At 39.9% G+C, this 144,179-nt stretch overlaps 1 long non-coding RNA gene across 1 annotated transcript; it reads left to right on the top strand.

The window, feature by feature from the left end:
• The first annotated feature begins 44,908 nt into the window (after positions 1–44,908).
• Positions 44,909–142,785, top strand: LOC134298096 (uncharacterized). The gene is made up of 3 exons (XR_010005070.1): positions 44,909–45,099; positions 110,379–110,489; positions 142,003–142,785. It is a non-coding gene; the product is annotated as an uncharacterized LOC134298096 (long non-coding RNA).
• The last annotated feature ends 1,394 nt before the right edge of the window (positions 142,786–144,179 follow it).

Genomic DNA, 144,179 nt, shown 5'->3' with positions numbered 1-144,179 from the left:
TGCCTCTTTATTCCCCACGCTCCCAACCTTTCTTAAATTGAAGAATCGAGGAAGCTGACCTTTCCTTTCTTTTTTATTGGATGAATCCTTGTAGATTTTCCCCAATTTCCAGTGTTAGGACCATGAGATAATTAACCTGATTGTCACATATAGTACTTGGCTTCTGTACCAACATGAAGAAATTATGCTTGCTATACATACATACATACATACATGACCTTATCTCACAGGCAGGAGGGAAAGAGGGAAGCGGGGGGAAAGCAGGGGAAAGCGTCCATAATAGTTTGGATGCCACCTAACTTGGCCAGATTCTTCTTTGGGGATGGCCATCCATCCCATAATGTTTCCCCACACTCCTCTGCTTCCACAATCTGTCTTCAATCAGAAAAGGGACGTTTCATCCTGTCTTCGCATGCTGGCAGGACAACACCAGAAGTGGCTGTGTGTTGTGGGAAAAAAATCTTCAGGACTTCATTACACCAGCATGAGAAAATGGAAGAAATTTAGTGTGGGATAAGGTCCATAGATACAGTACAATGCTAATAGCCACAGTTTCATTTATTCACATTCAACAAATGGTGTCCTCTCCAGATATTTCCTCGGTCTCCCAGTGTGACTCTTCTTCTACCACCAGAAATCCTTTATTTCAGTAGGATTCTTGTTATCTGTGGTGTCATGCACTCAAATGAAGTCCAGGATTAACATTATATTGAAGAAAAGGCTCTATTTGTGTGGTGTCACTAATGAAACAAAGCAGAAAAAAGCAATTTCTTTCTAATCAATAAACCCATATGAAGCACATATTCACTTTGAAACTGTTAAGTGGATGGGCTACAGGAGAATCCCACTTCTGTAGTGGCGAATGACAGCAACAGTAATGCAGATGAACAGTTGGGAGCTAGAATATTGTTGCCGGAAGTGGAAGGGGGTGAGAAATGAGGAAAAAGGAGAACACATTGGCTGGAGCTCCTTTACAGAAAACACTTCAAAAGAAGATAAAACATAATTCAAATCTGGGGAAAATAGAGAACAGTGGCTCATCAATGCAGCATTTAGGATCGACCTGAGTTGTTTAGATTTCAGAGGTGTAGGACAATTCCACACAGATAATTTCACATTTCATATGGAGAAACTATCTGTATTGACCATTTAATGCTGACAACTGAATAACATTTGTCAACAGAGGGCAATAGCTAGAGGGCTCAGGCCAAGGGACTCCCTTTGCTATTCCTCAGCACTGGTTGCCCAAGGCAGTTGCTTTACTCCACATAGTGGTGGGGCAGGCTAGGACTGAAATATCAGCCATGCAGAGAACTCAGATCTCAGCACACATACACAGAGAGAAAGAGAGACACAGAGACAGAGAAGCAAGATTTCAGATGCGGAGTCCAAACCCTCCACCCCTCCACCTGATGCTCCAGCTCTCTTAGCTGGTGTTGCTATTACTGCCTCTGATCATATCCCTTCAAAACAAACCCAGTGACAGTAAGGTGATGGAAACAACAAAGGCTGGCGGCAGCAGCTCAGAGTCAAGAAGCTGTATGGATCGGACACACAAAGTCCGTGGCAGCACAAAAGCTTCAGATTGGGGAGGTGGTGGCAGCAGTGGGCACATGTTGGGGAAGCTTTCTAGGGGCTAACCAGGACAGTGGGGTGAGGACTACATTTTTTCCCAAACAATCAAGGCTCAAATAAAAGTGGTGCACCATAAAATAAAAAATAGGTCTTTCTCCAAAATTGGAGCTCCAAAACTGGGCTTCATCTTACAATCAATGATGTCTTGCAATCAATGTAATACAGTATCAATCTTTGAATATGAAATCTTGCAAATGTTAGTTTTGATAGTTATATAAGAATCACTACCCAAAAGCTGGGCTGAGTCTTTCTGGTTTAAGGCTAATGTGAAACATTGCTTTTTTTGGTGTCTGTAATCATCCCTATTTTCTGCCCATAAGCTTCTGCTATTCAAGATGGGCTGCATTTGTAAGCTGAACTGATTTGCAGAACGGTTAAGGTGTTATACCAAAAGAAGGTCTCAGTAAGCAGAATTGTTAGACTCGAAGGCATTGAAAAAAAAGGGAGCACACTTCTTAATATGGAAGAAAATGTGACACCAAATGAGACAAAAAAATGCGGCATCTATAATTGGCTGGCTGGTTGGCATGGTGACGGTGTGCCAAGATGGTGGGATACCCCAGTCAAATAGCAGAGAAGGCATTTCAGGCGGAGACACACTGAGTCTTAAAATGAGGGCAGTGGGGAACTGGGGTTAGCAAATGGAACTCTTTTGCTCACATAGCTCTTTAATATTCTCCAGGGATATTTTAATAGAAGGTCATTGCCTAACAAGTCAGGCAGAACCCGCCCCCCTCCCCCATTTTTGTTCTTTTGCCAGCAGTTCAGCAATCTCTAGATAAAGTTAATATAATTCAGGGGCTGCCGGAGGGAGGCAGCCTGTCGCAAGGCATTACCATTGACTTTGCCAACATGATAATATTGTCCTTCATCAGCAAGAGGATTAGGAGCAGGAAGGACTGCCTGGTGCAGTGGATTAAGGCACTTACCTTCCAAGGTCAAAATCAACTGAGCTTCCATAGGCTGCAGCATCTATTCTTGATGTGTATAGCAAGAAAAAAAGACTGTAACAAGTCACAACACTGAAAGGAGAAGGGTTAGGGTGAGGGGGAAGCCGAGCGATGTGGGGCACAGGGCAACAGGTTCTCCATGCATCCTGCCAGGCCCTGCTGGATTCGCCGAGATGCATGGCAAATCTCAGTCTTAATGTGATGAGGTCCTTAATTCTGTGCAACCCAGCAAGGTTTGTTAGGCTGAGAGGCAGTAGTTTTCTCATGTCCATGTGGAAGGATTCACAGCTAAGCAGTGATTTTAACTTGGATTTCTCACAAGCAACCCAGCTGCTTAACTAGTACATGCTCACCATTGGCTTTACATCTATTGCTGTGGTTGAAGACTGGTATACAGTGTTCCCTCACTACTTTGCAGTTCACTTTTTGTGGATTCGCTGTTTTGCGGTTTTTCAATAAACTCTAAAAGAATATTATAAATCATAAAAAATTACAATTTACAGCCTAAGGGAGGGAGAAGCCAAAAGGAGCCCAAGCAGCAATGGGAGGAGAAGGAGGCGATTTAGCAACACATGGTTGGTTGATAAAGACTTAAAATAGTGTATAACTACTAAAATAATGTATAAATATTAAAATAAGTGACCCTACTTCGCGGATTTTCACTTATTGCGGGTGGTCCTGGAACCTAACCCCAGCGATAAGTAAGGGAACACTGTACACTGACTTTTTTCTATAGCTACCATAAGTCAAGATACACACAAGAAGACTACCTATGAATTCCATCAATTTGAGAAAACTGGAAAATAGAGTAGCACAGAATTAATGAAATGGGGGTGGGGGGAGGCAGCCATCATGTTATAGACACTTTTGTTCCAGGGACCACTTTTCAGAAGGTCTAACTTAGGACCTCATCACATTGAGTTCCTCTAGCTAGAGGACAACAGAGGGATCCATGGGGCAGCTGGGCAAATCCGGTGGGCAGCAGGAGAAACCGTCATCCTTCATTACCTCTTTTTCCATCGTCTCTGCTTCCCCCTCCCCCTGTGCTTTCCCCAGCTTCCAGGATGTAGCCAGGATGGAGCTCCGCCAGAAGTAGCTCTGCTTCATGTGATGGGTTACAGTAGGCTCCATCCTGGAAGTGTCCCAGGATGGAACCCAAGTCTCATGTGATGAGGTGCTTCATCTTACTATACTGCTTCTTCCTGCATCCAAAATATGCATATTGAAGGAGTTTAAAAACATACCTGGACAAGCACAGCAGAAGTCACTGCAGAGAAGGGTACTCTTTCAATGGCTTCCAGGGTCAAAGACCAAGGGCCTTTGACACAAGGGTCAGAACGTGACATAGAATGAGGGATGATGTGATAGGCTATTTTATGCATTGTTGCTTCCCATGTGCCTCTTTGGATTATCACAGCATGAAACTAAGCAGAAAGGACCAAACTCCATAGTTTATTGTTGAACCTGGTTTCATGAGAGTGTCAGATTGACCAGCACTTCTGCAAAATTTTGTTTACCTGGCCTTTCTTCCTAATAAATTGGATTGTTTATTTATTTACATACAGCCCTATCTCCCAGATGGGACTCAGGGCGGTTTCTAATCATAAAAAACATACATACATTGCATAACAGCATAATAACACATTATTAAGCAAGATAAAACAATACATTTATATAGCAATAAATAACACTTACACAACCTGATTAAGGGGACGGGAACCATAAACCCAATATATTAAAATGTATAATTGTAGGCTAGATAAATCTTGTGCAGTATATTCAGGCCCAGAGATCGGCAATATTCCAATGTAATTCCAGAGCCAGGGGGCCACTGCCGAGAAGGCTCGTTCCCTCATCCCCACCAACCACACTTGAAACGGTGGTGGGAACAAGAGGAGAGCCTCCCCGGATGATCTCAAGGTCCACACTGGTTCATTCCTTTTATTTTATTTTATTCGTTTAATTTCAGTTTTATTTTTGTGATTTGTGATTTGGATTTGGCTTGGCGAATGAGTGGTAGGGTTTCAGTCCAGACTGATGGTTGGGCTGAGGGTTGGTGGGGGAAGTGTGGAATAACAAGGTGAGTTTGGTAACCAGGAAGGCTAAAAGGCAGAGTTGGTCCCAAATGGACTGGGTTCCCTTCAGGTATGTGGGGCTTCTAAACGTTAGCTAGGGCTCTAATTGTCATGCAGATAGGCAGAGTAGTCAACAGACCTCAGACAACTTGGTTGGTTCCCTTCGATGGCTAGGTTATATTGAGCCCAATACCCCTGGGGATTTCTCTCCTAACTGTAAGTTCTTAAAACATGTTTGGGAGTACACTGGGTTTACCTTACAATAAGTAGATATTGTCGATGTTTCCTCAAAATGGTAGGTGAATTGTTCCCTTAGTAGTCATTAAAGTTTATAAAATTCAAATGAGCAGGAAAGCAAAACTTGCCCATCTCTGTAACTAATGGATAAACTTTTTTCATGACAGTGACATAGATGATTACAACAAATCATCATCATCATCATCATCATCATCCATCATCATGATCTGCCTGCTGGAATTACTGGGATGCTTTGTCTTCCCATGGGAAGGACAAAACACTGTTAGGCTTGTGAGTTTTACTACTATTTCTGATTGAGAGTCACAAAGTGAATTAAGGGATACTCAATTGTCACTAAATTAAATGGGATTGGGTGTCTGAATCTCTCAAGCAGTTTGAAAATGCCAGTCAATACGTTCTCTTCTCTTCGTATAAAATGAAGACTGGCATATTTGACTGCAACAATAACTGAGCCACCTCCTGATCAAGGCAGAGAGGGAGATCTGAGTAAGATTTATGGGCTAACATTTACCTAGCTCTACTTTTACAACTTCATTGTTGCACTCCTAACCAAAACACTGATACTTTAGACCTATTTAGGCATCATAGTCTGAACTTGTGAAGGAAAGCACAGAAATGTACACATTCAGCCTATTAGGTGTTCAAGAGAGGAGGAGTAAGGTGACACTGTTACTATACTGCAAAACACAAAGAGAGTTATGATGGTGGGATTCCTTGGCACCAGCTGAACCGAGGGGGGTAGGGACATTTGTGTACTGTATCTCTTTCCAATTCACTCTCCCACCCTAATAACATTGGTAATCTACCCATAGTCCCCTATAAATTAAAGATAACATTGATGACTGCCAAATTATCCAAGAGAAAGATGTACTCTAATGTGTTTTTTTCCTATTCAGTCCAGGAAAAGCATGGCAACTTCAATTTGCATCCACAGGATATCACTGGATGAAGTGAGAATGGTTAATTTTTCTCATCCACCTAAATTGTTCAGCCTCAATTTTGAAGGATGTGCAGTTATATCTGATGTTAGGAGCTTGAAACAGGATTGCCATTTTATGTGTTTTATAATCACCTAGCTGACTCTATGCATGAACATGGTTTTGTGCACTGAGATCCTTAAGTCTTCACTGATCTTAAAATCCACGTTGAGGTCATCTTTATAGAGGTGGGTCATGATAAGAAGAATCAGTATGACGTAGTGGTGGAAGTACTAAATTACAACTTTGGAGACCTGGGTTTGATTCCTGCCCCCTATCATGAAAACCCACTAGGTTTCACACTCTCAATCCTGGGGCTTTCTGAGGCCTTTATATCACTATAAATTGTAAATGACTTGAAGGTACACAACAGCAGCAACAACAACAACAACCAACAACAACATAATCATGATCATACCTGGCCTTGCACATGTTGTGGAATACACTTTAGTTTTGAATGTTTCCCTCTTTTGAAGTCAAAGATAATATGTGGTTGTGGAAACACCAACCAATTGGTAAATTGATCATCCTGTAAAAAACCGGTTTAAGGCTAATTAATCTTAGGTGTTTGGCAGATTTTCCCCCTGAAGGCCAGTTTTTCTGAAAGGTTGCCTGGAATAGTTAACCAGAAAAAGTTGGCAGCTTTCAGGTAAGTAGGGTGACAAATTTGTGTTTGGTTTTAGTTTTTAAAATTCAGAGTTCAAAGGGGCTATGAAAGGTGCTCATCTTCACCTGGCAAATGGATTCAGAACTTCAGATAGCTCATTCAAGTTTGGACTAAACCCAGAGTGGATTTGTCATCTCTCAGATATTGAAGCTAATACTGGTGATGGCTAGTAGAACTTATATACTCATATCTGAAGGAGGGGGAAGAGGAGACGGAGCTGCAGCCATTACTCTTTAAATTACCGAGCACTATGCCTCAGCCTCCATTTGTGATTGGCATAAAATAGGAAAAAAGAGTTCTGCGCCTGGTTCAGTTCAGCTTTGCAGGCAGGCCAGGATAGCATTATAGGCAGGTAGGCGCCATGCCCGAGGGGGGGGGGGGCTGGGGAGGGGACTAGCTTACTAAGTTTTAGCTTCCTTAGCTGAGGCTGACTCAAGTCCATGCAGGATATAGAAGAGAGAAGCTTTGCACGCTGTAGGCTAGACACTGGCAGGCAGTGCTTGCTTGCTTTGCTTATTCTTTTTGGAGTGGTGGGCACCTTTTGCCTTCTGACTTTTATCTTTTTGCTGCATTTTAGAAAATCTTTGAGGGCTACTGGGCTGCTGAGTGCACTATTTGTGTGAGTTGGCAGTAAACAACCACCACACAAGTCAGGCACAAGCCTTTTTTGCAACATTCTCTAATGCTACTGCTGTGCTATTTGTGTGCAATTGAGCCAAAAAACACACAACAAGTTGTTTGAGTCAGGAACAGGCTCTTTTTGCCACATTTTCAAGGGCTACTGCTGTGCTATCGGTGTGCATTGAGCCAAAAAGCACACAACAACATGTTTCAGTCAGGCACAAGTCAAAGCACTGAGTCCAAATCCTTTTGGAGGGGAAACAAACTATAAAGATTGCCTGTGTTTTGGAAAACTTTGTTCTCACTTAAAAGTGTTTTAAAAAAGAAATGTCAGTTCTGTCCGTTATTGCATCTGATATTTGTGTTGGGGGCCTGTGGTTTGCAAAAACCGTTCTTTTCGGCAGACCAAGTAGCCCACTAAAAGTACACCAGTTTACTGACAAGAAATCTCTTCTCAGTATCTGCCAACTTGTTGTTACCATTAACAGGACAGCCTGTAGTTGTTGGACAAAAGCATTCTCTGTGTTTGGGAAACTCCCTACACCCGTTTAAAGTAAAGAAATAATAAAAGTTCCAAGTTATTTCATCTGACTGCTACAACTGTCTGTGCTGGTCTCATTGGAACCAGAGCCCCCAAGCTGTAGTTTGACAAAACATTTCTGAGTTTGGTAAACCTATTAGTTCTATCGGAGCCCCCGGTGATGCAGTGAGTTAAACCACTGGGCTGCTGAACTTTCTGACCGAAAGGTCGGCAGTTTGAATCCGGGGAACAGGATGAGCTCCCATTTTTAACCCCAGCTTCTGCCAACCTAGCAGTTTGAAAACATGCAAATATGAGTAGATCAATAGGTACCGTTCTGGTGGGAAGGTAGCAGTGTTCCATGCAATCTTAGAGGCGTCTATGGACTTCAGAGGTATTTGTGGACAATGCTGGCTCTTTGGCTTAGAAATGGAGATTAGCACCCCCCCCCCCCCCCAGAGTCAGACACAACTAGACAATGTCAAAAGGAAACCTTTACCTTTACCTTTATTAGTTCTATCAAAATATTATTAAATTTTGAATCTGCAAAGAGTGTGAAACTGCAACAGAAGTAGTTCTAAAAGTGAATTCTAGTTCTATAAGTCATTGAACATGAAGCATTCCAGTGGCAGTGGGTTGGATCATCCGTTCTATGGGTTTGCCCATGGTTTCAGAGGGGGTAAGAAAGAGAGGGAATCACCCTTCAAACTTCAATGTACAACTTTGGGTGGTGGTGGTGATGCTAGTACCAGTACTGCAGTGATTTAACCCTCTCAATTCTAGCTGCCAGTTCTAGAACTAGCAATAGATATTGTTTCCCTCCTCAAATCTCCCTCTGCGTCCCCAGCTGACAGTGAGCAGGATAAGGGGCCTCCAGAGGAGGTTGCTCCTCCCTCCCCCCCCCCCTGCTCCAGCCCCACCCTTGTGATGGAAAGGCCAAGGATCATTTGCAGGTGCATCCTGAGTTTGTCACACAGCAGCATCCAGCCCCCTCAGCCATTTCAAGGGCTCTCTGAGTCCCAGCACCACAGGGAACACCTGACACTGTCACCATTGGGGCAGAGTGGCCTACTAACCACTCTGCCCTGCTCCTGCTGGCCTTGGGGTCCCAGGCTGGGATCTCCTTCTCCCCATCTCATCACCTTTCCTTCTTTAGGAAAGTGACTGCCTCTTTTGTGGGCAGAGTGGTCAGCATTGACCCTAGCATGTAATTACATTTAGCTTCCCAGAATTTAGCTTCTTCCAGCAGCCTTCCTCCTTTATTTGTAGAAACTTTAGGAATTGCCTAAAAATCAGTGGATGGCCCAAATGTTCTGAAACTAGATGGGCTTGCAGTGGTAAATGTATTCTCATATCCTCCAAGTGCTCCCACACCACCCCAGTTTTGTGGATTAAATTTTTTTTAAATGAACCAAAATTTAAACTTTTCCCCAAAATGGTAGATGTGCAAGTCTTTCTGAAATGTGGGGGAAATGATGCCATGTTACCTTGTGTCAATGTACAGAAAATTCAAAGAGATAATTCTTGGTTTTTTTCCCAAAAATTATGTTAATTAAAACTTCAAAAATTTGCCACATGTCAGTGGATGAGTGAGGCATCCGGAAGGGGTTTTTTGGGAGGGGGGTTTCAATGGTGAATGTGTTTTATAATTGTACCAAATTTCATTGTGATAGCTCTAAAAATGAGGGAGAAAGAAGCCCCTGAAGCGCCCCCTACTGGCACAATTACTTAATGAAATAGTAACAAAAAATTCATTACTTTGTTATAGTAACAAAATGGACCCCTTAAAATACTTTAGAAACAATTTGCCAGCGCCCCCTAATTTTGTTATGAATATTTAAACATTTTTTTATTGATCACACAGTCCTAATAATCATACCGAAATGTTCTTATCTAAGCTGTAGGTGCATATTTTGTTCTTTGAAATTCTGGGAATTTAAAGGTAGTGAAATGCTAGGGTCAATGAATGCATAAGTAAATGCTGTATGTCAGAATGGAAGTAGTAGAATTCACACTTTGGTGATGATTTTGACAAAGGAAGCTTCATTCTTTGAAACCACTGCATCTGTTCAATATTTCTCTTTGGATCTCTGTCAAGAATGAAAAGAATTCACTCCCAAGGGTCCATCCATACTGAACTGGCTGCCATTGTTTAAGAGAACTGGAGAGAAGAAATGCTAGCAAGTCTTCCATTCATGTTATTATCCATAAATTTCTGGGTGTGACCTGGGTGTGTCGATAGGCTGCTCAGAAAAGTTCTATCATGTACTCTCTGGACTAGCTACCTAACTTGTGAAACTGATCAAGACTGAATTGAATATTTCAACTATGAAGCTAGCTATTATGTTCTTGAGGACGTATTTTCCCTTATTTTAAAGGAAGTAGCAGCAGGGGCTTTTCTATAGAAACCAAGTTTAAATCTTAGGGTTTGGATAATTACTGCTCAACAGGTGCTCAGTAATGCTAACCTTTGACACTGCCTCTGAATTCACTCTCTCCATACCATCTGCCCCATCTGTTGTTTGTAGTACCTTGTTGGCATGGTATGGATTTATCACTTTAGGAGTTTGCAAGTGAGGAAGAAAAATGGCTATGACATGTTTTTAACAAACTGTGCCACCCCTATCATTAGGCATGGTAAAGCAGCTACCTCTGTCAACAGAAATAAAAGTTAGCACTGATAAATTGTAGTACTATGCAGTTATGTTTTATAGTGCCTGCCATGCACCCCTTAAAGTAGCTTACTTCCTCAGATTTACATGGACTCTTTATCAGATAGTATAAGTGGCATCACAGCTGATGGGAACATCAATCTGTGGACATTTTAAAAGCATTCTAATATTCTTTACTTAAAAATAGAAACAATGTTCTTGTTTGAATTAATTCTCTGAATTGTAATCTTCACTCTGCCTTGCAGGACACATCTGCCTTAATTCTGCAAAAAAATGAAGCAGTGAACATAAGTGTGGCTATTTCCTCTTCCAAGGTTTTCTTTCCTTTTATTATATAGTTACAGGATATTACACAGATGGTGCTGGAAGTGGTCTTGATAAAATGTTATGAGATCAATGTGTGTTTAATTGTTTGGGTCTTAAAGATAACTGATGGAAGAAAACCACAATTTCCCGTCAGAAGTACATTTTACAGAAATGATTTTATTTGTAACTAGCTTGGGGACCCGGCGGTGCCCGGGTTATTTGAGAATGGAATTGTTTGCCTTTGTTCCAAGTTTAGTCTCGATCCAGTGTCAGTTGGCTTTAGTTGGTACGGGTGAACTACAACTCCCATATGCAAGTCCATGGTCAATCCCCCTCCAAACAGCTCCAGGATGTAAAGCAGGTCATGGGGACTCGATGTGTCAAGTTTGGTCTTGATCAGACATTGGTGGGGGTCGCAGTGGTCTGGGGAAGTGAGTGAAGATACTGTCCATGCTGCACCAAACCGGATCAGGACGTAAAGGGGGCCACATTGCACCTGTGTATCAAGTTTGGTACAGTTTTGTCATTCATGGGAATCACAGTGGCCTGTGGGAGGTGAATTAGATGAAGGTACTGCAACTCCCATCGTCCTTGGTCCATCCTCCCCCAAACTGCTGCAACATATAAAGTGTGTCATTTGGGATATATATACCAGATTTGGTTCAGTTCTGTCATATGTAGCAGTTGCTGTGGTCTCAAGAAGAGAGTGAAGGTACTACATGTCCCATCTGTGTGCCAAGTTTGGTCCAGTTCCGTCACTGGTGGGCATCGCAGTGGCCTGTGGGAATCGTAGTGATTGAAAGTACTATATATCCCATCACCCATGGTCCATCATCCCGCAAACGCCACCAGGACATAAAGCGCATCATGGGGTAGGCTGTCTGGTATTGTGGGAGTTGGAGTCCAAAACAGCTGGAGAGCCCAAGTTGGCCCGTGCCTGGTTTAAAGGCTTCCATAGAATCCTAGAGTTAGAAGGGGGCCCCAAAGGCCATTTAGTTGAACCCTCTTCTGCCATAGAGGAAGACACCATCCAAGCCCTCCTGACAGATGGCCATCCAGTCACAATTGGGAGATAGAGAGAGTCCTAGATTTGAAAGGGGTCTCTGAAGGTCATCCAGTCCAGCCCCTTCTGCTGTAAAGGAAGACACCATCCAAGCCCTCCTGACAGATGGCCATCCAGTCATACATACGATTGGGAGATAGAGTCCTAGATTTGAAGTGGGGAGGCAAATTTAACTAATTTATGACGTTGGAATGAAGAAGTGCCGTCACAGTGGATCAACCTATTTACGTACTGCCGCCTGACCTTGTTGAAGGAGAGTGCTGTATCCAAAAGACACAGGCAAAAGCTGCTCTGTTTGGAACAGGGAAAATGGCCGCCTCTTTTGCGGCCTAGCACAATGGAGCCAGGCTGCAAGGCCTGAAACGTGTTAGCAAAACGATCAAAGGCGGCTTGGATTGGGGCTTTGGGGGCTAGAAGTGTTCATAAGCATATCGTTAAAAAGATAATAACAATGTTCTCTGCTGTCTTTTGAGGAAAGTAGGGCCTTACAAAGAAGTTGAAAGCTGAGGCAAGATGGCGTCCCCTTTTGGGCCTAGCGGCATGGGGCCAGCCTGGAAGGCCTTAAACATGTCAGCAGAGGGGCCAAAGGGGGCCATCTGTTGTCAGTGGGTTCATGGATCGTAGGGGTGATGTGTGTCAAGTTTGGTCCAGGTCTGGCCTTCCTGGTGGTGGCAGTGGTGTTTTTTATTACCAAAGTGTAGGCCGAAAGCTGTTAACTGTCCCAAAGCTAGCATCGTTCTGAGGAGATAAGTAGGCCGAACGAAGCCAGTTGGTAGTAGTTTTTCCCTCAGCAATCCCAGTGGCCTGTGAAAGTGGCGGCCAATCAGAGCTGGCCAATATTCCGGCCGGCCAATCAGAAAGCTGATCCATATTCCGCCAGGCCAATCAAAACGCGAGCACATATTCCGCCAGGCCAATCAAAACGCTGATACATACTCCGATACAAACATTCACTTTTATTATATATATAGATTGTAAATCAAGTTCACATTTTTCCTCACAGTCTTTCATGTATTTGTGGTCACATGCCTGAACTAATATTCAAGGAGAGAGTGACCCATATGCATTTGATCTTTGAAGAAGGGTTGCACTATCACCACTTTGCTTCTCAGGGAGTTCACTGGAAGTTTGATATTTATTATTTTGCAACATAGATCTCCAATACTTTATGTGGGCTAAATTTAGACAGTGGACATATGATTCACAATATTTCCTCTTCTTTCCACCTTACGATTTAACTTCCAGTATTCTCCTTGTATATTTGTCCTCTTATAGCCAAACTAGATGATCATGTTTGATGATCATGGCTGTAATATTACTCATTTAACTGTCAGTGCCTGACTCCCTCCAGTCTCCACTTACCAGACAACAACCACTGTGAGCAACAAAGGTCTGTTCCCCGTCAATCAAAAATCAACTGACTGATGGAAAGGTAAGTGTGTTCTGAGTAGCTCCAACAGAGCTCCAACACACTTTTTTGCTCTTTCCTCTATCTGATGGGTGAAAGGGCAACATGGCATCACACATTGCTGCCCTTTCAACCATCTGATGGGGATGGCACCAACACACCTTGTCCCATCCCCACCATGTGATGAGGGAAGGAGGAAGGGTGTGTGGAGTGCCACAAGGCACCCTGAGCACCTGACATTTCACTGACAACTGCTGGTAAACGGCATGGCCCCAGGGCCTGTGTGAAGAGGCCCTCATGGACTCCTGTTGCTCACATCAGCTATATGGCAAATAGGATTTGTGTGATTTTTATAGTCCCTATGTATTCTCTAAATTAAGTACTGTGGATCTGAATCAGTCACAACATGGCTCGAGGTCAGAGGTCCTTAAACATTTTAAGCAGAGGGCTGGTTCACAGTTCCTCTGACCATTGAGGGGCCAGATTATAGTTTGAAAAAAAACATGATTGAATTCCTATGCACACTGCATTTATAGTGCAAAAAACCATGAAAGAACAATACAATATTTAAAATGAAGAACAATTTTAACCAACATGAACTTACCAGTATTTCAGTGGGAAGTGTGGGCCTGCTTTTGGCTGATGAGATAGATAGTCGAGTTAATTAGGATTTTTGTTATGTGCCTTCAAATAGTTTCAGACTCAGGGTGACCCTAAATCTAGAGTATAGGGCTGGGTAAACAGCCTTGAAGGCCACACCCAGGCCCACAGGCCTCAAATGAAAAAACTCACTGTTGTATGACATCATCATAAACTCACTGCAAAGCAATCTTCAAGTCAAACTCACATCTTAAATATCACAATTTTTATGGAACTAAATTCTTTATTTGTTTTAAGAATGATTGCTCAAATTATGAATGAGAAAAGTTGGGGAAAGAATCTCCATGTTTTTGCAGCATCCCACCCCCAGCTGTTGTTGCTTTTAGGCAACAAGGACGAAGTATGACTGCAAGTGGAATGAGCCAGGTTGAGACAGAGAGGAAGAGAAAGGCAGATATATAGGTACATATATCTTTCATACATAATATGAGCTTATGCCCGAAACCCCTAGACCCCAAATTACGAAATAAGGTGTAAAACAAAGCCCCATTTGGATATATCGTCAACTTCACTACCTTTCTTGTTTGCCTCATAGTAACCTTTTCATGAATTTCCTTGGGAATGTCTCATTTAGACTTCAGGATATAATCTTGTAATTACCATAATCCCCCAGAAGACTCAGAAATTACACAATGGGCTTGTGCAAGAGCCTGGGGGTCTTCCTCCTGTTCCTACCTGATATGATCAAATTTATTCCAAGGATCTCTTTCTTGCTCTTTTCCCATTACAGACCTCTTCCCAGGGCTTCCATTTAAATTGTCAATTTCCTAACAATGTCCTTTTGTTTATCTGAACTGACACCATTGTATTCATTGGAGCTGGAATATCAAGACCCATTTCAGCATATTATCGCTTGCCCTACTGCAGTCCTCCTTGATCAGGTATCTCTAAGGCAATGGTTTCCAACTTTTTATTGACCAGGGACCACTTGACCATTTGGGGTGCTGATTCAGAAAATTGCATTGGACAGACCACATCAGCTCTAGTTTCTGATGCAGAACATATGACATCCAGTAGTCTCCACATGCTTGCCAACAGAAAACCATATTTAACAATCTCAAGTGAACATGGTCTATCCAATGGAGTTTTCTAAATCAGTACCCCAAATAACCTGGGGAACAGGCCTAAAACGAAGACACAAAGGCACCCCTTCTTTCAGGTGTCACATGGAATGGCTCTGCTCAGGGGAAGGGAGGAGGAGCCAAAGCAGCAGTCAGGGGGCTTGTTGTTACACCGTTTGTGAGCAGTCTGCTCTCCCCTCCTGACATTCCCATTACTTCGGCACTATAAGATGGTTTCATGAAATCTGTCACTCTTGTTGCAATGGTGTACTAATGATGAGACCGCATACCATATTTTAGTTCTTGGGGACCACTGGTAATCAATGGACCACAGATTGGGAACCACTGCTCTAAGAGGCAGAACAATAAATGGACACAAGCTTCAAAATAATCCAATTGCCTGTTCATTAAAGTTTTCAACCATGGCAAAGATCAACCAGCAATGACATTGAAGGGAGTCCCAGACAAACCACAGTGTGAATCCTAGACAGACACTTTCTAAACCAATCAGAAGCTAGTGCAGGAGCCTTGAATAGCTGTAAAAAGGTAATGAGTATGCTCTATATTCATAATTTCAGTATGTCAGTTCTTTGGAGTGCTGTCTCCACTGACATTCTCTCTGGCCATTGAGAAATAATTCTCTTATTGCCTTCAACCCATCTATGTCTCATCTGGCCTTCTGTAATACTAGGCATGCTGGGCTTCAAACCCGCAGTTCTTGCGGAAGCTGAAATCACATAACATATATGTTAGTCATTTAGAAATATCTCCAATGTTGTAGATCCTGTGGAAAAACCCCCAGGCTTCCTTGTCATGTTAAATGTACTTTTTCCAATTGAGTGTACAAAATAAATTTTACAGTGCGGGTTATTTGATAGAGAAAGACAGCCTGTGGGCACATGGTAAAATTGTCTCTTTATATAGCTGAACACTCTAGGTTGCACTTTAGCTCGCACATATTTATATGAGTAAGACTATATATCAAAATACATCTTTGAAAAAGAAAATCAGTATTGCAAAAAAGGTTGTGAAGATTAATTTATGTTATGAGGTATCGTTATCAAAATAATAAATCATTGTTGATGCAAGCACTTTTCCATATTTTCATATTAATGCACAGAGTTCAACTAGCCTATACATAATAATCCTCCAACACAAAGCCTAAAATGCCCTTTTGTCCAGCCACTATACTTCATTCATTCTTCCTTGACCATTTTTAGGCCCACAAGAGCTTCCCATGCTTTACTATGAAAGCAATGTTTCATTCCTGAGAATTCTGCTAGCTTTTTTTTGTGTGTGTGTGTCAGGAGCGACTTGAGCAACTGGTGTGAGAGAATTGGCCGTCCGCCAGGACATTGCCCAGGGGACGCCCGGATGTTTTTGATATTTTTACCTTCCTTGTGGGAGGCTACTCTCATGTCTCGCATGGAGCTGGAGCCGATAGAGGGAGCTCATCCATGCTCTCCCCGGGTTGGATTCGAACCTGGCAGCCTTCAGATCAGCAACCCAACCTTCAAGTCACAAGGCTTTAACCCACTACACCACATGGTGATCTGATAAGGTCTTCTGTGCTCACACATTGTATTATTCATGTTTTAGTTCTTGGAGTTTTGTCTGTTTTCTTACTACAAGGGCTTCCTTGGCAGTTGGTTGCCTAAACGCATTTGGGGAATTGTACAAAATCATTATGTTTATGCAGGATTCATTTGTTGTTTTTGAAAAAAATTAATTTATGTCTTCCAGTTAATAGTAGCTAGGAGAGGCATTGTACAGCTAGTGAATTCCCTATCACCACCCAAATTTTATTTCTCCTTCAAAAGATACAGAAATCACTGCCCCATTCTGACTGCCTGAAAATGTAGCAGTATAATGAAAGTGTGAGAAAACGGCTGACATCCAATTAGTCATTCATTTTGGAGATTTGGATGGCCTCCATTTCATTTTGTAAAGATTCGAAGAGGTCTTGTTCCAATGAGTAATCCAAATCTCTGAAGCTTCATCATTGTTTTGTTAAGATTTGTTCCATTAGCGGCAATGGGGAAAATTTAGAGGCTTGTTTCTCTGTCATTTTTATGGCAATCAGGATGAAACTTGGCATGCTTGTGGGGTACAATTATGACTTTAAGCCTGCCATGTTTCAGGACATTTTAGTCAACCACTTATTTAAAGGAATTTTTAAAGTTTTTACAAATATATATATATATTAAAACCCAAAAGAGGTATCCTTTTGAATTTCTCCACAATGAGACAACATAAGAAGGACATAAATCCTGCAGAGTTTTAGAAAGATCTGTTCATCCACGGATTTTTAGGAAATTTCTTAAGTTTTTACAAATAACATGTTTTTTAAAAATCCAAAAGAAGGTATCATTTTGAATTTCTCTACAGTGACAAAACATGGGTAGGGCATCATTCCTGCAAAGTTTTAGAAAGATTTGGTTACCCATTGATTTTTTAGGAATTTCTTTCATTTAAGGCAATTTAAGCACCTCGAGAAAGTCACACTCTCTCAACTTTAGAGACTTTTGGTCTTTCAAAAACATTGTGGCTTTCAGGATGAAAGTTGCTACACTTGTAGGAGTTTTAATTTTAATTTTAAGATTTCTTTTTCAATTACAGCCTTTTGAGTTGGGTTGGAATAGATGCCTGTTTAGGGGAAACTTTAGAGTCTCATTTTTCTGGGATTTTTATGGCTATCAGGGTGAAATTTGGGACACTTGCAGGACAATTTTATGCCTGCAAGTCTCCCATGTTTCAGAATATTTCATCATACACTGATGTTTTGGAATTCTTTAAAGTTTTTACAAATAACATTTCAAAAAGAGGGATCCCCTTGAATTTCTGGATGAGACAACGTATTTAGGCCATCATTCCTCCCAAATTTCAGAATTTTCACTCATGCACTGAGTTTTTGGAATTTTTTTTTAAAATCTCTCATCGGGAAAGGAGGAGACATCTTGCAGGGAAAAAAGACAGATACAGCTGCCGTTCAGCAGCTGGCAGCAGGGATTTCTGGGACTTGAAGTCCAAAAACAACTTCACAACAGGGGAGGCAAATGGAGAGAAAAACCTGCCCAGTGATTGGCTGGGGAAGAACATGTGATGGAGAAAGTATGGCAGCACTCAGCCCCATCACCACATGGAGAGATTGCTTGCTTCAACTTGGGAAAAAATAGGCTATACTAACAAAACTAACAAACATTTCTGGAGTTTCATGGGGGGCTTGTTTTGTTTTGTTTGGGGGGCTTCCGGTGTTTTATTTTGGCAGTTCATATCTATTAATAACCAGTTTTTTCCAAAACCTAGAATGATGTCCAAATATTTTCACAACTCTATTTAGCACATGTGATTAACTTACACTGGGCTTTTAATGCAGACAGCTCCATTCTTCTGGCACAAGTAGAATTCTTTGAAATGTAGTTTAGGGTGGGGCTTTTTGAATACTTTGTTGCAAAGGTCCTTGCTTTCCCAAACTACATTTCCTAGAATTCTGCTCACACCAGAACAAGGCTGTAGTTATTTATTTATTTACTCTGTTCATATCCTGCTCTTCTCACCCCAAATGGGACTCAGAGTGGCTTATAGTTTGGCACAATTTGATGCCACAAATACAACAATATAAGAACAATGCATTATATACATAATAAAACAAATAAAACATATAAATAATACCATACACATATTAAAACATGATACCTAGTCTTGCAGTTTATGTTGCTACATTCTGCCAAATCTGTATTGCACTACCCAAATGCCTGATTGCACAGCCAAGTTTCCTCTTTTTTCTAAAAACCAGGAGGGAGGGGACCAGTCTGATCCAGTTTGGGGTTGGATAATTTCAACAGAGGAAAGTCATAGACTGGATATGAAGGGACAGAAACAAACAGAATTATCAAAAAGCTACTGTAAGTTTAAGTTTTAAGGAACACACAGAAACAGAACAGCCCTCCAAACAGACCTTTATCTCTCTCCTGCAAACACCAGAAAGACACAGATATACTGAGAGAGGGGGGGGGCAGCTTTACAGAAAGCCACGTCATTGGCTTTCTTCTTCTGATTGACTGACAAGGGGAAAAAAACATAGCTGCCCTTGTCAATCACATCAGCCCCCACCTCCTCCCATCCCAAATAATTAAGGACAGAGTATATTACATTACTCTAAAACAACAAATCTTCACTAATCTCTCTGAAAGTTTCAGAAGCTTTTGTTTCAATTCTTAATGCTTAGGAGGGGTCTCTTTCCCATTAGTAATTTGGAGATTCATATTTATGATTCATACACATCTCCGAATTACGAAACGGAACTTTGAAGCTTTGCACAACCCTACAATATAATTTATGATTATATTTATGTTTAAGTGAGCAAAACATCTTCATGCAAATATATTACACAAGTTTACGTGAACTAGTGGACTAGCTTCTGAAGTAACATACTGGAAGTGGAAGGCATAGACTGTATTTGATAAAGAAAGAAAGTAGATGTAAAATACTCATAGACCATTAGTGCTGCAACTCCAGCATGAGTTAGGAAATTAAAGTGGGACTCACAGTGATGATTAGCACAGTCCTAACCAAAAATAAGGCAGATTTTCTTTAAGCAAGATCCTGATTTAAAGATTTGTCTAAACAGTACCTATATGATCTAAAAGAATGGTCAAACAAGAATAGTTATGATAACTTAGATTCATGTGGATAATGACAAGCTATCTTTGAAAATATGCTCCAATCATGCTTGGTTATGTGATTCACATAGGATTACCAAGGCTTGCCCACTAAGTAAGAAAACTATGATATATATTCACATATAAATCTAGAAATTTCAGTCACAAAAGAAGCCCCCCAAATTGATGTAAGTTATCCATGGGTCAATGCGCGTACTGTTCCATCAAGAAAAGAACCAGCAAGAAGTGGCAAAAGGCAAGGGCTTAGTTCATCCTAGGATAACCTAATAAAAGTATTTACTCCTTATAATTTATTTGCTGTAGTGCCACTTTTGGCCTTTATGAATGACCAGAAAGCGAAATGGTACTAATAGGGATAAATGCTTTCCCTTCTCTATACAATTATTCTTAACATATCCACTGGGCATTCGGGTCCATAATTTTGGCCCCAAGACCTTATACATGAGTATATAGGACAGCTTGTCCAAATCACAAAGAGCAAATAATAATAATAATAATAATAATAATAATAATAATAATCATCATCATCATCATCATCATCATCATCATCATCTTTATTTGTATCCCGCTCCCTCTCCCAAAAGTGATTCAGGGCAGCTTACAACAAAAATACAATATACATAGTAATAATAACAACCAATTGAATTGGCTGCCACACAACACCACTACAAGATGAGAAATTTACTTTTGTGTATTAATATGCAACATATGAACAATTAATATTCTTTTTAATAGAATCAATATGCCAACATACTGTAAATCTTACTTTGTGAAGTCAGTTATTTCCACTGCATTGTGGAACAGATGTGAATGAGACTTGCAGTGTAACTCCCTTCTCACTTAAACCAATACATCTTTGGGGCTGCCTCATGCTGTGGTTTCAAAGGCAGCCTCAATGATCTTTGCAATTTGACTTCATCTTGACAGGATCCAGATACTGTCCTCCCTGAGGGCATCACTCAAAAGCTTCTGCTTTTGGAACAAGTTTATTTAATGCCTTTTCTTCAGAGTTCTGTTATGAGTCATTCTCAACAGAGGAGACTCAATGTGAATGTATTTCAACAGAATACCAAGTTGCACCCGAAACTGTGTTACACTGTATTCCCTGAGGAACTACAGGGGAATAAGTAAATTCCTCTGTAACTCTTCCATACTTTATAAAGCATGCTAGTTTCTTTTATGGTTTGTTTATATATCACCATGAGCAATGTTTCTAAATTTTGACAAAATTTTGACAAAATGTAATCATTGAGAAAGATGTATGAATTATAACAATGAGAAATTTCAATTATGATTATAAGAGATTGGCATGATCTTATAAGCAATAATAGATATTTAAATCTATAATGCTGTTTTTTTTTCCTTTCTGCAATATGAAAGTGGTACAAAACTAACAGAATCTACTAGCCTTGCTGGCACACAGTGGACAGGGTGGGGAGTTCGGTGGAGTTTTTCCTATTTCCTCTAACTGAATCTTTTGTTTGTATGTATGTGTGTTTTATTAAATGTTACAGTCTAGAAAAAGAAAATATATTCATATATTGGCCTATCATGGGCATGGATACAACAGGGGCAAGGTTGCCCTGATATTTCTTTCATTTGATTCCAGCAAAAATATCATCAAGAACATGCAAAATTGTTGTTATTAATATTATTGTTAACTGTCATTAAGTCAGCCTTAAGTTATAATGACTCTATGAATCAGAGATTTCCAAGTCCCACTATCATCAACAGCCCTGCTCAGGTCTTGCAGATTTGGGGTCTTGCAGTCTTCCTTTTTTCTACTGCCATTTATCTTACCGGGCATTATTGTCATTTCTAGTGAGCCATGTCTTTTCATGATCTATCCAATATATCCAGTCATTTTAATCATCTTGGCTTCTAGGGAAAGTTCAGGTTTGGTTTGCTCTGGGGCTCATTATTTGTTATTTTCACAGTCTATGGTATCATCAAAGCAGTTAACCAGCAATATATTCCAAAGGCATTGATTTTCTTCCTATCATCTTTTATAGAACTTCATATTTCTATTTAAGTGCAAGCCTACACATGTGTACACATGCACTTTCCAGGCTTTCTTTTGTTGCACAACAAAGCACACCTGAAATTCATTCACTCACAATCAAAACAGGGAAATCTTGTGATGCAAAGCTGAGGACTACACACGCTGGGCACTTCCCCATGGCTTATATAGCATGATGCAGACAATACCGAATTTACCAGGAGGGGCCATCTTCCTGCCAAAAAAAAAATATGATGGATTTTGCTTATGTGGTGCAATTTTAAAATTGAAGGTGTTCTCTTTTGGATCAATTCCTGACATAATGATAGTGTTGACAGCCATGGGAGTGTGCCACAAATCAGGAGATGTAGGTCTACTGGGCCTCCATACTTCAGAGCTGAAGTCAGGGACCCCATAACATAACTAGCACAGGACCACATTTGTCCTAAATCCGGTACTGGATGGAGATGACCTATATGTACAACAGTATATGTTTATGTCCAGCTCACATAATTTCTCCTTTTTAAGGTAAATGCCATCTGTAAGTGGTCGTATGCACGTCTTTGTTTGTCTTCATGCTGTTCATGTCCCATATTATTATATGAGCTCAGCAGACAAAGAAAAAATTTCTGGTTTGCTGACTTCTGAGACAGCCTGCAGTCTCCTAAAATTACTGCCTTTAGTGCCACTGATGAGAAAAACACTGTCTGTTATTGTTCTTTTTTGTTCTTGTTGTTTCTTTCTCTTTTTTTTCCAGGAGATAGGTACTCCATTAGAGAGAAGATGAGGTACCCAGGCAGGCAGTCAGGCATGGCTATGATTTGCGGCTCTGGCTGAAGCCCCTGTAGAGTGTAGTTCAGGCTTTATAAAATAAAAACTAATAAGAATCATAACAATATTGTTTTCTGTCTGCAGCCTGCAGCAAGCCCAGCACAACATGGGAATTGACGAATAAAGGCCATCAACCTCTCCAGGCTCTGCCAGCCCATTGCCTCCCACTACCTGCATTCCCCTCCTCCTGCTCCAAATTGTTTTGAAAACATTGCATCTCCCATGCCTATTTCATTTCTGCAATGAAGTCATCAAACATGATGACAGGGACTTTCCAAGAGTGAAATCAATCAGCGGCTTTCCCTTTTTGTTTTTTCCGCTCAGAGAGGAATAGGTGAATAAATTCCACAGGAGACAAAAAAGTTATGGAGACATAATGGACATACACAGGCTGTCTACGGCAATGTGCAGGGAAATAAAAGCCCAAAGGAAAAATCCTAAAGGGAATAACCTGGGTCAGAGTAGAAGTTAGAGAGGATGTGTATTTCTGATTATTTTACAGATTTTCTGCCCACGGTGGGAATTTCTCAGAGACACATACTTCAGCCCTCAGAAATGGAAATTAAGCCATGATTACTCTCCAATGATCAAGCTAAACAAAGCATGCAAAATAGGGGAATGCCACATAACATGACCAATAGAAAACAGGCATCCTTTATCACTTGAGAGAAAGAAAAGGAAGGAAGGGAGGGATGGAGGCACAGTAAATTAGGTGCCAATTATGCCTCTTAGAATATAGTCAGCTCTCCACATTTGTGGGTTTAACTTTTAAAAATTTGCATATTTATATTTTCTCTAGGAATCTCTATATCCTCCAGTATGATTCCAGGATCAACAAGAGTGACAATAGAGCCATACTGGAAAACCTAGGGATTCCTAGAGAGAACAATTCTCTAGGCATCTTTTCTCTGGTAGAATATAGAGTTGCACTGAAGGGCCTAAAGATTCCTAGAGCAGTGTTATTTTATGTAAAAGAAATAGCACGTGTTAATTTGTGTTCTTCCACTTTCATGGGTGTCTTACACTAACCCCAGCAAATATGGAGGGCCAGCTATATAATGCTAATATTAAACCAAGTCATTTTTATCCACAGTTAAATGAAAATATAGCATTGCATTTCCAAAACTATCAAAATTATATTTTCTCCGTCTAGTGGGATATCTTTACTTTGCACACACACTGGGAAGGAGAGGGAAATGTATAAAATATTTCATATGAAATTGAAATCTGTAACATATGTAAATTAGTATTGGCAGCTTTGTCTGTCCCGCAATACAAGAGGGTTCATATTACAACTTCATGGCCAAATAAGCAACCAGGAAGCAAATTAGATCAGTGACATTTCAGACAGTCTCATGAATTACACATATGCATTTGTTGGCAGACATGGCCAATGCTGTTCTTCTAGTGTGTGCTCTCATTGCCCAGGTTTTGCTAGATTCTTATGCTGCTAAAGTTCTTGGGATGACAATTTTGCAATCTTTTTTTGCTATCCTAAATTTCTGACACATTTTAGTAAGATTGGAGATACCAAACCCTAATAGTGGAATACCATGTACTATATCTGTACTTCACATATAGATTACATATTTTAGTTTTATATGTTTTTCAAAAACCTGTATCACTTATCTGTATCAAACCCAAACTAACCTTTGAATTAAAGAAATGAGTATGCTTACTACAATAAGCTATTGAATTCCGACTACAAAATAAAGAGGCCAGACAGAAGATATAGAACAAAAGGGCCATTTATTTTCCCATTTATTTATTTTTAGGAGAACTTCTACAAACCTGTAAGAAAAAACTAATGGGGGTTTGTAAGCCACCTAGTGGGACTAATGTTACTCCCCTAACCAACTCCCTGGACCATCCTTGGGCAAGTGCCAAAACCCAGAGGGTCATTCAAATTGTTTGGCCACACATTCTAGCTGTCCTGGGGGGCCATCCTGGGGGGGATTCTTTCCCAAACCACAGAACTGTAAAAGAATAAGAAACCCCTAATCTAGCCCCAAGGGAAGCCCCCTTCATAGCCCCTTCAGACACAGAACCTTAGAGAGACTGCTATAGAAGCCCACCATTCACCCATAAAGGGGATGCTATGGTGCCCACTAGATCTATTTGACCTTTTAACATGTTACCAAAAGCAACAGGTGTCTCACTAGTCCCTTTTCCTTACTAGGCTGGCTATTGTGGACTTAATGTCCCTCTTCAAGTAATCCAAGAACAAAACATTTCCCTCAACAGAGAGATGAACACCATCAGCCCTGTATAGTTCCGGCCTTCAAAAAACAATTTCTGATTGACGGTTAACATAATCCCCAATGTGAATCATTGTGTTTCTCATCTCTCTAATAACTTTACATGTGGCCACTTCTATCCTCTTGGGATTGCTATCAAAAGGTAGAAATTATGCTTAACGCAACAGGCTATTGCACAAAAATTACCTGCATTTTATTTATTTTTTAAAATAACACCCAAATATTGAACAAGTATTAGATGAGTTTGTTTTCTGGATTATAGCTTGGTAGAATCTAGGAACTATGTCCTAAATATGTTGTTTTAAAGTTCTGTTAAAATGTGAAAGTGCAGGATCAGGTAATAGACATAGTCAAATTGCCTGTTTAAAATGTAGTTGTTCAAAGCTTAGCAAATACCTGAGCATGTCTATATCTTTGCTTTGGAGTCTTTCACATGTGTCTATTAATAAAAAGAAAATCCAAGGCATTACATAATTCACTTTGTAAGGAGGTGCTGAGCCTTTTATTGATGTGTTGTGGAACACTAGCTTGTGACAAGAGCTGCAGGTAATAAGCTTGTCCTTCCATTCTTTGTCTCAGAATCAATATGCCTGCTTCAAGAAGAGAGCCAATACTCTTTGACTTCAGGAAAATAAAAGGTTAGGATTAATAAAGAACCTTTAGTTTTATAACATATTTGGTTGATTTGCAAAGTATGCAAACAAAAGCTGATATCTCTGGAAGCTGTACTAAGAATCTGAACTTTATGCAACCCTATTGTAATACCACAGATAATAATATTTGTCATTTCTGGTGGAAAAACCCCGCTCTCATACTATTTTTCATGTAATAGATTTATTTTTATTTGATTTTATAAAGACTTGCTTTTAATAAGCTATTCTAGTAAATCAGTATTATAGCAAGAAGGTTTGGGGAGTGTGTGTGTGTGGGGGGGGGGGGGGGTGATGGGAGCAAATATGGGAATACAGAGTATATTCACACATTTTCTTGTCCTCAATGAGAAAGGGTGTTATAATATGTTGGAATATCTTGCAAAAAAAAAATTGTCAACTGCCACAATATGTTTCACCTCTATGCAAGATTGAAAATACAGCACAGTATTTCCTCTGCATTACCAATAGCAACAAATAGGAGTTTTATTACAAATCACATTGTGTCATTCTCTATTTTTATATAGAAGCAATAGAAGCATATATTATATTAAGAATATTCTGTACAGTGAAATTTTACATTGAACATTTTGTTTTAAAAAGTTATTCTGCAGTGAAATTTGAAAGGAAAGGTTTGTGAGAAGAAATGTGCAAAATAAAGTCCCATCATTTCATCAAGAGGGGATTCTTGTATATGATAATGAAATAATGCCAAATTTGCATCCCTAAATACTCTCTTAATCTCACAATCTATGGCTTTAGATAGTCCTAGGATTTCCCTGCTTGTGTCGCCTGGAATAATACATATCTCTTTGATTGTTAAATGACACAATAGCAGAGCAAAAGGAGAATATTCTGGAAGGGAAATCAAGGGATGCAGGGCCGTGTATTTTATATATACAGCACCCTTGTAGTAGCACAGTATACATTTGGATTATTTCATCATTATGTGTCAAAAGCACAAAACTTGCCAGAGTATAGAATTCAGCACCTGAGAAATCTCATCCTCATGTATGAAACCATTTCACTTTCTAAGTGCATAGAAATGTAAAGATATGTTTGAAAATATTTGGGCAGCACTTGATGAAATGTTAAAGGTAGCATTAGAAAGGTAGCAAGCAAAACCATTCATGGGGACTTCATTGTCTTGTCTAGTTTTTCTCTGCTTAGAAATTCTTCAATAGGGGAAAATTATAAATTATCAGAGAGCTGGAAAAGGGTCGTAAATGGTTCTGGAATGAGCAGGTGTCTCAAGCCAAGCTCTTGTTATGCACATAGATATGTGGATCCTGCTGTTCTGTTGTGCTCCATCTATCAATCAATATAAAAGATTTTTCTATACAAGCACACTGACCTCTGGAGTCTAGAAAAGACTGGTGTTTGAAATGCAGAAACCTGGGAGATAAAGGAGAGCACTTGAAAAGATAAGTAAACTATTTCCACCTTCTTCCAATGAAAAGAAAATATTAATATAGATGGAATGTGAAAGGGTGTTCAAGACAGCATCATATGGTGTCCATAGAAAGAAAGGGTGGCGACAGGCATTGCCCCATCACCCTTTTCCCCATCATATAAGGAAAAAGGGGAGGAAAGTGCGGGTAGTTCCATTGGAGCTACTTTTTTCGTGTCAGGAGCAACTTGAGTCACTTCTGGTGTGAGAGAATTGGCCGTCTGCAAGGACATTGCCCAGGGGACACCCAGATGTTTTTGATGTTTTACCATCCTTGTGGGAGGCTTCTCTCATGTCCCCGCATGGAGCTGGAGCTGATAGAGGGAGCTCATCCGCGCTCTCCCCGGGTGGGATTCGAACCTAGCAGCCTTCAGGTCAGCAACCCAACCTTCAAGTCACAAGGCTTTAACCCACTACGCAACCGGGGGCTCCTATTGGAGCTACTAAAAACACTTTCCTCCCCATGGTGAAGGAGGAACACCTTCTGATGCTTCCCTTCCACTTTGGGAGGAATGCGTGTGGGGCCTGCTGAGCGCCATCTGATGACACTTGGCAGTCCCCATCCAGTCCTCGGCCAAAAGCAGCAAAATAAGGCTATTTAGACCCTTGTGAAGCAGTCCTTAGAGCAAGGGTGGGGAATGAGTGACTCTCAAGATATTGTTAGACTTCTGCCCCTATCAGACCTATCAGATTATGCTCAGCATTGTCAACTATGAGAGATGGTGGGAACTGAAAAATGACATATCAGTCATCTGGTTTGCTTTTAATTACTCTGATTTTATCTGCTTGGATTTTAATGTATTGTCCCTTATTTTATTTTGTGTATTGTTGAAATGTTTTATGTTTTTTGTCAAATATGTTGTGTCGTTGTTTCGGGCTTGTCCCTGTTGTGAGCCTCCCCGAGTCCCTTCAGGGAGATGGGGCGGGATATAAAAATAAAGATCATCATCATCATCATCATATCTTTGTTTTAGAGCAAAGGAGATGATGGGTTTTGGAGATGATCCCACATTTCCCTTTCAGTTCCCTCTCAACATGCGCAGAGCAGCATGTTGATCAGCTTCTCTGAGACAGAAAGGGGCAGCTATGTTTCTTTCACAAGGCAGAACAGACAAAATTATAGTTCTACATATACTCATAGGGAAGAGGTTCGACTATTGCTTATTTCTACACTGTTTTTGATGTAGAAAGTGTTTAACAACCCCTTTGTCACTCATTCACAAGAACAAAATGATATGTAATTTTATTCAAACACTAGGAGTTCTGATAAATATATCTTGAGAGATAAATAGCCCAAGGCTACAAGTCTAAAATTCTAGAGTGCATCCAAAAAGCTAAAACGATTGTGGTCTCTCCCTCTACTTTACCTCAGGCAATTTCAGGCCAGAAAAGTATGCCTTACAGCAGTGTCAACCATAACTGTTCTCAGTGCCAGTTTGAGGCTTGGGACAGACTTTAGAAAATACTTCTGGGTCTATCAAAACAGTTTTGAGTAGACTTGCCAGCTGGTTAAGCAAATGGTATCTTGTGTCCTCTTCCTCTATCACAGACAGCTTGATTTGGACAAGGGTTCAGTGATATATCTCTATACTTCAAATGTGAATATATATTTTGATTTTATACCTCGTAATATTTTCTGGCTGATACAATAAATTTCTAATACAGCAAGAGTGAAAAATTCTTTTCTGATTACGGGATTAATTACAATCTGGAAATGGCTTTCCTGCCTACAAAAGCACAGCTCAGTTCAACACATCAGATTTCCTTCTTGTAGAGCATAGCTTATTTCTATGCAAGGTATTTAACATTTCGAATTCTTAAAATTTTTTGTTGTTTTTGTTGTTCACCGATGGTACATCCATACACTTTGTCTCCAGACTGCAAGCCAAAGGTTTCTCTTTTCAAATTTCTAAATTTCTAAACCAATGTGCATATTCCTAAATTTTGAGTAAAATAAAACCTGAGTTTTTCCTTCTTGCCACATCATAGTACCAAAAGTGTGGAAATGTATACATTCGCTTTGGCAAGAAGAGCATTATTGATTTTGGGGTGGGAAATATTCACTTCCTAAAGAAAAAGATACATCAGTCTTGAGATCCACTTTTAGACATATCAAGATTAACAACAATGATATAACACTGAAAGTATGTGTGTGTATTTTTTTAAGTGATAGAATGTGATATCAGGCTGTGTTTTGAGTCTTAATTGTAAAAGTATAAGGGAAATGTACATTTGGGAAATTAAACCAGACAAGAGCTGAAATCATGCAACCGAGTCCATATTGTAAGAAAAATTCTGCATTGGCAGAGTGGAGACATGTCTCCCATTCATCTCCAACCCAGGGTGGCTGGATCTACCCTGGTATTTTCGGTGGCTGCTCCCAGACTGTGGAACTCCTTTCCAAGAGAGACCAGGATGGCCCCATCCCTGCTGGCCTTCCACAGCAGGGATGGAGTCTGGGGAAGGATAAGGGGCAGGCTTTGGGGAAGTTGTGGGTGGGATGTGGGCACTGTGAGTTTTAAAGACTATTTTAAGTGTATTTATTATATTTTAATCTGTTTTACCACATTGTGTTATTTAATTGTTTTTTAACTTTTGTATTGCACTTTTTAAACTTGCCTAACGTGTGAGATTCTTAGCCGCCTTGAGTCCCCACAGGGAGAAGGATGAGATATAAATACAATTAATAAATAAAGCTAATAAATAAATAAATAAATAAATACACGACCATATAATCCAGTTCAAAGTACATAATGTGGATTTTAGATGGCAGTGTAGATGGGGCTTTGCTGACCATAGAAGTGCATGGTGCTATTTCTATTTTTCTGTAACTGGATGCATAGTAGCTGACTTTCTCTGGGACCTCCTGTGAATCCTACCGAAGTTTCAGAGGGTGATGCTATTGTGCATCTAACTGTAGGAAAACAGCTAAATGCTACTTTGCCACCCTCCTTCTCTCCACCAGCCAATGGCTGTGTTGCAGGAAGACTACAAAAACTAAAGTAAGGAGAGTGGTGGGAGTTCCTTAATTGCATAGTCAGTAAAGGACTCCAGCCTCTACAATGACCAAAACAGTGTGTTTAAAATGTTTAAAGACAGCTTGACAAGGGGATACATTTATAGCAAATTTGAGAATTTTTTGCCTTACTGCTAAGATGGAAAAAAAATCTAACCAGCAATATTTATTTGTTACATGGTGAACATTCCACTAATAATTCTTTCTTTAAAAAACCAACTGTTGATGGAAATTCAGCCTACTGAGAATGTAATTGGTTGATAGTTTCTTCTGGCTGTAGAATATAGACAAGTCATCAGTACATTTTGGTTGAGTCATTCTGAAAGCAGTCAGCAGGGAGCAGCTGATCAAGAAAGAAGTCAGTGGGGAGCAACCACTGAAGAGAGTAGTTTTAAGAAAGGCTAGGAAGAGCCTGAGGACTTCAGACCAACAACAGACACTGGAGGCTGAAAAAAGACCAAGAGACAAAGCTGAAATCACTTGGAGAGACAGCTGCAGAAGGCTTGTATGTGTGGAGAGGAAAACTCCAGAGGCAGCCTTTGAGCAAGAACCGTACACAATGTCAGCAGAAGTCAATGAACCTGAGGCGACAGTACATGTTGGACTAAAGGGAAGAGTGGAGAAGCTGTCTGAAGAGATGTGCATTGTATGCAGAGGCATACAGTATCCCTCCTAGAGAGAGAACAGTCAGCCAAATACTCTTAGGTGATAGTTATTTAGTTAAGTGAAGGTTGAGGTTGCAAGATAATTTAATAAAGGCCAGTTAGGGACAAGCACCTAATATAATCAGATTATTGATACCTGTTTGTGACTGCAGGAGATTGTTTCAAATCATATTTAATTGCACCAATATGTTTGAAAGTTGTTTAAAGATAATTTATAGAGAAATAAATTATTGTGTTTAAGCTAATAGAAATTCTGCTATATTCTGTCACATGCTTCAAATTCTATTATAGAATAGAAGGAGTGGCATGTTAAATCAAGTATTATAAAATGCCATTTAGGTTAAGTTACTTATCCTTAATACTCACTTATTTTCTTGGCTAGTTTCCCTCAGTGTGCTGGATTCAGGGGGTTTGTGGAGTACCTTATACATAAGCCACATTATTTGCATTAAGCCCTATCCAACAAATCCAGACACTGAACATAGAACATGTATGTGCTTTATCAGTAAGCATGTCATCCACCATAGGACACTGCATGCACACTGATTGATATCCCTTATCTGGCCAGACTATTAATGTTCTTCAGGAATAATTGGAGAAATGAAGCACTTACATTATGATGATCAATCTTAGGGCACCTGTTGGGTTTCATTGACAACAGGCTGGAATTTTGTTGGTGACTTATGCTGGCTCTGGGGGAGACAAGCATGAGGAGGTGTGACACCTCTGTTGCACATACTAGTTCTGTGCAAAGCTTTGGAGCTCGGTTTCATAATTCAGAGATTTGTATGATTCATAAATACGAATCTCTGGATTACTGATTGGAAAGGGACTCCATTGAAGCATTAAGAATAGGAACAGAAGCCTCCAAAAGTGTTTGTTGTTAGGGAAGTTTTTTAATGTAACATACTCTGTTCATAATTGTCTGGGGTAGGAGGGGGCAAGGGGGTGATGTAATTGACAGAGGCAACTGCATAAGGGTTTTTCCCTTGTCAGCCAATAAGAAGAAGGGCCAAGAAGAAAGCCAATCACAAGGCTTCCTGCAAAGCTGTTGGTCTCCTCCCCTCAGTGTCTGTGTTTCTAAATCTTCGTGGAGTAATAGGAGAGAGCTAAATGTTTTTCATTCTGTGGTTTGTTAAAACTTTAAACTAGTAGCTACTAGTTTATTTACTTACTTACTTTGTTTTATATCCCACCCTCTCTTCCTTGTGTTTTTTTCTGTCCTTTCATGTCCAGTCTATAACCTTTCTCTGTTGATATTATCCAACCATAAACTTATTTTTTTCAAATTCCCACTCCCTTCCCAAACTTTACAAATCCCCCTTACCTTCCCCCTTGTTCCCATAAATCCTTCTTTACTGTGTGTGTTGTGTGTGCTGGGCAGTTGTCCTATTCTCCTCTCCCCTCTCCCCCAAAATTAAAAATTACCCCCAAAAGCCCTTTGTTCAAGTTTGTAGCCCTGTGTCTTTTGTGTTTATCTGTTTTTCTGGCTTGTGCATATGCAGACTCCTTGCACAAGCAGCTAGCTAGAGCACAAGCACATATATAAATTAATACAATATTATTACATATGCATAATGAGGCATAGGTGCTGCTGGCTCCAGTGGCCACCAGGCTTTCAGAGGGAGAGAGAGAAGTATTGTTTCTGCTCCTGCCACCCCAAGAAAAATAAAATGCACCTCTCTTGATACAGCTGCTTCTGTTCCTCCTTCTGCTTCTGCTGTTGTGGCAGAAGCAGCAGCAGGACTCCTGCCAGTTCCCCTGCTATAAGAAGGGAGAAGAGGTTGGCCACCCTGGAGCAATGGGCATGACCAGGGGCAAGGGTGTGTTGTCCACTGTGAGGGAGATCACCCAGCATCTGGAAGAGATTATGGTTCGTGATGATTAGCCCTTCCTGATTGTGGAGCAGGAAGGCTTTCATTGCTTGATGGCTCTGGTGGCTCCCAGCTACAAGTCCCCTTGGATACACCTTCACCCAGACTGTGGTGCTATCCCTGTATCGGGCCTGCAGGGAACACGTGGAGCAGTTGCTGGATGGTGCCGGCTGGATGGCCATCCACTTCACCATGGATATTTGGTCCAGCCGTGGTGGAGGCCATACATACCTCTCCCTCACTGGGCATTGGTGGGACAGAAAGGGCACGATGGAGACAGGGCATCTCTGGGCCTTGCTCCACATAGATGTGATGGATGAGGTCCACACTTCTGCTGACTTCTGCCAGGCCATAGAGCACATGTTGGAGGGGTGGCTGTCTGGGAAGCAGCAGTTCATCTACGGTTTTATAGTGATGGATAATGGGGCAAATATAGTACAGGTGGTGGGGAATATTGGCTTTCGGGGCATGCACTGTGTGGCACACATGCTCAACCTCACCATTCATAAAGGTCTAGGGCTGCCCTCTACAGAGACCTTCCCAAACAGCATCTGGCACATCACTAAAGGGCTTTAAAGCAGGAAGCAAGCAAAATTCTGGGAAATGTAGTTTAGGATGGAACCTTTTGAATTCTCTGCCACAGGGGTCCTCATCTTCACAAATTTCATTTCCAAGAATTCTGCTTACCACCTTGTGCTGTCTCCTCCTCCTTTTCCTGCTTCTCCTTCTCCTCCTCCCTGAATGTTTTGTGGGCAAAACCTCATGTTCATTCTCTAAAGAGATTTCAAGATAAAAAGTGGATTTTTGGGAGTGGAATCAACTCTATGAGGTAGGCAAACTTGAGAGGCAGTAACTCCTAAGTTTACCATACCTAGTAGCTTTTTTATTGTTGTTGTCATTATTATTATTTCACAAGGCTGGGTGGGCATCTGTTGAGGGTGATTTGACTTTGCTTTTCCTGCATGGCAGAAGGAGGTTGGACTCCCCCGACTCTTGCACAATTACTTAATGAAAAGTAATGAAGAATTCATTATATTATTATATGGCACATCCAGACAGCCCGTTAGAAGCAGGAGCTCCCACTTCTTTAAGAGGGGCATCTAGATGACGCCCCACAGAAAAGCGAGTACATCTGGCACAAAGGAGGAAAACTCTCCTTTGTCCTGAGGTAATTTGTCAGCTGGAAAGATGTGGGTCTTTCAAAAAAAAAAAAAACCTGTGTTTTTCCAGTTGCAGGGGCTGTGGGGATTGGACCAGGGGAACACATCACATGACTTCCAGTCCCAATTCACACAGCTGTCTCAGGATTTTTGGGCTGCTAGAGCCCAAGAAACCCAAGATAGCCCCCACTCCCTCTCAAAATCCCTTAAAAGCCTTAAAAACGGGGAAATAACTCATGCAGCAGCCATTTCCCCTTCTCCTGAGCTCTTCTGGCTTGTACCAATGACATGCCTACAGGAGGGTGGTCCTCCCCCCCCCCCTTTTAGGAGGTGCATCATTGGTACAAGCCAGAAAGAGCTCAGGAGAAGGGGAAATGGCTGCTGCCTGAGTTATTTCCGTTTTTAAGGCTTTTTAAGGGGTTTTCTTTTGTGTCCTGGTGCCCTGCTAGAAAGCTCGGCAGAGCATCTGGATGCCCCGTCAGAAAAGCATGTGCAGACTTCAATACGAGTCCAATCAGGTTTTTAAACCTGATTGGACTCGCATTAAAGTGCTGTCTGGAACCACCCATAGTTACGATACAGACCCCTAATGATATTTTAGAAACACTTTAGAAACCATTCTCCATGCCCCCTAATTTAATAATGAGTATTGAAACATTTTTTCATTGACCACACAGGCCTAGTAAATATACATATGCCTTACAAAATGTATATGATTTTTCATGCAGGAAGGGGAAATAAAAATTCTTGTGGGCAGATCCTAATAAAAGAGACTATGAGAATATAGATAGGATTTGGGAAAAGTCAAGAAAATTATCAAGTTTTTCACATAATTTATCTTCTTTTATGACTAATTTCATGAGTGCAAACAAGGATGAATGTTTGTCCTTGGGAACAGTGAGGAAATGTGGGTCCACAATCCTAATCTACTGTTGCAGCTTTTGTCCTGCTAGAAGAAAAGGTTACATTTGCCCATCACAAATGTTTGGGCTATTAATGCAGCTCAGTGGATTTTGTACATTCCTGTTGGTTCACCATGTCACAGCATCTTTTCAGTGACCTTAATACCCAAGATGTATATACTGAAAACATAACCTTTATGGAACATGTGGAGTTGCAAAATCACAACAGTTGGAGGTGAGATGTCTTTAAATGGAATGTGAGAAACTATTAGAGCTTGGTGTTTTCATCTTCTTTTCACAATGCATCACTTATTGCACTAGGAATTTAAACTACTCCAGTTAATACCCTACATTGTACAGCAATTACAAAGCAATGCTATCTCCACTACAGCAGGCCATAGATGGAGATGTGCTGTGCTAATTCTTCTTATGAAGCTGTTTTGTTGAGTTTTGGTAAGACATCCAAGCCCATTATCAGCAGGTCTCCCATCTCTAGCTCCTGCATTCAAGGTGCTATATAAAAATTAATTTGGTGGATTTCAGGATATATGTTGCCAGCTCTTACCACTGATTTCCCATCTACAAGGAAAACATTCTTCTTAAATACTTTCTGCTTGACCTGCTCTTTTCTCTGCTAAGAAAATTGAGGTCAATAAACTAGCATGCAAGAGCAACAGTAGCCACTACCATTTTCCAGGTGCCAAAGGTGTAATTTGCAAATGTTACAGCAACATTACGCCCCAGTTTCCTGACCTGCTTCATACTGAAGGTAGGTTGTTAGCTTTATTTGTAGTATATCGAGTATCTGTCTCTTAAGAGGACTTACATGCATGAAAGAAGGTGCATGAGTGAGTAGTAGGGAAACCATAGTCCCAGGTGGTCTCATTATTTTCCCACTTCTCACATATTATGCCACAAGGTTATGTTTGGGAAATATATTAAAAAATAATCTCTGATATATATTTCAGAGGTGAAGTAGTGATGCTGAAATGTGAAAAGGGATTTTAAAAGGAAGACTAGATTGAAGAAGAATGTCAGCACTTTATCTTTGGGATAAGAGATCTCAAATTTCACCCTTGGACTGGGATGCATTGTGTATTCTGGACAAATAGAGTACTGTGGATGATCCCTATCACCCCACATCTTATCTTTATAGGCAGCAAAACACTAAACCCCATGCCCTCTGTATCTCTTTAAGAGATTTTGCCATTATTATATTGCACTTTATTGACTATTTTAGCTGTGAAACTACCTCTCCCCATTTTGAAACATTCTGTACTTTGGCCCAGATCCGTGTATTAGTCTCCTGTTCTTAACATTTTATGCATGTTGATTTTTATGACTGTTTTATTGATGCTGATGTTTTATTGTTGGGATATTTCTTTTATTGTCTTGTTGCTGCTATTATATTGTTGTGTTGGGCAAGGCCCCATGTACGCCGCCCCAAGTCCCTTCGGGGAGATGGGGCGGGGTATAAAAATAAAGTTATATTATTATTATTATTATTATTATTATTATTATTATTATTATTTTGCCACACCACAAATTAGTTTACACATTCAGGTTTTATTTCTTGTATAAACAAACATCCCTGATGTCCATACCATCATTGTCCCAAATACTGCAGGATGGAATCTTCAATTGGAGGCAAGGAAATATAGTTGAATCACCTGGGATATGAACAGACTTGGTTGAACATCTCAGGATAAGAATTAGCCACAGTGGACAGTGTTATTACCAGATGAAGAAACAGTTAAGTATAATCCAAGTTTTTGCCTCCGTTGTCTAGCACCATCACAGGATTGGCACTAGGATGGCATTAACCAGATTTTGTGTGTGTGTGTGTGTGTGTGTGTGTGTGCATGAGAAGGCTAAAGACTGTAAAACTACAACTTCCATGATTCCATAGCATTGAGGCCACATCTACGCTGCCATATAATGTAGTTTCATAATGTATTGAACTGCAATTCAGTACAGTTAAACTGCATTATGAAACTGCATCATATGACAATATAGATGGGGCCTGAGCCATGTCAGTTTAGATGGTATGAAACCCGCATTGACTGATATGACTCAATCCTGTGGAAACATGGAAGTTGTAGTGATGTCAGCCCTCATTAATGCTACAGTGTAGATGCACTTTAAGATTCAAATTTATTATCAGGGTTGCCTGCAGTATTTCAGACTGGAAGGGATGCAGCCTTAAAGGCTACTTGTAGTAGAATACCATATATAATCTACCTTACTTTTTCATCTCCTTTACACTGGGAAATCAGGTCCTCACAGGTTTACAGATGGAACCATATAAAGTAGTATAAATTGTAAAAAACAAAGATTAGAGAGAACTAGCTACCCAACAGGGCTTCAATCTGGGGCAGAGGCAGCAAGACCCAGAGTCACGGTCCATCCAAAAGGTCCAAAATGTCTCAGTTTTATCAGAGGCATCCAAACATTGCCTCTGGTAAAAGCAAATTAATGCAGAATAAATTGAGGTTTCCTGATTTATTTCACATTAATTTAGTACCTCATTAGATCCAGTTCTTTATGAAAGTTCTGGTTCTAATGGGCCTGTGGGGACTGACTACCGGGATGCCTCACGTGTTTCTTGGGGGTCAGTCTCCACAGGTATTCTGTACCTTTGGGTTCCTAGTGCCCAAAGTTGCAGGAGGGTGCCCCTCTCCCAGCCCCTGATTGACCTGCTAAAACTTACTGAAAGGTCCCTGTCCATCATGGAACCTCTCCTCCCATCCTCATCAGGGGAGAAAATGATACCTGGGGAGATCAGGGGTGTGTGGGTGGAAGGATCTTCCTCTTCACCCCTCCCATCTCCTCAGGCATTGCTTTTTCATGCCACGAGGACATGAGGAGATGCTCCATGGTGGCCAGGGACCTTCTCAGTTAGTTTTAAGGGATAAATCAGGGGGCTTCAGGGTGACTTCATGCTATCCCATTTTCAATTGCAATAGCATGTAGCCACTCCGGAAGGGAAATCCTGGGGGTGTGAGAGGGGGTGGGGACTAGATCCTGTACTGAAGCAGGTTACTTTAACCCATTTTGGTGCGGATTTTAGGTACTTTAGACGAAGAGGCTGGTCTGCTTTCCTATCCAAGGAAGTGATGACAAATGAGGACTCGCTGTTTTCCTTATACTCAATATGGATAATATATTCCAGTGTGTTTATGTCAGGACACAGACTCCTCTTAAAGGGCCACACACAATGAGTAAAGATAACAAATGTTTATTAAATGATATTCTGAACCTAGGAACACTTAACCTGGTAAAAGTAAATGTCTTTGCTTCAAGAAAAGGCAAAAATGCGAGAACAGAAAATAATCCGGATTATTCTGCCTGATAATCCGTCTTAACTCCAGCCAAGAGTTCACTGAAACTATAGTCATGGCAAACTACGGCACAGGAAGCCAGGAGAGGGCCAAACGCACACCCATAGCGAGAGCAGGCGACACCGTCGTCCAAAAGTCAAGCCGAATCCAGAAACCAGAAGGAGAGCCAACCGGGAGTAGCAAAGTCACTGTCAAAAGCCAAGCCGAATTCAGGAACCAGAAGGAGAGCCAACCGGGAGTAGCAATGCCGTCATCAGGAGCCAAGCCAAATTCAGGAACCAAAAGGAGAGCCAACCGGGAGTAGCAATGCCGTCACCAGGAACCAAGCCGAATTCAGGAGCCGAAGGGGAAACCAGAAAACGCCAAGCCAGGAACAAGCGATGCCGACGTCAGGAGCCAAATCGAATCCAGGAACACGAAGCTGTAGAGCCAGTACCCAAGCCCAACAGGAGAACAGGCAGCGACAACCCAATGTCCAAAATGATACCTTGCCTTCTGCAAGGAGTCTGTACTTCCAACTCCACTTTTAACTTACACCTCATTATCCGATGATGATGAGGCCTCTGCCCTGTTATCATTATCCACAGCTGATCTTGATCTCATACGTGAACCTCGCCCATCATCCCTCCTGTCCCTCCATCTTTGTTCAAGACTTAGATCTCCTCATGTCCCTGGTGTATCAGTAGGTTGCCAATCCCCTGATGCATTCCCAGAAACTGGCTCTGCACACACATTTACTTGAGTCCAATCTGCAGCACTTTCCATCTCACTCCCAGACCCATTATTCCCAGAAAAACCCTCAAATGTTTCATCTTCCGTGGAGCAGTGAGTAGATCCCGGATCTTCTTCCTTTCCCTTTCCTCATCTGACTCTTGCTCCCGAGTTGACCATTTAGTTCCTCTACTCTCTGTTAACCCATCTTCTTCCAGCATTGACTCCTCATCGCTAGAGAACCCTTCAAACGTTTCATCCTCAGAAGGAGCCATAAGTATTTCCCGGACCCGCTTTGCCTGCTGTTCCTCATCAAACACCTGCTCACCATTAGCCCTTTTCCTCCTGCTAGCAGTTCTACTAGTAGTAGTATTATTGCCCCCTGGCCCAACTACAACAGTTTATGATACCTTCTATGACATATTGAGATCATTTATTCATTCTGAGGCTTGTTAGAAAGGCAATGAAATAGTATATGTATCCAGATTGTGTGAAGTGCCATCCAAAGTTAGCTGTAAAAAATGAGAGGGAAAATTACTTTAAACTGGATTTATGGTTGGTACCAAGAAAATGATAACAGATAAGGTCACTATCATTACTGTTTATTTGCAGAATAATTCATTCGCTTTCCAGAAGATTTAATTTGAAAAACTCTTTGTTGACACATTATAATTAAAGAAGTGGGATAAATATATCTTTGGATATTTTGAAAAGCCACTAAGTCTTGGTAAAGTAGAAGGTATTACAAAAAGAGAAAGACTGCAAGACCTGAGCAAGGCTGTTGTTGAGAGGGTGACTTGGAGGCTTCTCATTCATAAGGTTGACATAAGTCAAACTTGACTTAAGAGCAGGAAACAACAAATTTTGCACTACTGTAGAATGATTAAGCAACCAATGAAAATGGGCTGCAATATGAAAGTATAGTCGTTAGATATACAGTTTTAAAAGTCCAGAAATACATATATCACTTTGTCTGATACTGAATTTTAGTCTGATCCACATAGTAGAAGTTCTAGCCAACACTTTGTTGGAATGACAATGAGAAAATTGTGGAGGAATGCTTTGTTTTGTTATGTACACAAGTATTTCCTTCATAATGAAATATGTTCCCTGATAAAAAAACCTGGATATGACCAATTTCATATCGACTTTAGGATATATTAAGGCAGCTAACAAAATGAAGTCTGAAGACATGACTGCATCACATGCTTATTCCTTTGGACAGGATCCAGCGGTGGACATCTGCTAATGGAATGGCAAAATGTAATGCAAATGGGAGAATGGTGATTCCTCCTGCTCCCTGTAGTCCCCTCCATGATTCCAAAACCAGATCTAAATGACTGGAAAAACACTTAAAGCTAGTTTTCAACAGTTTGACTGTAGGGGATGGAGAAGAAACTTCAAAAAAATTATTCCACCTAAACACTATATTTAGCACATTATGTTTTGTGTAACAATGGTTCAATGAAGCAAGTTCATATGGTCCACTGAATGTTTCTCTTGTTGTCAGCATCTGGATTTATTGTGCAGAGAAAGCAAGGTAGCTTTCCAATAGGTATATTATGGTTTGTGAATCTATGAAGGCTGCAAACAAATATATGCCACATGTTGAAAGGCTCAGGCCCCATCAATACTGCTATATAATGCAGTTTGAAACTACGTTATATGGTCAGCGTAGACCCCTATAATACAGCTCAGTAGTACACTGACCATATGATGCAGTTTCAAACGGCATTATATGGCAGTGTAGATGGGTCCTCAGATGTTGAACTATATAACACCCCTAAATAGATCAGCACAATCACCGCAGAAAAACTAAGGGTATCTGAACACCAACAATTTACATCGGCACATATATTTCAGGGAATTAATTAATGGTAGCAGTAGCATTTGGTGATAGCTGGAGATTAATTGGCTTTATTTGGTATTATTCATGAGACTGTGTATATATTGCAGCACTTTACAGAATATGATGTGAGTTAATCCCAGCTCTTATTCATGGCAGGATGTTTGGGCAGTATGTACTTTGCTAGTCTGGCACTTTAGCATTTACATGTTGTAAACTTTGCATTTTGCAGGCTTTTTGTTGTTGTTGTTGTTGTTGCTGATACTAGCAGGTGATATATTACCTGTAGTTTTTTTTTATGCACAGCACCATATATATGAGAAAAACCCAAGTGGATGTGTCTCAGCTAAATGAGTGCATATGTAAATCAAACAAAATTGAAGTGTGGTGGTTTTTCACCTCAAACTATAGCAGAGAAAATGGTATCACTCCTTTCACTGTACCAATTTGCATACATTATGAGGGCAGATGATACTGGTCAGCTACAAACAGATATAGGAATATGATATCAAGAGGTCAGACCCCCAAAATTATGAAATGTACAACAGTATATAAAATATGGAACACAGCTCTAGCAGGTACATAGCAAACGTGTGTGCCCTTGCCTCATAGTAATCTTTGTTATGAATTTTCTCTAGAATACTTTCCTAACAAAGTCAGACCCCTACCATTAATATCCATTATCCCCTCACAAGTAACTGAGAGGCATGGGGGGATGCACTCAATGAATTTGCATCAGAGTTTCTATGTTCATTTCCTGCTCCCAATGATAAGATTGGGGCTATCTGTGGGAAAGAACTGTCACCCATGCCTCAAACCAGCATCACCCATTGAAATTGTCATTATCCTCAAGCACCCATTGTATACTTTGGACATTGTGTTCACCACAGCCAACCCATTAAGACTATTATGGACTCATTTCCAAATGCCATAACACATTCCTTTCTGATTGTCTCTCTCTTGGAGGTGAATCAATAAATGGACTGACACCTCAAATGCCCCAATGACAGTTTATTGAATTTCCCACCACTACAAAGAGCCAACCAGTGATGATGTTGAATGGAGTCCTGGGCCACTCAGGACACACATCCTAGCTGGACAGTTTCTGGACCAATTACGGGCTGGCAGTTTCTTGAATAGCTGTCAAATGAAATAAAAATGCTCTATGTGCGGTATGTCAGTCCTTTGGAGGGCTATCTTTGCTGACATCCTCTCTGAGCATTGAGAATAAAGCCTCTGATTTTGCCTTCAACCTATCTGTGTTTCATTCAGCCTTCAGGGAAACTAAATGCTCTGGGCCCCCAAACCCATGATTTAATGGAGTTGAAATCACTTAACAGAAAAGTATTGTAGGTGCATGCATAACAAATGCCCCATCTTTCAATTCAGCAAAGGTCTACAGGACAGGAAAGGGAGAATCACTTACACTTTCTCCTTTCTTTGAGTACTGAAACAGAACTTTCTGTACTGGCCCCACCACTATCTCCAGCATGTAGAGCTTGCCATAAAGGAGTTTATAAGAAAGAAACAAATGGCATTCATAATTAGAGCTGACACAGTTGAATAATCGCTTCAATTCCATAGTTCTAAGAGACAAGCATTTAAAGGCACTACTCTAGATGAAGGGAAAAGATCTATTTCAATTTCTCCCACATTTGTTTTTTTTTTTTTAATTTCTATGAACACAAATAGGACTTAGTGCCAGTGGGCATATGAATCATCAAAATGATTCAGAGAAGCAAAGTTACAACAAAGTTCTTTAGTAGTGGGGCGGAAAGGTGAATCATAAAAACATTACTCTTTGAATTATGTGATCACTTTCTAAAAATGTTGGTTAAATCACTGCCTGTAATTAATTGTAATATTTTAATGTCTTTAAGCACTTCTTACAACTTTCTGGAAATGCCTTTTAACAGTAGGCTAGCAGTGAAAATACTAGATGTGTGCTCATCAGAGTACAACAACATAGAAGGCCATAACACATGTACTCACATACCATGGCTCAGATAAATTGAGAGGTAAACAGAACCTTCCTTTTAAAAGATTATAGTTATAATGTAAACAGTTGTAATGTAAATACGACAAAACTAGTGTATTTTATACAAATTGCTTAAAATCTCCCCAAAACTGAACTCCCAAACTCCACTACCATCTACCCTCCTTCCCCCAAATATAAAAAAAACTGACTTCCCACCTCCAAGCCCAGAAATATATAAACCATCTTCATGTTACTGTGTAATATAGATAATTTTAATTTGTATTTTAATTTTAAAAGAATGTGGTTTAATCTTCAAATCTCACAAACATTTTTGTGCTTTCTTTCTTTCTTATATAAAAGTAAAAAGATTGGGGATTCTCAATCTTTTGAGAAATTTTCCAAATACAGTAGAGTCTCACTTATCCAACATAAACGGGCCGGCAGAACGTTGGATAAGTGAATATGTTGGATAATAAGGAGAGATTAAGGAAAAGCCTATTAAACATCAAATTAGGTTATGATTTTACAAATTAAGCACCAAAACATCATGTTAGACATCAAATTTGACAGAAAAAGTAGTTCAATACACAGCAATGCTATGTAGTAATTACTATATTTACGAATTTAGCACCAAAATATCACAATGTATTGAAAACATTGACTACAAAAATGCGTTGGATAATCCAGAATGTTGAATAAGTGAGACTCTACTGTACTTCTCTTTTATCAAATTATACAGGAATTTCCTTTAAGGTCTCATTGCATAGGACAGTCATTTTTTGACATTTTTTTCACTATCTCTGTAAGTTCCGTAAAATTTCAATTACTCTTTGGCAACTCAGTTACAAAATTTAAAAGGATTACTGCAGCATAGCAATAATTCAGTAATTTACTAGCCAATACATCATATGCTCAATTTATCTGGCCTCCTTTCTTATTGCAGAATGAGTCTTAGTAAAAAAATTCTCCAAATTCCACTACATTAAAATTATTTAGCGTATGGCCTTATAATTTGTTGTTGTCTATAACAGCTGATTTTAAGCAGGTGACTAATATGAGTACTTGGTACCAAACATCTGAGCTGTATCAATTATATGATATTAACCACATAAGACCATGCATTTTTGTTCTTAATGCCAAGTTGGCTTGATCTATGTGAATATTTAAATCATTGGTCTAAATATGCCTGTAGTAGGCAAAGGCAAATAGCCTTGCTGCAGGAAAAAATATAGGGGCACTGAATCTGAAAACATTTAAGCATACTCTCAGTATTAGTGGGCAATTCATCTGATTTGTACTTAGGGATTTTCATGAGCTATAGAAATAAAGAGATAAAATGCAGAGATAAAATATTATTACAGAGAAATAATATTATTATTGCGTAAGTGCACATTTGTTTTTTTAAAAATCTCCCCAATCTAAAATGTTCTCAACAAGGCAGCCATTCAGGAAATGCTAGAATGCTATTATACTTAGCAGCTAGGCTGGACAATAGCGAGAAGTCCTATGTGTCTCTGCATTCTGCGCGAGCATCACAATGAGAACAAGACTGCATGCAACAAGTATCAAGACATCATGATCTGCAGAATTTCAAATTAAGAAAAAGTCCATATACTACTTTGATGTCTGAGCCTTAACTAGGGTAGACTTTATGACTTTCGATTTCTGTGTCTGTCTCTCAAAGTCACCTGATGAATTACACTGACCTCATGGATTTCACAGGGGCTTTGTTAGCCAAGAAAACTCAAGAGGCAGTTTTGGTAGTTCTTTTCTCTGAAATGTATCTGACAGCTCCTGGTATTCATTGAAAGTCTTCCATCCAAGTACTAACTAGAGCTGATCTTCCTTAGTTTCCAAAATCAGATGGGATCTGGTGCTTTTAGGATCTTTAGGTACACAACTTTCACTTTAGTTTAGGCCTTCTTCTCAATTGTGACCACAGCTGATCTGCTCAGCTCAGTGCTTCTAAGGGTGCATCTATGGGCATGTCCTGCTGGTCCTGGGATTTCTGCCTCTGTCATCCACACTTGATGCTTTATTGCAAGAGTTAGAGGCTTCGCTGCAGGATATTCAACAGATAATTTGTGTGTTTTTTTTACTCAAGATGAGGATATGCAAATCACTGCAAAACTTCCATGCTTTCTCCCAGCCAGAGAAACGTTGACCTCAACATGTTTAATGAAGTTTCTGGCATGCAAATAAAGTTTGCGGAGTAGGACCACTTCTGCCCAAGTCAGCACTGCACAATCAAACAAGACCACACACTTTCAAGCCAGGAATAAAACTTTGTCATTATGGACATTTTTTAGAGCCTACCTGCCTGGCCACCTGTCCAGAAAGATTTGATTGTGTACTTGTGGCCTTGAACAACAGATTGCTGTTCCTGGTTTGAAAGTGTCTGTTCCTGTTTCACTGTGTACTACTCTGGTTTCTCTTCAGATCGTATAAATCTTTCGCCTTTTACTGTGTACTACTTACAGTGAAAATACTTGTTCCACCTGAGAAACTTCATTTTTCTGCCACAAACTTCATAAAACAGGTGAAGGACAAAGTTTCTCTTCCCAGGACAATGTTTTCGCCTTCTACTCAACGATCACCTTCTTTTTAGGAACTAACCAATCAGGAACAACATCTAGATAAAAAAATCCTGTGATTTCTGATTGCAGAGACATCGCAGACATACAGAGATTTTCGGCTCACAACTGGGATATTCCTGCTCCTGAAAATCTTGTGGGTTTTTTGCTGTTTGTAGCACCTCTTCCCGCATTTTGGAGGAACAGCGTCTGGCCACCTTCCTGTTTGCTGCGGAAGCTCCTGGGATAATGGTACTGTCTGGATGGGCCCTATATTTGGTGAAGAACAGGTACTCTTTGGCAGAGAAGGTTAATTGCCTTGTAAAAGTACAGCTTCCTTGATTCCACAGGATTGAGCTATTGTGGTTAAAGTGGAGTCAAACTGTATCAATTGTTCACTATAAATGCACCCAAAGCATCTCTGAATAATGCCTTTGGCAACTTCAGGTGGGCTTTGAGATTGTCAAAGCAGTTTTGATGGTTTAGTATATACAGTAGAGTCTCACTTATCCAACATAAATGGGCCTGCAGAACATTGGATAAGTGAATATGTTGGATAATAAGGAGAGATTAAGGAAAAGCCTATTAAACATAAAATTAGGTTATGGTTTTACAAATTAAGCACCAAAACATCATGTTTAACAACAAATTTGACAGAAAAAGTAGTTCATTACACATTGATGCTATGTAGTAATTACTGTGTTTACGAATTTAGCACCAAAATATCACAATGCATTGAAAACATTGACCACAAAAATGCGTTGGATAATCCAGAATCTTGGAGAAGTGAGGCTTGGATAAGTGAGACTCTACTGTAACTAGTAAGGAAATGACAAACTCCTCACTGGAGAGCTTGAGGGTGCTTCCAGACAGCACCAAAATCATGCTGAACCCGCTTCAGCATCAGTTTTTATCTCTGGTCACGAGGGGTGCTGTTACTCCATCTTCCGTACCAGGAGCATGGCATGTCCTTATGGACGCCTTTTATTACCTCTGTGCTTTAAAGTGGTACCTATTTATCTACTAACATTTCTGGCTTTGATCTGCTAGGTGGGTAGAGAGCTGGGGCTGATGGCAGATGCTCACTCTGACCCAGGCTTGAACTGCCAACCTTTTGATTGGCAGGATTTTCTACAGTTTAGCAATTCACCCCAGTGTGCTAAACCCTTGCTAAGCCCGGCCCCCATCTCTTCGTGTGTCATTTTCTCACAGCAGGAGGATGCAAGGAGAACCTTTATGGCAGCCAGGGAACTTGTTAAGTAAGTTGTAAGGCTAAATTTGGTGCTTGGAAGAAGGAGGTGGGGGCTATCCTGCTCCTATGAGCTTTTCAAAGCCTGAAGAAGGTAAATGGCTGCGGAGACTTACCTCCAGGTATTCCCGAGAGTGTGTCCCCACAGGTCCAATACTTCATTAGACCCTGGCCTTTAAGGAAGACTCAGATCTAATGGGGTATCTAATTAACTCAGAAACCCTGGTTTGTTCCGAAATAATTCGTTTTTACTGAAGGTGTTGTTTAGATGCCTCCAGTAAAAACCGAGACAGGTCCCTCTTTTTGGGCCTGTCTGAATGGGCCCTGAGATGCTAATTTTGGTCTTAATCTTGAAATCAGGTATTCAAGACCCTATAATTTTCCCTTTATTCTAGTTCATATAAGAATTGGGAACACAGGAGGTCTTTACCGTACACTTTTCCACTAAGACCTTATAAGACCTTATGTGAGATAATGTACATTGCAAAATCTACAGAAATTAGAATTAAATATGCTCACAGTTCTCTACAGAAATGACTTCTAAATATTTGTTTCTGTAACACTGCAATTTGAAATAATTTTCAGCCTTGACATTGCAGCTCCATTTTTCAGCATCAAATTCATTCAATGCAATTGTGGATGCTTATAGAATTGCCGTTGCAACGAACATGCCAGATTTATATATATTTCTTTTTTTAAAAAAAAAAATCAACTTCATTGCAAAAATCTATTTAATGTTGCAAAATGTGAATAATATAGTTATTGGCATATTAGTCATCAGCAGCACTTATGTGGGAGAAAATGAAAAGCTAGTAACCTCATAAATCTTCTACCTGCTATACAATAAACAAATATATTACTTTCATCGTGTAGTACTCTTACACTTCCTTTAAAGTAAACAAATATATTTCTGTGATCAACTTGTAGGAAAAATATATTTCATCAAGTCATGACAACCAGAACATTATTAAGACTTCTTATGGTTATTTATTAGGAATATTAACATTGCAATATGTAAGTATTTTCCTTTAAAATATCATTTAGCAGGAAATATTGTGGTATAACTGTATTACTTGGTTCATAGCTTTTTGCACAAGACAATTTAGGCTGTATACAGTTCAGTTACTTAAAGCAGCAATTCTGTACCCATGTATTTGGAGCTAAGTTCTGTTGAAGTCCGTTGGACTTACATCTGAGTAGGTATATAAAATTGTGTTATTAATCTCACATTTTCTGTGATATTTAAGTAGAAGTGCCATATTCCAGCTCCTCAAATCTGGGCATTTCATTTTCACTTTATGCAATTTATTACAGTTGTGCATGTCATTAACTTGCACTCTAATTATGCAAATTGAATATTAATAATTATTTTTTCTAGCCCTATGCTTTTGCTTTAGTATATTTTTTTACAGCAACTACTTTCCTGAGAGAACTGTTATGGGGCAATATTAACATAAAAGGAGCAAGGAGTAGGTGGGGGAAAATAAAAGCCTTTCAGTCTAACTAGTTTATATGAAAGCATATAAACTATGTCTTTAGATACAGTACAGAGTGATAATGAGATTGCACTTATTCATTCGTTTTCCTTCATTCAGAAGGAACAAAGCTGATACTGCATCTGCAGAAATGACTCTTGTCTTGTGCTTGTCTCAGAAAATACATCTTGGCTCCCTTCCAGGCCCCTTCCTCACAGCTGAATAAAAATCCCCATTATCTGTTTTGAACTGGATTATATGGCAGTGTGGACTCAGATAACCCAGTTCAAAGCAGACATTGTGGATTATCTGCCTTGATATTCTGGGTTATATGGCCGTGTGGAAGGGCCCTTAAGATAGGAAAAATGATATACACAAAAATGATCTAAACTTCATGTGAAGAGCCCCTAAAATTTGGCTGTCATGTTTGGATGCAAGGTAGCATCCACTATTTGTGTGCAAGCCTCATGGATGGTCCTTATATACAAAGGAGAACAAAGAGACTCACTTCTAGAAAGATGGAAGAAGTGACATATGCCAGGAAGGCCCTTTCTATACTGCCAAATAATCGCATCGTGTGATGGCACATAAAAGCGGCAAAATGGGGCAAAAATGCCCCGCCTGAAGAGGTCCTTAGTCATATTACTTTGTTGTATAGGAAGTCCCTGCTTAACCTTTGGTCGATGAAAATGTCTCACATTTAATCAATGTAGGACATTTCTATTTGCATATGCAGAACATTTGCATGCTCTAAAGTTTTAGAAAAGTTTAAGAATTTACTTCCAGAGATATCATCATCATCATCATCATCTTTATTTATTTCCCGCCACCTTTACCTTTACTATATGGCAGTGTGGACTCAGATAACCCAGTTCAAAGCAGTGGGACTTGCGGCGGCTCAAAGAACACTCAAGGTGTGACATACAAAATACAACAATTGCAAAACAAAACATAGACAATAAACAGTCAAACACAACATCATAAATCCACAGTACCCCCTGGTAAAAACAATAAAATAATATAACATTATTGGAATCCTATTTATTTTTTATTATTGTATTTAAAAAGGAAACAGAGATGCCCTGAATGCTAGTCAATTTCATAGTTTAAGATGAACACAGTGCTGTGGGGAGGTGGCATAATTTCTCTTTCTATATTAACCTTGACTTCTTTCTGAATGGCAATTGTTTTTCTTACCTTTTGAAGGAAACACCATGAATTCATTAAAGGTAAAAGGCCCTTCCATGAAAAGTGAATGCTTCATTTTCAGGTCAGCCCTAAAAACAAATTGCAGTTTTGTGTACTTGGGAGTAAAAAAAAAAAAATTGAGCCAAGTGACACTGGTTTCCAAGAAAGCATTCACAGGACTGGGTCATCAATACATCTGACCTCCTCAGTTACTCTGATTTCAAAGATTAACAATTTCTAGAGCAAATAAGCCATTTGTATTTTCCACGCTTAACTCAGTGGTATAATGCTATTACTCTTTTGGGAGACTACACAAACAGTGTTGTTGTTTTCAGAGCTTTGTTAATTCAGCTCACCTTTCAATTTGTGCTGAAGGAAAAGATATTAGATAGCTGTCACCATCTCGTGCTAGCAGTGTGGTACTCCAAAGAAACCTTTGCTAACTGTCTGTTTTCATTTTAGACCTACACAAAAAAAATTATCTGGTAGAAAAAGAATAAAGAATAAGTGCTAAGGGAAGCTTTAAGCCCTTTGGGCTTTACTTTGTAACTGAAGCATTCTCCTGAATTTTTCTGTTTTATCCTGTACTAAATTTCCCCAGGGACCTTTGAAGTATGCAGGCCAATTTCCCTGAACAGTATTCCAACACCAAGCTATTACAGGCGAGAGAGTGGTCAGATGCATGAAAGGAGTTAACAGCTGTAACTGGAAAAATCACCCCTCTTAACATGTGGTGAAGTGTAAGTAGAAAGAGAGAAGACCCTTTTCCCTTATCTTCCAGAGGGAAATATATAATTGTATAGCCAATGTGTTATGGTTTGAACTTTGGACTGTGACTCTGGAGACAAGGTTTCAAATTCTCACTTAGCCCTAGAAGTCCAGTGGTTGATCCAACCTCCCTTTGATCAGATCTTGCCAAGAAAATTCGATGGTAGAGCCCTACTTTGGGGTCAATATAAGGCATGCTTTACAATTTAATTGTGGCCAAACAGTTTATATGGATGCAGTACTAATCATTATAACAATGATTAATTATTAATCATTGTTATAATATTCCTGTTTGTGATGTCTCATGGGCCATGTAGTCCCGCTCCTAGTACTATTGTGGCAGACGAAGAGGAAAACTTGGGTTTCCCACCGATTCAGCCAGAATCGGAGCCCCTGCACCTGCAGGATGTTTGCCCTCAAGAAGTCAGCCAAACAAGCCTTGGGCAGAATTCTCCCCCGTTCTCTCGTAAGGATAATTATAATAGAGATAGAGGCGCTAGGGAGGCGAATCGCCGAAGCGCCAGAATCGCTGCCAGACAATTAGCTGATTAAGCCTGTTTCCCTTGGGAAATTCTAAGGAGTCATGCATCTGGACACAGTTTGGGTTTCACTTCTTGTTCTCCAGGGAAAGTGTTCCTTGGCGGGAAAACAAGATCCTATATAGGTGTTTTACCGCAAGGAGATCCTTGCGGAGTCAATTCGTCAGCTTGAGGAGTGAGAACGTGTGTGGACTACGCTACTCCAGTTCCTTGTTTCCAGGACCAAGTTCCAAGCCTGCCTTGTTCCCCGGACCTCGCCACGGACCTTGTTCTAGTTCTAAGCCTGCCTTGTTCCCCGGACGTCGCCACGGACCTTGTTCTTGCTTTTGTTGCCTTGTATCAAGTCTTGTTTGCCAAGAATCTAGTTTGTTTTCCAGCCCTGTTGTCAAGCTTCAATGGACTAAAGGACCTTGTCATTTCCCCACACTTTGCTCGGCAGAGTGTGTGTTTCGGTTATTGGATTATAACTTTGGACCTTAATATCTCCTATTGGACATTATTTTCTTGGACTATATTTGACCTTTCCTGAAAGGTCTATTTCTGAACTTTATTCTTCACTTATTTTTATTGACTTTATATAATCCTTTAATAAAGATATTAGATAGATTCTGGTCTCTGCGCATGGTTATTGGTGCTCTGCAGCCTGGGTCCTGACACTGTTTTATATTGTATTCCTGTTTTTATCTATTTTATGCTGTTGCTTTGTATATTATATCTTTTGTTTATCTTATTTTAATTGTATTGATTGGGGCCTCGCCCCATATAAGCCGCCCCGAGTCCCCACGGGGAGATGGTGGTGGGATATAAAAATAAAGTTATTATTATTATTATTATTATTATTATTATTATTATTAGCCATAATTAAGATAATGAAGGAAGCAGGAGTATAAAGAATGCAGATTCCTTCAACTTCCATGAGCAAAGATGCTTTTAACCCTCTGAGAAAATGCTTGAGAAAATTGTGAACTTTATTTTTGGGCTTTACAATATACCGTATATTTTGTAAATAATTAATTTATCCAAAATGTTTTTCTGGTGCAAACTCACTTTGTGTTTAGAATTTTTAAAAGCAACAAAAGAGGAAGGTTGTGTGGGGTTTTATGTTTGTTTGTTTTTTGTCAAAACATGTTTTTCTATGAAAAAGAAGGGGTGGTATTTTTGGCACAAACTGTTATTCCAAAAAAACAAAAACAAAACAAAAACAAAACAAAAATGCACAAAAACTCTTGTTATCTCGCCCAAAAGGCAGAATGTTTTTGAAATGATTTATCCTTGAATAGACTAGAATATCGTTATTGCCACTTTACATTGTACAGTGAAATTAAATGCTTTCCCCAGCACACATCACAAAAACAATACACTCGTCTCTCCACATTCCAACCACCACCACACAGCCCCCAATGCCAGGTCAATGCGAAACCATGGAGTTCAGTATAATTACAGTCTAGGATAAAAGCTGTTTTTTCTTGACTTTGTCATCCTGTACCATCTGCCAGATGAATGAATGAATGAATGAATGAATGAATGAAAACTTTATTCCTATCCTGCCTTATCTCCCCAGAGGGGACTCAGGGTAGCTTACAATAAATAGAAAGGCAAACATGCAATGCTGTATAACAATACAAAATAACATAATAATAATAATAATAATAATAATAATAATAATAATAATTATTATTATTATTATTATTATTATTATTATTATTATTTCGTCGGTTTCCTTGCACAGTATGCATTTTGGGTCATCAGTTGATTTTTCAATCTTGGCCTTAATTGCATTTGTTCTGATGGCTTGCTCCTGGGCTGCAAGGATCAGGCCTTCTGTCTCCTTCTTCAGTGTCCCATTTGTGAGCCATAGCCAGGTCTTCTCCTTATCAGATTTTCCTTCAATTTTGTCAAGGAACTTTCCATGCAATGTTTTGTTGTGCCATTGATCATATCCTCAGCTGCTGTAAGAAAATCGCACAGACAGACTAAAAACAGAGGCACAACTATGTGGCCCAAATGATTCATTGGAACTTATGCCTCAAGTACCACCTCCCAGCAGTAAAGAACTGGTGGGATCACAAACCTGCAAAAGTATTGGAAAATGAGAACGCAAAGATACTGTGGGACTTCTGAATCCAGACTGACAAATTTCTGGAACACAACACACCAGACATCACAGTTGTGGAAAAGAACAAGGTTAGGATCATTGATGTCACCATCCCAGGTGACAGTTGCATTGACGAAAAACAACAGGAAAAATTCAGCCGCTAACAGGACCTCAAGACTGAACTTCAAAGACTCTGGCAGAAACCAGTACAGGTGGTCCCGGTGGTGATCGGCACATTGGGTGCCATGCCAAAAGATCTCAGCCGGCATTTGGAAACAATAGACATTGACAAAATTATGATCTGCCAACTGCAAACGGCCACTCTACTGGGATCTGCGCGCATCATCCGAAAATACATTGTACAGTCCTAGACACTTGGGAAGTGTTCGACTTGTGATTTTGTGATATGAAATCCAGCATATCTGTCTTGTTTGCTGTGTCATACAATGTCATTGTGTCAATAATAATTATAATTATAATTATAATTTTATTTATATTCCGCTTTTCTTCCTTAAGGGATCCAAAGCAGCTTGCAACATATTAAAATCACATAAACAACAATCAGAATACATCAATAATATAAGCATAATAGGATAAACAGGTTAAATAAAACAATTACAGTATAAATTCAAGTCCATGAGGTATCATATCGAGACATATTGCACTCTACCCAGTTTACATCTACACAAGCAGCAAGGACATTCAGATAATTAAATGCAGACCAACAAATTCACATTATGACAATTTCATATTTAACAGATTTTAAATTTTAGAGTTTAAAAGATGGCAATAATTTAAAAAAAGAATATGCTGAGTAAGATGGGTCTTTATGAATGTTCTTTCTTAAGGCTGTAGGACTTATAAAGTTCTTCCAAAGAGGGGAGAGGCCAACCAATGAAAAAAAGCCAATTAAGGTTTACATCCCTATAAGGAAGCTTTCACACTTTTGTTTAGAAATAATTAGTTACAAACAACATATTACAGTAGAGTCTCACTTATCCAACATAAACAGGCTGGCAGAACGTTGAATAAGTGAATATGTTAGATAATAAGGAGGGATCAAGGAAAAGCCTATTAAATATCAAATTACATTATGATTATAGAAATTAAGCACCAAAACATCATGTTTGACAACAAATTTGACAGAAAAAGCAGTTCAATACACAGCAATGTTATGTAGTAATTACTATATTTACGAATTTAGCACCAAAACATCACAATGTATTGGAAAGATTGACTACAAAAACATTGACTACTAAAAGGCAGACTGCGTTGGATAATCCAGAATGTTAGATAAGCAAATGTTGGATAAGTGAGACTCTACTGTATAATGAACACCTGTTTTCAATAACAACGCTGCAGTTGTATTACATTATGACTGGAGCATAGTGGAGGATAATGTTGTTTCTCTTCTGGTGGTGGTTAGTGTTCCTAACTAAGGACATTATCCCATGGGCAGGAGAGAAGCAGGGGCAAGAATCTGGAAGAGCAAGGACTCGTTTTATCTTGGCAAGGTCCATCTTCGGGTCTATCTCTTCTTTCCCCATCTTCTTCCCTCTTACCCCTGCTTTCTTCAATCAGGAGTCTTCTCCATGCATCAAGGGATGGCCTCAGTAGAACTCCGTTTTGCCGTGTGTGTGTGTGTGTGTGTGCATGGGATAAGGTCCTAAATGATATGGGAAAATAATAACATTGATTCATTGCTCATGCATGCCATGTCTTGTGTTTTGTTGTGGGTACAGAAATGATAAGGAGTGGGAAGATGTGTTTTGAAACATGGGGTGCATGGACACTGTACAACGGATACAGCTTGACACCACTTTAACTGTCATGGCTCAATTCTCTGCAGTCATGGGAGTTATAGTCTAACAGAGAAAGCTAAAATCATTGTAAAAGTGCTGTTGCTTGACCAAAATTCAAATTTCAGGATTCCATAGCATTGAGCCATGGCAGTTGAAGTGGCATCAAACTACATTCATTCTACAGTGTGGATGCACCCATAGACATATGTATAGAGCCCTGGTCAGATCTTCATGTTCAACATGCAAAAGTCTAATGTACATCAAAGTACTCAGGAAGCTAGAAGGTAGGGCTTATGCATCATCCATATCCTCATCTTCAGTTTTAACCCTATACCTGTTCTAGCAAATGCCTGAACAAGACTACTTCTGTTCAAATATTCAAACTCTTAAAACTAACAAGCAGAAGAAGTAAGGAATGGAACATAAAGGTCTTGTGTAAATAGATTTTTTAAAATTCAATCATTTATTCATAAAAGTATAGTTGCTACCCTATAGAGAGATAAGAGGGCTTCTGGGGGTACAGGTAATGTTAGGAAGTGATCTTTGTGGCATATTTAATCACAGTTGCTTAGATATTGATGATTCACCACTGCCAGTAGCTTTGATGGTGCCCACTGGGATGTTCAGTGTAGCTTGAGACTGAATCTCTGAACAGCAAACAGGCTTGCTTTAAAATCCACCTCAATTGTGAAAGATGTTTATTTTGTCTAACCACCAAAACATAGTTATCAAATTTTGAAAATGGGAGAGAAGTGATAATGAAGGTAAAATATTTGCTAACAGTTTTTTTCCTAAGAAGACGGATATTCAAGAATGAAGCAATAAGAGCAATTCAGGCAATTTGATTCTAAAAGCAGGTGTGTGTTTGTTAAAAGAAGGTTTAGAGTCTACATTGTCATATTCACTTAAAGTTTGAGACCTATCTCATGATATACAGAACTAAGGCTATAGAGCAGCTCTAAGCTTCATTGTGCCCCTCTCTAGTTTTAACATGGCTACTGGATGAAAGATGTGTTGAAGCTATTCGCTGCAGTGCTGTCCTCTAGTTGATACTTTTTATTCACATATGTACTTTCTCATTTTGTTCTCCTCAGTTTCATTCTCTCTTAGGGTTTCCATTTTCCTTCACAAAATATCCCCCTTAGAGTCTTCTCCTTAGGGACAAAAGCCTCAGTGAAAGATGCAGGGGGCTATTACATATGTATGTAAAGGGTATATGGGAACAATAATCCTGTTAAATAAAAACAAGTTCATTTTGCTTCATTATAGCTGTACACTTGACCTATATTCAAGATGTAATGAGATTGATGTTCTGGGTACAAATCAAGTATGAATACAGGTAATCTGTGTTCAGTGTAACATATGAATATCCCTCTTGTATAAACAAAATTCAAGAATAACTTTTGAGAAGTGGGTCATTATTGTCACTGTTATTTTCATCGCAGCATTGGTGTGAACTCCATGTATACAATATCTAGATGGAAGTGTCCAATTAGACATTGTACATAGTGTCTCCATGATAGGATATGGGTGGGGTTTTTTTTTAGTCATTTTGGATTTTGGGGTCCAGTTAGGATTACCTGTCTGTACAGATCTCATTATAATGTAGACAAAGAGTAGAGAGAACTTTTGCCATCCAATCCCCGAAAGACCACACAATATGGCAACTTTTGTTAATATTACCTATTTAACTTTTTGTGGCTTGCAAAACATTTCTAAAAGGGGGTATGAACTTGGTGTAGATTAAGCCAAGGCAGTGACTATCTAAGATCTACTGCTTGGCTAATGTGGGGGCCAAACACCTGGGTCCTTGGATGTAATAAACTGTACTGTTTCCGGGATGACCCATCAGGGGAACGTAACGGAGAATGCTTACCCAAATCAGTAGGATTTACTGAGGCCAGAACTCTTCCTGCTGCAAGGCCATTTCCATTTACCTTCACCTTGGTTATTTAAACCATGGGTGAGGGTTTCCATACCTAGGCTACACCACAAAGGGTGTCTTGTTTTCAGGGCTCTTGTCTTAGGTGTACAGCAAAATGTAAATGCATTGTTGTTTTTCACCATAGATTAGGGTCAAGTATCTGCTTTGCCGAAATAGCCCTAATGCCCCTTTGCAAGTCACAAAGGAATTGGCAGTTGCCTGTGTCTGACAAAGGAATGCCATCAGCCCACAAGAAATCCTGCCCAAATGTGTTATGTCCTGGTGCGGCATATAAGAGCCCATACTGTCAGCCGAAGCCTTGTGAATGACTTCATTTGCTCTCTTTATGGTTCCATTGAGCCTCTTGACACCTTTAACCTGGCCATTTTTGTCTTGGCATGATTGCAGACCATGCAATATGGGTGTGAGGCCATTCCTCCTCAATTCTTGCCTCCTCAAATCAGCCAATGCCTGAAGAAACAGAGCTCTACCTTTGAGTAGACCCAAATCATTACCACCCAGATGGATCACTAAAATGTAGGGAGGGAGTCCTCTCCCTGAATCCAACAGTAAAGGGCACAAACAGTCCCAAGAAAGGCCTCTTCATCCCCTTCAATCAATGGTGGCAGGTGAGGCAAGACCCAGGTGCTAGCCAAAGGAACTTCTACAGGCCTGTCACACTGCCCAATGGACATAGCTGTAGCCACAGATCAGGTCTCGTCGTCTAAGCACCAGTGAACTTGCATCTCAAATTATACCTAAATGTTAATATTGTCAGTGGTCTCTGGATCATCAACCTTCACATTTGTGTCCATTACATGGCACAAGAGGAAAGTAGGTGCATTGGAGACGTTGCCAGTCAAAAAATTGTGCTGGTTAATCCTTGCTGGTTAATCCTTGCTGTTAATCCTTAAAGGAGCCCCGGTGGCAAAGTGCGTTAAAGCCAAAAAGTCCCAAGTTCAAACCCCGGGAGCGGTGTGAGCGGCTGCTGTTAGCTCCAGCTCCTGCCAACCTAGCAGTTCGAAAACATGCCAATGTGAGTAGAACAATAGGTACCGCTCCGGCGGGAAGGTAACGGCGCTCCATGCAGTCATGCCAGCCACATGACATTGGAGGTGTCTACGGACAATGCTGGCTCTTCGGCTTAGAAAAGGAGATGAGCACCAACCCGCAGAGTCAGACATGACTGGACTTAACGTCAGGGGAAAACCTTTACCTTAATCCTTGCAAACATTGCAGTTGGAAGCGAAAATTCAAGTTTATTTGGCCCAGGAAGATGCTCCTTTTTCATCCCATATAATGATGATGATGATGATGATGATGATGATGATGATGATGATGATGATGATGATGATGATGATGAGAAATGAAACATGAATAAAAGCCATTCATAAAGAAACATTGTTGGAACTGGTGTGACTTCACTCCAACTAATATCTTTTCTGTAGTAGTGGCCATCATCCTTGAGGTATTGCCCTGATGGATAGAATCACTATTTCAACAAACCACAAGTTAATTTGAACTAATAATGTTGGTTCCTAGGCAGCAGATGGAATTTGGATGCTGCCTCTCAGCTGGAAGGATCAAATTGGCCACCTTTCCTTGACCCACCATGCTTTGAAGTCTATGCCCCACTGATCTGTTCAAGAGAACAGGAGAACAGCAAGAAACTGTTTTTGCTTTTATATATTCAGACTTTTCAGTAGGCTGCTTGGAACAAGAAAATGCTTTGCAGCCCCCTTTATTAACTGGAGAAAAGCAGTCCTCAACTGAGGAGTTCTAAAGACTTTCATCTCTTGTCAGCTGAAAAGATGGTTGACAAACTCTCTCACACCCTCACCTTCATCTCTTGTACTTCTATTATGCAGTGAATACTTCAGAGCCTAAGTAATTCAAGGCAAATCTGACATCCAGTTAGTAGTGAAGCAAAAATGTTGCTTGAAAATTGGTTGGAAAAGTTACTGACTGCAACCAGTGACCATGCTGGTTAGGGTCTTCTGAGAGTTATAGTCCAAGCTTTGAGGAAAACTGTAATTCTAATGCAGCTTTGATTCCAATGTTGCTGCAATTAAATATGATTTGATCTCTTATTTAGTTCTGCTTCCTTACTTTTCTCTCCTCCACATATTGCGTAGCTGGAATACTGTGTGTACACAAATCAGTGTCCTCTTTGATGTTATCATTTTGCTTAGTGGACTGATGACACATCAATTACAGTGTGTTTCAATGTCTCAAAACAATATTGAAAGCAGGATAATAATAATAAGCTACAGAAAGAAGATTTGAAAACCTCCTCTGTGCATATGTAATGGTCCTAATCTAGAATGAGTCTGAACCCTTACTAATTTTGGAGTAAAAAGGAAGAGTGTAGCAAAGCTACATGCATCATGTATTTAAAGCAAGTTTAGAATTCAGCTTTCACTGAAAAACAAATTGAAGTGGCTCTAAAGAGGTCTGTAGAGAACTTGGTGAAATTTCGAAAACCAGGGAAATGGTATACCAAGATTTCTATTAGCAGAAGGCAGGAACATCAACTAACTCTCTTGTACTTTCTGTAACAGGGATAATGTATAACAACAAATGTGCAACAAATGATTGATGTGCACAATGTATATTTCCCATAATTCAGCTTTCCTGGGTAATGTATGAGCTGCTAAATCAGGTTTTAGGTTTGTATGTGATCCATGGGCCACAAATTTCCAATACGCCATATTGTTCCCATGTGCCATGTAGGACATGATGAAAGTTATGCGATAAATTTGAAGCAGAAAAAAGTCAGCTTGCTGCTACCACCAGTCAAATGACATTATTTAAGCTAGCAGTAATTCTTGATTTCATGCATTTTCACATATCTATATTCAACTTTTAAAATAAAAAATGCCCACAAGTTAAGGGGGAAGCTCAAGTTGTTTTTGATTAATAGAAGCTATTGGTATTTATTTGTGACCATAATGTCAGACAGTAGAAGACTCTTCAGTCAATCAGTCAGTCAAAAAGAGATTCCTGCAAAGAGTAGTTTAAAAAGTAATAATGGACCTTCTGTCTTTTGTTGGGCACCTGCTGATCACTGCATAATTTAAATGCCAACCATGTTTCTATCATAGGCAAAGGGACATTTTATGTTTATTTTACAATCTCTCAAAAGGACCATTAGCCAGTTCCAGGTACTAGTCAGGTTCATCTAGCTATTTATGGCTGGGAAGACAAACAAAGCTTCTGCCAGTGCTGTATGTTCTCAAGATCAAAATTTATGATCCTCTATTGAGAAATGTTGGTAGGAATTCCTTTTTATATTATCCAGCCATGGACATTCTCACAAAATTTGGCTGTCTATAGAAAATCACAGCAGTTTTCTTTTATAATTTTTATTTAAATAAAACCAAATATGAGTAGAAGAAATTCATCCTAATGGAAAGTAATTTAGCAATCAAAAATTTGCCTAAATATATATCATATTTACTCAAGCTACCCAAAGCCAGGAAAGCAAAGGCAAATGGATGGACCTCACAATCAGTAACAATTTTCCAATGATGCAATGGTGCGTGTTTTCAAATTGCAAACTCAGGTCTGTGGCTTCCTGGATTGAATCAATCAGGGGCATTGGTCTTCCTTTTTCCAACTGCCTTTCACTTAAATGTTGTTGTTGTTGTTGTTGTTGTTGTTATTTTCCCACCACATCAGGTCACCTCATGATACTTCCACAGTACAATAGCCTATGCTTAGTCATGTTGGATTCTAGTGTAATGTGATCTCAACCTATTTATTTGAATTGCTGGCAGTCTGCGGTATATGTGTAGTAGACCTCTTCAACATCACATTTCAAATGTTCAGATTTTTCTCCCTGTCAGTTTTCACTTTGACAATTATATACAGACATTGGAAGAAATATGATTTTATTACACATTGCTCTGGAGGCTTTAGTGGGAAAAAGATCATTATAAACATCTTTAATACATTTCATGGGTATGTATTTTGAAGAAACATACCTCAGAAAAATGACAGATGAGGCAACATCCCACCTATTCTAGGTGAACTCCTTAGTTCAAGGGTCCCTGCAGTGTGTGGGTTTTCTTCCCCTTTTTTTCAAGAAATTTAATGATCTCTCCCTCTACACACTGATGAAGCAACAGAATATTTCTCTCTTACTTTGTGAAAGAGCTGCCTTGACAATGCTGTGCAGTAAAAACCAGCTTTCTTGAAGATAAAGCCTGCATCTGACACTTCTTGTTTATTGCTGTCATCACTTCCCCTTTTATCTTCACTTTTGAGTGAGAGAGATTCCATGATCTGCAGGTTAATTTTCAGTGCAGCGGTGTAAAACTCTCCAGTAAAGCATTTTTTTCTAGTATTATCCAATTAGCGTAGTCTGCTATCATGTTAAATGGCTCACACACAAGGGGAAGCCACTAGCTGAGATGAAAAAAATTGTGATTGGTGATCAATTAAGAACTTTCATTAGCATAAGGAATGATCAAGCAGATTGTAGCTGAAAAGAGAAACAAAGTTTACTTTCTAATAGCCTACACTAAACAGTGTGGTAAAGCAATATCAAACTTACTCGTTAAGAATAAAGACATACAGACAACAGTAAAAGCCCTGTATCCATGGGACTGGTATCTATGGTTTCATTTATCCACATCTAACAAAATGTGCCCTATCTAGTCATTTGCTGGGTCCTTGAAAATCTATATATATAAAAGGATAAAAGAAATTCTGCCTAGGACAAAACAACAAAACTACACATCCCAGAAACACTAAACTTGGCAACACAACCCCTCATCCATGCCTCTACGTTCATACAACAAAAAGAAAAGAAAAATAAAGTCCTAATTAGAGGGAAAGGAATAATTGTTTTTATCCAACTGCTGCCAGTTAGAGGACTAATCTCTGCCCACTTGGTCTCCTAGCAACCAACTCAGCCCAGGGGACAGGCAGACTTAGGCCTTACTTAGGTCTCTTCCACAGATTATCTAATTTGCACTGGATTAGATGGCAGTGTAGACTCAAGGCACTTCCACACAGCTATATAACCTATATATAATTTTATATTATCTGCTTTGCACTGGATTATCTTGACTCCACACTGCCATATAATCCACTTCAGTGTGCATTTTATACAGCTGTGAAGAAGGGGCCTCATATTATCCAGTTCTAAGCAGATAATATAAGATTATCAATATACAGTAGAGTCTAACTTATCCAACATAAACAAGCCGGCAGGATAAGTGAATATGTTGGATAATAAGAAGGGATTCAGGAAAAGCCGATTAAACATCAAATTAGGTCATCGTTATACAAATTAAGCACCAAAACATCATATTATACAACAAATTTGACAGAAAAAGTAGTTCCATGCGCAGTAATGATATGTAGTAATTACTGTACTGTATTTACAAATTTACCACTAAAATATCACAATGAATTTAAAACACTGACTACAAAAACATTGACTACTAAAAGGCAGACTGCGTTGGAAAATCCAGAACATTGTATAAGCGAATGTTGGATAAGTGAGATTCTACTTTAATATGAAATAATTACTGGGATAGAATACTGCAGAACAATATAATCTCTAAAACCAGGACAGTAAATAAAGGGCAACAGTCTGAAAGCAGGGAAATTGGAAATTCCACAAAGGAAACAATCACGGTGTGATGACTCATGGGCCATGTAGTCCCGTTCCTAGTGCTGTTGTGACGGATGAAGAGGAAAACTTGGGTTTTCCACCATTTCAGCCAGAAAGGGAACTTTCCCAGCCAGAATTGGAGCCCTTGCACCTGCAGGAGGGTTGTCCTCCAGAAATCTGCCAAACAAGCCCTGAGTCACAATCTCCCCCATTTTCTCGCCGTAATTATTATCAGCAACAAAAAGGAGTTCAGCAGGCTAATCGCAGAAGCCTGAGAATCGCAGCAAAGCATTCAGATGATTAAGCCTGCTCCCATGAGAAATTTTAGGGAGTCATACATCTGGGCACAGAGATTGACTTTCGTTTCTGATTCCCCAGAGAAGTGTTCTTTGGTGGGAAAACGAGAACCTATTTAGGTTCCTTGCCCTTTAGGAATCTTGCGGAGTCAATTCGTCAGCTACTGGAGTAGTGTGCGTGGACAGCGCTACTCCCGCTTCCAAGCCTCGTTCCTGTTTTCAAGCCTCGTTCCTGTTTCCAAGCCTCCGCTCCCAGCCTTGTTTACTCCCCGGATCTTGCCTTGCTTCCCGGACCTTGCCAAGTAATTACCACGGATCTTGTTCTTGCTCCTCGTTTCTTGTTGCCTTGTTTCAAGCCTTGTGTTCCAAGAATCAAGTTACTTCCTAGCCTTGCTCAAGTTTCATGGACTAAAGGACCTTGTCATCTCCCCTCACTTTGCCTGGCAAAGTGAGTGTTTCGGTTATTGGATTACAACTTTGGACCTTAATATTTCATACTGGACATTGTTTCTTTGGACTAATTTTGACCTTCCCTGGAAGGTCTACTTCTGAACTATTTCTTACACTTGCTTTTATTAACTTTATATATTCCCTTAATAAAGATATTAGATAGATTCTGGCCTCTGTGTATGGTTATTGGTGCTCTGCAGCCTGGGTCGTGACAGTTTGACTCCGCCACTCTAAGCACCAATTAAACTAGGCCAGAATGTCTACCGGAGCCGGACCGGGGGCCCAGCCCCTCAGCTACACCATCGACAAGGACGAAGTGGACCGTATCCGTGATAAGCTCAACGTGCAGGATGGTGAAATAAGGGGTTTGAAGGAGCGCGGAATCCGTCTCCCGGCCATGGCGTTGCCAACCATGTTTTCTGGAGAAGCTTCTAAGGTTCATGTTTTCCGTCGCCAATGCCAGGCTTATCTAGAGGCCCGTGCTGCCGAGTTTCCCCAAGAAGACATCAAGGTGGCATGGATTTACAGTCTCCTAGACGGGCCAGCGGCCAACTGGGCGACGGCACTGTTCGACCAAGTTTCCCCACATCTAAGATCAGCGCAACACTTCTTGGACCACCTTAAGGCGACCTGGGGGATCGAGGACAATTTGGAGGCAGCCGGCCACAAACTCCGGCGCCTCTCCCAAGGGGACAGACCCTTGTCCCAGTACATAGCCGAGTTCCGAGTGCTGGCCCATAACACCGGATGGAACGATGTAGCCCTTAGAGGACAATTTCGGGAGGGTCTCAACATCGAGATGCTGGAGGAAATCTCCAAGGTGGATCCTCCACACTCTCTTGAAGCACTCATTGATCAATGTTTACGAGCTGAAGTCATGCTTGCCAACAGAAGGCAATGGATCCGAGGCCAGAGCGGTAGGACCGGAGCGAAACCTCCCGCTCCCACCGGCGTCCAGCCGCGTCCAGTGTGGAGACCCCCGCCACCAGCCCCATACCCCAGAGGAAGCGAGGAGGTGCCGATGCAGTTGGGCAATGTGCGTCCCAGATTAGATGCCGCCGAGAAGGCCCGCCGCCAACGCCTAAACCTCTGTTGGTACTGCAGAAACGGGGGCCACTTTGCCAGAGAGTGTCCAGCCAAAGGGAAGCCCGCCGCTCGTCTGGCGGCGTCCTCCTCCACGGAGACGAAGACGTCTGAGGCGGCTGGCGCACAGCCGGCGGGGGAAGCCAGCGACCGGGCGTAGAGAGGCTCGCCAACCCGGTCAAAAACCCCACTCAAGAGCCGCCAACCGGGGTCCTATTTCTCCTAGTGGTCACCTTGTGGTCAGTGAAAAAAGGACCCGTCATGGTCCATGCCGTGATAGACTCAGGAGCCACAAACAATTTCATTGATAGAGAGTATGCCGACTCTCTGGGATTACAATATCATGACTTCAAGAATGCCCGTGTGGTGCAAGCCATCGATGGCCGCCCCCTCAAGACAGGTCCAGTAAGCCAGTGGTCGGAACCCACCAGAATGTGGATAAGGGAACACATGGAAGAGATTTCCTTCTTTGTTACCGAGGTTCCCCATTTCCCTGTGATTTTGGGTATTCCATGGCTGACACTCCACGACCCAAGCATCTCCTGGTCCAACAGACAACTGCAGTTTGCTTCAAAATATTGCCAAAACCATTGCCTTGTAGCCAAGGTCTGTCATGCCACAGACGCTGAACCCATCATTACCTTGCCCAAGAAGTACTCGGAATATTGGGATGTATTCAATGAAAAGGAAGCCAAGAGACTACCCCCACATAGACCTTATGACTGTGCCATTGACTTGGTGGAGGGGGCCCCGATCCCGCGAGGACACCTCTACTCCCTGACTGAACCAGAGCAAGAAGCTCTCAGGGAGTTCTTAGAGACAAACCTCCGCAAGGGGTTTATCAGACCCTCTCAATCCCCAGCCGCTTCCCCAGTGATGTTTGTAAAAAAGAAGTCAGGGGACCTACGCTTGGTGGTGGACTATAGAGCATTGAACAATATCACTAAGCGAAACCGGTATCCTCTGCCTTTGATCTCGGACCTCTTAGACCAGCTTCGAGGGGCTAAGGTTTACACCAAACTGGATCTTCGAGGAGCTTATAATCTAGTTCGCATCAGGGAAGGGGACGAGTGGAAGACTGCCTTCCAGACTAAATTCGGTTTATTCGAAACCCTGGTCATGAATTTCGGTTTATGTGGAGCTCCCGCAACGTTTCAACATTTTGTCAACGATATCTTTCAGGATTATCTAGACCGGTTCTTGATTATCTACCTGGACGATTTTTTGGTGTTTTCTAGATCACAATCAGAACATGAGAACCACGTTAGAATGGTGTTACAACGATTGCGGGATCATGGACTTTATGCCAAGCTGGAAAAATGCGCTTTTGATCTACAAGAGGTAGATTTCCTGGGATATCGTGTCTCGCCACTAGGGCTCACCATGGACCCGGCAAAGGTTGCAGCAGTATTGGAATGGCGGGCGCCAACCAACAAGAAAGAGGTGCAACGCTTCTTGGGGTTCGCGAACTACTACCGCAAGTTCATTCCAGACTTTGCCCGCTGGTCTGATCCAATCACCAGCTGCATCTGAGGGAAACAGCCTTTCCGCTGGACAGAGCAAGCTGAGAAAGGATTCCAACAACTGAAAAAATTATTCACGTCACAGCCAATCCTTCAGCACCCAGATCCTGAAACCCCTTTTGTCGTACAGGCAGACGCCTCCGATGTGGCAATTGGAGCGGTACTCTTGCAACCAGTGGGAGAACATCTTCACCCTTGTGCCTTTTACTCTCGTCAGCTGACCGCCCCAGAGAGAAACTACACTATTTGGGAAAAGGAACTTTTGGCCATAAAGGCAGCCTTTGAAACTTGGAGACATTGGTTAGAAGGGGCCAAATTTCCCATTGAGGTCCACACTGATCATCGGAATCTAGAACATCTAAGAACTGCCCGCAAGCTAAATCAGAGACAACAACGCTGGGCTTTATTCTTTGAGCGTTTTGACTTCCAAATTCATTATGTAACCCCAGCCCAGACCAAGCAGGCAGATGCTCTGTCACGAAAACCGGAATATGCTGCAGGGCGCAAAGAGACCTTTGAGTCCCAATTGCTGCAGCCCGAGAACTTTGCCGCGCTCACAGTGGGAAACACCAAATCCACTCCAATTGAATCAACTCCCTCTACTCCAGGGCCCCTTTGTGCTCAGGAAATCAGGGCCAGTCAACAAGCAGATGCCTGGGCTCAGGACCAACTTCGCCAAGGACTACATTTTCCCTTCTCGCTTAAGGATGGTTTACTTTGCTATAGAAATCATGTCTACATCCCCCCGGGGCCGGGCAGGGAAAAGGCACTTCGTCTGTGTCACGACTGCAAGCCAGCAGGGCATTTCGGACTATTTAAAACCATGCATTTGATCCTAAGAGATTTCTGGTGGCCCAAGATCCGCAAGGATGTGGAAAAATATGTCAATTCCTGCCCAGTATGCCAGCGCTCCAAGACAAGACGGGAGAAGCCCTCAGGGCTTCTGCATCCCCTTCCTACTCCATCTCGCCCATGGGAAATAATCTCGGCGGATTTTATCACTGACCTACCACCTTCCTGGGGATTCACCACGATCCTAGTGGTGGTGGACCTTTTTACCAAGCTCGCCCATTTCATTCCCTGCGATGGCCTTCCCACGGCCAAAGAGACTGCAGATTTATTCCTTCAGCATGTTTTCAGATTGCATGGTTTGCCCAAAAGTTTGGTCACAGACCGTGGGTCTCAATTCACCTCTCGTTTCTGGAAAGCACTACAAAAACTATTGGGCATAGACTCTCGTTTATCTTCGGCTCACCATCCCCAAACGGATGGGCAAACTGAGCGCACCAATGCCACTCTGGAACAATACCTTCGCTGTTATGTAAACTACCAGCAGGACAATTGGGCTTCCCTATTACCGCTGTCGGAGTTTGCCTATAACAATGGTGTCCAGGCTTCAACTAAAGAAACCCCGTTCTTTGCAAACTACGGCTTCCATCCACGTTTCTTTCCTTCTATTGTTGAAACCTCAGAAGTTCCCGCAGCAGAAGACTGGCTGCAGGAACTCACAGCGGTGCAACAACTTTTGCTCCAACAACTAGACCAAGCCAAGGAGGACTATAAACGCCACGCTGACAAACATCGCCAGCCGGGCCCCGAAATCAAGGTAGGAGACCGGGTTCTTCTGTCCACTCGCTTTTTGCCCTCCCATCGCCCTTGCCAGAAGTTAGATGCCCGCTACATTGGTCCCTATCCGGTGGTGGCGCAACTTAACCCCGTGACTTTCAAACTCCAACTCCCGCGCTCTATGCGCATTCATCCAGTGTTCCATCGCTCCCTGCTCCTTCCGGCGGATGGTGTGCGCCCTGATGCAGACCAGCCGGCCCCCCCTCCTGTTTTGGTGGATGGGGAGGAGGAGTTCGAGGTTCAGGACATTTTGGATTCTCGCTTTCACCGCCGCCGCCTGCAATATCTCATTGACTGGGTGTGTTTTGGCCCCGAGGAACGCTCATGGGAAGACGCTTCCACAGTCCATGCCCCCGATTTAACCCGCCGCTTCCATCAGACCTACCCCACCAAGCCGCGGCCTCGCGCCTCGGGGAGAGAGCCTTATTTTGAGAGGGGGCTTGAGGAGGGGGATAGTGTGATGACTCATGGGCCATGTAGTCCCGTTCCTAGTGCTGTTGTGACGGATGAAGAGAAAAACTTGGGTTTTCCACCATTTCAGCCAGAAAGGGAACTTTCCCAGCCAGAATTGGAGCCCTTGCACCTGCAGGAGGTTTGTCCTCCAGAAATCTGCCAAACAAGCCCTGAGTCAAAATCTCCCCCATTTTCTCGCCGTAATTATTATCAGCAACAAAAAGGAGTTCAGCAGGCTAATCGCAGAAGCCTGAGAATCGCAGCAAAGCATTCAGATGATTAAGCCTGCTCCCATGAGAAATTTTAGGGAGTCATACATCTGGGCACAGAGATTGACTTTCGTTTCTGATTCCCCAGAGAAGTGTTCTTTGGTGGGAAAACGAGAACCTATTTAGGTTCCTTGCCCTTTAGGAATCTTGCGGAGTCAATTCGTCAGCTACTGGAGTAGTGTGTGTGGACAGCGCTACTCCCGCTTCCAAGCCTCGTTCCTGTTTTCAAGCCTCGTTCCTGTTTCCAAGCCTCCGCTCCCAGCCTTGTTTACTCCCCGGATCTTGCCTTGCTTCCCGGACCTTGCCAAGTAATTACCACGGATCTTGTTCTTGCTCCTCGTTTCTTGTTGCCTTGTTTCAAGCCTTGTGTTCCAAGAATCAAGTTACTTCCTAGCCTTGCTCAAGTTTCATGGACTAAAGGACCTTGTCATCTCCCCTCACTTTGCCTGGCAAAGTGAGTGTTTCGGTTATTGGATTACAACTTTGGACCTTAATATTTCATACTGGACATTGTTTCTTTGGACTAATTTTGACCTTCCCTGGAAGGTCTACTTCTGAACTATTTCTTACACTTGCTTTTATTAACTTTATATATTCCCTTAATAAAGATATTAGATAGATTCTGGCCTCTGTGTATGGTTATTGGTGCTCTGCAGCCTGGGTCGTGACACAGGGCCAGCTAACACCTCCCAAGAAAGGATTCTTCCAGAAAGGAAGCTGAGAGGGGAGTGAAGCACTGTGTATTACCAAAGTCATTATTATTACTATCATTTCAATTATTATTATTATTATTATTATTATTATTATTGTGTTGCGGTCAACCGTGAAAATGAATACAATCTGGCTCCAAGTATTCAAAAACACTAAAACCAGAATATATAAAAATTAATGTGGTATAATAAAACAGAACAATACAATCTCTAAAATCAGAACACTAAATAAAGAACAACACTCTGAAAACAGGAATTCCACACAGGAAACAATCAGGGCCAGCTAACACCTCCCAACAAAGTATTCCCATCATCAAAGTCTGGCAAATTCTCAGGGCCACAGACAGTAGAAGCACATAAAATATCGCAAAGAACACCACTCTGAAAACAAGGGAATTCCAAACAGGAAACAATCAAGGCCAGCTAACACCTCCCAACAAAAAATTCACTCAGGGAGGAAGCAGCCAGGCTTTAAAGCTGCAAGGCCATTACATCCTAATCATTTTTCCTAATTGCAGCATTCATACTTGCCTCCAACAGACAAAAAAAACCCAATCAGAAATATTGTATATTCACAACTTTAGGAAATAGTATCCCCTGATGGCGCAACGTGTTAAAGCGCTGAGCTGCTGAACTTCTGGACCGAAAGGCCGCAGGTTTGAATTGGGGGAGTGGAGAGAGCCCCTACTGTTAGCCCCAGCTTCTGCCAACCCAGAAGTTCAAAAACATACAAATGAGAGTAGATGAATAGGTACTGCTCCAGCGGGAAGGTATTGCCGCTCCATGCAGTCATCCCACATGACCTTGGAGGAAGTCTACGGACAACGCGGGCTCTTCGGCTTAGAAATGGAGATGAGCACCAACCCCCAGAGTCAGACATGACTGGACTTAATGTCAGGGGAAAACCTTTACCCTTTACCTTAACTACCACCAATTCCTCAATACTTTATTTTCCATACCACCATACTTCGCCACAGCAACGCGTGGCCGGGCACAGCTAGTACATTATAATATATGTGTTGTCTTGCAGATATAAAGAAATTCGAACCAAAGTTACAACATTTAATATAGCTTTGTTTTCCTTGTCCTTCTCTGACATCAGGAAAGCTTAGCCAATTATTCAGAAGCTTTGGGGTCATCATAGACTGAGTTTATTACAATATGTAATTTTTCTCTACTTTTCAATGACTGAATTTGTGGAAAACAACAGCCCGTGTTACCATTTACATGCCTCATTTCCAGGGACAAGATCAGCTGCTGCCATATGGGCATGTTTCTCAGCAGCTGCCAGACTCCTGCTCAGAAACTGCAAAACTGATGTGTAAACTGCACTCTCGGTAGTGTCTATGTTGCATAAACTCTCCTGTGGTTAAAGCATATGCTCTGTTGGGAAGGCAAGTGTTTTATCTACTTAGAATTGCAATATGTGACTATACCAGTGCAATGGGAGAAGGAGTGCATAGGCCACTCCTCAGGAAAAATGTTACTTTTTTGGAGTGGCTGTGGTGCCTGCAAGATTCTGCATGGTTTGCCGATCAAAAAGTAACTTTTCCAAGATCTGATATAGATTACTTTTTCCTGAGGAAATTTCTTGACACAAACCCAACATGAATATAGGAATAAATATGAAAAACATTAATTGTCCTTGTTTAAAGAAAGCCATAATCACTACTTCAGATGAACCTTCAACTTGTAGACGTTTTTGTAGCCCTAAGCCAGTGTAGGCCCAGGTGTTTGGCCTACAACTCCCAGAAATCCCAGCCAGTTTACCAGCTGTTAGGATTTCTGAAGTTGAAGGCCAGAACATCTGGGGACCCACAGGTTGAGAACCACTGTTTTAAGCAGAAGGTTTTTCACATTACTGAAGAGCAAAAATGGAAAACAGTGGAAGGCTAGGAGCCTCACGGCTCCCAGGCTATACATTTAATAAATGGTTTTGAGGCCAGGAAGTTCCTAGTGAGCTTGTTGTCCAAAACAGTGGCTATAAAAAGAGCTGAGGTCCAGGAATGACCACAAATTATCACACTCAGCTTAGAAGACCAAACCACAACTGATCCCACAGACAACTCCTCATTCCTTTAGTGGACAGTCAGCCCATTCAGTCTTTCTCGCCCCATTGTGTTTCAAACATCTAAGAGTTGAAAATGACCTTTCGTTTGTAGCTGTTGATACTGGCAATGTTGCAGAAATCTGAAGGAGTTTCTTCACATTTGGAAAAAAATGTCCATCACAGACAAGATATGCTTCCAGTGCATTTGATGGTTTTTCTGCAGGTGCAATATTTTTTCATTTTCTACACCACCAATCAAATTCTTCTATCAGTGTGTCAGTATCTTGAAGGAATTAATTGTAAAGTTCTGTGGATTTGTTCAATTTGAAATTTAAATGGCCACAATTAATAGGGAGGAACACTTGCAGTTCCTGAACTAGTTCCCTATGCCTTGTAAACATTTCTTGATGCTGACTGCAGAAAAAGTCCAGAAATGGGATGTACACATTTATCCTATAATATTCCATTGATGTTGGTGAAGTTGCCTGGATGTTGCTTTTACAAGCCTGCCTTGAAAAGATGCGAGGAATCCCAACTTCTCCACAAATAGACTCCACCACAGATCTTGCTGTGTCAAAGATCTCCAGAAATTATTTCACAGATTCTGTGCACATCTCCCTGGCTTTTTCTAAGAGAATGTCGATCTGTTCTAGACTTCAAAAATGTCCATATCTACTCTTTGTAATGTTTTGCTAAGCTGAAGGGATGACAGAAATTTTCTTAGAATGTGTATGGTTACTACAAATTCAGCATTCAGAACAGCTAAAAGAAGCTTGGGAAGAAGTCTCACTGTTGTATAGAGGACTCTCTTTTAGTTCTTCAAGTGTTCTCACCGCCACACTGTACAGTTCATCAAAACATAAAACTGCATCATGTTGCTCAACCTAATGGGTTTCACAAAGTGGCAACAGGTTGTTTGCTCTTGATTCGAATAAACAGTCCTGTATATTTTTCTTCAACAGTTCCAATCTGATGAATAATGCTCTGAAGAAATTGCATACAGGGTTATATTATGCCTTTGCAGTTTCTGACAGGTGGAATGCTCTAAGTCTTTGCTAAGGCTAGATTTAGTGATTGAGCACTGCAGTGGATGTAGACAGATACCTTTGCGATATAATTGCCTGTGCTCCACTAATATGACCACTCATATTAGCAGCTCCATCATAACCCTGTCCACACAAATATCGCAAATACAAACCAACTTTTTCCAGTTTTTTCAAAATAATTTTTGCAAGTTCTCAATCTGTCATATCACTTATCTTCACAAAGCCCTTAAATTACATTCAGTTGCTTTGATAGACGTTTAGGCATCTTCTTGAGTCAGGTGGAAGACATGAAATACTAATAGCAGCTAACAAGGTTTTAAGTCTCAGAATAGCAACTTAAGCTAGCAGATGAATTGCACAGTAAGGAATTACCTGCAGCTGCTTTTAAGAAGGTGTCTATAAGAGAGCTCTGAAAGTGGGAAGCGCAAAAGAGCAGTGATGTGACTAATTTCAGTTGCTTTCTTATAATATTTCAAAAACTAGTAAAGATAATTAAATGGGTAAAACATAAATGAAACTACATAATCAAATCTAACTGTTCAAATTTAACAAAAATGTTGATTAGAATAAGAAATACAGCATTTTGAAATATTGCTTATATATATATATATATATGTATATATTCTTTTTAAATTGGCTTATCTAACTATCAAGATCATATTATCAAATTTTTAGAAACAACATAAAATACCTTTAATCTGATACCTAATTTGTGCTTGTTTTAAAAGTTTATACTTTAATTTCTCCTAAACTATCAAGTAATTTTTGAGTAATTATCATAGTTTTTATATACAGTAGAGTCTCACTTATCCAACATAAACAGGCCGGCAGAATGTTGGATAAGCGAATATGTTGGATAATAAGGAGGCATTAAGGAAAAGCCTATTAAACATCAAAAGAGGTTATGATTTTACAAATGAAGCACCAAAACATCATGTTAGACAACAAATTTGGCAGAAAAAGTAGTTCAATATGCAGTAATGCTATGTAGTGATTACTGTATTTATGAATTTAGCACCAAAATATCACGATATATTGAAAACATTGACTACAAAAATGCGTTGGATAATCCAGAATGTTGGATAAACGAGTGTTGGATAAGTGAGACTCTACTGTACCTGGAAAGATCGTAAATTGTATTTAAACTTCAGTTTTTCTTATGGCGTTCAGCCCTGAAAGACACTGCCAGGATATTCACCATAATGAATATATCTACATATCCATAATAAAACTGAAAACCCGTATGTGTGTATGTGGCACGGGTGTAGTTCACCCACACTCACTGAATTCAGCTGACATTGCATCGAGACTACACTTCAAACACAGGCTAACAATGCCTTTCTCAAATGACCCAGGCACTGCCCTTCCCTTTCAAATCTGTCTGCAGAACAAACAAAGCACAGCTACACTTCCTGAAGGAGTTTGGGGATTGACTCCACATGGTGGAAGTTGTAGTTCACCCTGCATCAGGTCACAGTACTGTGACTCCTACTGGGGAATGTAGAGGCCTGGCAACTTCTCTTAAACATTGTAGAAAATAGCACGCCTGTGGCAGCAAAGCAAACAGCTTCTTCCAGGAAGGGCCCAACATGTGACTTACATGAGGTGACGCCAAGCAAGTATGACAGCTTCCAGAACAGACCAGATTTGATGCTTTCTAGTTTGTTAGGCCATGAGCCTGAATAGGCAAAACCCAGAGGGCCAGTCAGATACAGGGGAAGACCATATGACCTCCTCCAGAATGGCCCCAGCCTGAGGCAACAACAGCCCAAAGGCATGAAGCCCAACATGAGGTCTGAACAGAATGGAGACCTCCAAATGAAGGCTTCCTAATATACTGGCCAATTTTACAAAGCTGAACAACAACAAGAGATGCCTTCCAATACAATGGCAAGATTTAAAGCCTAACATGAGGCCTGAAACAAAAGAGAGCACCCCAATATAATTGCAAGAGCTTAAAGCCTAACATGAGGCCAAAGCGTAACTCCTAACATGAGACATGCAATAAAATGAGGCCTCAGTGTTAATGAATGGAATTGCCTGTGTGTGTTCATGGGGGCTGAGAGAGTGTGACTCCCTCCAGACAACAATTCATTAAGTATTATTTCAAAGGGAAGAGTTGTCTGCAATCTTCCTATGTGGCCCAGCAACCATGACTTGAGGTCAAGAGAGAGTTACTCACCCAAACAACAACTTAAGAGTTCATTCTAAAATGGGGGAGGGAGGGCAAACCTCCTCTGCTACAGAATGTGCCTTCCTTGAGACAACTCAGGAGTGGAACTCTGCTTAGTGCAGCCACCCTTATGCTCTGCTGGGAAGTCCCTGCCAATAAATGCTAAGGGCAGAAATGCCCAAATTGTAGGATGAATCCCTGGAGCAAAGGCATAGCAATGGGACCCCTATTATCCTCTGGAAAAGGGAAGGGAGCAAAGAGGGAAAGGCCTAATGGATGTCACCCCATTGATCTCCAGGGTTGATTCGGCTGATCTGGCTGGCTTGGCGGGTTTCCCCTTCCTCCCTCACCGCTCCATGTGCGTCCCTCCCGAAGCTGTGCGCTCGGTGGAAGAGGACGACGTCCCAGGTATAGAAGGAGTGTACCGAGGTCTCTAGTCTTCGGTCCCGGGTATACAATAGCCGCACTCCCCTGCTAGAACCTCCAAACAAGCTCAAGGAAAAGGCCTAATGCCCCATTAGAAACCTGCCTCCTATCTCAAGCTGAAACAAAGAGCACAGCAGGGGGGCAGAGCAGCCTTAAATAGCCTGCAGCTCTGCCCCTGTCACCTGCCCCCACCAAGTCTGGTCTCCTTCGTGAGAGCCTTCAAATTCCCCCATGCCTTAGGCTTTTCCTGCCAGTTATGGGTGGGCCAACTTGGTTGCTTCCACTATATTGGCTATTGTTGCAAGTAATAACAGTGTAAATAAATTGTCAAGATAGTGCTTGAAGTTCTGGAGGGACTTGTTTAATGTTTGCTTCTCTTAGACCTAGCGTGGGGATTTGGTTAACCAGTTAAAACTCATGAGTAAACCAGATTTTTTTAAACCAGAAAAATGGAGGGGGGGGGGTTGAACCTCTAACCCGCCCCCCCTTGGCTACAGATCTGCTTTCCTTTCCCTAAGGACATTTTCTATACTCCCCTTTGTGTACTGTAGGACCTATTTGATGCATGTAGGAAAGCACCATCCAGATGTGCCCTCAATCTTTTATGTTAAAAGGTTGAGAGGTAATTGGTCAATTAGAACATTTTAACCAATCTATGCTTTGATACTTAATCTGCACTATTGCTCTCAAAGGGCTAATTGTAGGAAACAGCTCTTCACTAATTGGGAAGAAAGTCACCTACCTGGCTTTAATGAGGGAAAACAGGGCTAGATTGAGTACTGTTACTCTTGGATCTTGGTCTGCAACCACAGTGGTCTGCCACATCCTCTTTATTGGGGCACCTATTCTGAAATGAGACTCCAGTGCTGCAATATTTGTCCTGGGACGTTCTTGTGAGCATTGTAATCTTCTGTAATAAGAGTCTACTGTGTGGTATTCCATACTGTAATAAGAGAAGCACTTTTCAATCATAGGAAAGAATGCAAACACTGCCCTTCCAGGTTAAGAACCTTAGGCTTTAATAAAAAGGAATGGTAGTCATAATTTTGCCTATAGCACATGACAAATTGTTTTCTGTAATGCTGGTGACATGACCTAAATTTAACAGAGAAGGAAGCTGTTTCTAGAATTTGTTTTTGCTGCTACATGTTACTAAGGCTGGATCTACACAGCCCTATATCCCGGAATCTGATCCCAGAGTATCTTCGTATCCCAGATTATCTGGCAGTGTAGACTCATATATTCTAGTTCAAATCAGATAATATGGGATCCGATCCTGGGATATAGGGCAGTGCAGATCCAGCCTAAGTTTCAACTTGAATATTTAGACTGGCAGAGCTTTTGTGGGAAGAACATGAATGTCAAAAAATGGCCACCAGCAAGAGGCAACTGAGAATAAAAGGGGGAAAAACCAGCAGGTATGACAGATGGTGACAGGCAATCTTAATGTGAAGTAAATATTCAACATCAGCCTAAACTGTACAAGTACTATACAAGTCATTCATGAGCAGTTAGAGATTGAATGCATATTTGAAAATATTTGACTAATGTTCCAAATATACGTTTTTGAGTGTTGAAAAACTCTGATTAGAAGACTCCTGGACTGATGTGAATATTTGCAGATCAGGACATATTTCATGGAAAATTTACATATGGTGGGTTTGCAAAGAAAACAGCGTTTTCTGCACAGAAAACAGCATTTTCTGCATAGAAAAAAACAATTTCAAAGTAATAATATTAACTCCTATGCAGAAATGTTGATTTTGTTACAAAAAAAGGTTATTGGGATTTGTTATATGCCAAATTCATAAATGGCTGATGTGCATTAAAACAGCACTTTCAGTGCATGAAATAGAAAATAGAATTTTCTGTTGAAAAAATAATACTTTTTGCAATGAAATGCTGCTTCCTGCATGAGAAATATTGTTTCCTGCAGGAAACAACCATATGCACAGAGCAAATCCCAAAATGTGATAACTTTCAAAACTCATTTTCAAACATTTTTTCACAATGGAAAGCAAGCTGCTGAAATTACTTCTTGCTACCTTCAATAAGACATTTAGTGAATAATTGCAACCCTATGTCCCACTGTGATGTCTATACAGAGCAAGGGTGAGAGAGTCCCCTTGCTAAACTAATGTTTTAGTTATTTTAAAAAAATACTTTATCAAAAGATGAAAATAAACACCTCTTGCTACCTCAGCCTTCTGTCTTTTAAAAGATTAGAATTCTATGACTTTAAAAGAGTGTAGAATGCTATGACTTCTGGGTTGTTGTATGTCTTTCGGGCCACAAAGGAGGAGGAAATAGAAGTCATAGCATTGTCGAAGGCTTTAATGGCCGGGATCACAGGGTTGTTGTATGTCTTTCGGGCTGTGTGGCCATGTTCCAGAAGTATTCTCTCTTGACGTTTCGCCCACATCTATGGCAGGCATCCTCAGAGGCTGTGAGGCTCTGAGGATGCCTGCCATAGATGTGGGCGAAACGTCAGGAGAGAATACTTCTGGAACATGGCCACACAGCCCGAAAGACATACAACAACCCTGTGATCCCGGCCATTAAAGCCTTCGACAATGCTATGACTTCTATTTCCTCCTCCTTTGTGGTCACTTCCCACTGCTTTTTTCCCTTCTAGAAAGGCCGGCAGAGCATGGAGTCTCTGTAATGACTATCTGAGCAGCTTGGAGGTGGAGGTGGTGGTGGTGTGTTCTGTGATTATGTTTCTAGATTGCACACGATGTTTGAATGGTTTTTGTGAAACAACACATGGAAATTTCCCCTTTTTAATCTTCCCACAAGAATGCAAAGTAATTGCACCTGCTTAATTGACAAAAGCTCACAGTAGTGGCTTGCTGTACTCTGCTAGTATGAATACAAATATCTCCCCACTCCCCTTCTAAGCTGTCAGCAGCAGTCCCTATTGCTTTGTAGCCAGTCTTGTTGGTTGAAGTTGGAGGAACTAATGAAAGAATGTTTGTGAAAAAAGCCTCTTTGTGCACAAACTCAGCAGGATCTAGAATAAAGATAGCTGTACTGAAAAGGTAGGGAGGTCGACTGAGAGAAAGGATAGTAAAAGAAAATGTGAAAGAAGAGGAACAATAAGTATAGATGTTTGGGTAATTCAGTCTTTGAAAATTCTTTTAAGAAATTACATACTCTCTTCCAGTTAAAGTGCATATTGGAAACAATTTATTTATCTTATTCCATACTTCTCTGAATATTCCAGTGTAGTCCTCAGTAGTTAAAAATAATCAAACACATTTGAAGATTTTTTTAAAGAGTAAACACACATTTCAATGCTTTTTGAAAATGCACATTTAAGTGCTATTTTGAGAGAATTTTATTTGAGAAGAATTAAAGATTAATGAAGAAATTGAATAATAAGAACAAAGGAAGGTGAGACAGAACAGGAAGGGAGAATGCTTCTCTGTCCTTAGATATAAGTGATACACACTTGAGGTTTTCTGCTTTCAACAGTTAGGTAATACGACTCCCAGAATCTACCACTTTGACTTGGTTATAGGTGATGGCTAAATAAATAAATGTGCTTTCTATCAAAAGCTATCCAAGTTGTAGAAAACCGGTAAACTGAGAAGGTTATACCAAACCCATTTTTATGCAGATGTTCTCTCAGCATTAAATTATATGAATGGTTCTCAAACTTTGGGTCCCCAGATGTTTTGGCCTTCAACTCCCAAAAATCATAACAGCTGCTAAACTGGCTGGGACTATATGGATTTGTAGGTCAAAACACCTGGGGACCCACAGGTTGAGAACCACTAAATTATATGATCCCACACCACATTCAGGCTGCCAAAACCTACATCCCCAAATGCATTGGTTGCTTTGCTGAGGTAAGATGACTTTTTTTCATGTCAGGAGTGACTTGAGAAACTGCAAGTCACTTCTGGTGTGAGAGAATTAGCCGTCTGCAAGGACATTGCCGAGGGAACGCCCAGATGCTTTGATGTTTTTACATTCCCCGCATGGAGGTGGAGCTGATAGAGGGAGCTCACCTGTGCTCTCCCCAGGTGGGATTCAAACCTGGCAGCTTTCAGATCAGCAACCCAACCTTCAAGTCACAAGGCTTTAATCCACTACGCCACCAAAGGAGTAGATGACATTGAGCCACTAAGTATGGAAATGATTGTATGTATTTCCCCAGCAACTATGATAGTCCTAAATATTTCTAGGGAATTTGTCACATGAAGCCATTATTCATAGCTCTTATGCAATCAGGGATAGTGGTTACGTACCAAGTTGGTGACCCTTGCTATCATACCTCTTCAGGCATTGAAACACTTCAATGATCTGTGATCCTGTGGCTGAACTTCCAGTTTAGTGTGATAACTCTGCCCTCCCGCAAGTCGGTTGTGCCATTGTTCTTCAAAATAATTCTGTGAAAGTAACTTTGGTATTCCAGCAAAGTTTAGGTATTTTTAAAATTTGTTATATATTAGTGTCAGAGGGAGAGAGGGTGATTAAAACAATCCCTATTGTCACTTCTGTCCTGGCATGATAGCACAGAAGCAGATCCTAGAACATAGGTCAAGAAAAGTGTCCAGACCATGTTCTGATCTGGGGCTATTGATGGGTTTTCCTTTCAATAGCAGGAGACAGGTGTGTCATGGGGAGATAGCAGACCTACAATGGGTTGTGCACAGAGGTGGTTCAACCACCAGGCCAACTAGGCAGTTGCCTGTGGTGCCATCTTGTTGGGGGCACCATCGAGGCAACTCCTGTCTCCTGTGGCCTGCCTCCGCAAGGTATTGAACTGCTTTTTCTGTTGATTTGTTATAAAACATGATGTTTTAGTGCTTAATTTGTAAAATCTTAATGTAATTTGATGTTTAATAGGCTTTTCCTTAATCCCTCCTTATTATCAAACATTTTCGCTTATCCAACACTTTCATTTTTCAGTGATTGGTTTGGGGGGGGGGGGGTGCCAAAATTCTGTTCGCCTACACTTGAAAAATACCTAGGGCCGGCTCTGGTTGTGCATGATGTTGTGTGATCGGAACCATCATCAAAGCTGATCATTCCATTTCTATGCTGGTTTGTCACCTGTCCTACAGATTGTAAATATCTTCAAATATTTTATATTGTATGTCTTCAAATTGGTTTTGGTTTTGCCAATCCTAAACTGAAGCTATTATGTATGTTTCCTGGCTAGATTTCTTTAGAGTGGGTTTGTCTTTGCAGCATCTCAGACTGAGAGCACCGAGTGGGTTTGCATGGCTGAGCAGAAATTTGTACCTGATCTTCAGAGTCATAATTCATTGCTCAGACCACTACATCATTCTGGCGCTCTTCACAGATTAAACACTCGGAAGAATTTACAAATGTACATTTATTATATTTTCTTTAAATATAGTAAATTTGAGAAAGTCTTCTTTTGTCTACAGTGTTCAGATTTGATTTTTTAAAGAAGCATTTCAAGGAAGATAAGGACAGATTAACCATAAAGCATTTCTAAGCAACAGTTCTGGTCCTCCACCCTTCCTCAACCATTTTAGGAACCTTGCTAGATTTGTCATTTCTTTGTAATCATTAACAGAGTTAAGTATAGTGTAGCACCATTGACTAGCAATGTAAAAGGTAACCACAAAACACGCTTCAGTGCACTTTAGTAATGCTTGGGTAACCTTAATGATTTTGAAGGATGCCATGCAGACTGTATGAAACGAAGAAACAAGGTGTTAATTACACTGAATGAAAATGGCTGATAAAAGAGTTTTGATGACTGTTCTGTGAGCAATGTAGTCGAGGGTTAAAGTAAAGGAACAATTCAAGATTTTAGGAAACAAAAATCCCTCATGTGACTCCTTTGGAATGCTTTCTGCTATCATTTTGTATGGGATCTCTATTGAGTTTTTCTCTGTATATATTTTCTGCTTGGGGTTGTGGGTCGGGTTTGGGGGAGATTAAAATATATTTTAATTGTATTTTTAACCAGACATATAGTGTCATTTAATTGTTTTTTTAATTCACTTTTTAAAAAATTGATTATAGTATGTGGTTGTAGCTACCTTGAGCCCCTTCAGGGAGAAGAGTAGAGTACAATTCAAGTTATTATTATTATTATTATTATTATTATTATTATTATTATTATTATTATTATTAACTTGGAAAAAGTTGGAAAAATACATTTGCGGCTAGACTATCTCTCAGATAATCAAGAGCTATTAACTGCATTTTGCTAGTTGACAAACAGTAAAGGGAGATTTTCTAGCCACTTATCTACTTATCAGTAGAGGGATTTCATTTTTCATCAAATGTGACAGACACAGAAGTAAACACTAAGATTTCCTTGCCCAATATGAGTATAATCAAACAGCTGTATTTGCATCTGAGTTTCACTGAGGCTGTGGCTTTACCTTAGTGGCAACTGAATACACAGCCTCAGATGTGGAAATTTCTTACATTGTAATATGTAACAAGGAAATGGCTGTATTGTTTCATGTTGTAATGCACTTTTTTGCCAAAATAAAATCTTATGTGGGTTGTTGAGAAATTTGGGGCATGCCCAACATTTCTCGCTGTTAAAGCATACTATCAACAATATGATGAAAGTGTCCTTAAGCGCCTTGAGTATCAATTAAGTATTAGTCATGTATGATATATGGAAGATAGATGGTCTATTAAAAGCACTGCCTGCAGCACAGTAGTGCACAGTATGGGTGCAATCAAAATCAATAGGAGTAAAGCATATGTCTATAATTTCTTCTTCTGAACCCTTGAAGAGTGATTCCAGGCACAGCGACAATGCTAGAACTATATAACACTTATAGCTAGAACTACTGGAATCAAAATGTCTATTAGGATATAAGAATACTTCAACAGATATCCTAAATACCTTGATGGCACCAGATTTTTTTCTGATCATGGAAGCAAAAACAGGAGCAGCCCTGTTAGTACTTGGATAGGTGACCACAATGAATACCAGGTACTGAAAGCCACCTCTGAATATTCGTTGCCAAAGACCACCCTCTGTAATTCATAGATTCACAATAAGTTGACAGGAGACTTTAAAGCATGTATAAGTGCAGACAGCATGATGAACAAAAACATTCTGTAACAAACTACACAATGAACACAAATTACTCAAAAGAAAAAAAGGTTTCAAAGTCAGTGTTATTGGTTATTGGTTGGCACTGTCAGGCGTCTGCAGTGACAATGTTACAACAAGATGCGGCCACAAATTGCAGCATGCTGGTGTCATAATCCAATAGAAATTAGGAAGAATTCAGAATCAGCAAGCCTTTTTGCTATAGCTCTGAGATAGAACACATGTTGTATATGCAGAACCCATCACAGATATCTCCACACAAGGATGGACTTTTGGTGGATTGAGGGTCTGTAGAGCTGATGCCATTTGGATGGAGGTCCAGTATTTCAGGAATGGTATTTGTAGCACTGCAAAACAACTTCTCTGGATGCCCCCCTCCTCTCCCATTTCAAGTCTGTTGTGGATCTCCTCAAAATTAGACTGATGCTAATGAAGTAAATCCTTTAGTCTTCGGTGGGATTTGTGGGCAGATCAACTAGATTAAGAATTGTAGCTTTAAAAGTTGCTCCTAAGGTAAACAACAAAAAGAGAAGGAAGAAAAAAAACGGAAAAGGAGCCAGGAGCTTTATTGATGCCTTAATGTCCTGAAATTTTTCGTCAAACAAAGTCTGGAAAATTCTTACGAGGAGATGAGGTGAGCAGTGAGGAAGTAGTCAAATTTCATCTTAATCCAAGTCTAGCTGCTCTTGGAGTCCTTCTGGTGTGCCACATGAATGGATACCTCAAAAGTATGCATTTGACAAAGGATGGTCATTCCTCTCTTCCTTTGTCCCCAAGCCAGCCCCAAAGATTTGCAGTTGTTGCACCACTATCAACAAATTAGTACAGCTGCTTGAGCTAGTCCTAGTGTCCCCACAGAAAGAAAGAGTTAGAAAACACTACAGCTGCATGCACAGCATCCCAGATGGACCCCACATAATGACTGAGAAGAACCCACACAAGGCTAAGGTCTATTGGCCTCAAGTTCTCCATACCAGATATAGACAGTCCTGAAATAGAGGAATCAATTGGACAAATCATTAAAGGCAGCTTTCCATCAGGTTCTAGATTCAAATGAAGGGCAGGCAGTCATCCCTCACATTGTGATGAGCTTTCTTTGTAAATCCTCAAGTCCATAATTCACAAGCAGACAATATGTTGTAACAAGAAAAACTCTCCATAAAGGTTAATTATCAACTCACAGTAGGTTGATGTAAACAGTTGTGACATTTCAGGGCTTTTGTGGAGGAAGACTAAACACTTGGCATTCTTTTGTAGCAATCTGTTGCAAATATTGAGGGGCGGACTGGGGGGGCAGGAGGAAATATTGAGACTAAAGCTACTTGCTAACGTCTGTAGATGCTTTGCACACAATCTTGCCATGCCCACAAAAGACAAGATAGAAGGCCTTTATTTTATGATACTAAAACATCACAAAATAATGGATATAAAGCACAGTGGTGGGTATATGATTTATTCATTTGGGAATCTAAATCTAGAAAGAGAAACCGCAGAGTTATCCATCAAGGGGAGCAAATTGTCTTCTCTCTTACAGACCCCCACCCTCACCTCACTATATATGAATTTATTCCCAGGCATCTGTAGACCTGGTGTTGTAATCCAGCTATCAACACCTCAAAAGGAGATAATAAAGGTTGCTTAAAAAGACATCATTTATACTAGCTTCGGTTCAATATAACGAAGATGCAAGATCCTTCAATGCCATTCAATCAAATCCATTCAGAAACCACTGTATGACCCAACAGTTCAATCCTTCCAAATTTGATTGCAGAGTGTTTTGATTCAAATCAATTGTTTTCAGTCTTTGCCATTGATTTCAATGAACTTGCATTATTCAACAGTCTTCATTTAAACTCAGGGATTTAGACCAAAATATCTTCTTATCTAACAGGCTTTGAACATGGGCTGCAGAGATGCTGATATGGCATCTTGTATGTCCCTTTCTTTCCCCTTTTCTTTTAAAATATGTTTGTCCTGGTTATTTATTTATTTTTTTAAGGTAAACTTCTCTACGCTTCACTGCCATGCTATCCAAAATATTCTAGTGCACTGATCTGGTGTTATGGTTGAGCCTTGTGGCTCCAATACTGGGAGACGTGGTCGTAAGACTCCTCGAGAGTCACTCTCTTGAGGAGCGAGAGAGAAAACGGCTGCGGGACATATTTGCAGAATCAACTGACGAAGACTCCTTTGAGGGTTTTACCAAGAGAATGGAGGAAGAGGTGGTTAGCTCAGAGGAGGATGACATGGAATGGACTCGTGTGAGGGAGGATTTGGGTGTTCCTGGTAATGATAGCATGGGAAGCGACTGGCGGGTTGCAGGATCAGACCCGTGGACGAGCTGGAGGGATGGAACGGGATCCACAGCTGGGGATGCTGTGGGGCGTAGTCAAAGATGTTTTAGCTCTGATGAGGATGATGATGATGAGGCACTTGGAATTAGGGTAACAGCTGATAGCGATGAGGAGTTGTAACTGGCATAAAATGGGGTCTTGAATCCAGGGCTAATTGCGTTGGGCAAGGTAATCTGGACGAACGCTTGGGCTCTTGTTGGGAATTTCCTGAAGACGGGTGTGTTTTGTTTGCTGAATACGTAAGTTACCAAGGACACTGGGCATAGACGGCGGGAGGAACTGTGTGGGCTTTTGTTGTGCAACCTGTGTTTAATCTTATTAGCTTGGACCTCCGTCGTCTTCTTGACGGACATTATTTGCCTACTCGGAATTGACGCTGGACTGGCTGACTGACTGACTGACTGACTGACTGACTACGACCTTGGACTACCCTTTCTTTGGCTATCGGTGGAATTCGTGGAACCTAAGACGTCTGCACCTGGCTATCGACCTCGGACCGGATTGGGACCCCGCTGACCGCTGCAACCCTGATTGATGTATTTGGACCCGGAGTTCGCCCGCTGCACGGAGGAGTAACAACTTAGTTACTCAACCACAGCTGTTGAGTAGCAGAGAGGAATCTGCTGCCAGTATTTATGTTTTGTTGAATCTTTGTTTACCAGCTTTTGTTTGTTTAAAGTGCCAGGCTGAAGTAAGCATTTTTGGTTTAACCCGGATTAAACTCCTGTTTAATCCGGTTTATCTTTTGAACCGTTTTGAGTGACTTTTCATATTGAAGGCGAGTGTTTGCCTAGCTCTTTGTTTTTTATGAGCATTTTTTGGTTCTGTATCTTTAATAAACTGTGTTGAATCTTATCTGGTGGCGTTCTGTCCTTGACAGATTGCCCAACGCCTGAAAAAAGTTTTTTCTAGTTAGGTAATTACGTTTAGAAGACGATGGAGGAGCTTAAGGCTCGTTTTGACCAGTTGCAGGCTGCATTTTACGCTGCACAAGCAGCACAGCCAGCTAAAGGACATGTTATGACTCCCGAACGTTTTGACGGGTCTCGAAATAAGCTGCCTACTTTTTTGGCGCAAATTGAACTTTATTTTTCCCAAATTAGTGCTCAGGCTTTTCCTACGGACACCAGTAAGGTGGCATTTATTTTGAGTTTATTGACCGGTCCTGCGGGACAATGGGCCACTAATTTAATTTTGGGAAACGACCCAGTCAAGGACAATTTAAATGATTTCAAGAAGTTACTATCTGACACTTTTGGGGACCCCCTCCGTATGGAGAATGCTAGCTGGGCTCTTTATCGGTTGAAACAGGGAAAGGGGTCTGTTTTGGACTATTTAAACAAGTTTAATTCTTATCGCCATCAACTTGACTGGGGAGAGAATGCGTTTATGCTCTTGTTTATTGCGGGCTTAAATGATTATCTCCAGGATGAATTGGCGCGTTTAGAGCCGGCAGAAAACTGGGACGCTTTGGTGGCAAAAGTTTTACGTTTAGACGCCCGGTTCGAATCTCGCAAACAGTCTAGAGCAATGTATGCGCCAACTGTATCTGCGCCTAGGGCACCTGTAGCAAAAGGGGAGGAACCTATGGAACTTGGGGTGTTTAGAAAATTGTCAACGGCAGAAAAGGACTGTAGAAGACAATTGGGACTGTGTTTGTATTGCGGGAATGCTGGGCATTTTGCTAGAAATTGTAATGTTAGGCCTTCACAGCTTTCGGGAAAAGGTCAGCCCTAGTGCGACGTGAGTCCAACGCACTAGGGCTTCTAAAGCAGTCACTTGAGGGGAAGAAACATGTCTTTGTACCCATTTCTTTATCTGTTGGGGGAAAAGAACTTGCTTCTACTCTGGCACTGCTGGACTCAGGGGCTACGGTCTCGTATGTGGATGTTGGGTTTGCAAGGAAGCATGGGCTTCCTACAGTACGAAAAGCTTGCGATATATGGGTGGAAGGAGCGGACGGGAAACTGCTGGAGTCTGGGGTGGTTAATCGTGAGACCTCAGAAATAACGTGGGAGGTACAAGGAGTAACGGGAAAGTTTGTTTGGGACATTACACGTTTACCAAGATATAATGTAATCCTGGGAATGGATTGGTTAACTTTGGTAAATCCTCAAGTGGATTGGGTGAAGCGTACTATAGCTTTTAACAGGCAGGAATGTTTTGCTCTTAGTCCTTCTCAGCCTGACATGGAGGGTGTGCCTGTTGAATATAAGGAATTTCAAGATGTGTTTTGTAAGAGGGAAGCAGACAAGTTGCCGCCTCATAGACCATATGATTGTGCGATTAGACTAGTAGAGGGTGCTAAATTACCAGCAGGAAGGTTGTACGCTTTAACAGTACCAGAAAGACAAGCTTTGAGGGAATTTCTTGACGAAAACCTAGCCAAAGGGTTTATCCGCCCATCTAGCTCTCCAACTGCCGCACCTGTGTTCTTTGTAGCTAAAAAGACGGGAGAGCTTAGACTAGTGTGTGATTATCGGGTACTTAATAAAAACACCATTCGTGATAGGTATCCGCTACCTTTGATTTCGGAATTACTATCGAGAGTGCAAGGGGCTAAGATCTTTACCAAGCTTGACCTGCGGGGGGCGTATAACTTGATTAGGATACGGGAAGGTGACGAATGGAAGACGGCATTTAACACGTGTTTCGGATGTCACGAGTTCCGAGTAATGCCTTTCGGACTTTGCAATGCACCCGCGGTCTTCCAAAGATTCATAAATGATGTGTTCAGGGATTTAATTGATCAATTTGTAGTGGTTTATTTGGACGATATATTGATTTTCTCTAAGGATGAAAAGGAACACCAGCAGCATGTAAAACAGGTACTGCACCGTCTACGGGGTAATGGGCTTTTTGCTAAGGCTTCCAAATGTGTGTTTCATGTGTCTGAAGTTGAGTTCCTGGGACATGTAGTTTCGGGAAAGGAACTCAAAATGGATCCGCACAAAGTTGACGCAGTCAACTCATGGCAAGAACTCAAGTCTAAGAAAGATGTACAGCGATTCTTGGGATTTGCTAACTATTACCGAGAGTTTATCCCAAACTTTGCCAAACTCACTGTACCTTTAACGCAACTTTTGCGAAAGAAACAACCGTTTGTGTGGGGACGGGAGGCTCACGATGCATTTCTACAGTTGAAGTCTAGTTTCCAGGCTGACAACATACTAATCCATCCAGACATTAATAGACCGTTCATAGTAGAAGCAGACGCTTCTAGTTATGCATTGGGGGCTGTATTATCTCAAAGGGATTCTTCAGGGACTTTGCGTCCCTGTGGATTTTACTCCAGACAACTAACACCTTTTGAACAAAATTATACCATCTGGGAAAAGGAGTTGCTGGCTATCAAGGTGGCGTTTGAGGTGTGGCGGCACTGGTTAGAGGGCGCACGACATCAAATTGTGGTCAGATCTGACCATAAGAATTTAGAACATTTACAAACTGCCAAGAAATTGAATCAACGTCAGATTCGATGGGCTTTGTTTTTCTCTAGGTTCAATTTTAAAGTTCAGTTTGTAGAAGGGAAGGAAAACTTGCGGGCAGATGCATTATCTCGTAAGCCGGAGTTTAAGACTTGCGAGCAGCCAGTGTGTCAGACAGTTTTGCCTACTGCCTCTTTATGTGTGGTGGACAATGAGGCAGGATTACAGGCTCAAATCCTAGAAGCTCAGAAAGATGATAATTGGACCCAGGAACAACTCATGCTACTTTCGGTAGGAAATCGTACTATGCTGCCTCATTTACAAGACCAGGAGGGGGTATTAGTACGTAATGGTCAGGTTTATGTACCGGCAGGGGCGCTTAGGTTAGAAGTTATTAGGGCACATCATGACGAACCAATGGCTGGGCATTTTGGCAGATTTAAGACCGTACAACTAATTACCAGAAGCTATTGGTGGCCAAAGATGCGTCAGGACATTTTCCACTTTTGTGATACCTGCGCCGTTTGTCAACAGAGTAAGAAGCCTGTCGGGCGCCCTAGGGGGTTATTATCCTCCTTGCCTGTTCCTGAGAGACCATGGCAGATTATTTCCATGGATTTTATTTCTGACTTGCCTAGGTCTGGGGGTTATACATGTATTTGGGTGGTGGTGGATCTATTTTCTAAAATGGCTCATTTTATACCGTGTTCCACAATTCATGCAGCTCCTACATTGGCTTTATTATTTACCAAACATATCTTTCGCTTGCATGGAGCTCCTGAGGTTATTGTTTCTGATAGAGGTCCTCAGTTTGTGTCTCGTTTTTGGAGGCACTTCCATGAGTGTTTGGGAACCAAATTGAATGTGTCTTCTGCTTTTCATCCACAAACAGATGGTCAATCTGAAAGAGTGAATGGGCTGTTGGAACAATATTTACGTTGTTTTTGTCTGGAGCAGCCAACTGCTTGGGTTAAGTGGTTGTCGGTGGCTGAGTTCGCCTATAATAACGCTGTACATACGTCTAGTCAACACACTCCATTTGAGTTAACTTATGGCTTTCATCCGCGGGGAGGGGTGGCGCCGTCGACTAATGTAGTTTCCTCTGATCCGGTGTACCGTTCGTCTGAAATGGCTGCCTTACATGATGTTGCTCACCGGCTGTTGTTAGAAGCTAAGGCAGCGCAGAAGACTCAAGCCGACCGCCATAGACAAGCCGGGGAGGAGTTGGAGGAAGGGGATCTGGTTTGGTTATCTTCTAAATATATTAAACAGGCTGGAGGAAAGTTTGCGCCACGGTATTTGGGACCTTTTCCTATTACTAAAAAGATCTCTTCTGTGGCATTTAGATTGCGTTTGCCTTCTTCTTTTAAGATCCACCCTGTCTTTCACCGTTCTTTGTTGAAGTTAGATACTTCTGGGCGCCGTAACACTGTAGCTGAAGACATCACTGCTGTAACTCCTCCTTTGGAGGAGGAGGCCTTTGTGAGAGGGGATAGTGTTATGGTTGAGCCTTATGGCTCCAATACTGGGAGACGTGGTCGTAAGACTCCTCGAGAGTCAGACTCTCTTGAGGAGCGAGAGAGAAAACGGCTGCGGGACATATTTGCAGAATCAACTGACGAAGACTCCTTTGAGGGTTTTACCGAGAGAATGGAGGAAGAGGTGGTTAGCTCAGAGGAGGATGACATGGAATGGACTCGTGTGAGGGAGGATTTGGGTGTTCCTGGTAATGATAGCATGGGAAGCGACTGGCGGGTTGCAGGATCGGACCCGTGGACGAGCTGGAGGGATGGAACGGGATCCACAGCTGGGGATGCTGTGGGGCGTAGTCAAAGATGTTTTAGCTCTGATGAGGATGATGATGATGAGGCACCTGGAATTAGGGTAACAGCTGATAGCGATGAGGAGTTGTAACTGGCATAAAATGGGGTCTTGAATCCAGGGCTAATTGCGTTGGGCAAGGTAATCTGGACGAACGCTTGGGCTCTTGTTGGGAATTTCCTGAAGACGGGTGTGTTTCGTTTGCTGAATACGTAAGTTACCAAGGACACTGGGCATAGACTGCGGGAGGAACTGTGTGGGCTTTTGTTGTGCAACCTGTGTTTAATCTTATTAGCTTGGACCTCCGTCGTCTTCTTGACGGACATTATTTGCCTACTCGGAATTGACGCTGGACTGGCTGACTGACTGACTGACTGACTACGACCTTGGACTACCCTTTCTTTGGCTATCGGTGGAATTCGTGGAACCTAAGACGTCTGCACCTGGCTATCGACCTCGGACCGGATTGGGACCCCGCTGACCGCTGCAACCCTGATTGATGTATTTGGACCCGGAGTTCGCCCGCTGCACGGAGGAGTAACAACTTAGTTACTCAACCACAGCTGTTGAGTAGCAGAGAGGAATCTGCTGCCAGATTTATGTTTTGTTGAATCTTTGTTTACCAGCTTTTGTTTGTTTAAAGTGCCAGGCTGAAGTAAGCATTTTTGGTTTAACCCGGATTAAACTCCTGTTTAATCCGGTTTATCTTTTGAACCGTTTTGAGTGACTTTTCATATTGATGGCGAGTGTTTGCCTAGCTCTTTGTTTTTTATGAGCATTTTTTGGTTCTGTATCTTTAATAAACTGTGTTGAATCTTATCTGGTGGCGTTCTGTCTTTGACATCTGGGGTTGCTTAGATTTAAAATAACAACGGTTTTTGTTCACCTAATTTCTATTAGCTAGTTTTGCAACTGAAGTATGTTTGTGACTAGACATGGATTCACAACTCTTTAGAATGGTCTGAATCCAGCTCCAACCCTTACTCTTCCAAATAGGTTACTACTGGCATAGATTATATTTGCATCCTACAAATCATATAGTATGGGCATCTAAAAGAATGAACAGGTTCGTGCCTGTCTCCTTTGCCCTAATAACCTTTAACGGGACATATACGTCATGCCTGTTTTGTACAATCGGGAACTGTTTAAAAGGCATTTGTGCACACATGCAGCAGTGTCCTTGAGAGGTTCTGTTCAAACATTTAGGTGTCCAGTATTCCACGTTTCCTCATGATAGGTTGGAGATTCATAATGGGAATAGAGGCATTTACTATAATCCTATACCTATTTCATTGCCTACACACTTGGAAAATGACAACTGACCTTGAGGTACATATAAATGAAAGGGAGAATGTAAACAAACAGACTCATTTAAATTGTTTTCAGGTTAGAGTTGAGGCTACACAAAGAGTACATGTCCACTATCTGAATTTCGTCTTGTGATAGTAAGGCAAGTTCTACTGTTGCCCTTCAAACCTACAGCCAGGTTCAGATTGTGGGGATGTAGCACTAGAATGCTGGAGCAATCATATAGAACCCTAAAATGTAACTAATTAACAAGAAACATTGGATTTACGGAAACCAATTTTTCATTCACTGTCTGTTATTTGCAGGAATATAAAAATCTCAATACACAGTAATGCCATAATGTGTGTACTGGACGTGTGTACTGTTAGAAGACAGAGAGGGAGAAATATACAATAGCTAAATTGTTGGTAGCCATATCCTTCTAGTATGAGTAGCTATTTTCATTCGCAGTTTTCCTAATTGAGAATTTTCAGCCTCCTTGAAACCAGACTTGATGTTATATCAGCCTGTTTAATTTTTTTAAACATATGGATGCTGTTATTTTAATATTGAATGTAATGTTTTTAAATGTTAATATGATTAACTTTAATTCAATCTATTTTAAGCTTAATTTTGTATGTGTTAAGCCTTAAGGCATTGAATAATTGCCATATGTAATCTGCCTTAGTCCCCTTTGGGGTAGAGAAAAGTGGGGTATAAATAGGGTAAATAAATAAATAAACATTTTTAATTTTACTGGAAAATATTCATTTCATGGAACTGCAACCTTTTATATTTTAGTGCCCCTCAGAGCCAGCCCTAGCATTAAGAAAAGGAAGGCAGCCATTTCAGGATGGTAGATCCTGGGTATGATGTCAGGGCCAGTAGTGAAGTATAGTAGAACATTGTATGAGTACAGCCACCTTTTTGCCTCCTAAATACCTTGCTTTCCTTATACATGATGTATGACATTGCCCTATGGCCAATAGTGACGTAACATCCATTTTCCATTCAAGATAGCTTCTGCATACGAAATGTTAGAATAGTAGCATTATATTCTTCGCTTCAGGTAGCAAGAGGTGCAGCTAAACTGTAGAATGAATGCAGCTTGATACCACTTTAATTGCCATAGCTCTGTACTATGGAATCTTGGGTATTGTGGCTTGGTGAGGCACCAGCACTTTTTGACCTTGTAAAATCCCGAGAGCGGAGTGAGCGCCTGCTGTTAGTTCCAGTTTCTGCCAACCTAGCAGTTCGAAAACATGCCTATGTTAGTAGATCAATAGGTACCGCTCCAGCGGGAAGGTAACGGCGCTCCATGCAGTCACACCTTGGAGGTGTCTACGGACAACGCCGGCTCTTCGGCTTAGAAATGGAGATGAGCACCAAACCCCAGAGTCAGACATGACTGGACTTAATGTCAGGGGAAAACCTTTACCTTTTAAAATGACATCATCCCAATTTAACCCAATGTATTCTATGGAACTGAAGGACTGATTCTTAAGTTAAGTTAACGTTACCAGGAATTTTTTCTAATTTTGTCCTAGGCAAAAATCCATGCTGGAGATTCCATCTGGTTTTAATCACTCACATTTCTGCTATGCAGGATTCGGTTTATGTAACATGTGATGCAATGACTGTAGCCATCAAGTGGCTCTTGCCTTGGTTTGAGTTGTGCACCTCTGACATAACTTGCATTCAAGAATGCTGCAGAGACAATTTTCAGTGACCTATTGCAGGCTTTCCTTTGCTTTTGTACAACAAGCAGCCAATAACAGATTTGTCAGCAAAATTGCCTTGCTATCAAATAATAAAAGCCAACTTGCAAGGTGACATTTAGGTGGAATTCAATTCAGTTCTTGCTGTTTTCCGTTTTCTTTGTTTTATGTATGATATCTTTTTCTCTTTGATTCCCATTCTAAGGTCAGCAGTGCAGAGGCGGTGGAGGCATTATTAAAAGAGAAAGTCTTATTTGATTTGGAGTAGACTCTTGGGTGATAGAGAGGATTTCTCTCTCGGCTGTGCATACTCTTTTGAGGTCTGCTGAAACACTGTTCACCTGGCAGAGACTGGGCAAAATTAAACTCAGGATTTGTGTTAGGGATATGGTGAAATATAATGTCTAGACTCTAAGAGACTTCCACATTAGTCCCGTTTGACATACAGTCTAGCAGTTCTCTCTTACCTGAAGACTGAACATTGCAACACTGGAATTACACTGTCAGATCCATCTACTGGAACAATCTTTACATTGGAGGCCAGCTGACAAGCAAGGCGGGATGCAAATGCAATGGTACCAGTCTTCAATACTGTAACTTTTAGTCATCTATGGATAACATCGCACACGGATTTTCAAGGCTTTGTAAAAAGACATTCATATACACCAGGAAAAAAACCTTGTGAAATTTTTGTGGAGTATTTTTAATGCAAAAAAGACTGACATTCTTAGTAATAATGAGTTCTTTTTTTCATTTGTTTTTATAAGCTACATTTACAGGTTGATTTAAAGACATTTGGACAATAATCTTTCAAGTTTTATGTGATCCTTATCAATAGGAAGAAATGTGCCAAGAGGAAAGCATATCAAGCAAAGCCTTGTTGTGACTGCTTTCCATCTCGAAATCTATGTCCATGTTGTGAAAAAATCATGTGGATCCAGAATATGTCTTCACAGTCATTTACAGATCTACCACAAAGACTATTTCTAGAAGACAATCATACTCGGTCTTGGGTGATCATCCATGATTATCAATTGTAAATGTTCCCTTTCCTGAAAGAAAAAAGGAATGAAAATGTAATGAATAATGGAATGAGCTACTTGTTTAACACTGATTGAGTAAAACAATATATTCTTAAGCACAATAACTGTAATGGTAATTAATTAAAAAGTAAATTTCCAGTCTGGTGATGCGTATACTGATAGACTTCTACTATAGACAAGGGTTTATGTGATCTTATCAATAGGAAGAAGTGTGCCAAGAGGAAGGCACATCAAGCAAGGATCAGATTTTCACACATCAGTGTCAATGATGTTTTTAATGTGCAGTTCAAAGCTGAGCCATTCTAAATTCAGTGGGTGATAATGGTAGATACCCATGCAAAAGACACATATGTCAGTATATGAAGAGTAACTAGAAAGCATGATTGCCAAAGATGGAGAGGTCTACATTCTCTCTCTCCATATAATTCAATTTTCTTTCACACTAAGCTAATAAGAATGATGTTCCATCCTCACCACTTTGACCTTTGTCAAAGCAGAAGCTTAATTGTCCTTTTCAAGACTGTAGTGCTAGTAGGATATTTGCTATTTATGTTAATGTGTCTAATATTTGTGTAGCCCTTATACTTTATATTGTTAAATTTGTTGTGTTTCACAACAACTGTGTAAGGTAGGCCATTATTATTCACAAGTCCTGGATGGTTAATCAGTGAACATAAGAAATGGTAACTTGCCAAAACTTCTAAGTGAATTCATGGCCCACAATATACCATGTTTCTTATCAGAATTAGTACAGTTTGACTCTCTTTTGCAACACCAATCCTTATTTCCATGCAAGCTGTTTATGGGATTTCAAGCACTGAGTGCTTTTAAAGGAGGAGTATACCATAGAACTGAATAATAATACTTCTACTATATTCAGTCAAGTCACAAACTGATTAAAATACCTCAAACAAAAGAATTAGTCTACTAAAGGGCCAGTAGTTATCAAATATTAAAATTACAGCTATTGCCTCTGGATAACGTTGAGTGGTAAGTATTTAAATTGGTATAAAATTCTATCAAATGAAAGGGTTTCTTATTCTAACTACTACCTATGAATTCATCTTCTAAATTGATAGTAATCTTTCAAGGAAACTCCCTTAGTTTTCTTAGAAAAAAATAGTCATAGAAAGATACAAGGAGAAAGATCTCAAGAAGGGGTATTTTAGAGGGTGGTGGCTTGATTGAGATACCTTCTCAACTTGAAGTGCTTTATTTTGACTTGCATTGGAGATTTTTTTTAAAAAGCAAACAACTTTCAGATATTTCAGCAAGATCCAAAATTCAAGCCATAAAGTACAAGTCACCCCAGGGCTTTGTGCTGGGGTGATTAACTAACAACAACAGCAAGAGCAAAGGAGCCTTGATGTTTTTGTTTTACTTCTGGGCCCGCTGCCAGAACATCTCATGTAAAAATCTGAAATGTGGATTGAATGATATATATTTATTTAAAAATAAGTTAACAGCAACAATTTGTATTTAGTGCCTATGCAGGAATTCTCCAACAGAGTAATTCTCAATCTCTGGCTGTCTCAGAAACTCAACAAGACAGAGGTGCTCTTGGTCAGTCAGATGGCAGATCAGAGAATAGGGATCCAGCTTGTGCTGGATGGGGTTACACTCCCCCTAAAGACACAGGTCTGCAGTTTGGGGGGGGGGGGGGGTCCTCCTGGACTCACCATTTAATCTGGAAGCCCAGGTATCTGTGGTGGCCAGGAGGACCAACTGAGTCTATTCCTTGAGAAGTCAAAGCTGGTCAAGGTAGTACATGCCTTGTTATATTCCTTTGGATGTCTGTAACACGCTCTGTGTGGGGCTGCCTTTGAAGAGTGCTCAAAAACTTCAGCTGGTCCAAAGAGCTGAGGCCAGGTTGAAAGCATATCATTTCTCATTCCCCATCCCACATTGTTTCTATCCCTGTGTTCCCAAATGATCCATTTTCAGATTTATCACATAAGCGATTGCAGTTCCCGCCTTCTCCCCATTTTTTAAAATAATAATAATCTTGAGATCTTCACAATTGTGAAAGATTGAAATCTCATTTAGCACATTTACAGCAACATAAAGTATTGGAGGTGGGGTAAATCAATTTGCTAGCATCCTAGGATGGCCAGAAACCATGTCTGTTGGTAACTATGGGGTGAAGGGGCATGGCTTGTGCAGATTATTTAAATCAGCCATGCACCCTCGTTTTACTCATGATTGGAAATAAAAAGCAGGGAAAGCACAATTTCAAAAGATCAGAATCAAGCAAAAGCAAAGTAAGGATCTCCTGAGATAGTACAATTTGTAATGAATATATAAAATAAAAAATATAATGCAAGGTAAGGATCAAGCAGCTGAATTTTGGGAGACTACTGGAGTACCACTGCTTCGTACAACATCAGCCATTTACCCACATCAAATGGATTCAGTGTGGGTGAATCTGACAGATCCCATTCCTTGTGTTTTTCAACATTTTCTCCCATTTTATCATGATTCCTGAGCACAGGAGATGATTTCTGCCCATCTTCTCTCCTCCTTTGTTTCTTAACACTTTCAAAACACTTCAGTAATGGAGCATGACGGATGCAGGGTGTGTGTGTGTGTATCCCGTTGTGTTATGGGCTCTGTTTAACTCTGTTTTTCAAATATTTTTGAAATGTTAAGAAATTTGGGGGGTGCAACGGATAACATCCCTAGTAAGACTATAACTCCCTGGTTTTATAGCATTGAGCCACAGCAGTTAAAACGGTGTCAAAATTCATTAAAATTGCTTTTAATTGCCACAGTGTAGATATGCTTTCCTAGCAATGTATGTGGCCCTACCTCTTCCCAGAATTTTTGAAAAGGCTAATCTTCTTTTATACCTAATCATAGTAATGATCTTTTTATGTACTGTGTTATTGCAGAAGTTTTATGTACTTGCTATAAAACGATTTTGATTTTCCATTAATAGGACCATAACCATCTTGCTTTGTTGTGACCTGGTTTGAGCATTTTGCTTATTGAAGGATGATCTACAAATAAAGCTATTGATTGAATGATTTCTTACATCAACTAATAATCCAAAATCATCACAAGCACAGAAGGTGTGTAAGAGAATTTTATTCAGCACACAAACATGCATTTTGGGTCCATTATGGCCCTGAGACTAATTTCAGTACAAGTTAAATAAAATTTTGTCCTTTTGACTGAAGTAACTTGAAGACATGGTGACCAAAAGCACAGGGAATAAGGAAATCTGCATGGAGAAGATACAATGTTGGACAGAGTCACAACTGCATTTTATTTTTAGTTGAAGCGTAAGTATCTGTAGAAGGCACCTTGCAATTGGAGTACAGTAAAGAGAATGTGTTCTTGCTCCTCTCAAGCCATAACTCACTGCCAGTTATCTTAATTAAAAATATTAATGTTGGGGAAATGTTTCTGGAAAGCTCAACATTACATTTCTTCCTCTTTAAAATTGCTTTTTAATTGCCACAATTTCTCTGTCTCCGACAGTATCATTCCCCAGTGAGTGACCCCCTCCCCCCTTGCATATACCATCCCTCTTCCTTCTATGCTTTCACAGTGCAAAGTACTTTATTACTTCACAGACTCACAAAGGTGTTATCGCTTAATTAGAAAGAAGGGCATCTGGAAATCATGCTAAAGGAAACAACACTAGAGATATTCTTGTGCTGATCAACAGGGTGTTTTTTTCTCAGCTAGCCTGTCTTTGCCATTTTGCATGGAAAATTAATTATTCCAGGTAATCTTTGCTTTTGTGCTAGTAGTTGTGTGAATCCTCCTTGTGCAAAATCTCCACAATGTGCTCTCCAGGGCTCTGCTTCCATCTACACACTCAGTAATACACCATAGCTTTTAAACATGAACACACCAGTACCATGAGAAGTAATAATAATAATAATAATAATAATAATAATAATAATAATAATAATAATAATAATAACTTTATTTTTATACCCCGCCTCTATCTCCCCAAAGAAGACTCAGGGCAGCTTACATGGGGCCAAGCCCGAATAAAAACAATAGCAATATAAAACACAACAATAGACAAAAACATGCACAATTATAAAAATGTAAACATTAGTCAGTAAAAACAAATGACAAGAACTAATAAAAACATGGATTAAAATGGAGAGGTTGTAAAAGTAGATTGGGTAAGGTGCACCATATAAATATTGTAAACATGAGGTGGCTGATAAAGTGCTGCAAATTCTTGGAAGTGCAAATTGGGATGAGAATAGACCCTGTATCTTTATACATATCCGAACACATCAATAATAAATATGGGGCTGGCTACTTTGAATCCATGGATGAAATCCTATATAAAGCTGGTACAATAGAAAGTTCAATCAGTGTATTTGTAAGATCTGAACTGCTGGGAAAAGACTATGGAAGGGACCATTCTGGCAATGTTGCAGAAGTGCTTTCCCAAGAGATTCTCCCTTCTGCAACATCATAAAATGAGAGCTGCAAGTGTAACTTCTACTTATGGAAAACCATCCAATATTCATCCTCTGTGGGTGCCTTTTTCCTAATGAAGCCTCTCTATACTCGAGTTCTCTGTACTTCTGATCTTCTACATTCTCCTCCTCCTCTTCCTCCTCCTCCTCCTCCCCCTCCTCCTCCTCCTCCTTGTTTTGCTTTCCTTTTATCTGTTTGACTCCATGGCCCATTTCCATTATGCTTCCCAATCTTTTCTCACATTAACCCTCATGATTAATTGCAATTTCTCAACTGATATGATTTCTTCCCTTTCAAGAAAACATCTAGGCTTGCTTGGAATGCCTTTCTCTATCATCAGAACCTGAGTTTCTCCTTCCTTAGACTTCCACAAAGAGTACTTTGAAATTCTGGTTTTAATGATCAATTATATTTATTTGTATTTAATTTAATATTGCATTGCAGTTCAGCATTTAGGGATCTCCAAGCATGGTTGCTTTAGGATAGGGGTGCAAGCAAAATAAATTTGTTCAATGAGAACTATATGGATTCTTCCAATTTTTTCCATTGCAAAGTGGTGTGAATACAGAAACAAACATATGTTCAGTCAGTTTACAGAAGGAACTGTCTATGGGAAGTGAGAAAACCTTTTGGCTTTCTTTGATGAGACAGTTTTCAGTAGTGCAGCTCCCCCTTTGTACTATTTGTGTGGAGGAAAAGAGAATAAAAAGGTACTAGTGAGAGTTCATTCTAAGAACTCCAAAAATGTGTGCAGAGCCACCAGTGAGTTATGTTTTTCAGCATTCAGTAATAGGATTACCTGGCAGCAACAATACATAGACATATGTTTCTCTCACCCCGAGTTTTAACTTAATGTTCATGTGGACCACCCTTGTTCTCATTGTCCCCTTGATTTGTACTGTAATTGGATATTTGTATTTATTGTATTGCTTATTGTGTTGTGATGTGTTGTTTTTATATGCTGTTTATACTGTATTGCTTTGGGCATGGCCCCATGTAAGCCGCCCCGAGTCCCTGTTGGGGAGATGGTGGCGGGGTATAAATAAAGTTTTTATTATTATTATTATTATTATTATTATTATTATTATTATTATTATTATTATAGACAAAAGAGTGAGAAGGAAAATGGAAATGCAGGTTGGAAGCAGGTCTTTTGAGCACTGGGAAAGTAGTAGTGAAACTTCTAACAGCAGAAATTAGGAAAATACTTTTAAGAATGATACAAAAAGAAGTAATGGGAATTACACAGATTATCAGGATGGGCTAGGTATATATGGAATATAAGATGCCTGTATGTCTAAAAATACATTTCTTTGAAATATGGAAAATACATGTTAATGTGCAGCCAAAGTAGTGAGGTCTTCTGACTCTGAAATGATGGATATTAAATTGTTATTTTTCCACCTATGGTGAACAGTCAGCCCTTCACATTTGATGGGATTAGAGGTGCAGAACTCCTGCAAAAGTGGGAAAATTGCTAATAAAATACTTTTTTTAAAAACCTGAGAGAACACTTCTCTAGGAGTATCTAGATCTTCCAGCCCAACCATATGGTCAAATGTCAGAAGCTGACCACAGTATCACAGTGCTGAAGTACCTACAAATGCTTAGAGAAGTGTTCTCTCTTGGAACCTCTAGGTCTTCCAGTTCAGCTCTGTGATGGAAGCTGGCCACAGAGTTATGCTGGGGGATCTGGAAATCCCTAGAGAGGACGTTTTAATCAAATCTGTGAATAATCAAATCCACAGAAATCATACCCACAAATGTGGAGGGCCAACTTAGCCATTTTTAGCAACAGTAAATGCATACAGTACCCAAACTAATAGAAATGAATATAATAACGTACTGAAGCCATCTGCAACTGATCAGTCTACAGGATGATACTTTCAGTCCAAAAGCTTCATATCACAACTGCTCAATTGTGGATGGCTTCAGTACATCAAATTCTCATAATTATAGTAAATTCTTGAATCTCCCCACCTCTCTGATCTGAACAGACTGAAATGATAGGTAGCCCTTGTAATTATTTCATAACTGGTGTCAGAGATCTCAGGGATGCAGAACAGATGGGCCTGCTGTACCACTGCTGCTGCTGGCCCTAGAGAAGCCCTGATGGAAATTTGAAATATTACAGGTTAGTCCTAATGTGGTACCCCAAAGTTGCTGGAAGCTTCCCCATTTTTCCGTATAAGCTTCCCTATTTAACCTATCCTATTGAATTACCTGTCAAGTGCATGAACTATTGGGGCAGGGGGGATATGAAAGCCCACAGTCCCCTCACTAGGACTTTTCCCAATTATCATCAAGGCATGTTGAATCTATAGTGTTCTTTGAAAAGATCAACTATTTGACACATGTCAATATGATTGTGAAAGCAAGGTATGTGGGAAATACATTTTTCTTTTCCTCAATGAGAAGGTATGTGTCAATGCATTCTGCTGATAAAATAGTTAATGCATCCTGCAGAGAAAATAGTATTTGCTTAAGTAAACTCCATGGAATTGATGGGGTTGTCATAAGTCAACAGACAACTAGAAGGTGGTATTGTTGTATCTTGATGGCACCACATTCTCCTTTGCAGAATATGCTGGTATATCACTATCATACTGTTTGGGGACATCTACCTCATGGTTCAATAGTGACAGAATATCTTGTTGTCCTCCTCTGGTTTATAATCACTCTATTTCCATCAATGATATAAATGCTATAAAGATTTGAGAATATTTGTAAGACTTCCATTGAACCAAAGCAATTCAAGCAATAGCAGCATGAAATTGATTCTTAGATTTTTGTATGTTTTTAATAATTGTATAGTGTTCAGTGCATTATTTAAAAAAACAGTGATGCCTTAATTGTGATAATTTTCCCATGGTTTAGGCAACTTTTATTGTTTGTGGGTCACCTTGTCCCCTTCTCCAGGAAAAAAATAGCATTAAAATGCAACAAATGAATGAACTGGAACTGGAAATACGTTTTTGTACAGTGGGGAAGTGAGACAAGATCAAGAGGATTAGTTACTGTTTCCCTGCAATGCTCATGCCTGTGATTTAATTCAGCAGTCGAGTTGCTCTTTCAAAAGGAAAATTGTTTTCTTTTTTCCCTTTGTTTTCATAGATTGAAGATACTGCAGAAACAAAAATGGGGAAACTATATAAGCATGAGCTTGTCTATACAGTCTTCTGTGCTGTGCAAAACAAAACGAACCACAAAGCACATGCTTATTCTAACTTTGCTTTTGAAATCTGCTTTTATCAATATTCTTCCGAATCTGCCCTCAAACTCTACAACAGATTTCAAACATTCTCAGCAAATCCAGTTATTGATTTGTGTCAGGAACATCCAAGAAATGGAGTAGCAGAAGATGTGTTTCCTTTACTACCTCATCAGATGGCCGGCAGCAAAAGGAGGTGACAGTCTGCTTTGCTGCAAGATGTGGGGAATCCAGCACCCCATGCCTCGCATTGCCTGCATTGCCCACCTTGCTAGGAGGGTGATCACATGGGGGGGAGGTGTGGTGTGTTTGGCTCCCCCCCCCATAGATTGGGCAACATGGGAAGCGATCAGGGCAGTGGTGGCATGCCGGTTCCACCCTTCTGCACCCACAGAGCCGGCACAACATTGTTTGATGGGAGCCGGCCTGCTCCATAGGTAACTGATGAGGTGTGGCTCCAAAGCAAGGGAGTTGAGGGTCTCCATCTACAGTTTCTTGATCTTACTTGATGGAGAACAGCCTTCAGTTCAAATCATTCTCTTTAAGAATGAGTTGAAGTTCACAATCCAAATGACATTTTCCTACATAGGCAGTTTTAGAGTCAATGCTTATTGATACAGATAGTAAGTGGTTATACAATTACATAACCATGAAACAGTGATATCTTTGGACTTTTAGATCCTTTGAGGGGAAGCAATAGCTATTTTATACATAGGCAGTTTTACTTCTGACATTTCTTACTGTCTTTGTTCCATAGCCTCACAATGACTCAGTGATTGCTAGAACTAAGCAGGCTTAGCTTCAAATTTCTAGCATTTCAGGAAGGTGAGGGTGTTGGCACCACAAATAAGAATTTTGCGCGTGCACACACACACACACACACACCACCACTGAACAAATTCCTTTGGTCTCAAAACTTTTGACAGTACATAAAACATAAAACTTCAGCTGAACATCTATTAATACCATTTAGGCATCAAAAAGGGTAGGGAAATATTGTGGGAATGAAAACCCATCAAATATAAGAGTTAAAGACATGAATGACTTTCCATGTCTTGTTTTCTGGAAAGCTCAAAAATTTGGAACTGAAGGAAAGAAATATTTAAGGGGTTAGTATACTGGCTTGAGGTTAATATTCTCATTCTGCCACCCCATGTAGCATCACATATTTGTGATGCTCTTTCTCTGTAATTGTGATCACACGGGGCCCTTTCATCCTATTATAGAACCATGATTTACTTTAACTTTCATAGCAATATCCTCTGGAGTCCTGGAGTTTATGGTTTATTGAGTTGAGAGAACCCCTGAGTTGACAATTCTAACTCTTTTCTAAATTACAACAAAGAGCAAATGTGATAGAGTGGTTGGAGTTCTGGATTAGGATTCCACAAGACCAGAGCAAGTGACACTCTCTCAGTCTAAGAGGAAGAAAATGGAAAGCCACCTCGGAATAAAGTTTGCCAGATATAGGTTTGTTTTAGGGTTGCCATATATTGGAAACAACTTGAAGGTACCTAACAATAAAACCCACAAAACAAGGATTACATAGGACATTGCCACAGCAGTTAAAGTGAAATGAAAAGATGTATAATTTTGTATTGTGAAAGCTCCAGGTAAATAAAGTCAAAATACAATATCAGCAGTGGAACTAAGAATCCCCAATCTCTTTGCAGGCCTTGTATATACGAGGGTTGAATGAAAAGTAATGCCTCCACCTTCGTAACTGCTCAACAGATGACAGTACTGGTATGCAGCAGGTACGGGCATGTTCAGTAGACTCTCCTCTACAGTTCCATTTGGTGGGAAGCCTTAGTATCGAACAGTTGTGTTGTTAAAGTGCAAAGTATGGAATCCTGCTCAGACGGTCGGTCAATGCAACTTAAGTAATGTGCAGTCGCTGAATTCTTGACAGCAGAATGTGTCAAGAACAGCAGATTCATCAGAGAATGCAAGTTGTTTATGGTGCTTGTGTTGATGTGAATACTGTGCGTCATTGGGCGAGTAAATTTAAAGATGTTGAGGTGGGAACATCTGACTTGTATGACAAACAAAAAGTTGGATGTTCTGTGACAGCAATCACTGAGTTTTATAAGCAAAAGGTTGTAAATTCATCGTAGAACTCAGAGAGAAATTTCAAGCATAATCGGCATTTCACAAGAACGTGTGGGTCACATTATTGCTTTGCTTGGCTATCGGAAGATCTGTGCATGATAGGTACTATGAAACGTGGGTTGCGGAAACATAGTGTCTACTTCTTCCGTGATGGCTTCAGAAAACTTGTTCATTGTTGGCAGAAATGTATCCAATTGTCTGGTGATTATGTGGGAAAGTGAACAGTGGTAGTTAAAGAGCACATTCTAAGGATTGTTTCTGTGCTTGATTTATTGAAATATTCCCATCCAAACCGAAGTAACGAAGGTGGAGGCATTACTTTTCATTCAACCCTCTTAGTTTTATACAGCAGACAATAGTTGTATTTGAGTGGCTAGTACAAATTTAATGTCCTTTTAAATACCAAAGCTATTGATTCAGATTTTCACATTATCTAATTTCCTTTATACACAGGTTTTTGGTTATTCTTATCACCTTACCTCAAGCATGGAGAAGGCTGCCAAGTCAAGGAAATGCAGCAGCCTAGATAGACCAGATTATAAATTCCTGTATGTTAACAATATAGTGTGCTGCATTCAGTGCATGTTCAGATTGGCAATAAATAAAGAAATAACAGATATCAGAAATTAATCTCCGTTATTATGTGCCATGGGCTAGCCACAGAAAAGTTCCTGTTCACTGGTGTTGCAAGTTAATTACCACACTGTCACCAGGCATTATGTGCTTCCTGTCAAGTTCTTATGACAGGTCTTGGTATCTTGAGTCCTCATTCCAGTTGGTAGTGAATGGCAGCGCATTGCTGTGTGATACTTCTGTCATGTCATTCTCTGATGAGTCTGTAATGAACCTGGGTTAGAGCTGATCCCTGTGAATGATGGCAATAAAGTTATTTTATTCAAAGTACTTTTCATTAGTGTTATACATTAAGTATTCTAGGGAGGAATCCCAACAAACCTGAAATAAATACTCTCTATGGAAAGTCTGCATTCCTGAATACTAATAAGTCAGTACTGTGTACACAGCGTATGCTGCAGGGCAGGATCAACGAAAAGCAACAATTACTATTGTCTGCTATTGCCTTAGACAAACCAGTCAACAGGAGCATCAGCAGCACTCAAATATACAATCAACTGTTAATATTTTTGTTAATTGTGGAGCATGGATTATAACTATCTGTGTTGACTTCAATTATTTGTTTTCCTTTAGTATTGTCACAAGTTTGTTAATGATGGGAGGCATGCCATATTCCAGTGCCCACAATCTGAGCCACATACTGTAATTAGTGTAGAATACAAATTGCTTTCCAGTTAGAAAAATCAAGTCCATTAATTTGGACATTGCACTGTTTTTCTTCTGGCACATATCATGAAGTTGAGGAAGCAGCTGTGGAAAAACACTCAGCCATTTTCTCATGCCATTAATACTTAGTATTTCTAATCTATTCCATTTGTTTTTCTGAATGTTCAATTAGGCACTAAAAAAATTAATATGCCCTAAAATGAATCCATTTCAGCTCCCATAAAAGGATTTCCTCTGAGATACATTCTTCAGCAGTCACATGTATGTTCTTTAGCAATCAAATGTGCACATAAGGGTCACATTTTCCTTTTAATGAGTATCCATGAAACTGAGGGCACTTCCAGGCAGCACAAAACCATGGGTTTAAGTCAGGGGCAAAAAATCCGGCGACCTGAGGAGAGGTCCACATACTGACCAGCTGGTCCCGGGATTTCTGCCTCCATCGTCCAGACTTGCTACTTTGTTCTGGGATTTTGCAGCTCTTAAGAAACTTAAGATACAAATATGCAAATATGTGAATCATTGTATGAGTTCTATTCCTGGGTTATAGAGGCTGCATGGCTATCTGTACAGACAAGTTTGGCCGTGTACTTGTGCCTTGGATCTACAGGGTGCTGTTCCTAGGTTATACATGTCTGTTCCTCATTGCTTTTATCATGAAAACATGAGGGGAAATTGATTACATGGCATAATCTTTGTTTGTGTGCCACAAACTTCATTAAACTTGTGAAGGACAAAGTTTCTCTTGCCAAGATAAAGCTTTCATCCTCTTGTCAACTGTTGCCATGTTTTTAGGATACAACCAATTAGGAACCAACATGTATAGCCTGGAAACAAACCAGCATAAAAAAAATCCCATGTTTTCTGAATGTAGGGACATACAGAGATTTGAATATCCATTTTTTTTTCTGGCCAGAACCAGGATATTCCCACACCTGAAAATTTCATGGTTTTTGCTGTTTGTAGCTATTGCTCTCGTATTTTGAGGGAACAGTATTTGGCCATCCACCATTTTAATGCAGGGGGCTCCTGGGATAAAGGTAGTGTTTGGACCGGCCCTAAGAAAACTAAATGCAAGATAATTATGTGTTACGAAGGACCACTATCTTTCATCACTTAAAAGCATATATCTGCAAAGAAAAAGATATTTCAACAAATATTTCAACATATTCAATATGATATAAGTCTGGAGGTTGACAATGAATTAGTAAAGACAGTAGCCAGTGACTTTTAAAAGAAGACAGGCTTTCAGTAGTTGTAAGATGTTTATCAAACAGATAAGATTCCAGACTGATCTGAAGGATTTGCATGCTTGGCAGAAAGACTGAAGCCATCTTCTTTTCTTTTCCTTTCCATCATACCCATCCAATGGTTGCAAAATTACAGGTTCAGGAAACAGAAGACTCTGTTCAGCAGAGTTAGAAGCTGACTCTGTCAGACATGAGAAATATAGGCTTCACTCACTCACTGAAATGGATTCATTTTAGGGCATATTAATTTTTTTAGTGCCTAATTGAACATTCAGAAAAACAAATGGAATAGGGTATAAATGCAGTCATCCAACAGTTTCTCTGGCATTCATGTTTGTATCTTGATGACAATTCAGCGATTAGTAGAACATAAACAATTTTTTTTAAAAATCAGGACACTAGTTTAGTAGACTGTGGAAATGTTATGGATATCATTTATCTGGATTTGAGCAAAGCATTTCTTAATGTCTCCCATGATATCTTGATTAGCAAACTGGCTAATATGAAATAGATGGAAATGTCATCGGGTGGATCCACAATTGGTTGGAAGTTTGCTCAAAACATCATCATCAGTGGTTGTGCTTCAAATTGGAAGGAGCTCTACCAATTCCTTGAAATGCTTTATGGTAATGATGGCACATGCCCTAGTTCAGATTATTGCTGCCTCAGGTTGTGGAACTGCCCTTGAACTCAATTGACAGACCCAGTCTTTTAAACGTGAACACGCCAATCTGTATTTTATAATGCGTTTTATGAATGTCTGATGTAAGTTAATTTTTTAACTGATTAATAGTGTATTGTACAATTTTTATATATGCATTTTATTGTAAGCCGCCCTGAGTCCCCTGTTGGGTGAGAAGGGCGGGATATAAATATTGTAATAAATAAATAATAAATATTCAGAAACTCAGCTGACTCATGAAAGCTGGTTACAATAAGCACACAGCTCCCTTATTACAACCAGCCAATCTCCAAGCACAATTGAACTTGTTGGATATGACCCATAAAGCCCTACTGTACTTGGGTCCAGAAAAAAAAATAATGAGCTTCCTTCAAGCCTTCTTTTGTTTAGGGAAATGTTGGAATCTTAGTATTCAGCTAAGGTTGTCTTCTGTCATGTCATAAATTTATGCAATAAAACCATTTGTGCCTTTCTGGATTAGGGTTCATTTATTTCCAGTTTAAGAGTTTAGAATTGCTTAATTCTGGCTGTCTAAAAGTCTTTGACATATGGGATTCATTGCATAGTTCAAAGAAAGGTGCATTGGCATTTGTCTGTAAGGAAGCCAATTTTCTTAATACAATAAAAGCATCAAACAACCGCCCCTTTACATTTTAAATACAATAAATATTTAAAGTTTACTTTTCAAGTCACCTTTTCATACATTAACAGTGTGAGTATTAGTTCACATCTAACTAGCACTTCAACTAAATTACACTAATACTTCACCCCTTTTATCAAGACATTAAAATGGGAGAAAGATAAGAAAATGTGACATATTGAAAACCAAAATAAACCTAAGAAGTTTAATTTGATGCTCTGTATGAACAGTAAAGAAAGCTTGCCATATTAAATCATGTTTTTTTTACCAGCCAATTATGCTGTATGGACTTGTTACCTTTCACTGCTCCATTCCTTTAACCATCAGATTTAACAACTCCCAGGCCTATTTGTTTATTTTTAGTATTGAACTTGAAACGTATTTGTGGGCCAGGAGTATAGTCCAGTGAAGAGTCTTTTAAGTATTTCAAGGTTAAGTGCTTAATTGGTTGTGTGATTCTTTTATTTCTAGAGATATAGACCTGTTCTGCCAAAGAAGTTTTTCAAACCACCATGCAATATAAAGAATCAATATAACAGAATAAAAGCAAAAAGTAAACTTAAAAAAACAACAACTTAACAGTGATGTTTTAACAGCCTATCAAATTCCATGGGGATGGAATCAATCCTACTGGAATCACACAATCAGAACATTGCTCTCTTAATAACAGAACATGAAACAGGTCCTCTAATGAAGATTGTAGCAGATGGGTATTATTATACAGAAGCATGGAGACATGAACAGGATAATTGTGGATTGAGACTCTTGGAGGTCTCTCATTCATGGTATTGTCATCAGTCAAAGCTGACCTGAGGACAAATAGCAACAAGAAATGAAGTCTTTCAGATATCTTGGCACAAGCAAATTATCTACTCTTTCAATTATCTATCCATTTTGTTGTTTTGGTTATGTAAACTCAAGATTTTTGTATTTGGCTATATGATGAAAGAAACTGGTGAAGAATGGAATTCTAAATAACAAAAAATATGTGCTTTACATTCAACATAGCAGTCTGTGCATCTTTTGCAGAGTTTCACTTGGGTATTTTTTTGAGTGAGACAGCATGCCATAGTGCTAGTAGTGTTGGATGACAACTCTGAAGATTAGGCTTCAAATCCACACTTGGACATGAAAGTTCATTGCCTCTGAATTAGTGTCGAAGTTCAATGCCTCTGAATCAATGTTTGTGTTTGACAGCTCTGGATGAGTCCAAGCCAATGGGCAACTGCAACAGGTCTGAGATGGCCAATATTTTGAATTTAGGGGGCAACACAGAGGCTTCCAGAGGAAAGGCCATTCAGTCTTCCCATATTGGCTAGTACAAGGGTTATCCAAGACATTTGGAGGAGTGCAAAACAACCTTCAGATGTCATATGTGGCCTGAGGCTGTGTAGTACAAGTCCTATAATGTGAAAACTACTGATTTTTCAAATTTGTAGTTGCAGTAATTGCTTTGAAAAACAATATGCACACATTATAAAGAAAAATTCAAAACTTTTCTAATTCTGGGACTTGTACACTTCAACCCATCTTAAGTTCTTACATGCTGCCCACATATGGAAAAGAAGATTCAATCTCCCATAATGTGCATTTTTTATGCTTCCAGTTCAGCAAAAGAATGCTTCCAGTTCAGCAATTAGATAAAATATTTATTTATTACAGCTTTAGCTTAGAAAGAATTTTTTTCTCTCATGGCAACTCCAAAAGCTCCATCTTACCAAGGGATCCTTGAAATAGTACTATTATGTTGGTTAAAATAATCATAATAATCATAATCATATTGGTATCATAATCCTAACAGGTTATGAATATATTCCTAATAGAGACCCTACACTGTAGATTCCTTTCTTATATATAAATTCAGCAGTATTTGTTTCTTTGTTTTACCACCTGCTTATCTCTTAGTGATGAATGCAAGGCAATAAAGTAAAATAGAATACTTTATAAAATTAAACATTTTTAAAACAATAAATTGTCATTAGTGCCAAATTTATCATTGCACTTATGTATGCTTACTGCTTAAGCACAGGGGTCCGTTAGCATGGGAGGGCCCATCTTCCTGCCATTTTTTTTGTTTTTGTTTACAATGGATTTTGCTTATATTGTGCAGTTCTAAATTTGAAGGTGTTCTGTTTTGGAGCAATTCCAGACATAATGGTAGAGTTGATAGTCTATGAGATAGTGCCATAAGCAGGCAGTGTAGGCTTACAGGGTCCACATTCTTCAGGGCCCAAGTAAGAGGCCTCATAACTTAACTATCGCAGAGCCTCATTTGTCCTAAATCCAGCACTGATTGTCCTGGTAAAACCAGTAAAACTATTTTTAACGCATTTGAAACATAACTCAACAATGGAGGGAACAATAGAGGCCACAATTAAGAAATCCTTACACAACTATCAGTTAGTGACCAAGCCCTTCTCTAAATAAAAAAAGCTTCTGTAACATAGTCCGTAAGATTATTCCCTTTTGCAAAAGCATCATTTTCTTTATTATGTTGGGGTGAATTGCTTAATATATAAACAAGTTCATACATAATTTATTCTCAGCATGGAGATCAGTTGCTGAGTCAGTCATGTAATGGCTAAGAGAACAACAATAGTTTCTGCAAGCCAACAAGCTCTGTAATTTTCAGAAACAATGGGAATAACTGAGTTCCCAAAATCTGGGATGCACTTTTATAAAAATATTTTTAATGCCCCTTCTACATTGCCATATTATCCAAAGCAGATTATATTATTAAAGCAGATAGAAGGGGCATGGGCCTCTTTAATTCTCTCTGAATAACATTCATTAAATCTTCTCATACTCCCAATGAGTTGCTCTCTTGCAAGTGTTTGAAAAATCAGCCTTCTGCACAATGAACAGTACTCTAGTGAGGCAGAACAATCCAGCAATGAAACTCCATAAACTGAAACAATCTTGCACAACACAAATGCTTTTTAAATAAAAAATTACATCCCTTTTGAATACCCTCAAGCCTATTTGATGATCTAGGATCCCATCCTTGTTTTGCTGTAGTAGGCCACCTGAATGGCCATTCCATGCTAGGAATGTAGAAGCAATTGGTTGTATCTTTGTAACCAGACATAGAATGTTATATCATCCATGAAACCTTCAAGGACCTTAGAAGACCTCAACAGGAAATGCAGTTGGTTTGCATCTGGCTACAGGGTGATCCTCCCTATCCTCCACAAGCAATAGAATGGTTGTTTGAGGGCTACAGTAGCAACAATCTGAGTCCTTAGCATGATGAGCTGATAATCATAGTGGAGTTTCATTGGGGAACTCAGCAGAGCCGGCCCTAGGTATTTTTCAAGTGTAGGCTAACAGAATTTTGGCACCCGCCCCCCAAACCAATCACTGAAAAATAAAAGCGTTGGATAAGCGAAAATGTTGGATAATAAGGAGGGATTAAGGAAAAGCCTATTAAACATCAAATTACATTAAGATTTTACAAATTAAGCACTAAAACATCATGTTTTACAAGAAATCAACAGAAAAAGCTGTCTCGACTGCGCCCCCGTATGTTTTGCGCCCAAAGCGACCGCTTAATTCGCCTCATTGTTGGACCGGCCCTGGAACTCAGGCTGCATTGGACAATGTATGATCTCACTCATTGTCTGCTAAACTTAATAAAGACTGAAGCAGAGCTAAACTCATGGCGTTCCATTTTTCACATATGACCATTGGGATGCAAGTGGCCATTCAACATCAGAGTATGGTCAAAATGGGGAAAGTTATTAATGAAGAAGAACACAAAAGGAAGAAGAGACTGTACTCTGCACCTATCACTGGGGTAGTCTTGCTTTTCCACCTGCAAAAGAAAACGTACAAGACCTTTTTTTTCCATGTTCAAACTCCCTATTGACAATGAGGATTTTCATGTGGAAATCCTCAGCCAAAGCTGAGCTCTTCCAATCTTAACTTAATATACCGTGTTTCCCCGAAAATAAGACAGTGTCTTATATTAATTTTTGCTCCCAAAGATGCGTTAGGTCTTATTTTCAGGGGATGTCTTACTTTTCCATGAAGAATTCACATTTATTGTTGAAAAAAATGAACATTTATTATATACTGTACAGTAGTTGTCATTACAAACCAGCATAACCAAACTGTGAATCTTATCAAGATTTTGTTGTTGCTACCATTATTTCCATGTACAACAATCTATGGTATGTACATTTACCGATCCTGCATGCTTTGGTGTTTTGTTTGGTGGGCATGTTTCCAAACAAAAACTTTGCTAGGTCTTACTTTCGGGGGAGGCCTTATATTTAGCAACTCAGCAAAATCTCTACTAGGTTTTATTTTCAGGGGATGTCTTATTTTCAGGGAAACAGGGTATGTGCAGACGTGGAAAAACTTTAAAGTCAATTTCTGTACTTAAATAAAAAGAAATTAAAGCAATGAACCCAATTTCCCTTGCCAACAGGAACAACCGAGGCACTCTTCAGCTACAGCAAGAAAAAAATGAGCAACAAATGCATTGCTTTAGAAGAAGAGGACTGGACTTTTGAAGATCTAAAATGAAAACCCTCTTCAGGTAAATGCTAGGAGAGTGAAATCCTGATTACAGCCTCATCACCTTGCTGCCTGCAGTCTTTCTCCGCCATTTCATTCAATAGTCTGTCATGCTCGTTACCAGGAAATGAATTCTCTTCACTCTGACATTTCATATACTTACTGATATGGCATATAATGAACACTCTACAGAACTGTCAACTTCTGACAAAATTAACTTTTTGTTGTATTTAACCCCCCCCCCCCCCCCACCCACCCACCCAACAAGACCACTTTTAGAGCCAAGTTGAGTCCTATCGCTGGTGTTTTGTGTTGTTGTACAATAAATACGATTTCTACTCATGAAGCAACCCTATCCTTGTCTGTTCCTTTAGAGCAGGGTTCCCCAAACAAAGGCCTATGGGATAGATGCCACCCTCCAAGGTCATTTACCTAGCCCCCACCCTAAACTTTAGACTTAAAGTTGCCTCATTCTGAAGTGACTTGAAGGCAATAACAACAACAATCCTAATTAACTTGATTATTTCATCAGCCAAAAGCAGACCCACACTTCCCATTGAAATACTGGTAAGTTTATATTGGTTAAAATTGTTCTTCATTTTAAATAATACATTGTTTTTTGTGGGTGTTTTTTTGCACAACAAATAAGATATGTGCAGTGTGCATTGGAATTTGTTCATGTTTTTTTCAAACTATAATCCCATCCAGAACCGGCCTGAGGTAATTAAAAAGGGTACACAAAAAAAAAATGCGCCCCCCCCACGCTGCAGGAGGCGTGGCTGCATGAAGTGAGAGGTGTGGCCAGACCTGGTCCCGCCTCCTGTGCCACGCGCCCTGACCCCACCTCCTGTGTTGAGCAGCCATGCCTACCGTTGTGCAGGTGGCACAGGAGGCGGGGCCAGGACATGCGGCGCGGGAGGCGGGGCCACCTCTGGCCCCATCTCCTGTGGCGCGCACCCTGGCCCAGCCGGCCTGACCCAGCCAGGCTGCAGTGGGAGTCCTTCCAGGCCGTAGCGAAGGCCCAGCCAGGCCTGGAAGGACTCCCACTGCAGCCTGGTTGGGCCAGGCTGGCTGGGCCAGGGTGCACGGTGCGGGAGGCACGGCCAGACCTGGCTCTGCCTCCTGCACTGCACACCTTGGCCCTGCCTCCCGCACTGCACGCCCTGGCCCCGCCTCTCACGCTGCACGGGAGGCGGGGCCAGGGCGCTGCAGGAAAGTCCTTCCAGGCCACAGCGAAGGCCCAGGGCCTTCGCCGCAGCCTGGAAAGTCTCCCGCCGCAGCCTGGCTGGGGCAGGCCAGCCAGGCCAGGGTGCGCAGCATGGGAGGTGGGGCCAGACCTGGCCCCGCCTCCCGTGCTCCATGCCCTGGCCCCGCCTCTTGTACTGCGTGGTTGGTGGGGCCAGGGCGCATGGTGCGGGACGTGGGGTCAGGGCGCAGGAGCCTCCCAGGGGCTTGATAGTGTCCCCGGGAACATGGCGCGCAACATGGGGGTGTGGTTGGCTTCCTGTGTTGGGCCAGGCCTGATCCCATCCCACCCCCACCCCCCAACAGTCTGAAGGATCGTGAAGCAGCCCTCTGCTTAAAAAGTTTGAGGACCCTTGCTTTAGAGACTTTTCAAATCAATTACTTATTTTCCCAAGAATAAGGTTCCACAGTCACCTACGTGTCCACTGCCAGGACACTACACCTGGAAGACAATCATACTCAAACAACGAGGAATTGTCTATGAAAAGTAAATACCAGTATTGAAGTATCAGTCAGTCTTCTTCATAGATTCAATAATTTATTGGAACTCTGGCTGCTGCTAAGATGGACAAATCTCTCTCTTATCTTAATTGGAGCTTTCTGGTGCTGAGCATTGTGTACTCAGGGGCCCCAAGTCCAGTCGCCATGTATATTGCAGCAGGGGATAAAGGCCTAAAGCCTGCTTATTTCCCAATTCTAAAGCACATATCTAGATTGAGCTCTCAGCCTTGCCTATTGGAGAGAGGGGAAGTGTATGATTAATATATACCTTATTTGAACCTTAATGACATCTTAATAGTGGTTTGGACAGAGGTCAAGGTATACTATATTGACACTGAACATGCATGGTTCTTAATATCTGCTACAATATCTATGCCATTACACATATTTCATAGTAACCACTCACTGGAGTGAAGTGGGAGTATATTTCATTGCAACAGCATGTAGCCACTGAACTCCAACCCCATCTGTATCCTTTTGGACCACTGTTTGCTCAAGCAGTAGCAATAGCAATCATTGCTGTTTCAAATGGCAACTGGTGTGTTTTTGCTTTAAGCACATTATACGCAACTGTTAGTGCAGTTGCCTTAGGGAATTGTGTCAGTAGCTGTCATAGCCAACATGTCCCATGGCTCCTATAGTAAAGTCCGGTGTTTCTACAGGAATGGGAGCTGCTTGCTATATTCCAGGCTCCGTGGAGCATGTTTCTATGGAAACAGGCCGGCATTACGTGGCTGTTGACAGCTTGGGATAGTTTTATTCTGAAATGCTTGAAAACATAACAGGTGGATCCTACCCAGGTAGCAAACAACATGGAAAATGGAGAACAATTAGATAATGAGGAAAGCATTTAAGGGAAGCATTGTTACAGAGTAGGCCAGGGCTATAGCCACATTGTAGATGAGAATTATAGTTTCCACTTCCTCCTTATCACCCACAATGGGGGATGAAGGCTCCTGAAAGGAAGCAACTTTGCCTCCACTGCCTCCTAATGGTTTCATAATTAGAAGTGTTTCCTTTCCTTATAATACTACAAGTATTACTATTGTGACCACTGCCACTACTATGACATTTCTTTTTTAGTGTTTCAAGGTCATTATTTACGCAGACAAGATTCCATTGTGAATGAGCCTATGTTCTGATCTAAATCACCTTTGTGCTATATGTCTCCATGATACTGAATCGAAGAAGAACAACATGGGGGCTAGTGGAAAGCATCACCACAACAAGGTAGCTATTTATTTATAAATAAAATATTTATACCTCACACTATATCAGAAAATCTCAGGGCAGCATATAAATAAAGTCAATACTGACAGATTAAAACCAATGTAAAGCAGTAAAACAACTTAAATAGACTAAAAGATATTAAACAAGCTGACAAGTTAAAATAGGCTAAGGAGGCTGGAAGAATTTAAAACCATGTGCATAAATATTTTGGAATCAGTCCTCTAGGCTTTAATGAATAACCATGTTTTTACTTGGCATCTAAATAAAGCCTTTGTTGGTGCTAGAAGTGTTGGGAAGGCATACCACAAATACCCCTGCAAAAATATGCATGTGTATGCTCTAAAATAGAACCGCTTTAGATTGTCTGTCCAAGGACACAGAAAGGATGGAAGGCCTTTCCAGTCCAATCTTGTAGACAGCACCCATTGCTGGAATAATGTGACTCCATTAAGGCCAACACAGAATGTGTCAAAAACTGATTAATTTATTGGGAGACAATTGAATATCTCCTAGAGTAGGTTTTGTCTCCACAAATATGTGGCCCTGCAGTGGAGAAACAATATAGAAAGGAAATGCCAATGATATAAAATGTTCATTTTAAGACAAGGGTGATCAACTTAATGCTGCTGTGATATCTTAAGTGACATAACAGATAACAGCAAAGTACCATGCAACACCTTTCAGGAGGTCCAAGCAGATATACTTCAGTGCATCTGCACTGTAGAAAGAATGCAATTTGACATCACTTTAATTGCCATGGCTAAATGCTATGTGATCCTGGGGCTTGTAGCTTGGTGAAGCACCAGCACTCTTTGGCAGAGAAGGCTAAAGACTTTATTAACATGTTGGTGGCACATTTCATGGTAAGGAGGAACCTGGATCTTTCTAGAATGCATCTATGCTGTAGAATAAACACAGTTTGACACCACTTGAATTGCCATGGCTCAATGCTATCCAATCCTGGGAGTTGTAGTTCAGTGAGGCACCAGGATTTTGACTAAGGACTTGTAAAATCACAGTTCCCAGGATTTCATAGCATGGAACTAGGGCAGTTAAAGGGATGTCCAACTGCATTACTTCTACACTGAAGATGCACCTTTTTTTGAAGAAGTTCCTTTGTTATAGAGAATTTCCTTATTCATGTCAATTTTTCACATTGAGATGCTTTTAAAAGGATGCCAGATTCATGTGAGGATCAGATGAGGGGTTCCCTTTCTTAACACACAGCCAGAATTATATTCAGAAGCCAAAGCACTGAAAGGTGTCTGAGAAAGGAGTTTGATGCTTGATAGCTGCTGGGCAAAAGTAAAAAACAGAACTTACATTCGTGCACAGGCAGAGCTATGCCCTAAGTTAAGGTCTCAACCATTATCACAGACTCTCAGGCAGCTTGATGGCACATTTCATTTCTACACTGTAGAATGAAGACAGTTTGACACCACTTGAACTGCTTTGGCTCAATGCTATGGAATCCTGGGAGTTATAGCTTGGGGAGTATAGATGCACCCCTAGACAGATAAGACTTCTCTGTTGACTTTCAGCAACTCATATAGTTCTCATTCTAGACTTCATAGAAGGAAACAGTGTCCTGGTGAAATTGTGTGGATTAATCGAAACCTATTTTGGACATAAGGGGAGTGGGTGTCGGAGACTGGAAAAACAACAACCCACTCTTCTGTCTACCTCCCCCCCCCCCCCAATATCATTATCTGACATATTTGCCAACAACATTCAGGTGGCTGTAATCACTGCAAACTCTTCTTGTAACACTCTTACCTTCCTGTGATAGAGATCTGACAAACAGCAGGGCCCACTCCCTCTGAATTACAAAATCTGTGACTGAAGCCACTTTGGAGAAAATTTAAAAAATATTCATGGTTTAGGAGATGACTTCCTTTTTGCTCATTTTATTATTCAGCTCAGTGCCAGTCAAACCAATTTAAGCTCCACAACATAAGAGTTATTTTTTTAAAAGAAGGTGGTAAAAAGAACCATGCCTGTCAACTTTTCATTACATTACTGCTCAGCTTTCACCTTGTGAAAAAAAGGAGACTTTAAAATTAAACTGTGTTAAAGTGTAAACCAGACACAGAAAAGGAGAAGTAAAAGTCAACACCTATAATATAGTCATTGAGCTACACCCTCCAATAAGTCTGAGAACCCCACATAAGTATTCAAGGGAATTCCAGCACCACCCTCTTATGTGATTTATCATCTATAAGTCTGTACAGCCACGGAAGGAAGTATTTTCATCTCTTCCCTCATCCATTGTTATAATAACCCATGAAGGCGATGTTTTCATGCAAGAGAAACAAATAAGGGCATTTCCATTTTTCTTTCTATGCTTGGCCCCTGTCCTTCCTCATTTGTCACCCCTTTGAAGGCAGTCCTAATATGAATTGCCAGTATTCAGTGCCCCCAAAGCAGTTTATTTGGGAATAATTGCAATACCAGCCAGAAACGTCTAACTAGTATATGATACAAATGTTTCCTTCACAGAGCATTACCGTAAATCTGTACCTTACAGCTTGCTATTAAGTCGTTTTATTTACCTCTGCTGGAATTGCCCATTTTGATTCCACAGGCAGAAAAATAAACAAGCAACAGAAGGAAATTTTACTGTTAATTAAAAACAGAACAGTTTTACTGGGGTTGCAACAAATGGTATGCCTCACCCAGCATCTTGTATGCATCGGGTTCCTATAGGAGATGTGACAGTAAAAGTCTGAAAGCCACCAGAGATACAGACATGGAATTTTCTCACATATAATTTTAGAAGAAGCCTACTAAGCAGCTATCTCTCTTGGAGTCTCCCCTACCCAGCAAAAAACTGCTTCTTAAATTCCCATGAGTTTTAGGGTACTTTGAAGAGACGCACAGACCCTGCCAAAAAAAAAAAAGGAGTAACGACATGGCAATGTTCATTTAAGGCAACTCTCAAATCTCTACTGAGAGACACCTTCAAGGAAAATTCAGGTGAGCATGCTGACGGATGCGGCATGCATATCTGTTTGGATTATATTTCAAATGTTAAGGCTCCTAAGGCACTTCTGGAATGTTTTCTGCTAGAGATGGATAAATCAGACTATTTCCTGTCAAAATCCGTTTTGAAGGCATTCAGTCATAAGTCTTTCTGTTCCAATTCAGCATTAGTCTGCAAAGTTTTTTCGGAAAGTGCATGCATACTCATTTTTGCATTCAGATAACCTGGACATTGGGCTGTATTGGGTTTTATATGTCATAAAGAGCACTTGTAATCATGCCTAGAAACAGATCAGTAGCCAAAGGAGCTGTTGTAACAACAGAGTTTTATGTTCCTTGTTACTCACCATAATATGGATGAAAATGAATGTTTGAAAATGTTTGAAATTGGCCAGTGTTGGCGTTGATCGGAGTCTTTGCATTTCAGTATTTGTTCAGCAAAAAAGTTGTACATTATATTCATCATATCATAATCCACCAGTACAGTGAGAGAAGAAACCTTTGTGGGTGATCTCAAAGATCAAGAATAATTTACAGTCAGGTGAGGAGAGACAGGAAGAAATATGCTTGTGTGTACATTTAGATATCCACTTGAGTGCATATGAGGTCCAGCGCATCTCAGAGAGTACATTTTTTAAAAGTCACCTTCTGCAAGATGTCCCCATCTATCTTGCAGATTCCTAAAATTTGCTAGAAATGAAGGGGATAGGACAATGGGGGACAATGTACCAGAACTGACAGGTCTGTGTTTGGCGGCTTTCCAGACAGGCCCTATGTCCTATGATATAATCCCAGGTTTTCTGCCTTAAACTGAATTATATGAGTCCGCACTGCCAGATAATCTGGGATCAGATCCTGGGCTATAAGGCCTGTCTGGAAGGTCCCTGAGTAGGGGTGTGCAAATGTTCATTTTTAATTCATTTTTCAGATCAATTTTTTTAGATTTGTGCATACAAATCAATATTAGAAACATGCAGGAAAGGTGTGTGTCTGGGTGGAGAATTTAAGAACTGAAACACTCACCGATCATTTTTGTTAAGATTCTGTAACATTTAGATACTTCCCAAGGTCAGTTTAATTTTCAGCATAAGTATTAAGCAATTTTGGTAAAGCCAAGAGAACATAAAGTGTTTAAAAAACCAACCCTGTTTTTCTTTGGCTCAGTCGTCATAAGGAAGGCATTGTGGGTGGGACTATCAAACTTGGGATGAAGACTGAGAACACAGCATTCTTAGAAATGTAGTTTGGGAAGGGAAGGCCCCTTGTGGCAGAGAATGCAAAAGGCCCTGCTCTAAACTATTCTATTTCTCAGAATGCAGTGCTCAGCATCTGAAAGCCTCAATGGCTTCAGCTATTTAGAGTCAGTCTAATAATAAATAAATAAATAAATAAAATTATTGAATCTGCAAAGAGAACTAAAGTAAGCAAATAATAACATAAATCTGTGCTAAGTTGAAGTTATGTGGTTGTGTATCATAAAGACAGACAGACATTCAAGGGGATTGCAGTTCTTGCTTTTTTTGGGGGGGGGGGAATTGTTTTTATCTAAATTTTTTAAATCCCCATAAATCTGTAGATGTGAAGGAAGATAAATGCTTTTGAGCTTTAGTGTTGGAGGAAAATCCTGAGAGTGCCTTGGACCGCAAGAAGACCCAACCAGTCTATCCTTCAGGAAATAATGCCCAATGGCTGCTCACTGGAGGGAAGGATATTAGCGGCAAAGATGAAGTACTTTGGCCACATCGTGAGAAGACAGGAAAGCTTGGAAAAGATCATGATGCTGGGGGAAATGGAAGGAAAAAGGAAGAGGCCAACCAAGGCCAAGATGGATGGATGATATCCTTGAAGTGACTGGCTTGACCTTGAGGGAACTGGGGCGGCGATGGCTGACAGGAAGCTCTGGCGTGGACTGGTCCACGAGGTCACAAAGAGTTGGAAACGACTGTGTGAAAGAAGAAGAAGAAGAAGAAGAAGAAGAAGAAGAAGAAGAAGAAGAAGAAGAAGTGAATCTTTATGAAACTTCTGGGGATTGATGCCCTGGTTATCTTGTGCATTGTATAGAAAATTCAAGCAGATAGCTATTGTAGTTTTTTTTTTAAAAAAAAAAGTTGTTTATAAAAACTTTGAATATTCCCCAAAAATCCATGGATATGTGAAACATTCTGAAATTTGGTGAGCTAATATTACTAAATGTGTTCTACTATTGCACTGTTTCACTCCAATGGCTTTAAAAATGATGGAGAAAGAAGCCCCTGAAGTTTCCCCAATTATAGTAATCATGTGCAATTACTATAACAAAATAACGAAATTTGTTAGTCTTGTTATAGTAAAAAAAAATCACTAACTATACTTTAGAAACACAGCCTCATGGTTTCCTTCAAATGGACATTTAATCCATGGATGAAGACTTCATGGATAGGGAAGGCCAACTATATATATATTTTACATAGAGGTTAGTGCCCTTTTGTTTTTACCCAGTTTGGGTCCCCAGAGGTTACTAAACAATAGCTGCAATCACTTTTTATTAACCACCATACAGACGGCTGATAATGGAAATTGTGACCCAACAGTATTTTTTCTATTATCAGCCGTTCATTACATATATATATATATATATATATATATATATATATATATATGTAATGGTGTTCCCCCCTGCCACTAAACAAAAGTACAAACCCCAGAACCTAGAAATTTGGCAGCACAATCCACCATCCTTGCCCCTAGATTCTGACAACAAAAAGAAAAGAAAAATAAAGTCCTAATTAGAGGGAGAGGAATATTTTTTTTAGCCAATTTCTGCCAGTTAGAAGGCTAAGCTCCACCCACTTGGTCTCCTAGCAACCCACTCAGCCCAGGGGACAGGCAGAGTTAGGCCTCATTTAGGCCTCTTCCACACTGCCTATAAAATACAGATTATCAGATTTTAACTGGATTATGTGTCAGTGTAGACTCAAGGCCCTTCCACACAGCTATATAACCCATTTAGAATCATATATTATCTGCTTTGAACTGGATTATCTTGACTCCACACTGCCATATAATCCACTTCAATGTGCATTTTATCCAGCTGTGTAGAAGGGGCCTCATATAATCCAGTTCTAAGCAGATAATATAACATTATAAATATACAGTTCAGTCTCACTTATCCAACATAAACAGACCGGCAGAATGTTAGATAAGTGAATATGTTGGATAATAATAATAATAATAATAATAATAATAATAATAATAATAATAATTATTATTATTATTATTATTATTATTATTATTTTAAAAAAAACTCCATTTATACCCCACCACCATCTCCCCAACGGGGACTCGGGGCGGCTTACATGGGGCCACGCCCAAAACAATACAATGTAAACAGCATATAAAAGAACAGCAGAACACAATACAATAAACAATACAGTAAATAATATCCATTACAAAATAAAACAAGGAGACAATAAAAACAAGGGCAGACCACATGAACATTAAGTTAAAACTCGGGGTGAGAAAGACATAAAAATAAAAACCACAGCGAACAGGGTCATAAGGGAGTGGGGTATTCTGGAGGATAGATATTAATAAGAATAATAAAATATATTATAATAAGAAGGGATTCAGGAAAATTAAGCACCAAAACATCATGTTATACAACAAATTTGACAGAAAAAGTAGTTCAATGAGCAGTAATGCTAAGTAGTAATTACTGTATTTACAAATTTACCACCAAAATATCACAATGAATTTAAAACACTGACTACAAAAACATTGCTTATGAAAAGGCAGACTGCGTTGGATACTCCAGAACATTAGATAAGTGAAAGTTGTATAAGTGAGATTCTACTGTAATATGAAATCATTACTGCGGTAGAATAATACAGAACAATATAATCTCTAAAACCAAGACAGTAAACAAAGAGCAACACTCTGAAAGCAGGGAAATTGAGAATTCCAGAAAGGAAACAATCAGGGCCAGCTAACACCTCCCAAGAAAGGATTCTTCCAGAAAGGAAGCTGAGAAGGGAGTGAAGCAGTGTGTATTACCAAAGTCATTATTATTATTATTATTATTATTATTATTATTATTATTATTATTGTTATATGTTGCTGTGAATCGTGAAAATGAATACAATCTGGCTCCAAGTATTCAAAAACACTAAATCAGAATATATAAAATTACTGTGATATAATAAAACAGAACAATACAATCTCTAAAATCAGAACACTAAATAAAGAACAACACTCTGAAAACAGGGGAATTCCACACAGGAAACAATCAGGGCCAGCTAACACCCCCCAACAAAGTATTCCCATCACCAAAGTCTGGCAAATCCTCTGTTTTCTGAGGGCCACAGACAGTAGAAACACATAAAATATTGCAAAGAACACCACTCTGAAAACAAGGAAATTCCAGACAGGAAACGATCAGGGCCAGCTAACACCTCTGAACAAAAAATTCACTCAGGGAGGAAGCAGCCAGGCTTTAAAGCTGCAAGGCCATTACATGCTAATCGTTTTGCCTAATTGCAGCATTCATACTTGCCTCCAACCGACAAAAGAAAAACAATCAGAAATATTGTATATTCACAAGCTTTAGGAAAGAATATCCCCTGATGGCTCAGCGTGTTAAAGCACTGAGCTGCTGAACTTCTGGACCGAAAGGTCGCAGGTTTGAGTTGGGGGAGCGGAGAGAGCCCCACTGTTAGCCCCAGCTTCTGCCAACCCTAAACTTCAAAAACATACAAATGAGAGTAGATGAATAGGTACTGCTCCAGTGGGAAGGTAATGGCGCTCCATGCAGTCATGCCACATGACCTTGGAGGAGTCTACGGACAACGCCAGCTCTTCGGCTTAGAAATGGAGATGAGCACCAATCCCCAGAGTCAGACACGACTGGAGTTAATGTCACGGGAAAACTTTACCTTAACTACCACCAGTTCCTCAATACTTTATTTCCCATACTACCAGACTTCACCACAGCAACGCATGGCCGGGGACAGCTAGTATAAGCCTTATATCTAAATTCAAACCCTATTATCCTGACTAAATAAAACAAGCTTCCATCTTCCAGATGTTACTGTATTACAGCTTCCATCAGCTCTAGTTATGATATCTAATGATGGGGAACACAAGAGTTGTGGTCTAGCATTTGAAGGGCGACATAAAATGACATGGCTATCTATTTGCTTCATGCGGAAGATGCCTTCTTTACCTCACAAACAGTCAAATATGTGGACTAGAAAGCTGAACTCTTACAAAAGCATCAATCTGAGGAATGTGAACAAAGAGAACCAAGGCACAGTCTTCCTCTATCATGAGCCCTGTCTGACAGATAGTTCTAAATTATAACTCTTGAGTGATATGAAAAAAAAAAATATTTCAAGGTTACATGGACTGATAATCACTAGTTAAAACGCACAACCTCTTCAATGAGCATAACAAAATGGTCTCCATTTTCTAGTACTAGGATCTCTACATGTGCAAGTTAAGCAAGCTGTTCTCCATTCTCTAACAAGATAAGGTCTACTGAACGTTTCTTTTATGGCTTGTTTCTCCTCAATCGAAAATCAGTTACTGAGTGGTAGTCGAGAATGCTCATTACAAGAAAACATGCATTTGTGAGCAGAACACAAAATATAGCTTGCTCACAGGAAATTACCCTGCTTGCAAGGGGATAAACCAGCACCCCACTGAATGATGGAGTAAAATAAAGATTGAGAACAAAGAGATTTTGAACAAATCAGATCAGTACATCACTGGCAAAACAATTCCAAACAAGCACTGGCAGCAGGCAGCCTGTTTCTTCCATAATTGTTTCAGAAAAAAGCCAGAACAGCAGCACTGCCTCCTTAAAGCGTCTGTAAAAGGTTTTCAAATGCTTGATAATGAAATCTATGTCCTGATGGACTCTTCTCTCTCTTGAACACTCCAAGAACTAGTTTGCTTTTGTTAGACTGGCCATGAGTGTGGCATGGCGAGTTCTCATATTTCTAAATAAGTAAAAATGAAAATGAAACATTGTGTTTGTGATGGAAAAACTATTAAAATGGGATCTAAAGCTACAAACTTACTCATTCAAGTGAATTTTGTTCACTTGGGCATTCCTAGTATAGAGGTCCAGGAGCTAAGGCCTAAATGTTAGACTTACTAATATCTTGAAGACACAAAAATTACCTTGAGGGCACAAAAATGGTATCCTATGCCTGCAAGCAGAAAGTGTCCAGTAAGAGAGATTATCATAGAGAAAGCAGCTACAGGTAAATCAATCCAGTCCAGGTCATGCACAGGTAATACAATAATCTGTGTAAAATGTAGAGGGGTGTGGGCAAGGTCTCAACCAGTTCAGAAGTGATTCAACAAAACCAAGAGTACAAGTAACAAAAGCTCCACAAGCAAGGAACTTTTGTTACCTGTACTCTTGGTTTTGTTTCATCACTTCTGAACTCATTGAGACCTTGCCCATACCTCTCTATGTTTTACATGAATTCTTGTGTTACCTGTGCATGACCTGCAGTCTGCTCAGAAGTCAAGTGTCCCATGAAACATACTAGCACTGATAACATTTAAAGTCAAGGAGATTAGACTTATAGATACCAGGTGCTTACGTAGTCAGTTTAACAGACACTGGCTGTATCTATACTGCAGAATTGGATTGAATTGATATCATTTTTACAGCCATGGATTGCAATCCTGGAATTCGCAATTTTGTGAGATATTTACCATTACCCATCAGAGTAGCCATTTACAACACATCCCAGGATTCCTTAGGATGGAGCGATGTCTGTTAAAATGATATCAAATTGTTATAATTTCACAGTATGGATGATTTCATTGACTTTTGTAAAGCTGTTCCTTTTTATTTCATTTGACTCCAAAGAATGGGGGGTGATTCTCCACTTTTTTTTTTTCAAGTCCTGCTGTGGAGAGAATCTTTCAGCTGCTACAACAACCAGTTCCTCAGATGCCAGTAGAAAGCCATCATATGGAACCAGAACCACAATGAAACCCAACTCCTCTGACTCAGATTCTTTGGATCCCAGAGGGTAAATTATTACAAACTGCCTTGTGGTTCACACATGGCCTACCACCTGCACTTTGCCCACTCTGGCCTAGAGAATACAGCAAGTGCAGTAAATCCATTTTGGAATTCATTCTACTGTTATCGAGAAATCAGACCCCAAATTATGAATTATATCAATTGTGAGACACGGAACCATCAGAACTCACAGCAAGAGCATGTGCCATTGTCCTGCAGTAACCCATTCATGAATTACGATTATACAGTAGAGTCTCACTTATCCAAGCTAAACGGGCTGGCAGAAGCTTGGATAAGAGAATATCTTGGATAATAAGGAGGGATTAAGGAAAAGCCTATTAAACATCAAATTAGGTTATGAATTTACAAATTAAGCACCAAAACATCATGTTATACAACAAATTTGACAGAAAAAGTAGTTCAATATGCAGTAATGTTATGTTGTAATTACTGTATTTACGAATTTAGCACCAAAATATCACGATATATTGAAAACATTGACTACAAAAATGGCTTGGATTATCCAGAGACTTGGATAAGCGAGGCTTGGATAAGTGAGACTCTACTGTATTTGGAATGTAGGGGAAATAGCCTACTCCCGGACTAGATAAAAAAAGTTTGCCCACTCATGGAATAGATAAACTTAATTTCAAAAAGTCAACTTTCTGTGATCTTAGGTTCATGTTCAATAATAGGAAATGTTATCTTTTTTGACATTTCTCTAAATCCCACAGACAACGTGACCACTAGCCAAACTAAACGGATTCTGGAAACTACTGTATAGTTCAAAATCTAACCTTTCTGCTATGTTATCATTCACCTTTGTTCAAAAGCATAGACATTCTGGCTATTGTAAAATATTCAAACACCCCCTAGAAAGGAAGGACAGGTTCCTTCAACAAAAATCTGCTGTTTTAGGTTTAGGCCAATGTACAAACATTGGTGTAGCATCATTGTTGCTATATGCCTTCGAGTTTCTGAGTGATGGGGATTCAAAAATGAATGGATTGTGTATATTTCCTGACATGATTTGTTCAGATGAATTTTGGCTTTGCACAAAATAACCTAGGGATGTTCTGTGGCTGAGCAGGGATTCAAGCCTGATCTATAGAATCATAGTCCATCACTCAAATCATTACACCATACTAGACTAGAAGTGCTTTAGCAGGTAATTAATTTAATTTGCAGGTCACTAATTTATATATCTAAAATATATCCTTATTACTAATTAAGACTGGATATTCACCTGAAAATTATCTGCAAACCCTACCCTCCAAGTAAGGTTTAAAATCCTCTGGAATTTAAATTTCCATTTTCTTTATTGGCTTCTGGAAATCCAAAACAAAACTGCATATGTCAAAGGTGCTGGTGATATTTTTTCACATATGACTAATAGTAAGAAAGGTCAATACTAAACTGTTGATCCAGATCAAGCCTTTCTTGTAACTTTCTGCCTCATTGAGTTCCCATTTCTTTTCATAGTCTCTTCTTAAAATATGCCTTTTCTGCCTTGGCTGCAAGTTGTTGATGTTCTTTCTGTGTTATTATTTATGCTTAAATTCCATGAATCATTTGAGAGCGCATTTTGCATGACAAATGCTCAGAATGAAAGATACATTTAGTTGTATTACAGGGTCCATTACCTGAACTCCCCAGTACCTGTCATGAAAGGCACGTTCCTTTTTTTCTCTTTAGATCAAAGTATTCTTTTGAATGATTGTTTGAATCAACTCTATTTTTAAAAAACAGCTGAAACTTATGCCTGTGTTTGGCAAATGAAGAAAATGCAGAATGGCATTACAGTAGAGTCTCACTTATCCAACATTCGCTTATCCAACGTTCTGGATTATCCAACGCATTTTTGTAGTCAATGTTTTCAATACATCATGATATTTGGGTGATAAATTCGTAAATAAAGTAATTTCTGCATAGCATTACTGGGTAATGAACTACTTTTTCTGTCAAATTTGTTGTGTAACATGATGTTTTGGTGTTTAATTTGTAAAATCATAACCTAATTTGATGTTTAATAGGGTTTTCCTTAATCTCTCCTTATTATCCAACATATTTGCTTATCCAACATTCTGCCGGCCCGTTTATGTTGGATAAGTGAGACTCTACTGTATAATGCTTCTTAGGGCACTTCTAGACTTCACTTAAATGCATGCTGAAGTTGGTTTAAGAAAGCCACTTAGGCATGCGTTTAAGTACCCACACCTCCTCCCCAAACTCACGCTTTCCCAGAGGGGTGTCTAGATGCCCTCCTAGTACCTTCCAGGAGGGCACCCAGATAACCAGAAGTCCCGCCTCCAAAAAAAGCCTGTAAAATTAAAACAACTTCCCTGAACACCATTAAAGTACTTCTGGAGTCCTCCTGACTCATAAAAATGACTGGGGGGGGGGGGGGGCAATGAGCAATTTTTTCCTTATTCACCTATCTCCTCGCATGTCAGAACTACTTTGGTGGCAGCCATGTACATTGTTTTAATTTTTATGAGTTCTTTTTTTTGGGGGGGGGATTGGGTGGTGGTGGATTGGGCCCAGTGCTCGCGTGATGGGCCCAATCCATACTGGACCCATATCTGGAAAGACCTGGATCTTACAACATCCGGGTCTTACCAGGCAACAAATGTAATTCGGGACAAAGCAGGGTTTTCCTGCTTTGTCTCAAATTAATTCGATTTTACCAGAGGCACCATTTGGACTCATACTTAAATACCAACACATTATTTCATAACAAACTCTAAAACTAACATATTTATTACAACACAGGCTTTGCAACCCTTTAGCCAGGATACAATTTATGCATCTGATAAAATGGAGTGCAGTTGATGAAAGATTATGCCAAAATAAACATGTTAGTGAAATGTTTGGTATCAGGATGATGAATGGGTGAAATAAATAATGATAACGCAAATGACAAAAACACACATTTAAAATGCAAATTCAAATGTTAAATTCAGCAACCCAAATTGTTTGGCCCAATTGTGCTAATTCCACTACATACTTGTTAAGTCAACACTTATGATGCCTCATTGCTTCAATAGGTCAACTCTAATTGTGACCAATATTTGGATTTAGGTCAGCATTCTGATTATTTAAGAGGGAAATGTGTGTAAGTCTGAAAGACAAGGCCAACTTTACTTATTTATAACACAGTTTGATAGTTTATGGGAACAAAATTTAAAACAGTAACTTCTATGCTACTGAAAGGGATAGTCCTCAATCAAAACTAAATCACTCGTGTGATGCACATCAGTCTGAGGATCATTATGGATGTCACAGAATAAATGAGTGCTGCAAGTAGATGTTTACAAAGGCTCAATTGGCCCATGTAAAGAATATATGAATATATACAGATGCACACGTTCTCCCTTTAGGTATTATAGCAGAAGACATACAGATTTGACTCAGTTACTTGCATATTTGACCTTAACAGCTTCTGACAAAGCCATGTTAAGCTTTTTGCCCTTTGTAATATGTTTAGATAGCAGAGGCAAAGAAAGTCTGACTTGTCACGGAGTTTACAACAGAAACTAAAAAATGCAACTTTAAGCCAACCATTGTATTCAGTATGAACATTCCTAACATTTATTCAAAACTATATTTATATGGTCATTTTCACAATATACCGCTATTTCCTAACTTATAGAATAATGAAGATGTTCTGTCAATAAGAGAATGAACACGATATTCTCTAGCTATTCCATTGATAATAAAAGCATTCTGTCATGCTTTAGGCCCTTGTCCCTGCTTCTTTTTCAGAACCAAGGACAGAGAGCCTGCAAAAACGGTAGAATTAGATGAAGCCAACAGACATTTCCTGAGACCAAAAAGAAGTAATTTCTACTCAGATCGGTGGGAAAGCCATATAAACAGCTGTAACACATATCTAGCCATTACTTTTTAGAATCTAAATAGAGGCAGAGCATAAGTGGTAATTGTGTTAGCTCTGCAGATAATGTAAGGAATGATGTCTTTTCAGCTGAATGTAATGAGGTTGCAATTCTACTGAGGTATTCAAGAGACAGCGAGAGTGCTAAACTACAGTCAGTACATCTAAGAATTATAGGCTTCATTTATAGGCATTTTGGGAGAAATTGGTGACATGCCATTTGTTAATTTGAAAGCATGCTTTCTTCAGTTGCCATTTGCTCTTTATGACCCCAGTATGTTTCTCCTGTAACCATAGCAGCACCTCATCCCCAGCCTTATAATTCACACTATTTTCTCCCTTCCTTGTCTGCATAAGAAATTACCAGTAACTTTAGGAATCAAAGAATGCATTTTTATAAACATGATAGATATATATTATGCATTGCATGAAATGAACTTAAAATCTTTTCTTCAGTGATGAGAGAACATGCTAGTTGCAGTCCAGCATCATATGGAGGACCACAGTTAACCACCAGTGTTGTATATGTTTGCTGATGTTCTAAATAATGCTGGACCAGAAGTCCTTTTAAAAATAACTATAATGTTGGTTCTTATTGTCAGGATTTGGAAATTACCAGGCATTTTCTAAGTAATATGAGAGTTAATACCTCTGGCCTAACTACCTGTAAAAAAGTTAAGCCACTGTAAATAAGCTGTGGTGGGTAATGCAATGGGAGTAGTATATAGGTTGTAGTTATACTGTGTAAATTTTATGATGTTTGTTAAGGGATAGATGGTAGTTTGGACAATTGCTGCTGTAAGTAGTGAGGAAGAAGAAACTGTAAAGTTTGTATATTTTGTATATGCTTTGTGTATACTGCTGCAACACAGGAGAAAGAAAAGCCTTCCTGCTTATTTGGGAAAGAACAAAAATCTCTGTGTATTTTGTTGTTCGAGTGAAAGACCACTACAACTGTGTTTTTGGAGATCTGGTTCCTTAACCAGAACTAACAGAGTCACTTCTGCAAGAACAGGAGTTTTATGACTGCATAGAAACCCTGACACTTATTATGAAGGATCTTTTTCTGCAGTAATGGGAAACCTTATCAATCCTAAAGGATTGATAGATCAGAAAACAGCAGCAATTGAAAAGAAAAAGCATGGTCTGATTTCCTCCAGAGATGCAGATTAAATATTTTATTAGAACTAGAAAACAATTTTGTTCAATGTTTTTACCTGTTTGAAATTGCATCACGTTGTACATGTAAAATGGTTAATTTGTGCTAGGATGTTTGTGAACCCATCTAATTTTTTTGCTAATCTCAGTTAAAGAAAGGTTAAATGTGAATACTATTTAAATTTACATTTTCTCCTGCTTCCCACCCCAGTCATACTTACAAGCATTGGTCAGCTGAGGCAACAGTTCTCATGTCTGTCTCTGATGTAGGGGGCTGCAGTCCCCAATATTTAAGCCAAATAAAATTTCAAAGTTTGTAAAGATATGTACTGCTGCATAGATAAGAACAGATAATAAAAATTGTTGGTTTTGCTTCAAAACTAGCACAGCTAAGCCCTTGAAAACTTCAAGAGGTATTCCTTTGCTCAAGAAAAAAAACCAAAACAAGTGCTAATACAGATGCATGTCGCCCTTAAGAAAACTCTTTTACTTCTCGATATAAATCATTTCTACATCCTCAGGCATGTTTGTTTCCCTGATAGTTTACACTGCAGTAGTAAATAGTATTCCTAATTGAATACAGATATTTGAATCTCCTATGCACAATTGCTTAGTTGTAAACACCAATGTTGTTTAGTAGGATGTGTGTGTAATTAAACTGTTCAAATAACCATATTGCACTCCTAAAACAAATAAATATGGAGATAGTCTTTAAAAATCCTTTATATTTTATTCTTTGTTTGTCAAGTGTATTGATACAGCCAGTGGTCTAATTAATAAAACCTACTTTATCTTATTCATCGTTTTTTCAGATTTCCCAGAATCTGAACATTTTTACCAAGATTTCTTCAGATTTCCCCAAAATCTGAAGGGGCCAGGCTAACACAGTGGGCTAAACTGCTGTGCTGCAGAAAAAATCCTGCTGATTGAAAGGTCGGCAGTTTGAGCCTGGGTCAAGGTGAGCACCTGATGTAAGCCCCAGCTCACCTGCCCACCTAGCAGGTCGAAAACAGAAATACAAGTAAATAATTAGTGCAGAAGTAATAAAGGCATCCTTAAGGACATAGATCAGGATGAAAGCTCCTCAGCATGAAAGATGAAGCGACTGCACTCCCTCCCCCCCCCCCCCCATGGCCGAAGTCAAGCAGAACCTCCAAGATGCTGGAAATAAGATGGGAAAACCTGTCTTTACCTTTGCTTGTGTTGCCTGTCCTGTTAATTGTATAATCGAGCCCTGGTGGCGAAGTGCATTAAAGCACTGAGCTGGAGACCGAAAGGTCCCAGATTCAAACCCCGGGAGCGGCGTGAGTGGCCACTTTTAGCTCCAGCTCCTGCCAACCTAGCAGTTCGAAAACATGCCAATGTGAGTAGATCAATAGGTACCGCTCCGGTGGGAAGGTAACGGCACTGCATGCAGTCATGCCGGCCACATGACCTTGGAGGTGTCTACGGACAACGCTGGCTCTTCGGCTTAGAAATGGAGATGAGCACCAACCCCCAGAGTCAGACATGACTGGACTTAACATCAGGGGAAACCTTTACCTACAAATGTTTTCCATATGTGTGTTATGTAAGCCGCTCTGAGTCCCCTTCAAGATGAGAAGGGTGGGGTATAAATACTGTAAATAAATAAAATAAATAATATCTGGTTATTTATAACACCTACCTTAATTAGAAATTCACCTCTTCTCTCCTGCTGGAAGATCGCTGCTATTGTTCTCACCTTGCCTCTGTCACTGCACTCCTAATTTGCCCATCTTCCATGCATCCCCTTCCCTGAACCGACATAATGTGACTGTAATGTGCTTTTCTCTTGTTCTTGCTGCATTTCCCATCTCTTCTCCTCTCATGGTATCATCCTACCTTGCACATAGCCTCACCTCATGCCCTCTCCCTTGTTCCTTGCACCCTGCTACAGTACTTTTCATCCTCCCTTCTATCCCTTTTGCTTAGTCTCTAACTTCATTGTTCCTTTCTTCCTAGTCCCTTCTTCCATTCCTTACCTCGCACCCTTGTCACTTTTCATTTTTTGCTTCTTGCATTGTTCATTTGCCTTTCCCTCTTAATTCATCCCTCACCTCACCGTATCGCATGTATTCAAACTGAATCCTCCTTGCTTCTTTAATTGCTCACACTATTCATTTCCCTTTCCTTTCTACTTCTTTGTTCATCTTACCTTATATCCTTACAATGTGCCCCTCTTTTGTTCATTGCACTCTGCCAACTGCACCACTGCACCACTGCACCATTATGCTTGAAAGGGAGGTTGGGTTTATTCCCGTGTAACAACCATAAAGAAAATTACCCACACATTTGCCCCATATCTCAGCTCCTACAAAGGTTGGTGATTTTTTTAAAAAAATGAAAGCTGGGAATCCAGTCCAGATGACAATCCAAGAAGGAGGATGTCTAGAATCCAGGTAAAATTTGTGCAGTTCAGGTGTATGGTAACCCCACTCTTGATTACCCGCAACTGCTTCTCAAATTAGTATTATATAGAGAAGCCAAGAAGTGCTCCAATGACAAGTTAAATAATTGCTCCATGAGATGTACCTGGGGTGGCCCTTAAAAATATCCCTAAAGTGTCAAGTGGTACAGAACGTGGCAGAAAGAATGCCTATAGGAGCTAAGTATTCTGAATATTATAAATCCATTCTGCTGCATCAATTACACTTTCTGCCTTTGCATCTTTGGAGCCAGATTTCTAATGCTAAAGCTCTAAATAGTTTGGGCCACTCTGTCTCACTCATATGCACCTTCAAAAACTCTAAATCCACCATGAGAAGCCTTCTTCTTCAACTCAATAGTGAGAATCATTACATCGTGGTGACCTGTGATATGTGGAATATCCTCCCTAGAAAGATACATAGGGCACTCTGCTGACTTTGCTTCAAAAGCATGTTTTCCTAATATTTCAGGTTGCTTTGTGGGTGGTTTTATTTCACCAGATTTTTAAAAGTAATTTTATTTTCTACTGCTGTAAATTTTATTTACAGTTTAGTTTTATGTTCTTTTAAGAGGTTGTAATTTTATTTTATTATTGTTCTATCAGTTGGCTTGCACATTGCTTTTTTTGACAATGGATGCCCCTAAAAGAACAGATTGAATGAGCACACACACACACAAACACACAAATACCATAGAACAGGAAAATTTCCAACTGAGCTGAAGGAATGGAAAGATGTAGGGAACTGCAAATGTCTGCAAACCTGAAGTGATTTTCTCCAAAATTCTACAAATTAACCAGAATGTAAGATAAATTCACACAGAACAAACCCCTGGGATGTAAAGATATTATGGAACAGAAGAAATCCACCCATTCTGCAAATAAAGGAGCTTGTTCAAAGGATTTAAACTAGTCATCTGTCTTAGGAAGGAGAAACTCACTACTCTTCCGTGTACAATTGCACATTAAATGGAATAAGGATGTAAAAGGAGAAATAAATATGCAGCAGTGATGTGTGCTGCAAATGGGTGCCTAGCATGCTGCAGATCTAGTATCCAGCAGTTCTAAGAAAGTTCTGGATGAAAGTTTCCACCTTGTCACAAACTTTTGGTTTGAGAATATTCATTTTGTCCTGAGTCATCCTCATTAACAGGGGGCATGTTTTATCAACTTTCAGGATAAATTAACATAACAATATAGCTACTGCTGTCCTGGGGCAGAACATTCAGTCATTTCAGAATTGCTTAGTTAATAGTTATCTCCAAACTGACTTTTGGAATAAGTTGATAGTGCTTTTAATTTGTGCAACAAAGACCTAATTAAGTCTATGAAAAGGACAAAAATATTTCCTTCAATTAAAAAGATAAATGTGATGGCACTGGCATTTGGGCCATTCTGATCCAAGAATGATTTAAATGCCTGCTTTGTGTCGAATGTATAATAGTGTAGTGGGAGCACTGCCTGTTCATTACATCTGACAAGAGCAAAGAATTTACAAAAATGTGACATTGCTGAGGGGCAATTCATATTCCTACCTTTTAGGACTTGCTTGGTGTTTCTCTCCTTTTAGATTGGGGTATGTTAATTGTTTATTGTGCTTCTTATTACATGTGTGTTCTGCTACTCAAGAGAGATTCAGAGAAATTTATATGATGGTGGGAGGATTTGAAGCATCTATGGATCTCCAGAGGTTGATGAAATAGCTATCTCATCATCTCTAACCACTGACTAGGTTGGAAGGGGTTGACAGGAACTAGAGGCCACAAAATTTGAAAGGTCATAAGATCTGTTATTTTTGGGTTGTATTACCCAACATATATTAACACCCCATGGGCCCTACAACATCCACAAATGAGCCATGAATATGGGGGGAACCTATGTAAAAAATGGAGCTAGCTTGTTGTCTATTGCTACAGACACTAGAACATGAAGCAATGAGTTCTAATGACAAGACAATAGTTTTTACCTAAAGGTTAGTAATGTTTTTCCAACTGTTCACCAGTAGAATGGACTGCCAAAGAGGATAATAGATTCTCCATCTCTAGAGATTTTCCAACAGAGGTTGGGTAGACATTAGAAGTGTGCATGGTGCCAAAAATCCATTTAGTTTGAATTTACAAAATTTGGGCAACCCCTGTTTTGATTCTAAAGTGTTTTGAAAAATTCCTGAAGGGTCCATGTCATATCTAATATGAAGTTCTGAAAACTTTGTTAGTTTTTCATTACATTATTTGCCCATTTGTGCCAATGAGGATACTTCCAAGGGCCCCCTCTCTCCCTCATTTTTAGGGCTATCAAGATTAAACTTGCTACAATTTAACTATATATGCATTTTAAATTTTATAATCCATGGTTTAATAGAGTTTAATTAGAATTTTAATTAATGCGATACTGTTTTATTGTTTATGGATTCTGTTACTGTTTTATTGATTGTATTTTGGGCAATATAATTGCCGACTGTTGTAAGCCGGCCTGAGTCCCTCCGGGTGAGAAGGATGGGGTAAAAGTGATGTAAATAAATAAATAAACACAATTGTGGCACACATTTACCACTGTAAGCCACCCCAAGTTTTGGAATGCTTCATTCATCCACTAATTTTTAGGATTTTTTTTTGGAATTTTTATGAATAAGGTTTTTTAAACTACAAGACCTATCCCCTTGGATTTCCCTACAATGATACAACATTACATCACTCCCCCCAAGTTTCAGAAAGATCCACAGATCCACTGATTTTAGGGAATTTTTTGCTCTCTCAGACTCTGGGGGGAGGGGGAGAGATTTTTGCAGATCCTGAGCTTAGACTCTTGCATAGTTTTTCTCCTTTATGGCATATCAGTAAAGCTGATATGGCTGATTGGAGAGGTTGGCTAGTTCAAGCTAGTTTAGCTCACTCACAATGGCAACTAAGGAAACTGAAATACAAGGAGCACTTCCTCCCTTCACCTCTTCTTCAGCCCTAATAGGCTGAGGAGGGCATGTGATATACCAAGTTGCTTGCACGAAGAAGAAGCTGACACCATAACTTACAAAAATAATGAACTTCTTTTGAAATCTCTGTACATGAGTGTTTTAATTCATCTCTGTGTGTGTGTGGGGTGTGTGCACACTGCACTGGCTTCGTAACACGGGTCATAAGTATGGATTTACCAAATCACTTATGACCCGTGTCTGGATTTTTGAAGAGCCCTAGCAGACATCTATTGGAAGTGTTGTAATTGTGTATTTTTGAATAGCAGGGTTTTGGTTTAGAACAGGGCTTCTTAACCTTTGCTGTTCCATTGAGACCTTTGCCAGTCAGATAAAAAAACATAACACCCTTCTCAGAATGTAGTGGCAAATAGTTTTGTGACACTAAACAACAGCATGCCAAACAATAGTTTGTACACAGCAGGACTGTGATCATGTTTAATTTAATATCATCTATCAAATGCCATAATTTCAATATATGGCTGAAAAAATTGTGATGTCAAATGAAAATTACTATAATTTATTGTATACATTCATAAGTGAAGGAAATACTAGATTTCAGTCAGAAGTGAGAAAAAATAAAGATAATAATGTTTTTTTCAGTTCCAGCTTGCAAGGAGATTGTGGTCCTTTGGCGAAGAACTGTTGTCCCTTCTATCTCTAAGATTCCATTATTCTATTACATACATCTAGACCTTTCTACATTCAGGATTCTACAAGAGCTGGAATCCCCACTGCAAAGGGGTGCAACTCCCATGGAAACCTGAAAATATAGAGGTCGCCATTAAAGACATCCCCAGCTCAAAACCCATGCCTAATGTTGTTGAAGTGAAAAGAAGCTGGTATCTCGCTTTCTTCTTTAAAATGTGGATCTGTTTCATGTGTATCACATAAAAGAAACTATGGTTTCTTGTTTAAGGACACTAATAACTTATGGTGAATGACCAGAGATCTCAACTGAGTTTTTTGCTTCCAGATCTGACATTTGACCATGTTAGTAACATATGTCCATTTCACCACCTAATTGATTTTTTTCATAATTAGAAATATGGAAACAAGAAAAACTGAATTCTCACTTGTTTCAAGATGATATCAACTAGACTTCTTCCATGTATATAGATATTCCAGCTACAAGAACTATACCTTAAAAAAGACTGAATGAATAATGAAAAGCTTCTAGAGAGCATAGTGTACTTGTTGGTCTATGCTCATTTTTAGCATCAGCCTCAATTTGTCTGCATTAATGTTTGATGAAAATCCTATTAAAATGAGAAACATACACAAACACATGAAAACAAAGCTAAAGCAGAGTAGTTGAAGGTCTAGGCAGTGACCTATTTTATATTTGTGAGACCATGCTTTATGTTTCCTCATTTCCATTTCTATTTTATAAAATGTCAGAGACAATTTCTGGACAGACATGGTCATTAAAACAAAAAGTGAACTTAGAAATTGATTACAGCCACTGGAACATGTTTCCGTCCTATGCAGTGATAATGTAACATGAACCATGCTGGGAGAGGGGAAGTTGGTGCAAAAATATAATATATTTGATATAATAACTGTGTTCCCAAGAAAAAATGGAAGCTGCATGTTTGGAACTAATTGCTAGAGTCCTAATTCCATTGCTTGAAAATAATATTTTATTCATTGATATATATATATATATATATATATATATATATATATATATATAATTGGTGTTGTATATCTAGACTCTTTTTTTAGCAGCGCAATTAATTTGTGGAAACTAGTCGTCTGTCTATCTCCCAACATTTTTTCTGTCCAAATGACAAAATACCATACATTTATATGACATTTACTACCTAGACAGAGCTGAAATATTCCTTCTAATTATACCCTGACTCTGAAACTTACACAATAATGTTGACAGAAATGATATGCTATGACAGTTGTATGGACTGACTGACCAAGGAGCTTCTAGGATTTCTCATTGATTCTACCCATGTTTGAGAACCTGAGTCTAGAAATTATTTAGGAATAAATTTTAATTCAAGTTGGGATTAAAATGAGGACAGAGCACATGTGTTTTAGATCAGAGCAGAACTCATATGTTTTATAGGGAACTCAAGCTAATGAAGAAACTAGTGTATAGAAAGCTTCTGTGTAAAATGCACACAAGAAAAGTGCTTTCTATACTTCCTTAATTGACCTTGAACAAGTTTATTCTGAATCAAAATTCTTCTTGAAAGGAATAGTCAATCACAGTGGTAGACACTGGTTGTTCTTGCATGACTACAACTGTTTAGTAAATTTCCTTGTTTGATCTGGAACTCAGAATCCTGTAGATGGCAAAAGATGTATTCAAAAAAAATAACATTCATGAGCTCCAATGATATAATTGAGATGTTTAGTAGACATTTTCTAAACATCCCAGTTATATAACTGGAGCTCAGGAAGTTAACTGGTTCCAACCAGGTTTATAGTATAACAGTCTACAGTTCCCAGTGAAGAGTAAGATTTAATTGGTACTTCTCAAATGGATGGTTTATTTTTTAAAACTGGTGTTCCTATTATTTTTTGTTGCAATATTTTAATCTGTTGTTCCCTATCTTGAGCCATAGGAAGAGGTGGGAGGGGGGGGGGAGGAGGTTGTTTTTATTGTTATTATTGTTTTACCTGAAAGCATACCAAATATAGGCACTGTGCCATGGACATTTCTATTTGCTTTCAGTTTTCCATTTCACTTCTTTTTTTATCTGTGGTTTATATAAATGCAAAGAGAGCATAAGGATGGGGGAGGCACACACCACAGGAGGCCAAAGGCTCTCAGATTGCTTTGTTACAAAGGAAGGTCTTACAGCTTCCAAGCAAAACCGCCTGGTGAGCTCGCTGTGAAGTCTTGCCAGCATTTCTGTGGAGAAGATCAAACTTCTGTTCATTCTGTGGCTTAATGAGTTTGGGGTGTTTGCATATGAGAGGGAAAACATACCATAGAAGGGGAGAGGAGAATAAATTTAGATTGTGAAATCAGTAGGGTGTCATGTAGGTGAAAGGGTCTTGCCACATGAATTGAGTGTTTAGAATACCAAGGTGAGCATCTAGTAAGTTGTGTACCTGAAAAAGTGAGGTAGAAAATTTACTTAGGTTGACTTTGACAGTGAAAGAGAAATGGAACTCTATCTTAATTGCAAATTATTTCCAATTGAAAAGTTAGCCATTACACTCCCATCTAATTCGACAAGTGATTGGAATGTTCCCCATTCAAACCAAAAAAGGATGCTATCAGCTCTAAATAGTACTGATTATCATTTCCCATTCAATTGCTGACCGGTTTACTAACTCAAAGCCTTTTCCATTATACATTTAATTCTGAAAAGTTTTTCTATAAAAATAATTACCCTTTTCTCTTTTTAAAAAAAATCCCAATGCAAGATCTGTTGCTATATTTAGGGTAATTTAGTTTCAATTGTTGTTCTTAGAAATGAAAATCAAGGGAATTTGTTGCATTCCTAATTATTGGACTGATGTGATTGGTTGGATGTGCACCTATTTATCATTTGTCAAATCCTTTTAATATCTATCTTGTGGTTCAGCTTTATAACAAGGAAGCCAATCTTTATAAACTTCAGTCCTTGGTGAAAAATTGTAAGAAAAATTGATGAATATGGCTGGAATCCTTTTATAGGCTTTACAAATGTGCCAAATACTGTGGTGCTATACAATGAATAATGGCCTGACCTCTCAACCACCAGTTACTGGGAAGCAGCTGCTGCAATCGATAAGTGTTTGTTCCCTTGTGATTCAGGAAGCAGTTGACTGCAATTCCCACCTTCTCTTGCAAGCAATCACCAGTGTGACAGGCAAGAGCAAGACCCCTTTTGCAATTTCCCCCTCATGCCAGAGATTGCTTGCATGAGGAAGGTTGGCAACACCAGCCAGCTTCTTCTCAACTGAGAGAGGGACTGATGCCTGTTGATTGCAGTGGCCTCTGCCTAGTAAATGGAGACTGGGGAACATTCATAGCCCTCAAGTAGTCTTTAAACTAGGGGCTACCTAAAGAACATGAATACAGTACATATTATAGTAATGAGTATGTGTACATCTACGTTACCCATTTGTAACTACCATAAATAAATTTGGCCTATGTTTAGAATCCAATAGAATGTTCAGCAAAGACCCCAGAAGAGAAGAAAGCAGAAACATGCCCTGAAATTGCCCTGGGTAAAGTAGAATACCCTCAAAGGATTCACCAAAAAGTGCAAACTATTTTTTCAGGCTCGGCGATCAACTGCCTTATTTCCTTTCCTATTCTTTGGAGGCAGTACTTTAAAGGAAAAGGAAGGAAGTTTGAATTGTATTAAAAATAACGGTTTAAATCAGGAGTGGAGAAAGTATGGTTACATCCATCCCTCAATTTGGGCAACCAACCATCTTTTGTGCACCTCCTCCCCCCAATAAAAATTCAATGGCATCTCTAGGAAACACAATGAATCAAGTTAAGAATAATGGACTGTATTAAAATTTCACCCATATATATATTTAAGGTGAAAGATAGTTTGGCAGTGAAATATGTTTATTTTTAATATTAACCTAAGTATCATCTATGTGCAACAACTTATTATACTGATCTATACCTTTCACAACAATTTCTGTGAAACAACAACAACAAAAGGAAAACATTGTCATCTCAGTCTATCATTTATAAAACATGATGACATAATGCACAGTATGGCTGATCACATTTGTCTTCAATTCAAATCGTCGTGAGGATAAGAAGCTTTGTCTTCACTATGGATAGAATTTTTGTGGATCCACAAAGCAAAATCACACCAAGAGCTATGCTTTCTATGTTATTCTGTAATTGTCAAATTTCTGTGTTTTGCAAGCCCTCTTAAGAAGTGGCTAAAGTGGGGGAGCACTTTGGAAAGAGTACAGAGTTTTATGAAAGATGCTCCCCTCTTTTGTGTCAGCATTAATAGGGTATAATGGAAAAATAGGACTGCTTATTCATTGAAATACTATTGTTAGAATCATGCTCTGTCTTTGGGAGAAAATGGAATTATTAGTGAATAAAACAGCTGCAGAAAGCTTTCGAAAGGCAATACATCGTCAGAATTATTGGGTGTAATGGGAAGGGAATAAATTTAGGCTTTATCTAGTTAAGGAAAAACATCCTGGATTCCCTTCTAATAGCTACCAGCACGGCATGTAACTCCTCCTGGCAACCTTGTCCTTGTGAAAAGCCCTCCATCTGAATGAAAATAAAGCGCTATCTTCTGTTCTCCAATTAAAGGCTGCAAGGGAGGGAGGGAGCCAATTGATTCTCATACAAGTGCTGCTGAAAACACAGAATGGAAGTATGTGAAGCGTGTCCTTCGTAGAACAACAGTTTTATTGTGCTGCTTCGTTTCAACCACAAGGTCAGCTTTCAGGAAGCCGTGGTGAGGTGGGGGGCTCTGTGTGAGCAGCAAGCTTGTTCCCCATTCCTGTAAAAACAAGTGTTAAAAGAAATGAAATAATATTATAAAAGCTGTATGCATTATATTTGCTACAAGCTTGTCACCAGAAATATTTGAATAGACAAAGAAACATGGCTACCACTTTTTATACAATTTGTTCTGTTATCTTTTACCTTGCCCTAAAGGTATTTTTATAGAAAAGCTTCTTCATGGATTTGTTGTTGCTCTCACATTTTTGGATTTAAACTTCCTCATGAATGAATGTATATCATTTTATTTATATGATGAAATCTCCCCAGCTCACCCACCAGCTCCCTGCCATTTTTTTTTTTAAAAAAACATAATGGCTAAAATTCCCTTGATGACTTACATTTCTATATACAGAGGTATGTCTGTGGAAAATAGAATTGAACAGTCTTGCAACATTTGTCAAGACGCTGATGTTACATGTATAGTGGAGCTATACATTGAGACCAGTGCATAATGGGACCTGTGCACAATGGTATTGCTGTGTATTGTTAGCCAATAGGGCAATATGCACACTGGGGCATTGGCTAAGGAGTGTTGAGGTGCATTGGGAGAGCCCAGTGCACATTGAGACACTCTTGCTGTGTTCTTTTACAAATTTTCAAGATTCACTCACAGGGTTCTTTAGCCCCCTTGCTATGTAGATAAGTAAACTCAAAATGATACAACATAGACATAGAGAATAGAGAATAGAGAATTCTGTCCAATATTTCATATTTCCTCTCTTTGTATGTACAGTAGAGTCTTGCTTATCCAACATAAACGGACCAGTAGAACGTTGGATAAGTGAAAATGTTGGATAATGAGTGATTAAGGAAAAGCCTATTAAACATCAAATTACATTATGATTTTACAAATTAAGCACAAAAACATCATGTTTTATAACAAATTGACAGAAAAAGCAGTTGAATACATGGTAACGTTATGTAGTAATTACTGTATTTACAAATTTAGCACCCAAACATCGCAATGTATTGAAAACATTGACTACAAAAACATTGACTACTAAATGGCAGACTGTGTTGGATAATACAGAATGTTGGATAAGGGAAGGTTGGATAAGCGAGACTCTACTGTACTATCATTTTTAAAAGACAGATCACTAGTTATTCTGAAAAAGTATAAATGAGGGCCCTTTTACACTGACCCGTGATGTGGGCCCAATCAGCAACCCATAGAGCTTTCAAAGGGCATCACAGATCTCCCTCCAACTTGAAGGGAGGAGATAGCTTCTACTGCCAGGCCCATAGCCAGGGGGGTATTAAGGGTCCCCCCCCCAAAAAAAAATGTGTCAGGTTAAAAAACCAGCTAAATAACATAAGTAAACCAGGGTTTTTAAAACTTGCCACATTTCCGGGGGGGGGGGGGGGTTGAATCTTTAATCCCCCCCCCCCCAGCTACAGGCCTGTCTACTGCCCAGCTGTGCTAAATGTATTTCAACACCACTGGGCGGCCACGATAGGGTCCCCCGATCCCTGTGTCATAGTGGTTCCCAGCCTACCTTGTCCTTGGTGCACTGGCTGACATCAGCAAGAGTGTTGCTGCACTAAAGGAAGTGGGAAAGGAGCTAATCTTGAAAGTATGAATTATGAAATTGTAAGGATAACCAAATTGAAATAGATTTAATGAATAAATTTGCATGTAAAAACAAGAAGGTCCAGGAAATTCTGGATTGTAAAATGGGAATTGTAGAGCAAGGGAAGAGGAAGTAGGAGGCTAGTCTATAATTGATGTGTAAAGAATATAGAGGAATCAGACACAAGTAGATTTAATGTCATGGGAAAACCTTTACTTTTACCTTTACCATAGAATAACTCGATTAAAACAGATAATTGGGAGGAGATGGAAGTAATAGCAAGTTATGTGTTGCCTGACTTACTGGGCAAGGGCCATTGCGGCAGTGCCCCCCCACCCACCCACTGGAGGTGTGTTCGCCTATGCACATGTAACTAAAAAAGTGAATTTGAGAAGATTGGAGAAGATAAGTCATTGTCAAAATGGAAGATGAGAAAAGTAACCACTAAATGTAAAATCATATAAAAGAATTAACATTTTGTTAAAGTAAGGTTATGACATTTGGATACAGACACTGGACAGTGAGATATGGACATGCTTTGAAATGGATTTATAAAATGAAACTTGATAAAAAATACTGGTATTCAAATATAAAGTAATTGTAAAATTACAACAGAGTTTAAAGGTAAATGGATTTAGTCATGCTGTATATCATGCAAAAGACTTACAGATATATTTAGCAAGGATTACTATTATGTAAATTTGTTAGTAAATTGTTATCAAAAGTGAGAAAATTGAATCCTACATATCATGATATAATATGATGCAATGGCTTAACTGTCTGACAGGAATATAGAAAGATAATGATTGGTATTTTAATGCTAAACATGACAACCTTAAGAATATGAAAAATATATTTGGTTGTTAAGAAGTAATTCAATAGGGGGAAGAAAAGAAGAAGACAGTTGAATTTCTTTTCAGAGACGTTTGACATAATGTAAATGTTCTATACCATTGAAGGAAAGAATGGAAATCATATATTTTTTGTATTCTTTAATCTTTATGTTTTATACTTTGTTTTAATTTTTCATCTTTTTACAGTACTTTTCTTCCCTCCCTAGAATTATAGAATCATAGAGTTGGGAGAGACCTCGTGGGCCATCCAGTCCAACCCCTTGCCAAGAAGCAAGAAAATCACATTCAAAGCACCCCCGACAGATGGCCATCCAGCCCCTGCTCAAAAGCTTCCAAAGAAGGAGCCTCCACCGCACTCTTCTTTTTCTCTTTTTGTGCATTTGTAGAATTTTAGTGTATCTTAAAACTTTCAATACAATATTATTTAAAAAGAGAGAGAGACCCTGATCTTATCTAATTGGCTATTATTTACTAATTTTATCATTCCCAAGGTTTTTTAAAAAATCATGCAAAGCAATATACATGCACAACAATGCTCTGAACATGCAAATATGTTATTTAGCTGGGATTCTAGCACCTTAATAGTAAATGAATTTGAAACCATTTTGACTTTGCCCTTTACAGAAAAAAATCACCATGTCTTATATTCCAACTTGCTTCTGTGGTTGTGTGAATTGGCCCTATATCATGTTATTTTGTTCTTCCAAATCAAGTGAGATAACTCATTTTTTTCTAGGTACTTTTATAACTTACTAATTAGTGGTGCACAACTTCCTTTATCTCTTAATGGGCACAAATGAATTAGCCTGTATTAAAAAATCTGCTACAAATGGCTATACTTTCTTGGATTGTTAGAGGTGAATCAAATGATCTGTGTGGCTGAACTGACTAGAGAACTCCCAGCTACTTAGGAAAGGACACATTTTCATAGCTAGGCTACTTTACACCATCTGGCCCATGGACCATCTAGTACAATTTTGTTTCAAACTTGTAGCTCCCAAATAATGTAAATTTAAACACAAACCTCCATGAGATTTGCTTACAAAGGCAAACTGATGACTTCTAGAAGACAGAAAGGGATCAGTCTTTCTAGTTTTCTTTTGCTTCACTCATAGTAATTCACAGAACATGTGGTGTTTAAAATTCCAGCCTTGAAATCAAGAACACATAGAAAAGAAATGACAGCTGGTTGAAGGACTTGGGGAATACTAATTTGAATATGCTTTTCAATTTAAATTTCCTCATGGAGCTGACACCAACCTGTATATATTCAGGTTCACAACATCTGGGTAGGATGGAACTGCTCATGCATGCTTTAAAGGCAGCCATGATGAGAAAGGAAGGAGGCATTCTTGTCTCAGGATAGAAATCTTCAGCTATTTCATTCTCATACAAGAAGAAAAAAATTTTGAACTTTCCTCTATACAGGTAAGATTGTAAGTTTTGAACATTTTTCTCTTTTGTTTTCATTCTTTATTGGAGGGAAGGCATTTCAGGATCTTACCCTGGGGTCCCCAGTAGTTTTTGGCCTTCAATTCCGAGAAATCCTAACAGCTGGTAAACTGTCTGGGATTTCTAGGTGTTGTAGGCCAAGAACATCTGGGGACCCCAGGTTGAGAACCACTGTTCTAGAGGGTTTGTTTGTACAAAATATACTCTATCATTCTGTAGATAATAGCCTTGGCACACATGTTCATGTACACACACACACATGTACCAAGTGAAAAGTCTTGTGATGACCAAAACATTTATTTGGAGGAGTGCTTGACATGTCAAGATGTGTTTTCTAATTGAGGATGACAATGTTGTTAAGATAGTCATGTCTCCTCTTGACCACATAGTAGGATGGACGCAGCTAAAGTACAATTTTTGGACTGGATTCTACAGTTCCTGCCAGTAGAATTGAGACTTTCTTCTCTTCTCCCCACAATCCTCCATGGGATCAAAAGCCTAATCAAGAGAGTTTCACAATTATATGGCTGGCTAAACTGCATCCAGATGTATGAAAGGAACTTTCAGATGTAATCTCAGTTCACATACAATAATATGTGAGAATTATTGGGGGATAGGGGAGACTCTGGAAACTAACAAATATTTTCTCTTCCTTCAAAAGGGGTAAAATTGTTGTTGTCGTTGTTGTTTATTTGTTTAGTCGCTTCCGACTGTTTGTGACTTCAGGACCAGCCCACGCCAGAGTTTCCTGTTGGCCATCACCAACCCCAGCTCCTTCAAGGTCAAGCCAGTCACTTCAAGGATAACATCCATCCATTTTGCCCTTGGTCAGCCCCTCTTTCTTTTTCCTTCCATTTTCCCATGCATCCAATCTAAATGGTGGTAAAATAGAGGATTTCAGCAACTATCTACTAGTCATCTTGATGAAAAT

The sequence above is a fragment of the Anolis carolinensis genome, chromosome 3 (genome assembly GCF_035594765.1).
Source record: "Anolis carolinensis isolate JA03-04 chromosome 3, rAnoCar3.1.pri, whole genome shotgun sequence".
In the NCBI taxonomy this organism is placed as follows: Eukaryota; Metazoa; Chordata; class Lepidosauria; order Squamata; family Dactyloidae; genus Anolis; species Anolis carolinensis.
This window is presented reverse-complemented; position numbering and strand designations above follow the sequence as displayed.